Source organism: Chamaea fasciata, unplaced genomic scaffold, assembly GCF_029207755.1.
Source record: "Chamaea fasciata isolate MVZ Bird 193981 ecotype frontalis unplaced genomic scaffold, bChaFas1.0.hap1 SCAF_14, whole genome shotgun sequence".
Taxonomy (NCBI): Eukaryota; Metazoa; Chordata; class Aves; order Passeriformes; family Sylviidae; genus Chamaea; species Chamaea fasciata.
In genome coordinates, this window is record NW_027094099.1 from 12468681 (window position 1) to 12607640 (window position 138960).

Genomic DNA, 138960 nt, shown 5'->3' on the forward strand with positions numbered 1-138960 from the left:
GAGTGTTACCAGCCCCTTATGCACAGTCAGTGTTTTATATTTCATGGTTGACCTGCCACCAGGTTTTCAGCAGCCCAAAGGAACCAATCCCCTGGACCTGATGAACCAGCTCTAGACCTAAACCATGTGAGAAGGTGATCCAGATGCCTGGGAGCAGGCAGGAAAACATGAGTGAGGGGAGCTGGTGTGGGGCTGCAAAAGGCAGCCTTGGGTGTGGGAGAGCTTAAAAAACGTGCTGGGTACACATTGTCCATGGGGAGGGTTAATCACACAACAGCTCCCATGAGAGTCTGTCTCACAAAAGCTGTCTTTCACAGCCAGAAAAAAGGAGAAAACAGCTGCTAAAGAGAGAGAAGAGATGCTGCAATGTTAACGAACTCCTCTGGGCTTGCAATACGTCACTGGAGCAAGTTTGTTCTTGAATGTGTCTGAAATGCCTCCAAAACAAACATGTTCTTTTGAAGAAGGATGTTTTTATATGTAGCCTAAAAGAGATTAGTTGCCAATAGAAGAGCAGAGCAGGAGAAAATATTGAAAAACAACTGGAGTTTGTACTAGTGGTTATCACACTGGTCAGCAATCAATATTAGAGTTAACGATGTCACACATTAATTTAAATATTAGAAGCCCAAATGAACTAAGGAAACCCACATAAGCATAATGAAATCATTCACCTGCATCCAATCAACACAGAGGAGTTTTCTCCTGTCCTGCATCTGCAGCCTCTTGTACAAGTGACATGTGAGTTTGCATCAGGATTTCAGATGGAAAACCCAGAAAATTGTTCAGATCAAGTTGGATTTGGCTCCATGACTACAAACAGCAAATGGAAATCCTGTTACATGGTGCACACTCACAGCAGGATAAAGATAAAGCAGGGGAGATGCTGGGACATTCAGTAAAGAAACCACCACAAAATTTGGCCTGCCTTTCATCAAATGCCCAGAAAGAGAGAGGCTGAAAGGCTGTGCTTACCTATTACTGCTCCCCATGTTTATTTTCTCCCCAGAAGATGCCAAAATATTTATCCAGCTGCACTGGAAAGGGACTGGAAATACTTTGCAGGTCTTTTGCAAGTTTGGTTTTTTATGAGAGAAAAAAAAAGCAAAAAAAAAGGAAAACTGAGGATCTGTGTAGCTGGGTAAACTTCCACTTGAAGCTCTCAAGTGCTGTTAGGCAAAACAGCAGGATTTCATTAAAGCAGAGATGTGCCTGTTGCCGTACATTACTGCGTGCCTTTCTGGATGCTCACAGATGCAGATACTAAGGCTACAGGAGGTTTATCCGGCCTGATCCATGTTGCTGGGCACTGGGCTCAACAGCCCTTGAAAGCAAACAAACCAACCAACAAAAAAACCCCAAACACCCCACCTGTGTTTTCACAGGCAAACCAGGTTCATCCAGCTCCCCTTCACCTAATTAATCCAAACCCTTTAAATCTTACCGAAAGCCCACAGGCCTAAAATCACAGACTTTGAGAGACAAAGTGAAGTGGCTTTTAAAGGTTAATTTCTAGGCACACTGGAAGATGCTTTATGTGTAGAGCTCTGTTGGCTCCATTATTAAATTAGCAGGTTACAAAGCTGGTACACCATGCTCTGCACTGGGACATTAAGCTGCAGGAATTTTCCTCTCAACACTGGCATCTCATTATTTGCTTCTGTTGATTGCATTAGATGTCAAGGCTTGCTAGATTCAAAGACCTCACTGAGACGACGGCAGTTCTATCCATCACAGACAACACCGAGGAAATGAGCACAAAAGCTACACCATCCCTCAGCATAACAAGTGATGCAAAATACACCAGACCATGCCTTATTTAAAAGCCTTTTGAAATGTCATACCAGCTTAGATTTAATAGGGGGAGGTGCAGAGGAGGGGGAACTCCATCCAGTTTCAAGAGGGTCTACAGCCAGAGCTCAGTGAATTGCACTGTGTTTTGGTCCTCAGTCCTCACATGTACAGTTCACACCTAGCTCAGCTCTGCGGTACAGATTCCAGCCCTGAAAAGTGGGAGGCGTCTCTAAAACAGAGGAACAAACTAATTAAGAGATCACACTTCCATCTCCTCCTCTAAACAGAGTAGGAACAGGTCCAGTCCCCCCTGCCCCAGCAGCTTGAAATGTCCTCTGTGAACAAGTAACATCTGCACCTAAAGATAAAACACCCCGTGGTCTGCAGCTCCAAGGCAGCCTCGTCCTTCCTGCCTGAGGTTCCCCACCAGGGCACCTCAGTGCCCCATCCCCTTCTGCTGCTCCCTCCTGCCTGCCCTGGCACAGGGAGACTCTCCAAATCAGAGACATTTGATCCCACACCCTCACTCAGGCACAAACAATGGAAAAGAACCTGCACAGCCAGAGAGTTGAATTTGCTTTGGTGTGATAAAAAAAAAAAAAAAAAAAAAAAAAAAAAAAGTGGAGATTTTCTAATTGTTCTGTCAGCTAACCATTTTGACCCTCTTTCCTCCTACTAAGTGAATATCTTATGAGATTTCTGTGCTAAAAGCAGCTGAATGTCAGACACATTCATCTTGGCTCCAGCCTTTTTTTTTTTTTTTTTTTTTTTTAACAGGATTTGGATCTACTCTGATTTGGCACCATGTTATTGGTTTCTATCAAAGTGCCTCTTTCTGTTTTGCTTCTGCTTGCTCACACACCTCAGCCCTTTGGAGGGCGTCGTGTCCTCAGAGCATCCTCTTGGTGCTTCCAAGGGACATGAATGTACCAGTGGGATGGGAAAATTATTCCCAGAGTAATTCACTGCCTCCCTTCTGTACCAAAATTACTACAAGCATCACTGCCGTCACATACCAGCACAGTGGGTCCAAGCAATGCTGGTGGTGCAGGAGCAGGACTTCCCAACTTGAAATCACAACTTCAGTTTGGAAGATGGCAGCTCTGTCAAATGAGAGAGGGAAAACCCCCCTGCCCTGCACAAGACCTGGGCTCATTGAATGATTTTTCTATTTTAATAACCACCTTCTGCATTCAGAGCATCCTCATTCTTTTGTTTCTGTTGCCTTCACCCTAAATACTGGATGCTGTCTCAGGCTCCCTGCACACTCACTAGAAAACAAGTACAAAGCACTTTTCCCCTTCTAGGATGATATGCTATATAAAACTACATAAAGGCACATTAATCACAGAGCTCGCATTCATTTATTCATGCCATTATAGATGAAAAATACTCTTTGGTTTTAAAAGTTTCTTTAACAAACAAAGGTTGAAAAGCCAAAAGAGAAAAAGAAAGAAGAAAATGGAAATAAAAAAACTACATCAAAATATTAAACGTGGGAGAATATCGAGCCAATGCTCTCATGGATTTCTTGCCAAAATCACTTGAAAGACTTTCACAGCTGAAATCAGGACAGAATAAAAGGACTGAAAATACTAAAAGAACATGATGAACAATTAAAAAAAAAAAAGTCAACAGAAGGTCTGGATGAAGAAATTTAACTGTGATCCCAAGGCATTTCCATTACCCATGAGAACCCAAGCTCTTCTCAGGAGCAGGAGTTACCCTTCCTTCCCTGCCAGCACCAGGACAAGGGTCCTGTTTGGGACATTGCTCTCAGCATTTACCACCCCAAATCATAACCCTAGGCTCTAGAGGAACAGCACATTCTGCAGAGGTCTAGGAGCAGGAAAAGGGACAAGTGTGGTGACAGCTGGGAATTAAAACAAGCAAATGTAGATCAGTTCAGATTTGGGCTCAGGAGATCATCAGCAACCCATTCCTGAGGAGCGAGTGGGGATTAGAAGTGCCCAGGCAGAGAGGTGTGGACAGGACCACCACTGAATCAGGACCATCTGTTGGAGAATGTTCCTCATTTCCAGCTCAGCCTGCTTTGAAGGCAGCTCAACACCAAGTTTTGGCTCAAGGCGTCAAAGAGAAGAAACAGATGTGAGTTTTGGGGCAAACAGCAGGACCAGCCAAGAAGGTGCAGTGAAACACAAGAGATTCTTGTTGTCCACACTAAGAGCAAAATGAGCCAAAGGGCTCTGAACATCTCTTGTGGGAAGATATTATCCACAGGAACAATGATAGCTCTAGAAATCCAATTAGGCCTTGCCTACATCCAAATGTCAAAGCGAAATAAAGGTGTCTAATCCAAATTTGTCAAGTGCCTCCCAGCATTTTCATAACAGATGGTGTGGTTTTTGACAGAACTATGATGCCTGAAGTCAAGATTGATCTGCAAACTGCAGATGATGAAGATGTGATTAAGGAAATAAAATCACTCTTGGAGACAGTGGTCTTAATCAATTAGTTTCTATTCCTTGAATGCTTGCCTGTGTAGAGTCTGTTCTGCAGGCTGTTTGCAAGTGACCAAGGACACCTATGTTATCAGTAGCTTGGTGTAACAGCTAGAAAACACAGTAACTGATAAAGCAAAAGGTGAATGCAAGTTTCCAAAACCCCTGTTGAAATTTGAAGTTGGCTATTATTTTATAGTTAATCTCCTGTCTGTTTGTGGTGATGAGGGAGCCAGATGTTTAATTAGCTTTAACAAAAAATTCCATTAAAATTTGTCTTGCTTCTACTGAACTAGATTTATAACCTGTGTAGACAGAGACAATTGAAAATACCAAGAAAAATATTCTCTGGGGAATCCAAGAAAACCTGTATCTCAGAACATTTTCTCCAGTACTTGGGGACCTTCAAGGTCTGTAGACTCGGGTAGAAAGACCACACACATTTTTCAGCTGTCACCATCACTTACTCACTTAACAAAGGAAAAAGAAAAGCCTAATTACTCATGGGTCCATTTTTAATTTGCAGGGTTAGCCATGTTTAAGGAGAAAAAAAAAAAAAAAAAAAGGAAGAAAACACAAAGATGAATTATCCCTTCACATAGAGCAGTGAGAAGAGTGGTGTTTCCAGGCAGGCAGGTCCAGGGGGGAGTGCTCAGGAAGCTTTACAACCCAGAGCACTGTACCAGCCAGCTACTAACATCACACAGTATCTGCCAGTTTGCAACCCTCTGCAGTTTTTGTTTGCATGCTTTTAAGTAATATTTTGCTCAGGGACTTGTTTGTGTGTTATTCTACCCACTCTCATCAAGGCAATTTGTATCCCCACCCTCCTCAGGCACAACTTCTCCAGAATCCTCATTTCAGCAGGTCCAGCAAGCAGAAATATTTTTCTGTACAAAAATATTCCAAGCTAGACTAAAGCCACTATTTTTTATTTAAAATAAGAAGTGTCCTTTCATCACAGCCTCCCCAGCTGTTATAGGAAAACCCTCCACAGGCAGACAAAATGTTGTGCACAAATAACTACAAGCTGGTGTTTTGCAATCCTATGTTCTACTGTTATTCTCTTAAGCACAGAAAGATCTACAGTCATGGTTATTTTGGCTCTTCAACCCTCTTAGTGCCCCTCAGGTATTGCTGTGACTGAGAACAGACCCATCCCCTGGAGGCTGCTAACATGATTTTCTACTTGTTGCAAATTTCTTTCCTCTTCTCCTAATTAACACCATTGTGATACCGGTTGCTCTCCCTTAACCTAACTGATTTTAACATATGCAAAAGCATCTACAAACGCCTCAATTAATTATTTTAAAATACCAATACAAACATGTTTTGGGGCATTGTACAACCACCTCACTGTAAGTTGGACTTAGATATAAAGCAGATCTCTGTCTGAGCTGAAAGGACTTAGTTTGGATCACAGAAAAAGCCTGTAAGCACAATAAGACTTGGGTCTTTTTCAGGCTGCATTCTCATGTTTTCCTGGATGAAAGGAAAAAATAAAATCGCAAGCATGTTTCTTTCAGGGCAGATTTCAGCCTTATACAAAATTGAAGTTTTTGTCTTAAATAACACTACCCTCTTTGACATTGTGAGGGGCAAACTGCATTAGAGAAGAACAGTTTTTAAACTGCTGTTAAGAAAAATAGTTTTTCTAGTAAACACAATCCCATGTCTAGATGGAGCCTGAAAGGAATCTACTAAAACCATCCAAAGAGAAAAATGCAGAAACAGCATATTTTCTCCTTCATGCAAGGAAAGGTTTTCCTGGAGTTAAATATCTCTACAAGCTCAGCCCCAGTCCTTTCTCAGGGGATTCAGATGCATCTATAATGGGAGATTTTGGCCTCTCTCAGTGAGGTCAGGAGGTTGTTCCAACATCTGACACCTTGGTCAATACTTGGGTCTATAGAGGCTGCATCCCTGCCCTTCAGCAGCAAATTCCCTCCCTGGCACCAGGGAGAGCCTTCGGAGCATCACAACACATGAGGAGCAAGATATGTGAGTCAAATACACACAGGAGCAAACCCCAGCAGAAAGGGGACTTCATGAAGGTCTTTACATTTCCCTCAGGACCACATTGCCCTGGTCCTCAGAACAGGGAGAATATGGGAGGGGGGCTACAATCCCAGGGCACAGCTCCTGCCTCTGGATCCATCCCACTCCAGTGGCTGGCCTGACCCAGCAAAACTCCACTGTCATCTCAAGGCCATTCCCTGCTCAGGAAAAGCTCAGACGGTTCCGATTATCCTCCTCCCTTCCTAAAATGTGTCTTGTATTTGTGCCCAGGGCGGGAGCAGTTTAGATAGCATAAATAGAAATAAATGATAACTATAAAGCAAATAACAGCAGCATGGAGGGAATGGCATCTTCCTGAGTGTGTTAAGGCAGTGTTAAGAAACACGGGACAAACTGCACTGAATACCAAATTAGGAAGAATGGCTTTTTTCTTCCTCCTCTTCTCCCTGGTGAAACCCCAAGGCGTTTCTCATTCTGGTCTGAGGCACAGTGCCAGCACCTCTTTTAACAAAAACTTGTTTTCTGGCCAAGCATGGAGACTGGGAGATTTTGGTTTAGCTGAAAGTGTTTTGGTCTCAGTATTCCAGTGGGTGCCAGGCTTTTCTAAACTTCTTCTTTACATCCCAAGACAGCAGCCTACACAAAGTCCTGGCAGGAGGACTCTCTTTTCCCCTCATTTTCCCCAGTTACAGTCATTCCTCCCTGTGCCCCATCTCAGACACATGTCCCCTTCCCTGAGCACATCTCATTTACCAGCCTTCTTTGGGGACACTTCCATCCTCTTACTCCTCTGAGCTTTTCACTCCCATTGGGCATCTCCACAGTTCACCATTCAAGCCATGGCTTGTAGGAAGGAGTATGAAGGCACACTGTGCATGGAGAACTGTTCATCATAAGAATGCATTTTACTATGCTGTGTCCCTTATCCATCTGGTCCAGTCAGTGGAAATGGGTGGAGAGCACTTCTTGCAAAGGTTCAAACTGCCCTGCATTGTTAATAAGTCCAGACATCAAAATGCAAGCCAAAAAACAAATGCAAAATGTAAGGTGACACAAATGTTACAGCAGACCTGGGAATTTCTTGCCTTTCAAACAAGGTGAACCCTGAGAGGATTCCCAGAGTGCTGCTTTTCCTCAAATTCAGAGCTAAGATCCCTGAGCACAGGGAAGGGAAGTGAAGAAACACCCCAGGGACAATGCAAGCAGCACGTCCAAGCTGGTGGTGGAGTTAACAAAATTTCATCTCACTGAGGGAACTGTATGTGGAATTGAATATGGCAGGTGAGAAAGCAGCAAGGCACGTGTGTGACAACACCACAACCCTGAGCAAGAGCCTTCAGCCTCCAGATGACTTTGGCAGGACCCAGAGCCAGCCACAGGGTGTTGGAGGCACTGCTGCCCAAACAAACCAGAGATGCTGCTCAGCATGTAAAACAGAGGGCAAAAAGGCACAGCAAATCACTGAGGACTGGGGGATATACCCGGAAAGGGTCACTACATCCTGCCCTGCTTCTCCTGTAGGGCCACCATCACAGAACAAGCTTCTGTGCAGCTTTTATCACAGAGGGGGCTCTTGCATGATAGGAATGGAGTAGAAAATAAATATACCTTGGTACCATCCCAAACCTAAATGAAAATTTAACTTCAATTTGCACTCAAAAAAAGTGGATTTTGGGTGCTGGGACACAAATAGGATGACTAATATGAATGAGTTAATAGAAATGGAAATCACTCCCATCTGAAGTGAAAGTAAGAGCCAGAGCTCAGTGCACTTAAGTTCTGGGGGCTGGATAATTCCTGAGGATAATGATAATTTAAAAAAAAAAAAGAAAAATCTATCAAGGCATAAATGGCAGTGTGTGCTAGGAAACAGCAAATATAAAACTATGTTTAAGAGAAGCTCATTAATCCAACTGCACTAGTGTGCAAGATTTCCTGAACAAGTTATGAAGGGAACAGTAATTAAAAGATATAGTGGTTAATGGAAAGCAGTAAAAATGCAGCATGGGTGTACAAAGGGAAGCTCATGCCAGACTGAATCCAATATCTTTCTTTAAAAAGATAGCTAGTTTTCCACGGGAAAAATGTGGCAAGTCTAATCTATTTGGATATCTGTGAGGAACTTGGAAATAAAACTGCATGGAAAAGTGCTGGTTGGAGCTAGAAAAAATAAGGGGTGCTACAAAAATTATTAGCAGTGAGAAACTCTCCAAGGAGCTGACCAGAATACACACATGCTATGTTCTTGTCCTCCCATCTTTTATCTTAGCAGGGGCTTAATTTTTTAAGGTTAGTCTGAGTTTCTATGGTTGATGAAATTCAATTCTCACATCTTAGGTACTTAATAAGTCTACACATGAAATAAGCTCTTTTTTCTTTTTCTTTTTTTTTTTTTTTATTTTTTTATTTTAGGGAATATAACAATTTATTGTCTTTTGAAGCAGACAAGGACAGTGGTGTGTATGTCCTTAGCTTCAGGAAAGTTCTGTAGAAGTTTTATTTCCTAAACCATCCAGTTTCTAATGTTCCCCAAGCCTGTATTCCTCTCCACAGCTGCAGCACATGCAGCACAGCTTTGTTTCTTCACATAGTTTCAGTCCATCCTCTCTCCTCTGCAAGCTCAGTCACATCATTGCCAATGATCTGGTGTGAAGTTTGCTTTATGCAGGCAGAGAAGAGGCTCAGGTCCTTCACCTCCAGCTTTACACTGTGGATACTCCTGAGGCACCAGAGATGGACATCAGGCATGTGCCAAATCCCCTGCCCCACAAGGACCAGCAGCACTGAGGTGTGGTTTAGAAAAATACAACCATTGGCAAAGGAAAGGACTAGGGCCATTCTTCTAACACCTGACAGGGAAACACAGTGTTTATGGCTGATAATCAGCACAGCCCCAGCACCAGGCAAACCCAACCTACTGTGGAAAAGCCCAAAGAACTGGACAGGAAAGTCCAGTACCAAACAGGAATGACATTGGTCTGGACTTCAGCTGGCTGTGTTGCCCTTTGGATGACTTCCTACAGAGGCACCTTGCAGGAGCACATTCCCAACCTGAGTTCTCCCCAGGCACAGTGACACTCTTCAGCTCCAAGACTGCGAGCACACACTTCCCTATATGGGCAAAGCGGCAGATACATCGTCAGCCGGAAAATGTCTGTATGGCCATTAGAGAAATAAAACCCAGAAAGGCTGCACACACCAAGTGGTACTAAAATGCTATAAAATTCAAATTAAGCTGCATTGCATTGCACAAACTTCCCCCCAAACCCACCCCATGTAAAGTTATTAAATGAGACTCAAGTGCTACAGAGGAAAAAAAAAAAAAAGAAAATTCCTGAGAAGCCGGTGCATAATTTTCCCATTTCCAAGCCATAATGTGGCAGTGCTGGAAGGTTTCCTGTTTTGGAAACATCAGGCAGGCACATTCTGTCTCCATCCCAGCATGTCTTAATCAAAAGCATTCTGATCTCAGGTTCAGCTGCTATTTGCAGGAAAAACCAGCTGGACAAAAATGATCAGAGATTACAGAAGAGACAAGTCCAGTACCAAGAAACCTTGGCAGGGTCTCCTACCCTCTCCAAACACATGTCCTTGTGCTTTAGTATCTCCATCTACTGCTGCAGGAACCAGAAAGGAACAACACAGTCAAGATGTGAGCAGTATGGCCAAACCAGACTGTCCAGGGCATCACTCATTCAAGGATGCTGAATTTGGGTTAATTGCACTGTGGCTGGTCTTTCAGCCTTTGGGTACAATGAAGAAAGTGGGAGAGACTGGGAACAGGGTGGGGAGGTGTTGAACCAGCCCGGAAAGCAGCAACAGCAGCTCCTGTAAAGAGCAACAGCGTGTAAAATCAAAAGTTGGCTTTCTATAGGGAGACTGAAGAAAGCCCAGTCCTGATGTAATTTAAGGTTTAACTGTTTTAAAGAGATTTAGTCATGCAACAACTCACAGCTCTGCCCTCCCTGAAACCAGAGGTTCAGACATTGTGAAATGGAAATCAGTGTTGATGAGCCAGAGCTCCCTTTTCATTACAGAAATAATGAATAAACAGCTACTCCTCACAAAGGGCAATAGAAAACTTTACAAGACCATCCACAATTTGAATCTTAACAAGCTTAGAATATATTAATACCATAAGTATTTGATCTTTTATGAGCAGGAAAAGAATATTAATTTACTGCTGAAGAATATTTTGGGTTTTCACCTCCTGTGATGAATCTCTCAGACAAAATCAAATCAATTCACATTACTTCTTGTCTATCATCAGATCATACTGAGGTACCATTCAGAAGGTAATTGAATAAAGTTTTTAATCTTAGATGACATTCAAATACAAGTAAACATATTTCTCACTATTAAAAGAAGAAATCGCTCTTACTTACAGGTGGCAGATGTAATGATGGCTTTTAAGGAGATTGCAGTATTCAGCTGAACAAGAATGACAGTGCTGACAGTGTCTCTCCAGTGGTCTTTAGAAAACAAAGTTTGCCTGCAAACTTTAGAATCACTGTCTCAGAAGCTCTCTGGGAAAGGTTGACTCTCCATGGAAATGGTCAGACACACACCTTTAGTTGATCTCCCTCACAGCTCACTCTCAGTTCTCCAGAGCCTCCCTCAGTTCTCCAGAGCCTGTCCTCCAGCGCTGGGGAGGCCACTGCAGCTCAGGTGCTGGTGTTCAACCCTGCCCCCACTCATCCCCTTTTTGGGCAATCTTCCCTCTGGAATAGATTTAAGGAAATCAATATCCTGTGGTCTATGAGTGTAAGAGAGTGACAGTGCTTCTTCCTGGAAGCTTTATATTTTATTAGAACAGTGATGTAGTTTTTTTAAAAAAAAAACAAAGAACAAAAGCTAAATAGTACATAAAGCTAAGAAACAAAAGCTAAATAGGAACATACTTGCCTGGAAGCCTTCCTCACTGCCTTCTTTACATTTAATACAGATATTGCAAACCTCCTTCTCTAGACATATGATCACTTAAAGATTTTGCTGACCTGGCTCCACCTTGACACAACAGTTCCCACAGCACCTGCAATAACATCCACCTGAAAGAGACATTGCCATCAAAACCCAGCGTGCCTGCTAAAATGAACAGTCCTGCAGAGACTGCAAAATTCCCCCGAGATGAAGATAAAACAGTTCACAGGAAGCCAGTGTATAACCCTCTGGGTTAGCAGTGAGTTCACCCAAGCCAAAATCACCCAGGGGTTTTTTCAGACATCTCAACTCCTGGTTTTGGAGAACCAGCCTGCCTCTCACTGCCTGACCTATCCACCAAAATATTCCCTGCCCTGATGCCCTGCACCAGCCTCAGTCCTGCTAGACCTGCATGGTCCCCACCATGTCCCCGTATATTTGGGGAACCCCTGCAGTCAGAATTGCACTCTGTTGAGAATGGTTAACAATCCAATTTAAAATTAGCTGGTTTTAAGGTGCAGGAAAATATTTAAGTCAGGAGGAATCCTCCTCTTTAATTAACTTTGGTAGAAAACAAGTTTGTCAGACAGCACAGATATGTTTGTTTTGCTTCACTAGATTTCTTAATAAACACATTAGGTGTAACATACTACAGTGAGCTTAATTGAACAGCTATAACAAAATTCAATGAAGAACATAGTTAACAATTGCTAAACTGCAGCAGCTCCTGTTATTGCTCACAGAGTTATTACAGCTGGCAGTGGTCATCTGGCTCCTCTGGGTCCTAACAGAGCAGGGACTGCACCAACCCTTAAAAGAGGCAGGGGAGGGGAGAGACCAATATACTCTTAAATAATTGTGCAGCAAGGCCTTGTAAATTCCAATTTCTGCTGGCACTGCTTCCCATGGAGAGCAAACATCTTTGGCTGGCATGGTCCATGCCTCTCCCACCCAGGAGCTGTTCTGTTCCCTTGACGAGAGCTGAGCTCACTGTGAGCTGAGCTGCAGAGATGCCCCAAGCAGGGGCCAGTCCTGCCAAGCCCTCCATCAACACCCCAGGGTGGAGGCTCATGGCACCAGACACTCCTGGAGCACTCATTCATAGCCCAGGGAGGAGCAATGAGTCGTTCTTCTCTGCAGGTCAGCTTGTGGCTTTAAGCGTTTCTGTCCACAAGCTGGGAATTCTTGGAGGGAAGAGCAGAAGGAAGAGATACCACCAGCACCTCCCTGCTGCCAGGGCCATCCCAACTGTAAGAGCTGTAAGGATTATAAGAGTTTGCCCAGTGTCCCTGTCTGAAGGTCACAGCCAAGCAAAATGCACACACTTGTTCACTATCAGCATCACTGCAGCCTCAGTTTGGGTGTTATTTGTCCACGTGCTGCAGACTTCACTGGTGGGAGCTCTCATTCTGCAGCAACAGGAATCAATGCTTCTCCACACATGATCTTCCTCTGGCAGAAGGGAAGCCAGACTGGGGTGTCAGAGAGTGATCCCTGCATGCTGCTAATGCAGAGGCTGATGGTGCAAGAGCATGGCAAGGGCAGGTCAGGTGAATCCCTGCACCATGAGCAGCACAGAGCAGCTCTGCACACACTGGATGAGACATGTCCTACCCAGGGAACCCTCCAGGAAAACCCCTCCACATGCCAACGCATGCAAGTCTCAAACTCCATACAGGCTGATCCAGCCAAGTCAAGGAGCAGCAGTGACAGAGACACAAATAATTTTAGTTTTGTTTGACATAGCTTCAATTTTCTATTCCTCCTGAGAAGCTGAGCAGCAGCAGCTGATCCTGATACACACACACACATATATATATAGAACAGATTCCTGTGATGGATGTCTCCCTTCCCTACCACATCTCTCAGTCAGCACACAAATTAACTTCAGTCAATCAATCATTCTGCTACCTGCACCTATCACCATATATTAATTCCAGTGATAAGATAGTGATAAGATGAAGTTTAGATATAGGCCTCTAACCTCTGGCTGGTGCAAATGAGTTTACACAGCCCACACCTTCACAATCCCATGAGAAGAAGTAAGACTTACTACCTCTGGTTTAATGATGAGGACAGACTGCATTTGTGTACTTTTATAGACACCCTGGAGAAAGGTGAGGGAAGGTGCACCCCATAAGCATATTGATGAGTTATGTAGAAGTGCTCCCAGTACCCATTAGACACTCTAATATGAGGTAGTCTATTTAGAGGAACACAGGCTGGACAAATCACTGTACTCTGTTACTTTACAAGTGATAGGCAGAGAGGCCATGGACAGAACAAAGTCCTCTGACTAAAATTTAATCAGACAGGAGACAGTGCACAGCAGGGGTTTTGCTGCTGTTCTACCCATCATCCTTCAAGAGGAGAAAAACAATCCTTGATTAGCTTTGGTGGCAGAGAAAAATGAATGCCACACTGGGGGCGAGGGTTGAAGGCCTTTTCTCCACAAAGCTATCCCCAAGAACTGTTCATTCTTTTTTGCCTCTTCCCAAAACCAATCGTGTCCCAAGCCATCCATTGCACACAGCTTCAAAATGGTGTCTTTTGTTCCACTCCTTGGTAAAGTTCATTTTTTGGCCTAAAACAGCAACAATTTAAGAAAGCGAAATGAATCCAACTTCTTTTGGTAGATGAAGTGTATCAGTCACAGAAAAGACCTGCAATTTTCCTCCCTCTGCCTGCAATTGCAAACTGTACATGGCCTCAGGTGGTTTGAAGCACTCATGTTTAGAAATCCTGGTTGTCTGCAATTAAAATTGTGCATTGGCATTCAAGGGAAAGTGCAAACATTCTCCCCAAAGGTTTTGCAGGTGCCTGGCTGACCATACACCCCTCCATCTCAGGAGGCAGCGCCAGTGACTCAGCTGTCATTCCCCCTCAGTTTGGTGAATATTCTCTATTCCAAGGTGGTAACAACCAGAAGGAAGAAATAACCCATTTCAGTTGTGTCACAGGAGAAAGCCTGGAGAGCATCAATTAAGGTCAAGGGAAAGAGCTGGGAGGGTTAAGAGCACAGGAGCAGTCAGCAGCAAAATATTGCCAATTAACATAAAAAGCGCACAAGTTGTTCATTCTGTTTAAGCTTGTTAAACATTGAAATGAAGTGTTATGAACTACTAAATAAAATTAAAGTCAAAATTAACTGCCATGCACGCCATGCCTCACCTTATAATGGCTCATTAGTGATGCTCACCAAGGAGCATCACCCCGCACACAGCACCAACGCTGCTCCCTCTGGGATCTGCCTGCAGAGAGTTCCCGTGCACCAGGCTCCCAGAGAAGTTGGTGGGCACGAGTTTGACACTTCTGGATCAGGAGCCAGCCTTGTCCATCTGTGCCAGACACAGCTGGAGAGGCAGAATAACCAGCAGTAACCTCCTGAACGTTTCAAGTGACAGCTCTTCTCAGAGCAGCTTTAAAATCCCCCCCCTCTACGTTTGCTAATTAATCACACCTAAAAATACATCACTTGCCCCAGAGACCAAGCGGATTAAGTCACTTTTTTTTTTTTCACTAAAGACATGATATTTTTATAGGAAGAAATTTTGGTAAATATATGGAAATGAACCAACTCTCCTAAAAGGTTCCCTGATTTTAAGTGAAGACTGTTCTGCATCACCAGCTGTTTATATGCACTGATTGAAGGCATAATTGACAAGGGATAATTGCTTATTCTTCCTAATACGTGGTGAATTGCATTTTTCTGACTCAGCACACCATGCTGATGAGAAGCTTCGCAAAACACTTGCAACAGAATCAGTTTGGAGGGCAGGAGCCAGACACACTTTCCAACAGGAGGGGCCACTTGGGCCTCATCTTGAGCACTGGAGAGCCATGATGTGTCCTCAAGAAAGCTGTGACACCACTCAGGAGGGCTGGGTCTCCTTGGCACTACAAAATAGCTCAGCTAAAAGTGCTACAGAGCTACCAGCACATCATGCCTAGTACAAATCTGCCATCAAACACAGATGTAATAAAAGTACAACAGGATCAGAGTTCAAAACTGTGAGAGGGTTTAAATATTGAGTATTCACTAATCAGGTGAATGTAAGATCTACTTAAGACCATAAGCATTTAATAATGCTGATAAAAATTAGCGAAGGCTGATAATTGCTTTGCAGAAAATACAGCCCAAGGAATGAGTGGGAGGAGGATTTAAACCCCTGTAGTATTTGAAAGGAAAATATTTTTGTCCTTAAAATGCTTCACAGCAGTTTAAAGGGGGCAGAGAGTTTTCAGAATGGGTTTTAGGGATTTGAGAAGTACATTTAGAAGTCTTTCCAAAAGTCTTTGCAATTAAGTTGGAAGAAGGTATTATTGGATGTCCTGGAGTCCACCAATTCCCCAGGCTCTGCCCAAGAGCAGAAAATGACTCCTTGTTTTAGTACTGCTGGCAGGCTGGTACAAGGTCTGGTCACTGTTGACACAGGGGTTCTGTACGGACAGGATAACAAAACTCTCCCCGAATCAAATATTAATTGCAGTGCTCAGGCAAATGTTACACACAAGTGAGGCCAGGATAGTATTTTATGGATGTTCTCACAACCCACCCCAGCCCTCCTGACTTCAGAGACTTTGGATGAGTATCTCCAGCTTTATCAGATAAGAAGCTTATTTGAAATTCAAGGCAAGGATGTTCCAAGGCTCTTACTTTTCCCCATGTTCATTCTGTTTTAATGGAAAGATATTTTATCTAGTGCTTTTTAATTCTGGCTACAGAGTATAATTGGCCAAGACTGGAAGATAAGCAGTTAAAAATCTCCATTTCTTTTTTAAATTAAGGATTTCTTGAAAACTACCTAAATCACATTTAATGAACTCAAAATATTTCATGCTTATTCAGTAACTTTCATGGGAATTAATTTTTGGTTTATAACCAAACAACACTTCTGATTGTTGAAATACAGTGTGCCTTCAAATTAAAATCTGCTGGTGGGAGATTTCATCTAACATTTCCTTCAGATTATTGCCAACACTAGAGAGGATATTTCTTGAACAACCTTGCTGCTCCAAGAGCTAATAAAGGATGTAAAAGAAGTTACATATGCAGAGGTGCAGAGTTCATCCTCCCAAAGTGTTCTGCTTGCTGGCTCTCCCATCCCTGCACATCAGGGATTGCTGCTGAGCACAGAAAGGTCCAGTTTCACCTCTCATCACCACAGCAGGACAGGGGTCACTGAATGGTCAAAAACTGATCAAATCAGGGTCTTTTTTCTAAATCTGCCTCAGGTGAGCAGTACCTAAAGCATCAAGTGAGCTATTAGCTGATAGAAAGGGTTAAAAGATGACTCCAAGGCAGGCAGATTCGGCATTTCAATAAGGTACCTCTAATTAGGGCCACAGGCTGGGGACAAGAGAGGAACAGCCAGCCTAAGACCTGGCACAGCAAACAGCTCACATCAAACTTGTGTTTTACAGGGACCACTGCTCCTATCCAGGATCATGGGAACCTGAGCAGAAGCCTCAAAACAGGCTGAGAAAATCAGCAAGTAAAGTGAGTGTGTCAGAGATGCAGACCATGTAATTACAGGCAGAGACCCCTGGATGGCTTAACAGAGGCAAATGAATTTAATTTCATTACGGGTCTGACATAAGATAGCCGATGATCTCAAGTGTCAGTACTAAATAGGATCGAGGAATTCAGCTCTTCAGGTCCATCACCAGTTTGCTTTTCCTATCAGGATCCCAGCAGGGCTGCTGGGGCACAGCTGGGACTGGGAAGCAAGCAAGAACCTTTTCCTGCAAGCTCGTATAGAAAGGACAATACAGGGAGACCAGGAAAAACCAGGAGATCAGCCAAAGCATGCACAGCAGGGACTTTGCAGTCACAAACCTCTGTCTCAGCTTTGCAGCTGCTGGGAGATGCCTCTCTTCATGCAGCAGCTCTGCCTTATTGTGGCAGCCTTGAGCCACCAGCCCCACATTCAGACAGAAAATGGCTTTTTCAGCCCTAAACTCACAACACTCAAGAGGCCACTGATTTTGTGCTGGCCAACCTTTACCTGATGTGTTAAGGGGACTATGCAAGGAGCTCAGAGGGGCAGCAAGAAAACCTTCAGAGAGGCTCTGGGCTCCAAAGACACACTGGGCTTTTACTACTTTCTTCACACTAGACAGCTGTGAAAAAATTTTAAACCAAAAGCTGGGCCAGCAGGATTGCAACAGCACACTTTGCAGCAGCATGTGTCCAGTTCGTGCTGCCTTCCTGCTCTGTTCTCACAGACACACTTTTCAGTGCCAACCAACCACCTAAAGAGAACAAACATTGCAAGAAGGCAGAGAAAAATCCACTTTCCTAGACTTTGTCAGAGCTGTTGGCAAAGAAAAGGAGAACCTGAGCATTCTTCTTGCAGGAATTGCTGAATGAACAGCAAGCTGCACCCAGCAGCCCCACCACTGAGGGCCCTGGCTGCTTTGCAGAGCTGGACCCTGAGCCATGTGCTGCCACCCCACCCCTGGTGGCACCTGGTGTCCCAGAGCCCAGTGGGAACCTCCCTCGGTGGCACAGGTGCTGCCTCACAGTGCTCCAGAGGAGAACAAGCTGTCTCATTCAAACAAGAGAACTTGAATTCCTGCCCAGCAAACCATCCTCTTGAAAGGGAACTTTCAGATCAGCGTTTATTAATTCTGGAGTGTGATTTTGTTTCCAAGAAACTTTCTGGGCTGAAACAATGAAAAAATTGCTGGTTTGGCAAAGTTTCTGATTGAGAATTCAAGTGACAGAGCAAGTGTTTTGCTGATAACGAAATCATATACATTTTTGTTTTATAGCCACTGCTATTTGCTGCAGAATATTTATGGGATGTGATTAAAAAATCTACATGCTCAGCACAGCTCAAACTTCTTTCCACAGACAGGACTTTACCCCATCAGAAGTTCTGTCAGGACTGAGAAGTTACCTCTCAGAGGTGCAAACACACAGATCTGCTGCACTAGTGGGATAACTCTCCCTTCTGCGTGGGACCAGGCCTGCCAAGAGCAGCTAGAAACTGCACAAGACTCATCTATGCTCTTGAGTTCCTGTTAACCAAACAAATTTCCCCTGGGAAAGCAATCTGAAATTCAGTTTAGCCAGAGGAACACACAGTTGGCCTGCTCCTGTGCACAAAATGCATAAAAGCCCATTCAAGAGCTCTGTTTCCCTCCTACATTTTAATTTATATCAAATCAACATTAGGCCAAATAGATGCTCTCGTATAAACTGTTTATAGGCAGCCTGGATTATGAGTGTGGTTTTATAAGACTTAAAAGTCTTTTTTTTTTTTTTTTTTTTTTTTTTTCTCCTCCTTGTTTTTTAAACTTCTTGCTGTTAAGACCAGAAGCATAAGGAAATTTCCAGCTCTGGCTCTTGCCTCACTCAGTTTGCCCAACAGATCTTCAGGCAACGGTGCAGATACTTGATTGTGGCTTGATCTCACACTGCCACCTCTGAAAAACTGTGTGTTGACAGACACCACTGACTGGAGGTCAGAGCAAGCAGCTGGCAAATGGCTACCAGCACTGCTGTGGGGGGAGCAAGACTATCAAGCCTGGAGTATTTTTCAGACTGTAGGAGAGCTGACTTGCCTGCTAAACAGAGTGGGTTGGGGTTTTTTCCTCCATTCAGATGAGGAGGGAGTCACAATCTCATACAGCTATTTGCTGGAAAGGAACAGCTTTCCACTCTAGTAGCAGCCCTGCCCAAACTACTGCCCTGACAGCCAGGATATATTGCCTTACCACTTTTGTTAGGAACAAAATCCAGGGATTTGCAGCTACAACCCCCACCATTAATCATCTAGGTTCAAAGATTTTACTTTGGTGCACCTCCAGCAGAGCCCTTTGATATGCAGAAGCTGTCTTAACCTCCGGGTGATGGCTCTGATGTGGGGAGGTTCAAGGGCACAACCCAAGACCATGAGTTTCCATTCAGACAAATGGCCAGGATGGGAGTGGGGGGCACTGTGAAGAGCCAGGAAATCCCTGAGGCCTGCTTTCCTTAAGAATATGCACATGCTGGAGATGAAGTCTGACTCAAATGAGCATTGAAGACCATCTTCATCAGGTCAGGACCCCCAGCTGATCTACTCAATTCTGTGTTTCCCAGGTAAAATCGTCCCAGGCATGTGCAAAGAGAAGTTGTGATGTATCTGCCACCATTACTGAATACAGCTGGCTCCCTTCATTGCTCAGCTCATCAATCCATGGAGAGGCTATTACTGTTATTGATGTGCCTCAGACCTCAGGAGTCCTCAGACTTCCAACCCCAAGAGCTTTGAAGTCATGAATTAAGCCCTAAGAGTCATTATTAAAAAAGCTGCAACCATTGCATTATTTTCATCTGCCGTCTGTTTAAATGCTTTAGGCTATACTTAGCTCAAGGTTTCTCTCCACAAGAGCTAGAAATTTACTTGCTCTAAATGAAAAAAAAAAAAAAAACCAACAAAACAAAACAAAACAAAACAAAAAAAGCGCCTCCAATTGTCCTGGAGTTATGCAGTGATTTGAACTGAAGTTTTCATTACTGTGATACTTGCAGTATAGCCAAAATGCTCCAGTGCTTCCAACTTGTCCTTGAGAATGTATTGCTCAAGGTGGGGAAGGATAAAAATCCAGGGTCTGGCCAGAGCTCATCTCACATCATTTTTTTGTCATATGCCTTTGGAAGACAGAAGTGCCACAGTCCACATCAAGGCAGTGATTTGCTTAAGTGTTTCCCTGCCCTTCCCATCATTGATTTTATACTACTAGATCAAGAGGAGCTTAGTTTACCTTTAAGTTTTCCATTTGGATTCATTTTCAGGCCATCACAAGTGGATTGAAAAGTAAACCACAGGTTCAGTTTCTTAATCCATCTGGTGGATCCTCCCCATTCCTCACAAACAGCCTTCATTCACCTGCTTTCACCCAGAGCAACACTGAGAGGAAAAACAAAAAAAAAAAAAAAAAACCACAAAAAAAAAAAAAAAAAAAAGGAAAAAGGGGGAAAGAAATAATATCCACCCTCAAAAATAAGGCTTTTCTTTCTTTTCTTTTTTTTTTTTTTTAAATTCTTCTTTACTGAATTCCCATTTCCCCACATCCTAAAGAGGAGCAAAGATCAATTTCAGTTGATTAAAAGACATTCTGTTCTGCAGCCACAGTATTTGAAGTCCTTAGACCTCAGACAAATACAGTCCATTTAGATTTTAATTGCTTCTAACTCACATAGTAGAAAGTTTGTGGTTACAAATTAGGTATGGTTACAAACTCAGTGCTCCTTCAAATCAGTGAAAAAATGGCACCAAGATCAGACTTGGCCTTGCAAGAGAAAAACAAAAACCTTCTTTTTCTTTAAGAATAACTTTAATTTCTACATTCAGTAAGAATTCAAGAAAAAAGCCCAGTTTGCTTCTCAAGCCAGAGAGTGCTCTGTTTTATTTTCTGCTTTATAAAATAATCCTACTGGAAACATCTCTCTGCATACATTCAGTAACTCTATTCCAAGGAAAAAGGAAGCCCTGCCCAATACTGTAGACAGCTTTAACAAATATTGAAAGGATTGGCTCTACAAACACCAGAGCCCTGCACAGAGCTGGAATCCAGAGCAGCAAGGGATGGTGGATGCATCATGCCCAGACAGGAGGCACTCTCCTTCCACAATACCCTTGCCATGCAATAGTCCCCTCTATGGGTATCAGCTCAGCCAATAGCAATATAAAGAAGATTTATTGCAAAACATCCGCAGAAGAAACTTAGGAGGAACACACACATTCCCACTGCTGGTAAGGTAATTGCTCCATTAGGGAATGAGACCTTTCAGTGAAGTCAGCCCAAAGGGTCTCATTTGTAAATGAGCACCCACAACAGCGGCTATGCCTCATCCATCTCACAGGGACTGACTCCTTGGGAATTGTGAGCTGACATCTGTGGGTCCTCATGCCCTTGAGGAGCACCATGCCCTTTGCACTGCCCTCATTGCATTTTTGGGTGGCTAGATTCCAAGGGGAGAAACAAGAAGACTAAGTTGACCCGGGTTAAAGTAATTTGCAGATTCAAAAATCACCAGTCCTGGCTGAATCAATATGTATTTCCTCCTCCTGATGCCAAGGTCTCCTTTCTTAGATCACCAAAAGCTCTAAAAGCTGTACCACTCAGAAGGGCAATAACAATTCCTTTAATATGTAATTTTAAACCACCCACCACACTCAGTCATTCAAGTCTTTGATACTCATCTGCTGCTTTACTGAGGCCCTTTGTTAAGGCACGGTGTGACAGACCTGAAGCTCTCTAGGGTGAGCCAATTTTCACAGAATGTGGCTTTAACAAATTCTATGTAGCCAACTGGAAAATTAAGAACTGTCTTTTTTTCTCTGGAATTTATTAAGGTTGAAGTAGTCTTTATAAGTGTCTTCTCAACATGTCAGTACTGTCTAATCAACTGAAGATAAATTAAGGGTTTGATGAGATTTTCTTTCACAGGAATTGACCTGATGATTAGAGACAATACTTTGTGCGTTACTTCATCCAGCCCAAGAAGAAAAATCAACTGTACCTTGCTACAAGTGGCCAGTTTTGGGTACTTGAGGCCACCTGACCTTAAGGATACTCAGCACACACTGTTGTCTAAGAGTGATTGTACAACATACTTGCTTTGCATTTGGCTCTGAGGGAGAATTGCCGTTGTTGTTGTTTAAATAGCTTAAAACTGGGACATCTTGAAGTGCAGCAGGGCAGACTGGACCATGAAAACCCAAGCAGTGCCACAGAGCCCCCTGAGGTCACAACAATGCCTCCTCTAAAGCCTTCTTGAGACAGAGACTGGATTTCTTTACTCAAAAAGACAATACCCCAGTCTCTGGGTAGTCAAGAGAGACCAGAGGTAAAACCAGTTTAAAATCACAGAATCCACTAAGGTTGGAAAAAACCTCAAAGGTCTTTGACTCCAGTTGTTGACACAGCACCACCGTGGTCACCACTAAACCCCATGCCTCAAGGGTCACATTCACTTGACTTTTGAACTCTTCCAGGAATGGTGGTTGCACCACTTCCCTGGGCAGCCTGTTCCACTGCCTGACCACCTTTCCAGTGAGAAATTTTTCCTGTCATCTATTCTGTAAACTTCCCCAGCACAGCCCAAGGCCATTTCCACTCATCCTGTCACCTTCACACCATCCAAATTCCCACTTCCACCATTTCCTAAACCAGGTAGAGAAAAGGTTAGAAAGCCCACACCAGTCTTCCCTCCAGCCACATGCAGGGTCAGCAGAAATACCCCTAACAGGGAGGGAAAAAGCTTCTCCACAGAGGCATCTTTCCAGCATCCTACTGCAGTGCTTCCATCCCTTACCAGGCAGAGACACTGCCCTTAACACAGCTGCTCTGATTTGCTGTCCAGGAGCCAGGATTGCTGAGCAATACTGACAAATCTGGCCTGAAATCCTTCACCCTGAGATGCTTCTCAGACACGCAATCCTGATGACTGTCAATCTTCCACATACCCAAAGAGATCCTGAAACAACCGGGTATTCATTTCAGGGAAAGCATTGAAACAAGAATAGGAAAAAAAAACAACTCACAGGACAAAATAGTTTCTTATTTGAGTGTAATTGATGCCCTGGGAAGATGACAACCTTTGTGTATTTGTTGATAGAACAAGGTGATGATGTGACTGGGCCATAAGAGAGGCTAATGAGTTTCTGCAATTATTACAGAGGGTCTGCTCAGAAGAAGTTGAAGATCAGTGTTATTGCTCAGGCCCAGGAATCCTAGTTTAGGAAAGATCACATTCAGACTGTAACAGGTACAAAAACCCATACATGTTTAGCTAATCTCACAAAAGAAGATTAAAAATAACTCATTTCAGTTTGCAAATGAAAGTCTAGTGGTACAATTGCAGTCTTTGAATAGATCAGAGAGATTACCAGCATCAGACTCTGCCTATTTTTGCACTGAGAGCTGGAGTGACCCTTGACTGCACCAATAATGTACAAGATAAAAAGCAGTACGGGCACAAGAAGAATTTTTACATTTAATTTCCAGCACAAATACATAGGCTAGTTAAATGTCCAAGCGTTAGATGAGGGCATAGGTGGAAAAGCTTTCCCATAGGAGAGGAAGAAATAAGCATCCCTTACAGAAAGGATCCCACCGCTTTGCAAGTTCTCTGAACAGGACCGGGATCCTTCCTTGAGCTGAGACACCGAGTTAAACTTTCAGTCACTTCCCTTCTTCCCTGATTCCACAAAGCAATTTCTGTGGATACCAATAGCCCCAATAGCATCTCCAATGCTGTTCATGGTTTTCAGTCTCCTCATCACTGAATATTTCCATGAAGCATTTGCAAGTTTCTCAGAAGAGGGATGGGGAAAAGCAAGTTTAATATACTGAAAAATTAAAAATTTAGGGGCAGGATAGAACTAATTGAATCTTGTGTTAAATTATACCACTGCAGGGATGCCAGTGCAATTTTATCATTCATATTTAGTCTAATAAAACTCTCAGACCTTTCATTTATCTCTACTCCAGTACCATCCTGCATCATGAAAGGGTTTTGCCACAGAGCAGAGGTCAGGCTGAGGAGCACCACAAGCTGTAAATACTGCAACTGGCTTCAGCTTCTTCCCCTGTGGGAATGACATCAGGATGCTCTTTTCTAAGGATAAATCAAGGATAAGCATAGCACCTGAGAGTTCACTTGCTTTTGTGTTCTGTACAACTGCTTTGCTCTCAAAAATGAGAACAAACCTATGCAAAGCAAGGATGGGGAAGTCTCAGCTGGCCTCCAGCACAGTGTCCCCCACAAGGATAATTCAGACCTTCTGTAGCTGTTGCTCATCAAGAGGACAGGAGAACAGCTTTCCTTTCTCCAAAGCCATGGTCCATCCCCATCCTCTCACTCTGAAAGGTGTTTAAGGCATCCTCAGGATTTAGGCAGCTTCCTCAGGCCAGTCCCAAATTATGTGTAAAAAGGCAGGGCTGTCTACCAAGCAGTTGCCGCATCTGACCCTAGGAGACAGAGCAGATAGTGCTGGAGCTTGCATAGCCTGCCAAGCATGCTGTACTTTAGTCCTCAGGTCTACAGGGATCTGTGACAGATATTTTGTGCATCTTGCGGGCTAGAGATTCATTGCACAGTTGCCTGAGCTCAGTGAGCCAGCTGTTCCCCATTAGCCCCTTGCCCTTGTACTCATTTGAAGCCCTGTTTTGAGTTGATTGTCCCAAGACAAGAACTCAGTAAGTTCTGGAAGGTCTATGTGGCTCCACCTGCCTGAGATCTGGGTGGATTCTGATTTCACACGAACTGCTCAGTGAAAACATCCTGTTCCATATCTATTTCCCAGCAGGTTTCACGGGACCTTGCACTTGAAGGAGCAGTGATCCCTGCCAACCACCCACCCCACTCAACACAAGCTCAGTCTGTGCACTAGTCCCCATAAAACAGGCAGGGCAAAATTTCCACAGTGCCTTTTAAGACAGTTGCAACTTTAAAAAGCCAACAAGAAAATGAACAGCTGACTAAACTGTTGCATGGTTTTGAGGAATTATTAATTTCCCTTATTGGTACAAGCTATGCATTCATAAGCAGCTCAGAGCCTCACCAGACTCCTGCCAGACTGAATCATTTTAGCTGGAAGATGAGAAACTGCAAAAGTTCAAGGTTGCCACAACAGCAATCAGGCTTTAGTTCAGGAAATGCTATAAACAAATATGCAAAAAACCTCCCAGCCTCAAGACACTGGAGATTCAATTCCATCTTACAGAGCCAGGTACATGAGATGCAGTGGAGGTATGGATGGGATCTGTGGGACCTCTGCAGTGGCCCCATTCCAAAATGACACAGGAACACAGGGATTTAGTGCCCATGGGGTGGAAGGACCCACCAGGCACCAAAGGGTACCCTGGAGACATCAGTAATTTCTTTGCCCCAAAGATGCCCTTCAGGTAGTTCTTACCACTTTTAACCTGTCCCAGGATGAAAAAAGACCATTGGAGCATCTTCCCCAGGCTGAGAAAAACAACACAGCCACTCTGTCCTGCTGCCTCTGCAGGGATATCTCAGACAGCAACCTGTAGAGCTGCACTGAGTAGGTACATATGGTCAGGGACCACCTTCAAAACACGGCAGCTTTAATTATTCTTGCTCCTGTGCCAGACATATGGCATTTCACCTTCAGTTTAAATGCCATCAGCTTCTATTCCCATATTGTTTCTTTCCAAAACTTGTCCTTTCTCCCCACTTTAATATTTTAAGCTGCAATGGAACTAGATTTTTCCAAAGGAAAAGTTTGTAGCCAAGCAAATATGCCCATGTCATAAGATGAATGACTATGCAGCTAAAGCAGTGATGTTTTCAGGATTAATCTTGCCTAAATATTTCATTTCTTCACTTTGAGTTATGAACATCTTTTTACATAAGTACTGATAGAGTTTATAGATCATTCCCAAAAGGAACGTTTGATTAAAAAACTAGAAAACCACTTGAGGAAGAGGACTTCAGTCTTATCTGAAGGACAGTTTTTGCCACCTACTGAAGGGCCTATGATGAGATGATAAGCCATTTTTTTGATTGTGTTTTTATTTTGGAAGAAAAGGACCATCGTAAGTCTTGTGCTACTTTGCCATTGTTGGATTGATATAATGAAACATTTGCTTGAGTCTCAAACCATTAGGCATTGTTGGAGAGTATCTGGGACTCAGCATTCTGCCAGGATTTGGCACCACACGCACCTCCTTGTACTGTGGGATTCATTGAGAGCTGTCAACACAATTTCCTTCAGGAAACCAGAAAGCATAAGAAACCCCGTGGCAGATAAGATGCAAGACTGATGAGCTGCAATCAGTATAAATTAGCACCTGCAAAGGATAAATCCAATGCACAAGGAAAGAAAATATCTATTATGACTATCAGAAAAATTCCAGGTGCAACATGAACTTGAGGAAGTCACAAGGTTGTTATTTACAGCTAGACCTCTTCAGCAGCTGGAGTTTTGCAAAGAAAAAGAAACAAACCCAAAACAAAACAAAACCAGAGCTGCTAAGATCTTACACACCCTGAAGATGGATGGACACCCATCAGGGCACCATCCTTCCCAGCTTATGTTAGTTAATGTACCTGGAAATGCTCAGCCCCCAGCTGGGAAGTGGTGGAGGGTTGGTTGGATGGGGAGAAATGTTGGATCTGCCAAAGGAACAGTTCTGCAGGAGGTTTTTTTCATGTTCTGTAGGAACAGGAGTCCATTTTCCCCCATGCATTGCTGTGTAGCCAGGACAGAGACCTAGAGTGGGCAGGAAAAGTTTTAATAGACCAGGCAGATGAGAAAAGGAAATTGGTGTCAAGGACAAGCACAGCCCGGTGTCACCTGGCATCCCAGCAGGTCACATAAACCATCTAAGTTACGAATTTCATTTAGAGCTCTTTGTTCTTCCTACACCTGCAAAATCCAGATACTGATCTCGTCCAAGAGCTCCTCTTAACTAGGAGATATGTACCATTAATTACCTGCAGCCCCGAGGATATCTCCTTTCACTGCTAACCCATTCTCAAGTGCTCTGATAAATACTGAGTTTCCTCTTGCAGGGGGAGGGATCCTATCTGCAAAGTGTTAATAGTCTAAAGCCACTTTCAAAATAGCGTCTACCAGCTGATAAGTTCATCCTATATCTCAGCACTTCGCAAACAGCAGTTCCAAACATTTTTCCCTGGCCAATTTATCAAGATTTATATCAGATTTGGGTTCTCTGCTCCAGCTTGACTTTCCCAATATTTCAGCATTCTGTAATCAAACCCCGAGAGGCCCATGACTCGTGAGTATGACATCTTCTGCTTTTCAAGACGCTCCCGTGCTATGAAATAAAGAGGTAACTGTGCCAGGCAATAAGCAGGAAGAGAATACTTCAAGAACACAAGTGAAATAATTAAAACTCAGCAATTTATTTGGGAACATATATGTGCTTTTGTTAGTAGGAGAATGTCCTCCATGGCTTTTTTAATCTCGGGATGCACTGATGTATTGTGACACTTTGTGCTTTTCGGTGCCCCGCATTTCCATCCATTTCCTTCCTTCAAGTGGAGCAGGCTTTCCAGTGGATTGTCACCATTTAGTAATTACAAATATAAATGTCACTGCTGTCAAATAATATAACACACCTCACGCATCAGGACACAAGCTGTTTAAAATCGAGCTATTATAGCAAAGCCACCACTGTGTGAACATGCCTTGATTAAATTCACAGACATTAATCATTTTAAATAAAAACTGAATTTTGTCAAGGCAGCAATGAACTTTCCAGAAGATATAGGAGTGAAGTGATGTTTCCAGAAGGCACTGTTCCTCCAGGCATTGCTTTAATGCTGGAGCACAGTTGGAGTACATAATGTATAGCTGCAAAAAGCAGTTTTTCAGCGCGAGTTCCACGGAGGAGTTCAGGACCACAAAACCCCTGAAAGCTGCAGCCCTCAGCATATGGCAACTGCTCACCTGAGCACAAGCAGAGCCATCACAATCAGGAGTGTTGTCTACACAGGCAGAGCCCCAGCGAGCCGAGACCAGGGTCCAGGGTAATTGGTTTGGCCACGCTGTCAATCCCACCCCCAGGAAGAGGTTTCCCTGCCAACCTGCTCAGTGCCAAGGCAGTTTCTATTTTCCAGACTGTCAGTCTCAAATCCTATCAGATTTCAAGCTGCAGAAAACAGATTATCTGGGCAGCATTCTGACAGATGCACTGCTGAAGATGTCCACTTACCCGGAGAGAAAAGGGAAGATTTCTCCCCCTGCTCCTTTTCTGTCCATGTCAGACCCATCTGCCATCCACTGCTGGGTTCATCTTTGTCTCACCTGGGAACAACAACTCCACCAAAGGGTCTGCACATGCATTAATTAGGTGGGAACCTAGTTTGATGGAAAGATTTCGCTTCTTTATCTTCCCAGAGAAGGGATATCCTGGGAAAACAATCTATGATTATTCCCCTATATATTAAAGAAGTTACTCTGCATAAGGATCAAACTGCTGTTGCAGAGTGGAACAGCCACTTGGCACAATGACTGATTGCTGTATCAGTCATACCTGTGAACCTTATTTACAGAAGCACCACAAAAATATTTGAGCTGGCAGCTGTTCCACTGTGAGAGCAAATATAGCCAAAAAGGTTTTCTATTTTGCAGAATTTTCAACTCTTTAAAAAAATAACGCATGTGCAGAACACATCTCTCCTCACTGTCATCCAGCTCCTGCCCACCCCTTTTGATGAAGGGTTTCCTAAGTATGAAGCATTTGCTAAAATGCAGACAATGATGCTGCTGTCACTGTTCAGTCTACTTACGAGAGTCCAGCTCAGACCAAGAGCAGACTTCTCATTTGAAGTCAGATGATGCTCAGCCCCAGCTTGCTGCAAGTCCAGCCAAGTTTTTTACTTCATCACTGAGTCCCTTTGCACTTTCTGATTTCCCAGGTGGGACTGAGCCTTGCCCAGTTTGGGGTGAGCAGACACTGGTGCCAGCTACAGGGACAGCAGAAGACCCCCAGGGCCATGTCAACAGTAGCAGCCAACCAGCATGACAGACCCAATTTCTTACCCTTCCATTTTAAATGCAAGGAGACCTCAGTGCCCACACAGAAATTGTGCACAGCCAATACACAGCCCTGCTGATCCCTCCCCTGCCCTCACCCCTGTGCTGTTCCCTCCATCACCCAACTACAGCTGCACATGCAGCTGCACAGCAAAAGCAGACTGAGTAACTTATCTGGGCTAAAAAAAGAGGCAACTCCTTTAAAATGAACTCTTAAATTTAGCTTCAGAATTTGCAGCAAAACTCTTCTTGATTGAGGCTGGTGTGCTGAGACTGAGATGCCTCCTGGCATGGATCACCCAGCCTAGCAGGCTCAGCTCTTTCCTGAAGATTTGGGATTTCTCTGTGCTGCCCTGAGACACACCAGGATCATGCACCACACAGCCTGTGGTGCCCAGCAATACCGAAGTCCTCCCTGGGCTGTCCCCACCAGGCACAGCCTCACCAGACAGACAAGAGGCATTGCAAGGCCACTCATCTGACTTGAGGTACCAGGCAGCATTATCACAAATCCTTAGGCAACAGTAAAGCCCCTAGATTTTGGGGCTTGCTATTTTTTATAAGGTGAAGTAGGCATGCATATGTTGTATCTCTCTGTTGTCAAAAAGAACCAGTGGATAAATACCCCTGGACTCTTCTTTGCCTCGTAAATCACTGGCACAATTGTCCTGTGCAAAATGCTCTCACTGCAGCCAGGCTTGGGGTGGCAAGAAGGGCAGGGCTTGGTGTTGTCACCCAGTGCAGTGGCCAGCAGGCCAGGTTTGCAGCCACAGCCTGTGAGAATGAGGCCTCAGACTATGGTGTGCTGTCTTGCCCTTCACTTTTCAGGCCCTGTTTTTAGTAGGCAGGATTAAATTCTTTGCATTAGCTTCAGAAGCAAGAACAGGTCCCCAGCACTACCTGAGAGCACTTGCTGCTGGGAGCAATGTGACATCCCCTACTCTTATCCACACATCATGAATGAAATTCAGAGTAACAGCTGTGCTGTACAATCAAAGGGAACCTTCTTGTGAACCATTGCAGAGACAATTCTCTGCAAAAACGTGTTTTTTCCTTGTACATGCAGAAGATGAGCTCACCCAGACCACACAGGCACTGGAGCCTCGAAGCCCCAGTGTGCGGCCAGCTCAGGGCAGAGGGGTGGGGTGTGTGCTCAGTGTGAATGTGCACCTGGATTCTCCCTCCCATGGCAATCCAGGGAGCACAGCTCCGACTCAACTCCACGACCCCTGGAGCAAGAGCAGGAGGAGGGAGCAGTGTGGGGCTGGGAGGGCTCCAGGAGGTACCAAAGCAGTTTTGCTGAAGTCACAGCCACACACAGCACGTCAGCGATGGCACAGCCACAGACCTGAGCTCCGACCTCCACAAACACCAGCCTTCTGATGGGAATCTGAAACCCTTTAAAAACCCCTTTCATACACCTCAATTATTTTAACCACTTAACCATCACGTTCCAGTATTGATTTGAACGCATACAAATTATTTAAGTCAATTGCCTATTAAAATTCATTTTCGGTGAAAGGTCAAGCCTGCAAATTGAAACCAGATGCAGTACATTATGCCTATCAGTACCGTGATCTGCACACAAGTTCATTATAATGCTTCTGCAGATGTAATTTCTCTTGTCAAATTTTGCTCTGTATGCCACTGTGGCTATTACAAGCTCCATTAATTAAGAGGCCTCTTTACTCTTATTAACAGAAAGTTTTAAATACTGCAGTCTCAAATAAAGATACGTAAAAAAGCATTAGGGCTTACCCACCTTATAGCATGCTGCTCCTGGAATTCAGAGAGAAAGGAAAATGAATTAATTTTGTAGCTGGAAGTGCATTTTATTCAGTTACAGAAGATCTGAGGAGCTTTCAGTCTCCCTGCAGTGAGTAACAGTGACAAGTAGCACCCTCCCCTGAAGCCACCAGCAACATCCCCACATCCAGGACTGTGTTGCTTGTAAAGTGCAGTGACTTCTGGGCAGCTCTTAATCCACTTGAAGTCCATCAAGAGAAAAAGGCCACAGGAATGCCCTCTCAGTGTCACCTTGAAGCCTCCACTGACGGCTGATGAAAGGCAGCAGAAGTACAGCAAACCACAAAGCAGCCCCTAAGTGTTTACACTGCTCTCTTCCTCAGCAGCCAGAGCTGGGAAATACCACCCTGACTTGATCTGGGTTGCATCTGGCTTTAAGTTCCTTGAAAAATAAAGGCCAGTTATTCGTGGCTTGCTCTGCCACTGCTTGCATGAGTCTTGCCCCAACATATGCACTGCCCTTTGTGTCTTTCTTTATGTCTTTCTTTGCTGCTTATGCAGCAAAGGGGGCAATGGAACACAGAGGGGAACATGGCATTTTCTCCCAGAGTCTCAGAAGTGTTTTGTTTGCTTTGAGACTGACCCTGTAAACTACCGTCCCAAGAGAAAAATTAGTTTTCTTCCAAAGTAAAAACCGTTTGAAAGTAAGGCTGCTGTTCCTGTGGGAAAATGATGAGGTTCCTCTTGGGAAAACTGAAAACAAACCAAAATGGAAATTTTCATTTCATTTTAAAATGTCAGCTTGAAATAGGACATTTGTATTTCTGCCCTCCAATAGCAGGCATGTTTTCCATATTAAGATGTTTATAAAAACATTGTGTTTTGGTAGAAGGAGGGGGTGTTTGATATTTCTGATAGGGAAAGCTGATCTCTGACCATCTCTGAACATCTGAAAGTGTTTTGAGCTCTTTGCAGCCTACACTGACATTTCAGAGTGTTGAAAGATGCACAGATCAAGTCAACAAATTTCAAGCATCTTATGAGTAATTCAGTTCATAGAATCTTTCCCAGCCCAGGAAATCACTGCACATTACACTAACACAGACCAAAGCTGTACTTTAATTACAGCATCTTCCACAGTTCTTCCAAGAGTTCCTAACAGCTCTTTAAGACAATTGCCAGGGAAAAGTGGAAAAGAAGAGCCAAGACAAGAGGAACTGCTCTCAGTGCCAAGTATATTCGGCAATTCAGCAGACACACACAGGCACATCTTTTCTTTGCCAAAAGTTAAACCTTTTCTTCTTAAAGTTCTCATTATTTTCTTGTAGAAGTATTTCTTTTCAGTGGAGCTCTGTAAAATCTGTCCAATTTCCTTATACTGTATTTGCTGGAACCTGCGAGCCCCCAGCAGGTCACCCCAGAAGCTGATGCCTTAGGATTTTAGCTTTTATATTTTTGAAATCCTATACTGCTTTCAGGTATAACTCTAAACGCCATGCAGAGTGTTAGTTAACTGTCTTCACATTTTGATCAGACGAAACAATCCCTCTAGGCCTGATCCTGATCAGGGAGAGGGCATGGGTGGGTGCAGGGGCTGCACCCAGAGCAGATGTCTCTCTGCAACACAGCTCACGGGAAATGAGAAGGTGTCTCCTCCCCTGAAACTGGGATCATTGTGTGAGCAACCACAGAAAAGGGACTGAGGATGGGGAAAGGCAGCAAAAGCAAGAGTCCTGTTTGAAGAGATGCAGTGGTGGTCCTGCTTCTGGTTGGGTTGGGCTTAATTCGCCTCTCTCTAAAGTTATTTGAAAGTGATTCTGCGGACACAGCCTCTGGGAAGAGCCAGTGGAAGGGATCAAGCTGCTGTCTCAGAACCCGTCACGTTCCCAGCTCAGCTGCAGGCAGGGCAGGGCCTCTCTTGCAGCGCGCGATTTGTGACACAGGCACCATCCTGCTGGGATGAGAGTGGCGTGGCCAGGCCAGCAGCACTGGCAGATGGTGAGGATCTTCCACCTCAGCAGAAGCTGCAGGGCTCTCTCTGCAGGAGGAGGGGAGGCTTGACACCTGCTCTTCCAGTCACACAGGGCTCTGTGTAAGCAAAGGGATGATCCACGAGTGGGACATGCACGCCCAGGGTGCCACCTCCCCAGCTGTGGCTGCTGAGGCCATGGCAGGAGTTCTGCAGGGCCATGGCTTTTGGAGGTCCCCACTGGGATTTAAAACTGCTCCATTTTGTCAGAAGAAATCATAACAAGGGCTAGTGCTGTGGGGCCATGTAATCCCATGGGGTTAAAGAACAAATTCCAGTATCATCTCTCCACCTCTCTTCCTCACTTTCTTGGAAAAAGGATGAGATAAGTAAGAACCCAGTCCTGGGCAGGACTTCACAGTCCGTGGCTGGCAGGTATGGGCTCTCTGGATGCAATTCACAGAGGGGAGGCATCTCAGAGCAGCTTCCAAATGACCAACATCAAGGAGTTCTCAAAATTTGGCTGAGCTCATCCCAGTACCAGTGTGAGCCAGCCCCGGGGTAGGGTGCACAGCTGATGCAGAACTGATGCTACACTTGATCTCAGCTGAAAGGCCATTACAGAGAAATCAGAAGAGACTGGCTAAAAGCAATTTATGGGGTTACAAAATGATGTATTACATGCACCATGGCTCCAGGTTTGCAGTAATTTAGGCTGGTATTGATTGAGGAGAGACTGGGGCATATTCCACCACCTTTTTAATTTCAGTCTGATTTGGCCACTACTTGCAGGTCAGCAGGCAATTTGATGAGACAAAAACAAACGAAGCATTAGAGAAGCCTAAATCACAGGCTTTTAGAAGTACCTTGTAAATAACTTTTAAGGCTGAACAAGGAGAACAAAATGAAAGAATTGGCTATTAAGGAAATCGAGACTGAAGTTTCAGGCTCAGAAAAAATGGTTTCATGGCACAGCTAAGAAAGAATATCACTCACACCTACCATCACTGCCTGCCTGCATTTTCCCAAACAAATATGCTGCCTTTTTCCTCATATTACAGTGCTAATTCTGTCTTAATATGTACAGATTAAATTTTACCAAAATAAAGCCAAAGTTCATACAGTTTCTTACAAAGGCCTCTAATGATATTATTTCAACAATGGGATGGATGAATTGGTAGGATTCCAGATTATTCAAACCATGTAATGGTGGAGTGTTGTCTCTGCACTCCAAGGAAAGGGACAGGCTGTAAATCTGAGTGTACAACTCCTGTAAGGGTAAACCTGAGATGATTTTTTTTTTCCTGGAGGTAGTGATTACAGTATTAGTACATGGAAGAACACCCATCAGTACTTGAGGTGGGGAAATTGCCCAGTGATTTCCATCAGGGAGGAAAACTTGTCGTATACCATGTGATACAGGTAGAGGAAGTGGGAGGAAAAGGTTATTTAATTCTTCATTATTTCTTTTTGATTCTAGGGTTGAAGGGGTCCCCTCCTCACAAAATTACCTTAAAGTGCATGAAATCCCAGATCCTCTTCCTTTCCCTTCTAGGAATGTGCCCTGTAACTCATCAGGCACACACCCACAGTCTCACAGGGTGAGACGGTGGTGGAGGCACATGGTAAAGGGGGAATTGTTCCAAGCTGTAGAATGTATCCAACTACAAGCTGCCTGAATTCAGCCCCGAGCTCACCTCTGCTGTTTGCATATTGATGTCGTGTAGGACATGGGCAAAGGTCTGAGCAAAGCAGATCGATTATGTCACTTACACCAGCCATCAGGTGTGGATATAAATGGATTTTCTGAGTTTGCTGTGACTATCAAAATCTTGAACTCTGATGTGCACAGGTAAAGAGAGACAGAGGAATCTCTGATTGGAGTAATTAGCACTTTCCTGCAGAAGGCTTCTCTGATCTCTAATTGCATGTTCATTTCAGTCTTTTAATAGCACACTTGTGAGGTGCTTTGCTACTTGCTGCAGGTAAAGGGAGACATGACCTTGTATTCCAACACATGAGCTGATGGAGCAGATGTGTTGTCCAGGCTTGCTGAAACTTGGGAGGGAGCTGGAAAAATCTCTGAATTTACTTCAAACCAAGCAACTTCTGAGGAGCCAGTTCTTTATTTCTGGCTAGCAGGGAGTTTGTTCAAATGGCATCCCAGGCAACATGAAGTCCCACTTCACGGTTTGTCTCATAATATAATCAAGTTGAGTGATGTAAGGGAGGATAACCTCTCCTTCCATGGGCCTGTGGGAAATGATAACCTGCTCCCAACTATATACACGTTGGGATGGCCAGTCAGGCTCTATGGACTGTCACAGACAACACAGAAAGTGCAGGGCTCAGCTACCAGTGAATCTGATTCCAACTTTCTAATAATTCATTCACTGAATGAAACCACCTGAGCATCTTATTCCTTTGTCTCAACTCCAGAAGTCAAACCCCTCAAAAATTATTGGCAGTTTTAATTAAAACTAGCTTTGAGACACAGAGCAACCTATAATGGTTATGGCTCATTCTAGATAATACTGTAATAACCCTCTCTCATATTAAATATAGCAGCAATATTGTTCACCAGAGATGAGGACATTAGCACAAATAATCAGCCTCACTGTTGTGGGGAGGGGACTGAAGCCAAGAGGAGGTCTAAAATGATTGCATAAAACGCATTTGCTCCTGAGAAAGAGACACCCTGCAGCTCCCTGCCCTCATCAGCATCCTTCCCAGAAGGCCCCTGAATTTCCAGTAGATTTAGTTCAAACTCCCCATACTATCTCAGCAATGTGCTGCCAGTGGGAGGTCATTTCCAGGTTCCTGCCCCTGCCTGGGCTCTGGCTGCATTGTCTCTGTCTCATTCACAGGAGCCACTTTGTCACCAGCACAGAGCTGTAGCAGGGAGAGCTGTGGGCTCAGAGACTGCAGATGTGTTCACAGTTTCAGCCCCATTCAGATTTTCTGATCCCACACCCTGAGCTCTGCCCAAGGGGTTGCAGCAAACACAGGGCTCAGCTCAGAGAACTCTGACAAACAGAATCATTGCTTTGCTGCATTTCAGAGCTGGGTTGGCCATGACACTCCAGCTAAGGGGCCCTGGGGGGAAGCCCATGAGCTCTGCCTTGGGCTGGAGGTGCAGAGAGCCATGGCAGATTATCACACCTTTGTTCTGCAGCAGTGAAGCCCAATGGCTCTGCAAATGCACCCCTGATGCAATGCCTGAGGGACCTGCCTTCTGCTCACCTACAAATCCTCAGCATGGCTGCAATTAACTGAAGTTCCCTCCTGTTGATTTAAATAGAAAATAATTTTTTTCCATGGTGTAAATCCACTGAAGTCAACACACTCGAGGAAGCCACAGAAGGAGTGAGCTTGACCTGGGGCAGTTCATGTCACAGAAGACTCAGGTGTACATTGAAACTGCCCAATGGCCCCTTCAGCTTCAGCCCAGTGCAATTTTAAGGGGCAGTGGAAAACTTAGTTGTTTCTTCACATGCATGGCAGCCAAGTCTTCAGTGCATTTTCTAGAGAGATATCTAAGGTACATCTGAAGTCTCAAGACATTCTGATTTGATTTGAAGGAGGCCTTTGGGGGACAGTAAAAACAGTCCATTTGAGGAAACTCTAGTTGAGTATGTGAAGTAAAGGCATCCAAAATCATTATTTTCTTTTGCAAACCATGTCTCTTCTTTTCTACAGTACTAAGGATGTGCCTGAAAACACTGAAACAAGTTTTGCTCCAAAGATCTTTTCCGTGAAAAGGATGGTCATTTTTTAAACTAGTGAAACAAAATGCAGCAGTATTTCTCCTTTGAGAAAAATAAAAAAAAATAAACCTTCTTCCTTAGAGTTCTTATTTCTTTTTCACCCTGTGTCCATAAACAGATAATAAAGACAAGTGAAAAAACACTGGGGTTGTATTCAAAATTTGAAAACCACAAGATTTTTTACAAACTTTTTGGGGAAATGTTTAGCTTTCTGACAGATTATACAAACTTTACTTATAGAACCATAAGGTCCTGCTAACTTGAAAGCCCTTACACATGAAATGCCCTTCAGTGGCCATTCTGCTCAGGAACAGTTCATCCTTGGGAAAATATTATCGCTGGAATGCTACAGGAGTCCACAGCTTAGAGCTGGAGGATGCATTTAAATTCTCTAAAGAGGCTTTAGGAATTCATAACAGCACTTGATCTACCTTTGGGGAAGGGAATAGCAGGGTTTTTGTGCTGCAACAGCTGAAAGCATTAATTGGCTGATCTTTTCACCAACAATTCATTGTATTTCATTACGTGCCTTTTATATGTCTGTTGTGTGGCCCCAGTGCCTTGCTAAATATTTCCTAACTGCAGCATGGCATCTTTGAAAGAGGAAGAAGGGCTTCAGCCATTGCTCTGTTCCCAGAGAATGAAAGCAAAGTCAAAATTAAATGGGAAAACAACCGTCACCACAATGATAATCAAACTGCAGGCTGCATTAGCATTTTTCTCCAGAAGCTCTGGTATGAGGCAACAAGATGCATGTCTTTCCACAAAATAATTATGCTGTAATGAGACTGTCTTAATGCATTCAGAAAGAAAAACTGCTGTTAAGACTGACTAAATGGAAGTACAAAAGCAGAACAGGTAGCCTAAATGGCAGCTAGGCTTTATAGTTTCTTCCCCAGTCTGAAAGATTAGGATTAGTGTGATCATAGCGAGATGCAAGTGTAAAATCCAGATCTGGATTTCAGGCTTTCCCTCAAGAGGTGGAGAATATACAGAGGAAGGCTTCTGATTCAGATTCATTTTGTAGAGGAAATGTGTAAGTCTCTATCTGTTCACTCTGGTTCCAACAAGTAAATAACTTCGGCCCCTCTGATCCCCGTGGAATGATGATTTACAACACTGGTAATGTGCACTGTAGAAAAATACAACTTGTTCCTGAAAACCACTGATTAAAGTGATCATAGCAAAGCCAAATAACTCATGGCTTCCTCCTTTTATCACTCATAGCTGCCTTACCCCTTGTTACTCCACTCAGCAGCACTGACTCTGATTTAATCTGCTGGAAGGGGGCTTGTCTGCAATGCTGATCAACACAATTCAGTCTTTGCAAACATTTGCCAGTGCCAAGGGACCTTCTGGTAATGCTTTTAGCAGAAATAATTTTAGAAAATGAATTGCTAAAATATGAACTTCCACAGAGACAAGACCAGAAGAAAAAAAATGACAAAACCATAATAGGCACTGCCTCCTCACTGGGAAGCATGAAGGATACAAGTTATTGAACCAGGAAGGAAGTACAGCCTGGCAGATCTGTTTAGTCCTGTCTCATCCACCATCGCTGCTGCCTCAGTCTCTGCCAGGACTCTGTCACAGGGGAGATCCATAAAGGGCAAAAGCTACTAGTGATGGAACTGAACACTCCATTCCCATTTGGAAAATTGCAAATATTTTTTGTTGTTTGTATCCCTGCTCCTGGTGTCTCTCTGCACTGTCCCAGGAATTGTGTGAAATGTTTTTCTCCTTCCTTCCTTCCTTCCTTCCTTCCTTCCTTCCTTCCTTCCTTCCTTCCTTCCTTCCTTCCTTCCTTGAGAGAAAGGATCCAAATACAGAATGTGGGGGAAACACTTCAGGAACCCTGTCCATTTCATTTCTAGAAACTGACAATCACAGGGAATCTGGGTGAGATGGAATTCAGGCGTGCCCCCTGTCCTAGTGAATCTCCCTGGCCCGGAGAGATCCCTCCACTGATGGATGCTGCATGACTCACTAGAAATCTACACCAGCGCTGCCTCCACAGCCAGTGTGAATTTCCCCTCACCTCTAACCTGAACCCACTACTAAGGTCCTCCATGGACACTGCAGCCTGTTTCATGTCCCTACATCTGTTTTACACATATACATGGCTTCTGAGACCCTCCACGAACCCCACACCTTTCCCTGGTGGGCTCTTCCATCTCCCAGTGCCTGGAAAGCTGTAGGCTGGAACGTGACTTATTCAGATCAGAAACAGAATGCAAATTCAAACAGCAAAGGTAGTTTAACAACTGTGACGATTGACCACAGGCTGTGCTGGCGTCAGTGATGGGCAGTTTAGAATTAGCATGCCAGATGTTTTTAAATGATTGCTGTGCTTCAAAAAGGAATTAATTCAGAAACATCCTCCACTTAGTGTTTACCCTATATTACTGTGCTATATTATCCTGTAATTGCTTGTTAGGTCAAGATTGCAACCTAGCAGGCTCCTCTTCCTTGCCTAATTAGCGTATCTTCCTCATTGCTCAGTGCAGGACTTGTTGTTTTCCCCCTACAGATCTCCTTTTCCTGTGAACACCCTCTCAACAACACAAATTTATTCCCTCTCCCTCCAACAATCCAGCCCTTCACATGCAGAAGAGCTGCTGTTTGCCCGAGCGGGCTGACCTGAAGCTTCTAACCAAACAAGCTGTTCAGTCTGATGAGCTTGAGGCAGTGGAAGTGTTTCAAACTTGGCAGCACAGCCAATTCACTACTCAGACACTGTACATTTCCCTCCTGTCTGATCCGCAGCCCCGCAGTGACATGAGTCATCCTCCTTCCCCTTCTCTTAAACCATGGACTTTCCTGGGGCCGAGCCAGCACATGGCCCTGCACAGAGGTGTGCCACGTGAAGACCTGGCTCCTGTGAGGACAAATCCTCCCCTCTGGCACAACAGGTCTGCTCCTCTACACCCCAGGCCCAGCACTTGGCTTGTGTAGGGTGTGAGCTCCTCAGAGCACAAGCACTGTCTCTCTTCAGCTGCATGGAGTGCCTGTAAATCCATGGGGCAAGAGCCAAAACACAGCATCACCCTCGTCATTGTGCAAATCTCTTATCTCTTGAGCAAGCATCCTCAGCTGAGCTCAGCCAGCCTCATCCTGTATCTTGGCCTAGAAAATGTGGCTCATTTTTCATCCCAGCCAACTGTCCTGCTCTTGCAAAATCTGGTATCAAAGCCAGCAGAACCTGGCTCCCCATGTGAGACCACAATGAATGTTATACCAGGTCCTAGACAGAGCAGTACAACAAACACTGGACACCATCAAGCTGGAATAGAAACAGGGACAAAGTGGAAGGGTTTGCAGAAGCCCGAGATTAAACCAGACTGAGATGCCTGGCACAGTGCATTATGAAAGATTAAAAGAGTTGATCTGCAAGGCTTGGCTGAACAATCCAACAGCAATAGCCTGGGCTCAGAGGATGATGAGAAACTGCACCCTGGTACAGGGAACTGGCATTAGGGATAATGAGGCAACACTAGTTTGGACAATGAGAGCTATTTCAGAAATTAGGAATGGGATGCAATACATGGTCTATCTATATCTAGACACAAATTAGTAGAGCAGGGGAGTCAGCCTGACCTTCCCTTGCTACTTCCAGAGCAAATTGAGCAAGCACTTGCTGGGACTGTCCTGCCCCAGGCACCACTGCACATCCCACAATGTTTTGCAGGGACTTTATTTCCCACAGGTAGGACACAGAGGTCTTTGCAGCTTCCTCCTCAGGATGGCTTCAGGTTTACATGGTGAGACACTACAGGATATGTGGATTGTTGCATTAAAATTGGCAACACAGGCAACAAGGAGTGCAAATCCCAGAGCACGCAGCACTTTCCAAGGACCACACTCCTCCAACAGACATAGACGGGGCTTATCCAAACAGCTCAAACTTTTGCTGCCCCAGGAGCAGGGGAATCAGATCAGATCAGCCTCTGATTTCCTCTGCCTTCAAGCACAAGCAAGTATGCAAAGAAGTAAGATGACATTTGGCTTCTTGCAGAGAACAGCAGATAATTCAGCGAGATGAAAGGACAGCCTCGTCTCCCTTCTCGCGCAGAAAACCATCTCCGCCCGGCTGGGCAGGGACCGATCTCTGCTGAAATGATGCTGCTCGAGCGCCTCTCTGTGGATCTGAGCTCCTCTCCCTCCCTCACAGCCTTCTCTATGCATCAACTGATCTTTAAATTTTATTTTCTATTTTTAAAATACAGAGACAAATTGCTTCTATTATACCCTGAGCACCTCTGAGTTCACTGCACTTGGCACTGAGCTAGGAGTTGGCCCAGCCAGAATTCACAGTTTCATCTTTTGATGGTGAGATACATACATACATATATATATATGATACTACTCAAGGCCTTTCTACAGTTTCCAGCAGCAGAACAGCTGAAATTGGAGCAAACCTACAGCTGCCTAGGGCTCACATAGTGACCAGGAATGAAAGCACAGCTGCCAAGGGCATTGTCTTTGAGCAAGCAATCAGGTGCCTGTGTTTGTCAGAACATGCTGTAGAGCTCAGCACAGAGCTGAGTTCCATCACCAACACACATGTCAACACACTGATCATGCCAATTTTTCTGTATCTCTCGAAGAAGCAAGAAACAAATGGTCCCCTGCTGAAATCATGAGTTAAAACAAAGGCTCTTCATCAGCCTCCTGCAGCTGTGTGTTGTTTTCCCTTTCTCTGTGGAGCCTGCCAGCTCTTGGTTATCTTGGCCAAGGACATGATTAGAATCTTAGAGCAAATTCTAACTGCAAACAAACGAGTGCATCTTGAGAGGAATACACACAAACTGGTGGATGCACAGTACATCTAACTGTTCAGCAGATCCTGTCCTGCCTACGATGCCAGGCAAGCCCTGCTCCTCTTCTGGATGGAAAGCAGATGGGGTAGGAATAATGGCACAGATCCCCAGACCCTTTATATTTGCAAATAGCAAGAACTAGACCCAGTGCTGTTCAAGGGGCCACATATTAGTTGTGCTGGCTTTCTGCAGCACGGGAAGAAATGCAGGAATAGGAATTTCTGCCCTGAGTAATCCCCTATGCCTGGCTATGGCAGAAGGTCTATTGTTTCTGAAAGTAGCATAGAAACAAAATAATTAAGCTCTATGGCCAGCTCAGCAAGAACAGAAGGAAGGATCAAGGATTGCTCCTTGTTCACTTCAGTGCTGACCCAGGTGGCTCAGTTTAAACAGGCATTGAGGGTGGTTTGGGCTCACCCTCCTGACTTCGCACTGAGGCAGATGGCAAGAGCTCACACAGCCCAGTCCCAATATCCGTAACAATCAGATGAGCTGTGAAGCTGTAATCTGTGGCAGATGGAAAATGACAGCACAAAAGCTTTTACTACAGCCCTCAGAGCCTTCACAAAGGTAGCAAATAGGAAGGTTCAGTTCAAATAGCTTGTCCTTCTCCGGAGCAAAGCCAGGCATCTGAGACTGTGAAACAAATGGAATGCTTCTCCATTTTCCTACCTCCCCAACAGAATGGCTGACTTTATTTCCACAGGATGAGCTGAAACCCCTCATCAAAACTCATTCCAAAACAAGACAAGTTGCTATGAAATAATGAAATGGGACTTTGGCACGGGAAAATCTACACAGCACAGTCTGTGCTGAATCCCTGGCACCCTGCATTGGTGCTCTCCTGAGCCTTTGTGGGAGGCACTAGAGTGAGACCTGGGGGGGAAAAAAATGTCCCCCGTGGACACAGATTGGAGTAGTTCCTGGGAGATTTGTCAGATTCTTTGTGGGTTAGGCAGTCATCCTGGAAGCATGATCAGTTGTAGAAAGACTGAAGCTTTCTCATGGGCCTTCCAGGCTGCAATTCCTAAGCAGTCTTATTCCAAAACTGCCTGCTTTGAAGTCAAGAGAAACAACTGCAGAACATCCTATGTCAGGCCTGTCACACTCTGCAGTGTCACTGCTGCTTAGCACTGCTGTGCTTTGAGGGAAGACACCTCCACAGCCAGTTTGCTGCCTCCTTTGAAAGGACCAGGTTTCTGGTTAAGCACCAGGATGTTGATGGCTGCCCATGTGGGTAGGAGCAGAAAATGAGACCCACTGGCGAGCTCCAGCAACACAAGGACAGAAAATCAGAATCTGACAAAATGCCAATCCTATGAAGAGCAAGAGACTGTTAATGGAGGAAAGGCTTTATTAAGGTTCATTCTATTATGGTAACATACCAGATTGCTCTGATGCTCCAGGTCCCTGGGAGAGAGAGGTGATTGCAATAGAGTGTCTATTAAAATGTCAGTGCTGGATCATGAGCCTCTCAGGATGCAAGGCTGGCTACTGCTTCTTCTCTCTCTACATTTTCTCTCTCTCATTGTCCATGGCAGCTGCTTGTGCCTGCAGATAATCCCAGTATTCCTGCTCCTCTATTTCCAGAAGTACCTGCTGCCTAAAAAGGAATGTGGGAGAAAGGGTGGTTAAAACAAAAACAGTCCCTGACATTCCCCCAGTGCTCAGACAGTACCCCCAAGGGCCCCTGGGGCTCACTACCAATTAAGCAGTTATACTTCCTGTGTCCAAAAACCCTCAGCAATTCCCTCACGCCAATCAATACTCAAGTTCACTGTTCCTGACAGGAAGGACCTCGGAATTTCGCTTGTCTCTACATCTCTGTAGACACAGGTCTCACTGCAGTTGTATTTACACTACTCTGGCTTCAGCTCTCAGTTCTCAGGGAGCAAGATATCCCTAAAGGGGATGACTCCCCAGTTTTCTGGCATCAGGCAGACAAGGGTCTCCTCTCCAGCTTTTTGAGAAGGAGGGACTGAACTGCTGGCTGGTAGCATAGGATGGAACTTTTCTGTACTTAACTAGCCAGACAACTCCACAGGACTCCCCCTGGAGACAAGGAATTAGAGAAGGCTACTAGGTAATATGTACTATAAGGTCACACCTGCACCCACCTGTTTCGTTTCAAGCTGGAGAATTAAAGCATAGTGAAAAGATACAAAATACTGACACCTATCTAGCTGCAGGTTTCCAAAAGAATTCAAGGCAAAGGACCCCAAAAAGAGATGCCACAGTGCCATCTAATGACGGCATCCACCCAATGCACCGTCCTCGAGGCTGCCCGGGGACCTTCTCAAAACAAGAATCCTCCAACACAAACCTACTTAGACATCACATGAACCCGGCAATGCACGGGTCGAGAGGGGTACAAAGAGATCCCAGCTCTGCCTGGCTGTGGGGTCTAAAGGAAGATGCAAACACGCGAGGATCAGCGCGCACAAACTGTGTTGCACAAAACTGCATTAGCACTTGCATCCTGGCTTACAGCTGAAGCTGTTCTAGGAAGGACAGAAGGGAGAGGAGGAAGGATTCTGGGTGGCTGTCAGGAATCCAGCTGCCTGAACACCAACCTTAGTCAGACAGAGACCTCTCACAGCACCACAGAACAACACAGAAGCTCCAGGGCCAGACCTTGCACGAACTCAGCAACACCACAACTTACAATAATGCAGATATGCTTACCTTTCAGGTAGAAAACGAAACCTATCACGTAAGAAAATGTTACATCTCTCAATCCACTGCAGTTCCTGCAAGGGTTTGAGAGGCAAATCTGGTTTCTTAGGGAAAGTGTCCTTCAGTGAGTAGGAGTTGAAGTCAAAAAGGAAGATGGTGCTGTGAGTGGCTTTGTCCTGGACCAAATCATCTTCCTGCTGGTGCTCATCTCCTAGACGGAGACAAGAACAGTGAGCTACTGCATCAGGAATCATCTAACAAGAACTACCAAGGATCAGTGCACAGCTGAATGCATCCAGTGATGGTGTATTTATGACCACTCCAAGGTGTCACCCACCTCGGAGCAGCAAGCAGCAGTTCACACTATCCACAGTGAACACTGGCTGCCAGCAGGGTTCTACAGCATGAGAAGGTGGAGTGCAGAAGCAGTAAACAGCCTGTGATGTGTCAGTGTTCATCAGGGACACTGTGCCATCCCAGGAGAAGATCAGGACCTGAAGCAGCAAAATAGACATGTAGATGTAAAAGAAGTAAAAAACATTTTGTGTAAAGGACATGAGATGACGTCCAGGACTTCACATCCCCAACTATGATGCTGCTTTCTTTGCCTGCCCCATAGTCACAAAGATGAAGGGGAGTGGGGGTATTCTGTGGACAGGGACTGTCATTCTGCAAGGTCTTCATGATTCAGGGAAATGAGGAACTGGAAGGACAGCTGACTCATATCTTGTAGGTTGAAGATGAAGAACAGCCCTTGCGGGGAACTTGGATTGAAAATGCTGAATGTTGGGATTGGAAAAGGGCAACAAGGCACATTTGAAATGAGCTAGATCCAGCCTACTGCATGGCAGCTATGGTGAATGGCTTTTTGTCCTTTCCTCTCCATGCCTGCAAAGTTTCTGAGGCCACTTGTAAGGTCTGGCTGGACTTGTGTTTGTAACTTCCTTCCCAGGATGCCCTCTCATATTTCACCCTGAGGCTTCATGGCTGAACCCTCCCACCTTCCAGATGGACCTGTCCATGTGCACCTCAGTGCCCAGATAGAGGGCACAAGTGCAAAGGGATGCTGAGTAAGACTGTGGAAGAGAAATCTTTTTGAGCATTACCAGCTACACACAGACCTGTAACTGGTGCAGGAAGTCTTCATGTCAAAAATATCTGGAGGCTGTGAAAGGGTGTGAGGCAAGAACGGTATCTGATTGCCCTCCCTGCTCGTTATCTTCTAGGCACCCAGTTACTGTCCTTGCTGGAGACCAGATCCCAGCACAGATGAACATGTGTTCCTACCCAGCTGTTAAGAGAACTGGCAGTAATACTCACTGCACTGGGGAAGGCCAGGACAGGCATCACTGCACTGACAGTAAGATTTGGATTTTCAGGCCTGTAAAAGACACACAGGTTTGCGCTGCTGTTGCACGTACCTGAGAGGCTGTGATAATGACAGTGGCAATTTGTGGCACACTGGCTGGCAAAAAGTCCCAGCCAGCTTCCTTCCTTAGAGAGACAAAACCTGTATCCTCCTGGGCAGGAACCCCCAAGGTCCATCCCTGTGTAAACCTGCCTGGGAACTACACTGGAGATATAAATCCCTTCCTGCTATGGAGGCATGAACCCAGAGACTTCAGAGCAACAGCTTCCCTCCTCCTCAAACCAAGGGGATAAGTGAACACAAATATGATAAAAAGATAGCAAGAAATGTTTATTCTGACTTCTAGGGGCATGGTATTCTGTTAAGGGCAGAAAAGGGAAGAAAAAATTCCCCTGAGTACCCAGCAGAGACACAAAGAGTTTAACATCAGCCCTGGAGCTGTGCTAGAAGTATTTGTGTTCTGGTGCACAGAAGAACCCAGGAACACCCCTAATTCTGGCAAACCACTGAATTTTAGCACTAGCAAAACCACACTTGCTGCTGACAGCAGCATGGCAGAGCCATCTGGGTAAAAACAGTAGGAAGTTCTCTACTACACAGAAATCTGGGGCTCCCTGTTAGACTGGACCACTATAACCATGGCTTCTTTGGCTGGGATCTACCTCACCTGTCTGCCAGGAGTGTGATGCTGGACTTTCCAGCCCTGGGTGCTTTCACCAAATAGAAAGAGCTGTCTGTACACAGCACTAGAAGCTGTATGACGGGACAGACAGAATCTGCACCGCATGTCTCATCACGGGCAGCTGCAGAATCACATAGAAAGTGGATACTACGGATGAAACGTTCCTCTAGAATGGCAGCCACAGACAGTGGGTATCCTGAGGAAGGAAGAAAAAAGGAACTGGTAATTTATCCAAGCAAAGCTTAGTTTGGAGTGTGGTCTGCTCACAGGGAGAACAAGCAGATGGCAGAGGAAGATTCTTCTGCCAGGAGAGTCCCTGCATCATGGCAGGATGACACTAGCATGGATTGCAGCCTGAACTGTGATGCCACAACAGTCCCAAAAATGACCTTAGAATGCTGTGACAAAGAAGTGACTGTCATTGTCTCATGGCCTCAGGGCAAGGCTGATCAGACCTTGCTGCAGCAGTTCCAGCCCCTGCATTGTCCTGGATGGGGATGGCTCTGCAAGGGCCAGGGCAGTCATGCTGTGCTGGCAGCTTCTGGCCAAGCATCCAATAGACGGTTGAATCCAAAACATTTTCAGGTTTCCTTGTAAACTCATCACCAGCCCTTTATTCACACTAAGTGTAAGCCTCAAACTCATTGGCCAAGGTGCAATTTATCCACAGTGATCCCAATACACAGTCCCAGATGGCAAGCTCACCTAGGTGTTTATCCCAAATAGTTATTGTTGCATCTTCACCTGCCAGTGCCAGATACCTGGAGCAGGAACTGACAGCCGAGCATGCAATTGGAGCTGCACATGGCCACACAACATCAGGTTTCAGATCAGAATCTAAACAGAATGGCATGAAGAGAGACAACTGTAAGAAGGTGCAGAACATTCTCTCACATAGTAATAGCATCCATTTTTCCCATTAAACATGCACCATTCTGCAGCCTCCTGCCAGAATGGTTTCACTAAAAACACTGCCAGACTGTGGAACACAGAGCCCCACAATCCAAATGCCAGCCTAATCCACAAGATATGAGTCAGCTTTCCTCCCAATTCCTCATTTTCCTGAATCATGAAGACCTGGCAGAATGACAGCCCCTGGCCACAGAACACTCCCACTCCCCACAGAGTGCTCTGCTAGAAAAAGCAAAACTTTCTTACCTGCTTTCTCCTGAAGTGAAGGGTTAAGTAAGTACAAGCAGAAATTGTGGTTTCCATCCCAATGTACACCGATGCCAACTGGAATATCTGGTAGAGAGAAGGGGATGACAAAAAGAGAAGACTGGGAACAAATAGAGGAACAATCCAGGACATTAGAAAACACCATTAGAAAGCTCTCATTAGAGCTTTCGTGGTACTCCTGATAGAAATTCTGCTCACACAGAAAGTAAACCAGAACAACCTCTCCCTTTGTTTGTTTGTTTGTTTTTTTTAATCTTGACTATATGCCTCCTTTTTTGTTTTTTGGGTAGTTGTTTTGATCTGGGTTTTTTTTCAGGAGAGAGTTTGTGGCGTTTTTTTTTTAAATATGAAGGTAAGGGGTTTTTTATTCCATGCCAGTAACTGACTTTGAAGTCAGGACTGACAGTTTTGCCCAGGTTTATGTCCTTGGAAAAGGAACTTACACAGTGGATGTAAGCCAGACCCACTGAGTTCTCACTGGAGCTCAGTGTCATGCAATGACTGTGTTTCACAGATTAACAGCTTTTTGTCCATTTGGATTACCTGGCTGCACCTTCATTTCTGGTCCCTCCAGGATCTGGCTAGGAAGGAGGAAGTGAAAGACAGCATATCTGAAAAAGGAAGAAATATATGTAAAAGAAAGGCTTTGATAAGTAGGCAGCACTATGACAAGACCTGGAATGGCTCCAGCCCCCTGCCCTGAAGCCTTGGGATGAAAGAAGCAAAGCAAAGACATCTACACAGCTCAGTGCCCTGTGTGGATGACTCATGGGTTGAATCCTGGTTGGTGCTCCCACTCACCTGGGGATCTCCTCCTTGATCACACCCTCAGCCTCCAGATTCTCCTGGTAAGTGCTCCGGAAGATTGCTTCCTGCAGCTCCCACTGGGAATCCTTGATTAGGTGGTTGTAGCCCAAGCCAAGCATGCTGCCATCATCCACTTCCTTCAAGGCATCCAAAGGGCCTTTAAAACTAGTGCCTGAATTGGAACACAAAGGGAAAAGGCACAGCCCTAGAGAAGGACCAACCATGAAGCAAACATCATGGAGGCATTTGGGAGTGGCATGGTCTTGAAGCAGAAAACACTTTATCTTGCTTGGGAGTTTCCACATCGCTAGTCCATCTTCCAGTATTTGAATGCAGGGATTAGGGCAAGACTTCTGAGGATCCCACTCACCTTGCCTTTCTGTGGCATTTTTCCAGCAGAAAGTCTGCCCCCTCCTCATCCTTGGTGTTTCTCTATAAATCCAAGACTCAGAGTGATGAACTAGAGGTGCTGCTAGATCTAGGAAGCAGCCTCCTCCCTCTCCAAAGACATTGAAACCAAGGGTGTATGACACCCAGTCTGAGACACTCTAAAGCATTTTGTGCTGGCAAAGGTGACATGTGAGATGGTCTGGGAGGAAGCAACTCCCACTACAGGATTACATGTAACTAGAAAGACAGGTCAGGAAAGGACCAGGGATCATGTTACTGAAACTTTCAGACCTGTTCTGTATTTGTAGGAGCCACGATTCCTTTCTGACCAGAAACAGGCTGCACACACAGTCCTGACCTGTAATGGGTTTGGGTGGTCTCACTGTCAGCAGCAGCACTGGGGGATCCAGCTTTACATCAGCTTGGATTGCAGACACAGGAAGCCCCTGCAACAGAAAAGTGCCCATCTGAGAACTGTGTTGAGTGCTACACTGATGAGTTTTCACCTGTTCATGGGAATCAAATGCTTCCTAAAGAATTTAGGAAAACTCATTTGTGTATGCAAAGGTTGGCTGGCACTATCTGAGAGATACTGAGTTTGGGCTCATTCTTCAGGCCAAAACACAGAAGCTTGAGAGTGTCACTACTTTCTCAACTACATTACAAGGATGTCTTGCCCAGACTGCTGTCTTTGTGCCATCTCTCAATTATTCCTGTTGCAGCAGAGGCCTGTGTGAGTCACAGCAATGCTCAGAAAATAAAGGGGGGGGGGGGGGAGGGGAGGGAAAGGAAAGAAAGAAAAAAGAAAAAAAAAAAAAAAAAAAAGAAAAAAAAAAAAAAAAAGGCAGGGCTAAAGGTTGAAGGGTGTCTCCTGAAAGCAAGAAAGCAAGAATCAGATTTTACTTCTCAGGAGCCCAGGACTGGAGAGTATATGCTTGTCTCGGAACAGAAAATTGTAACAGGGGGCCAACACCAGTGCGTGCCCATCACCACCACCCCACACACATAGAAATTGGGTTAACAGAAAAGGTCTGGCTTCATAGTTTTTGGCTTTGCTAAGTTAATCAGGGTGTTTGCCCTGAGGACAAGGCTGAGAAGCAGTTCCCTCTTAAGTGTCCAGGAAAGTCTTTGCTGAAGGAAGAGGAAAGTGTTAGGAGGGTGCTATTACAGAGGGTTAGTTCAAGGTGTTGGGCAGGAGGTGTCTGTGGCTGAGAGGTGAAATCCAGCAGGGTGAAAGTGATAAAGGGGAGGGTTAAGCACTGACTTAGCCTTTAAAATTCCCCATGACAGCTCAGGGTAGTCACTGAGGCCAGTGACCGTCTCTGCAGAATGGTGTCCATGCAGCTCCTCTGTTTTCTGCCAAAACTGAGCTGACAGTGGTTAGTGCACACAGGCAGAGACTCTGCCCTGCTCAGGTGGGTGGGGCTGTGACCCCACCAGGCTCCTTTTGTATGGCATCTAAAGCACAAACCCTGCTTCAGGGCCAGACTCCCAATCAGAGGTATCCTGCCTGATTCCCACTCCTCTTCACCTTCCCCCAATAACATAAGGGAGTAGACCTGTGGGAATACCCTTACACAGGGCTCCTTCAGATGGAGCAATACTGCTGAGAAATGAGCTGCAAGTTTCAGGGAGGGGCAGCAGGAACATTAACCCTGGGACCAGGGGAATCTCTTTGGAAAGCCTGTCTTGGGAGAGTAAACATATCCCAGTAGCACAAAGGCCTTATGAAATGTGGGATGGGCAGCTGCAGCAGATGTAGAGACACACACAAACCATCCCCTAGGGCCAACAGGAGTGCTCAGGCTGTGTTTTGCTGTCACTGTCTGCAGCAGCGAGGCTTGGGGGAAGACCTGTGGGCAAAAAAGTGTAAGAAAAAATAGCACAGAGGGAGATGGAACTGTTTTGTACCTCAGATGAGCTGTTTGACCTCCTCTCACTGCAAGCCAGCTCTTCTGCAGCTCCCACATTCTTTTCCATCTCCGTCAGCCAGGAATCCTTAGGCAATTGGTAGATCTCCAGCCAAGCTTTTGTGCTGTCTGCATTGGGAAACCATGTTAAGCAATTGGTAATGAGGAGGAAAGGTCTGTCAGGCAAGCAGTCTCTGTTATCTTTTATCCTTATAAAAAGATTTGTCTATTTTTTGAAATACAAAATCTCTGTGAACTCCATGCAGCCCACCTCTCCTCCCACTTAAGGCTTGACATGCTTGATTGAGACTGACCTCTCAGCCTCCAGCTCAACTCCACAAGGTCTCACATCTACCAAAGAAATTCCATGAAGCTACTCGGTCAAAACCCTGAGTAGGTGAGTAGAAAGTTAGATATGGTCTCACATTAGTTCTCTGCTACGTCTCATTCTCAGCATGTGTCCAGGCAGATTCCACCAAACACAGATCCAGAAAACCTGCCTGTCATGAATTCAGCAGCCATGAAACAGAAGAATGTTGTAACAAGGAGTTTCTTGAAGTGGTTTTAGAGATTCTCTATGCTCGCTGGCCTACGTCTGCAGAGAAAACTCCTCAGGTCTACATCTTTCCAGCATAAAAGTGAAGCATAGCAAACCAGAGGAAGAACTGAGTTTGGTACTTCTGGAGAGAGGGAAAGCTGCTTTCACCAAGCTTCCTGGGAGCTGGGGACTGCACTGACCAGTTCCAGGCAGCTCACTTTGAGATCAGTCCTGATCCACACCAAGTGTTTTGAAAAGGAGAGGGAGTGGCAGGAGCCGCTATTTAAGCCGGGGGAGGAACTGGAAGGGTTAAAACAGGATCCTTGGGTACCCAGACCACTTGCAGCATACTAAAAACATTGCCACTGCCCCTCTGTTAGAACACAAGAGTGTCCAAACACAGCATGTTCCTGCACTTGCCTTGCAGCAGGATTCCTGCATAATCACCACCTCGGGACAGCACCACCTCCACACAAGTGCTTCGCTGGCTGATGTCCTTCTGCCAAGGAAAATACAGGCTGGCCTCAAAGCAAGATCACTGATTCAGAGAGCTCCATGGGCTTACACAGTTCTCAACAGGATGAAGGCCAGGCAGATTGTTGGAAGAACAGAAATAAATATTGGGCAGCAGTCTTGGAGCTCTGCTGCCTATGAATAAATTCCTGAGGGCAACTGATAGTCCTCATGATTGATTAGTTCCCAGCCTGTGCCCAGTGTCCATGGAATTAGCTCAGTACTTACCACTTCATTCAGGATTTTAATGAGCAAGAAGCTTTCCTTGTGAAAGCAGAAGAGCCAGGCAAGCCCTGAAATAGAAATACAGAAGTAGCTGAAGGAGAGAGAGAAAAGTGAATTAATGTTATAGACAGGCTCTTGGGAGACAACTGTTACAACATGTGAAGGAGAGTGAACAGGATTACATTAATTTCTGGGCCCAAGGAATAATATCCCACTGTTTCCAGCACTAAACTTTTGCTGGCTTCCTTATGCCAGCATCAGTGAACATTTGATTGTGCAGAGAGATGGGTAAGTCAGTCAGAAAATTATCTCCACCAGAACTGATAACTTTCAGATGAACCAACAAATTGTTACAGGTGCAGGAACAGGTCACAGGCAGGAGGTCATATCGAGCAATAGCTCTTTCTGCCCAGCCCAAGATGTTCCTAAACTTTGCTGTGCTTCACCCTCAGCTCTGCACTTGCCTCTGCTGTGCCAGAAAGGCCACCAAACCCACACCCTCTGCTAATCACAAGGCCCTAATTGTTAGCAGTCCAACAATCCATCTGTTAGCTGTCCAACGCCCTCTCTGCAGGGCTTTCTAGGAAACTTCTCAGCCACCCTAATTCTTCTTCTGATCTAGCAGTGTTCCTGCTGATCTAGCAGTGTTCTGTAGGAGTTCAGCTCCAGAGCACAGGAGCAGGAATCCCCAGCTAGGGCAAGGAAATTCACATCACACTAACCCATTTCATCCACAGCAAGCAGGACATGGCACTCATTTCCCAAATCTGAGGCATGGATGGCACAGATCTCTGTGTTGGCTGCATCCCTAGCACAGACATCCTTGAAGTCACACGTGTTGAAGGCAGCCAGACCCACAGACAGACCAACAAAGATGTATTTTCCAGACACTGCAAGGCAATTGGCTCTTTCAGTTACCTACCAAAAAAAGAGAAGAGATGAGTGCACCCAACTGGCTTCTCACAGCAGGGTACATCAGCCATACTAATGATTTATTACAGGCCTTTTCACCAGAAAATGCTGAGTTCTTCTGCAAGGGAAACGTTTTGACACATTCTTTCCCCACAAGAGCAGGGAAGGGTCTTCCATCTCTGTCACAGGGATTGGTCTGTGTTAGCACTGAGTAAGCTTTCTCCCACCTTTCCCCTTCCCACAAACAAAAGTGATTTAAAGGCCAAGAAATCAGGAGCATTCAGCCTTCCCATTCCAGTACAAAGCTGTGATGGGATGTGGAACTCCTCCAGGCAACCACAGAACACCATCAGACAGCAGAGCATCCTCCTGGACACCTCCACATAATAATGGGGAAGGCAGCACTGTCATTCTGCTCACGGTGCTCCCATTGGAGTATTCACCATAACACAGAACTGAGCTTGCCCACTTGTGTGCTACTGACTAATTACCTTCTCCCCAGCAAACAAGGGTGGAGCCAGCCTGGGAAGCAGAAGGTGAATTTAGTGTTTAATACCTGCTTCTCTCTTTTCAGAGAGGTGTGATAGTTGAGTGGGAAGCAGAACCTGTCAGACAAGCTTAGAAACTGCAGGCTTTTAAACTGAACCAGTGAGATGGTGGTGCATTCTGAGGAAGGTCATGAACAGAAGAATGACAAAATCTGCTATGGTGGTTAATGCTCTATCTGCTGGCAGAGGCTCTGTACCTGGAATTCAGCTGTAGGAAAGCATTTTTTGGGCTGGACCTTCAGTTTTTGTGCTTCTTGGAGCATCTCCCTTCTTTCAATGATTTCCATAGCACTCTCAAAAACCTGCATCACCAGTTTGTTGATCATCCTGAAGGGCTTCGGCAGCACATCACGCTTTCGATCAGGATCCAGCAGGAAGAAATCTTCCTCGTCTTCCTTGGGCCAGTCCTTATCAGATGGTGGGGGAATCCCCAGGGGATCCGTCCGGGTATTCAGTGCCATGGTTCTCCCCTTCCAGATGCAAAACGCACTACGATGCAAGGAATCACCCTGGATGCAGAGGAACGAAGAGTGCTTCAATACTTTCTTTCATGAGGTAATGGGGAAAAAGATGATTAATGATGTCTAAGGGGGGGTTCCTTTCAGTGCTGATAGCCAGAGGAACCCTGTTCTATACAGCTCATTTCTCCTTGTATCACCTCTATTTCCCGGGGGTTTTGTCCTGCTCTGGGGATCTCAGCCGCACAGGGATCTGCAGGCTGCCCACAGGTAAAGAGAACCCAAAACCTTTGTCACGAGCTTGTGTAAGAATTATGACAAAGCATTCAAAAATATTAGCTTATTTGTTAATGGACTTATTCGGCCTGGGTAAAATCCCAGTGATTAACTTTGAGAGCAGGTGTTCCCACTGGAAGTTTTCTACTTCATTTCCAAGAAACCGGGTGGTTTCCAGCTTCACTTTAAGAGTGATTAAATACTGGAATAGTCTGCCCGGGGAGGTGGTGGAGTCACCATCCCTGGACGTGTTTAAAAAAAGACTGGATGTGGCACTTGATGCCCTGATCTAGTTGAGGTGTTAGGGTTGGGTTGGACTCGATGATCTTGAAGGTCTTTTCTAATCTACACGTTCTGTGATTCTATGATTCACCTCTGCGGCGGGGCCGTGCTGCCGCGGGCACACCCCACCGCCGCCACCCCTCACAGCGGCCTGACCTCGGAGTGGGGCCGGGGACCGAGGGGCCGGGCCGGGGTCCAGGGGCCGGGCCGGGCCGAGCCGGGTTCCTCCGGCTCTCCCGGGAGGATCCGCCGCAGGTCAGCCGGTGGCTCACGGGCGGGGGAAGCCTTTAGGGGTGACACCGCCGCTGCTCCGTTGTTGACGGTTGCCGTGGTAACGGCACCTTGGTGCCGCGGCCCGGCCGGGAACGCGGAGCGCCTCGCAGCGTTCCGCGGCGGGGCGGGGCCCGAGCGCAGCGGGGCGGAGCGGCCGCGTCCCTAGCGCTGTTCCCGCCGTACTGCCGAGCCATGGAGGGCTTCGTGGACTTCACCAACCGCTCCCAGGGCCGCGACCAGCTTTTCCGGTGAGTGTGGGGGCAGGTGTTCTCCCCGGGAGCTCCCAGCACTGGCCCCGGGTCCGTCAGCGGCCCCGCGCCCATCCCCGTCCCGCCGGGCCGCGGCCCCGGCCCCGCTCCCAGCCCGGCCCTGCCGCGGGCCAGCGGCACCTTCCGCTCCCAAGGCGGTGTCAGAGGATGGTGCCGGACTCTCTTCCGTGGTGCCCAGCAACAGGACGAGGAGCAATCGCCGTAAACTAAAACACAAGAACTTTCACCTCAGCATGAGGAAGAACTTACTTACATTGAAGGTGGCAGAGCGCTGGGAGAGCTGCCCAGGGAGGTCCTGGAGTCTCCCTCTCTGGAGACATTCCAAACCCACCTGGACACGTCCCTGTGTCACCCGCTCCAGGTGATCCTGCCTTGACAGTGGGGTTGTACTGCATGGTCTCCTGCCAACCCTGACAATTCTGATTCTGTGAAATAAACCTGTCCTGCTGCTGCCATCCTGTGATTGTCTGTCTCACCTGTGTCCCTCTCTCCTCGTTTTTTCCCTTCCAGAGCCACTCAGTATACATGCATGTTGCTTAGCTATTTAATAGAGAATAAAGCCGATAAAAAGAAGCTGGTAATGAAACTCAAGCAGTTGGAATCTAGCATGAGCTCTGGCCGGAAAAGTAAGTACCCAGTGTCGAGAGGGATAAGACCTTCACTTGCTCCTTCCAGTAAAACAGATCCTGGCCTTGTGTTTCCTATAGTTAACCTACCTTGACCCACAAAACCTCTTTCTGCATATTTACAAAACTGTCAATAGACCTTTTCCCTGCCATGGCTTGCCAGGACAGGCAGGGCCAAATAGACTTTTTTTACTTCCTCAGCCTCCTCTCCTTTAGACAATTGGAATTACCGCTGGAAGGATGAGAGGAATAAGTTCACAGTCAGCTGTTCCTGTAGAGGCCAAACTGTCACCTCTGTTCAAGGACAGACCAGGGTTATGAGGCAAGGCTGGCTCACTGTGTGCTCATTAGTCCTTCCAGCTGATGGGTTGAGACAGCCCAGTGTTAAAAGATTATCGTCCCACAAAATCACTTCTGAAGGATCATCCTTCAATATAGCTTTTATATCCTACTTAACATGTTAATTTTCTTTAGCATTTATGCCCTACTAAATCACATACCCTTCCATGCTTCTCACACAGCCTGACCGTTTGCATCACTCCATTCTGTGTCACGGTTGCATCCATGATGGTTACGCTGTTACTATGTCTGTATCACTTGTTTTCAGCTTGGTGTTCCACCCACTTGTCAATTGCTCAATCCTAGGACAACTGCAACATACTAGACAAATATCCTAGTTTATCCTATTGCCATGGATTTGTTTATTATTCCATTAGCTTCAGAGTATGTAATTTCGAGTGGGGAAGCCAATTGGTTTATCAGCATAGCCATAATTCGTGCTTCTGCTAAATAAATCACTAATAGACACCAGGCCTAAGTTCAGGGCTGTTGTAGTTCCACCAGGCTTGTGTGCTGTCAACATCTGTCACTGTGACTAGGTGTCAGGTTGTAAAAAGGGTTTTGAATAATATTGTATTAACATGCAGGGGCCAAAACTCAAACAGTGCAGTGGGTGAAATTAGGTTTGCCATATGGTTTGAAATGGAATACACTGTTCCATACAGTTTGCAGGGAGCTAATGTCCCTCTGACAGATTCATGGCTGAGGATGGGCTTTGGTCCCTGTGCTCAGCAGGTGACTCACTGGCTTTCACAGGGACATAGGAAACTTGTATCTCATGGTTGCAATAGGATTAATGCAGTAACATCTTCTGTCCACACAGTGAGGTAATGTCCAGTGAAACGTACAGCTGAAATCAGAGGCTCTGTTTGTGTTCTTTATTTGGTGGCACTGACTCCTGCAGAGTGAGGGTGGTACAGAGGGCCCCCAGGTCCAAGAACAGAGTGGCAAGAGAGGTGCAAGTCCTGGCTATTGACAAAACATGTGTGTAGGTCCTGGGCTGGTGATGTTTACACAGAACTGAGATGTTTACACCCCTTTCCTCACCAATTCTAGGAAATGCTTAAGCACACAAATGCCCAAAGCCCTCCAAGTTTTGTAAAAGTTCATGCAGACAGTGGCAGGCCGAGTTCTGTGTGAGGCTGGGCCCTGCTAACCTGTGTGGGGTTTCTTGCAGTGTTCAGACTGGGCAACATGGTGCATGCCTTGGTGGCAGCCAGGAGAACTGCAGAGCTGCCGGAGGTGGTTCCCCGCCTGTGCCTCACGGGCTCCCACCTGAGCCGGGCCCTGTACTTCGTGTGTGATGCCGTGCTGTGGCTGAGGAGCGTCGGGCTGCAGCCGCACATCGACAGGCCCAAGTGGCACAGCTGGGCCACCAAGTGCTACTACTGCTCACTGCTGATGAACCTGGCCAGGGACTGGTATGAGATCTCCTGGAGGCTGGAACAAGCTGCGGTGGAGGAAAAGACAAAGGAGAAATTCTTCTCGCAGAAGCACGGTGAGGAGCTAAACGGTGTGAGAAGTGATGGTTTGCACAGTTTTTTCTGCCAGCTCTTTCAGATATTGAAAAGGAATCCTCCTTTGCTGCTGGACTTGGTGAAGAACCTCTGTGATCTCCCAGGCCCTTTGGATACACTGGGAATCTACAAGACCAGCCCAGGAGTGATTGGTTTCTGCGGCCTCCTCTCCTCCCTGGTGGGGATCCTCACATTAGCAAGCCCACATCTGAAGCTGAAACAGTGACATAAAAGGAGCTGCATAGTTTTAGGCTGCAGCTTTGATCCTCTGATAGATTTTTATCTTCATATGGCACTTTTGAATGAACGTATCTTATAATTACCTCAAGATTAATTTTGTCCTCTGAATAAGTATATTTTGCCCTTTTTCCTTCCCTGTGCCTTTGCAGATGAGTTTGGTACCGCGACACACTCCCTGATGGAGTGGAGAGAGGAAAAGGCTGAGTAATATTTCACAAACAGAAAGAGGACTTGGAACTTGGCTGCTAGATAAGAAAATATTCCTTTATTTTAATGCAGGGTTGTGAAATAGCTGCCTAAGTAACTGTAATAGGTATATGACTCACGACTACACTAATCATGTTTACACTGGAAAGTTTCAATTCACTAATCCAAGGTCCCTACAGTCAGATTGTCTAGAGTGGGCTTAATTAGATTAGGAGCTGAAGTCAGGGATGAGTGTTCTGATGGGTTTGGGTTGATGGATCCTGTGTCCTGAAGGCACTGAGTGCACTGTGATGGTACTTGGAAGTGGTCTCTGTGGTGTGTGCACTGGTGATGCTGGAGCTGCAGTCTCGTGAGTGCCAACTCCTGTCCCAAGAAATCTGCACTTTCTTTGTTTCCTTTGATACTGTGAGCCAAGGACTGTTGGCCAGTGACTCTGACTGCACCAGCAGGCCACAGCTGAGGGCTTTGGTGCAGGACAGCACATTAACTCCCAAACCCCTGTAATTGCAAGCACAACTATTTTCCATTAATGATATTGTGATAAGGAGCTTCTTTTTGTCTTTTAATTTTACATGAAAAATTCCAGTATAATGAGTTTGGAACGTGCAGTAAAGGAGAGAAGCCTGGCTCAAAGCTCGTTGAGTCAGAAAAACTGCAAGGACGTGTTTCTAGTTGTGTAAGCTCCAGGAGGGAAGAGAATGGAGTTGGTCATGATAACATCAGAATCCCGTGTGAGAAGAAAGCTTTTTACTGGATTTGGGCATTCATGGTTTAGACTTTCCTGTTTGGTGCTCCCTATCCTCCCTGGTCGTGACCACGTGGTTGCTTGTGTGTTCCCTCGCTGGCTGAATGGGTTCAACCATTTGAAAATGCCTCATGTTTGCCCTGCAAATGTGTTATTGTTAATCACTGACCTCACTGGCAGTGATGGCTGGCAGTGTAACTGGGCTAAAAGAGAAATGCTGTGTCCAGCTGTCTAGCATGGCCTGCGGTTTTTGCTGCTCCTGAATTTGCAGTTTGACACCATCTGAGACAAAATTGCACATTATATAGGAGATAAATTTAACTTTTTTGTTCGTCAGAGTTAGGCCTGTGTGTTCTGCTGCTTCCTGGTGTAAGAAGTCCTTGTTTAATCTGCCAAGGAGATGTGAACAGGCTACTCTAACCTGGGCCAAGGTGCTCTCTTATTATGTCTGATGCTATCTAAAACCAGAAAATTAAAAGGTGTGGGTCTCCTTTATTAAAAGGCAAAGGATGTGGAATTAAGTAGGCAGGTGAGGCAGTGCTCCAGTTTACCTGAAGTTGTGGTTGGGCTTGGAATCACTTCCAGTTTGAATATGAAGTGATAGCATGCCAATGAAGTGTTTGAAAAGAAAGAGGTTGCTGGGCAGGATAATTAAGTGTGTTTGAAGACCAGATATGGCCTTCAGCAGATCTTCTTTTTAATATGGAAATGATTAGCACTAAAAGTAGAGCATACTGGCAGTTCAGGCCTAAATTGAGCATTGTGTGTGGGATATGTATTATAGGCTGTATTCTAGGCTTCCTCTCCTTCATGACAATGGATTTTTTTTTGTTTCTTTCTCCATTTGTCTTTCATCTCCTGGCAATGTGGAATCCATCCCTATCTTAGTCAGAGCTGATCATTATCCCAGTGTATAGCAACCCCTGGAAGAAAGGAAGAGGAGTCTTGATTGTCTGACTGGAGGTTTGACCAGCTTTTGTCTATAGAATTCCATCTGATTGCTAAAATTGTGTTTTCAATCCCACTTAGGGGAGCTCTCAGATGCAAAATACTTCACCATATATTTTCACTGGTTTGCCAACTGCTTTCTCTTTCTCTCTTACACTTTTCAGGGAAAGCCATTGATACAGTGGTGCAGCCCAATCTCCACCTCCCTTTGCCCTGCAGGCAAACACTGCAAAGCCCTCAGCCAGGCTTTGATGTTTCTCCTGTAGGGCCTCGTGTGGATTAGCATGTACAGCCTTACTGAGGGAAATGGGGGGTGAGTTTTCAGCCTGTCTCAGCCCTACCTGTCCCATTCTCCATGATGTAGGCTGGAACACACAGGAGTACCTCTGTTTACTGGATGTTAAGCACTAATATTTGCCTTCTGCTCCCCAGCTGGAGGCTGGTGATTTATGATACCTTAACATAATGAAGCCATAGGATTGTGATCCTTTTAGTGCCTTTTTTTGGTATCTGTTTCTAATACATCAATTGGAGTGAGAACAAGATGTTTGAACACAAGCAATAAACTGTGATGAGTGTGACACTGTGTATTATTTGGAAGGTGGTGTAAAGAGATGCTGAAGGAGGGAGAATTCCTCCCGTCTCTGAATTTTATGACGGGTGACATTCCTATTTAAGAGACATTGCCTGTGGTTGGGTTCTAGAGCTTTCCTTTTGCAGTAGCCAACTGGCAGCTAGACTCATCCAGCTAATTTAGAATCACAATTTCAGCTGCAAAAACATTTAGAAATACATGAGCATTAGGTGAAACTGTATCCTTAGAATGCCCTGAAACAAGATGGTGTTTTGGGAATCGCCATCAGCTGCCTTTGGGTACCAGCAGTGAGGGCTGGAGCGTTATGGCCAGTGTAGGTGGGTGAAAGGGACGGGGGCACCTGCATTTCAGTATCTTATAAAAAACTTTTCATTTGGATGGTCAAAGTTTAATGACAAATGCCACCTCAGGGAGGGAACAAAGGGTAACATCTGGGGCAGAGGTGGCAAGGGATGGAGCCAGGATAACCATTAAACTGAGCTCACTGTTAGCTCCTACCCCCTGCAGTGAGAGTCTTGCAAGCTTGGAAGCTCCAAAATGTCAGCTCCTGAACAATGTATAAAGCATGGCATTCAGGATTGCTTTAGCAAGAGTTTCCTTCTGGATTAGTGGCCTCATACACATTCTGTAATGGAAACAGTAGGAGAGTGGTCATCTTCTCTTCTGCTTACAGACAAGGCCTTCCTGACATTAACACTGTGCTTGGCATGAAATTTCAAAGAATACGTGAGCCATTGGGGATTCCCAGGTGAATGTCAAGAGCAGTCAAAGGTTAAAAACCAACATCTCCAGGGAGATACCAAATAAGCTGGTTCTGTTGAGGAAGTGTGATTGGGGGAGGGTGTGAGTAGTCTTCCAAGTGTCTAAAAGCTTTTCTGCCAAGAGCAAGGCAATAAATCAGTCTCTAAATCCAGGAGTCACTACTTTTATATTGCCACAAAGAATTAAATCATACCTTCTTTTGAACTGAAAGTAAAATAAAAATCTAAATAGATTGCACAGGAGGGTAGTCCTTAAAAAGAAACTGGGCAGACAACAGTGGTTATAGGGTTGCTCATCCTGCACAGAAATGAATCAGATGCCTCTCCCGTCCCTTCCCAGACCAAAGTGTAAAGGTGCCTTGCGGGGCTTTGGGGATCTGGCTCACCCCCTCCCCGTGGTGGGAGGAGAGTGCAGAGCAGACTGCAGAGGCAGGGGTGTGAAACTGCCTCCCTGCACCCTGTGGATCTGGTGAGCTGTAAACATTGCCTGCAGGAGCACAGGAAGTGTTTCTGGTGCCAGCTGGAGTGGTGGGGCAGGGAGGCCATGGTACCTCTGTCCTGCAGAGCTGGGGCTGGCACAGCCTTTGCCCCAGAGGAAGGGGAGGGGATGAGCACTGGCATTAGTAGGGCAAAGGCTGTGTTGGCTCCTGACTCCAGCCAAGGCAGAGAGGAGGTTGCTGTGCCCTCTGCACTTTTAGCCAAGCCAGCAGGGCTGGAAAAAGTCTCAGTGCCAAGAGAGCAAAGTTTCAAGCAGGCTGGTGCCCTTTGTCCATCTCTGTCTCAAGGGCAGTGACTGACCCCAGCACCAGCTGGAGGCAGCCCAGCACATTCATGTGCCTCTGTACCCAGCAAGGCAGGCACAGCCCTGGGCTGGGAGCGAACTCTGGGCTCTTTGGGAAGGGAAGGAGGTATTTTCTTTCCATTTTGTTGCTTTCCCATGCCCCAGGGAAGCCTCCCACCCCCATGTAGGAGCAGTGCAGCCACAAGCAGGGAGCTGTGGAGCCGTGTTGGGTGCTCAACTCCATGTCCTGAATGGGAGTCCTGGCAGCTGTTTGTTTGTGAGGCTCCCTGCCTCGCCAGCTGACCCAGGACACACAGCAGCCCTGGACCATTCATCTGCACTGATCTCCCTGATTATTGCTTTGTCCTCTGGCATTTGTCCTCTTTCCACCACATTGTCCTCATCTCATCAGTGTGGCTCATCTGTCGTCGATAACCAAGACTTGGCATAGCCCCATACAAGTGGTGTGTTCTTTTCAGTCAGTACCACAAATGGATTTGTTAATGATGGTGTGAGTCCTCAGTGTGCCTCCTGTGCATCAAGGCCAGGGAAGAGCAGCATTTTCGTGAGAGCATTGCTGGCTGGGCTATTGTTCTTCTGCAAAGCATTTGTGAGTCCAAATTTTGGGCACCATGTCTTGTTTTGGTCCCACCATCACAGGACACATCTTGAATAGTCTGTCAGAAGATCTTACTGAGAGGGCAAGGCATTCAGGGCCATGGAACACAGGCTGCACCAGCACCAACTGGGGCACAAACTCTTCTCAGAGGTGCACAAAACAAGGATAGGAGAAGTTAGGTACAACAAAGAAAATTCCAGCTGGACCTTAGGGAAAAAATAGTTTAACCATTAGTATGGTTAGCACAGGAACTGGGCCCCAGAGAGAGGGGAATCTTCTCCCTGGAAGGGTTTTTTTGCTTCTCCCTAGAGCAACCTGATCTGGCTTTGAGGGTAGCCCTGCTTTGAGCAAGAGCTGAATGAGGTGATCTTCAGAGATCACTTCCAAACTGATCTTTTTCTCCATTACCCCAATGCCTAAAGTTTTCCTAATGTAGTGTCTGCCCTGACCCTTAGCTAAAGCCTCCTCAAGAAAAACCTCATGAATCATCTTAGAAATTGCAGACCAGGCCTAGATCTTGAAACTAGATTGTTTCAAGAAGAATATGTCTCCCCGCATCTGCCTTCTGCTCCTTGTGCTTAGTAAACTCTCCTGGGGAGAAACCATGTTCTTGGTCTATGTTTGGTTTCCCAGCAGGATCATACCCTGGTCCATCATGAGGCATGACAGGGCTTGCAGAAATACAGGAAGGTTTTAATTTCTTAGGAAACCCTGCCTGACTCTTCACCTTCTCCCTGTCTGCTCATGATCTGTGGCTTTCGAGGTGGCAAGGTCCCAGGCCAGCTTCTTCTCATCTTCTGTGGAAGGAGCGGTGCTAAACCCTGGAACATTTCAGCCGTGCTGCAGCTTCTGGACTCCGCGGGGAAGGCGACAAAGGGGATTTTCTGCCGTCATCTGTTCCCAATTACGGTGGTTTCAGGGAGATCCTTGGCCCATTTCCACCGCAATCCGTCAGCTCCCGAGCCCACGCAACAGGGAGGTGGGGCCTTGTGGTGGTAGTGGCCAGAGCACAGTGCATCACCCTCACAGGACCAGGGTGAAGGGACAGTGCAGACACCACTCTCTGCTCCTGCTCTGTTGGGGACAGGCTGGCCCTGGGTGAGTAGCCTGTACCCACTGGGTGCTCCGGGACGGCTTTAGTGGGACCAGGGACTGAGAGCCGGGATCACCCCACCTCTCTAGATTTCCAAAATTTCATCTGCTGCTAAGAAAAAGGGGTCTGTGCTGGGGCTGGAGCTGTGTTTTCACAAAGATGAGTGTTGGCATTACGTGAAGCAGACATGTGAGAGGGAGATGCTGACCTCGCCTGGACATCTCACCATATCTCTACCCACCGCTCTTCTATCTGCTTCTGTCCTACCTTCTTACCCCTTCTCACCTCTTCTCAGCCAGTCTATTCTCATGCACATCTGTTAGCATCCTGGTCACTCTGAATTTGCTTTGCCAGCATACTTTATCCTGCCCTTACCATAATTTCTCTAAACTAGATGCCTCTCAACTAATTTTTTTGTATCTTTGGGTGTTAAGGCACATGAGCAGGGCAGGGCTGCACGGAGGCTTTGGTTTTACAGTTTAACTGGTAAAAAGTCAAGCGTTGGGCAATGCCGCGTCCATTGCACCCATGGGAGGTGTGTGTCAGCCCAGCTGCTGTGCTTGGGGGGTGCAGGAGTGAGGGGGGAGCCCAAGCCCAGCCCTGCTTTCAGGCAGAGTCTGCGGTTCCCAACTTTGCTTTGCAGGTGGAGGCGCCGAAATGACGGTGAAGAAGACTCAGGCTCTGCAGGATGGAAGTGCCAAGGTGGGTCAGGGAAAGGGAGAGAGAAAAGGGCAGAGATGTGACAAGGGGAGCCAGGTAGTGTGTATTGACTGTGCTGGATGAATACCAGCCACACCTCACACTGTGCCGCATGTTCCCATGTTCTCTTTATATGGATCTTTACCTGCAGTAGTATGGAGCATCATCAAAGGGAAAGGATAAACCTTTTTGCTTGCTTGAAATTAAATAGTTCAGATTCAAAAATGTTAAGCTTGAGCTGATGCAAGCAGTAAATGATAGCTGCCACCTATACCTGTCCTTCATATGTGCCCCATTTGGTCCCCAGACCTCCAGCAGTCATGGAGGCTTCCACAGGGTGGAAAGCCAGAGGGAGCACCTAAACAGTCAGGCTTGGGACATTGGAGGAGTGGGGACTGTTCCCATGGGACACTGCCTGCTGTGTCCCTGCTCCCTCAGTGGCAGCAGCCAGCCTGCTTGTCCTTACTCGACGTACCTGGGAGACCCTCAGTGGGGCTTGAGAAATGTCCTCTTTCTCTTCCCATGCAAGCCGAGATCCTTTAGTCCCTGCAACCCACCAAGAGCCCCTGGTGTGTGGGCAGTGGGGCAGAGCTGTTGGCTCACCTGTGTCCATCTGCCACGTGCAGGAGAACGTGCTGCAGAGGGTGCTGCAGCTGCCTGTGGTGAGCTCGACCTGCGAGACCCTGCAGAGGAAGTACAGCAGCACCAAGGAGTCGCACCCGCTGATGGCCTCGGTGTGCGAGGTGTACGAGCGGGGCGTGCAGGGCGCCGGTGCCCTGGCCATGTGGGGCATGGAGCCCGTGGTGCGCCGCCTGGAGCCGCAGTGTGAGTCCCTGTGCCAGGGGGACATGGCAGGGGCGGCCACCAGAGTCTCCCCTGGTGGGACAGCGCGGGCACAGCCCAGGTGCTTTTCTTACCGTGCTTTTGCCCAAGGCAGTTGCTGTGGCCAACAACCTGGCTTGCCGGGGCTTGGATCACCTAGAGGAGAAGATCCCTGCTCTCCAGTACCCTGTCGACAAGGTAAGTCATAGGCAGGACAATCTGGGACCCCCCAGCCCCTCTGAAGAGCCCACAGTACATCTCCTCTAGAGGTGTTGTTTCTGGATGATGAGAGGCTGCTGGCTGGGAAACAAGGCAGCATCTCCAAGTGAGGGCTCCTCCAAGGGCTTCTGCAGCCTAAACGATGGTTGGGGCTCCCAAATATAAGTCAGCAATGTCCTGTGTCCCATCCCTGGCAGCTACCTCCAGCCCAGGTTGGAGAGAGCTGTTATGCCCCTCTTGGAGCTGTTGACTGGCATGGACATGGCTGGAGTCCCTGTAGTCCCTCTGGCTGTCCCATGCCACTGGGGCTGTTCTCCATCTCTCTGCCCACAGCTTGCATCTGAACTGAAGGACACCATCTCCTGCCCACTCCAAAGTGCTAAAAGCACCATTGGCAGCTCCATGGATAAGATCATAGAGCTGGCAGCGGAGGGCTATGAGGCCACCAAGAGCACAGTGGAAACAACAGCCAAGTACACAAGGAAGAACTCGGTGACCCAGATGGCAGCTGCGGGGGTCGACACAGCCCTGGGAGGGCTGGAGAAGCTGATGGAATACTTGCTGCCAGAGGAGGATGAAGAAGCAGGTAGTCTTGATGCCCAAATCCCCTCTGATGGAATATGGTGACAACTGGCTGGGTGGCTCCTCAGTTGTGGGATGCATGGGGCAGGAGGCAGCCACTGGATTTTGGCATAAGGCTGCCTAGGAGGGTTGTCCCACCAGAATATAACCCTCCCACCATTCTTCTGCTTGTACTCTTCTACCTTTAGATAAGAAGCCCAAAAAGAAACATCTGTCAACACCAAAGGTCTCCCAGCGGCAGCCCAGCACTACCACCACTCCCAGCACTACCACCACTCCCAGTGCTCCCAGGGTTGCCAGTGCTCCCAGTGCTCTGAGGGCTCCCAGCACTCCCAGGGCACCCAGCACTCCCAGCACTCCCAGCACTCCCAGTGCTCCCAGTGCTCCCAGCATCCTGGGCCGGATTGGTGCTTTGGTCAGCACCGTGTCCCACCGTGCTTACCAGCAAACCACCCAAAGCCTCCAGCGTGCCAAAACAAAAGGGCAGGAGCTGGTGTCCTGGGTCCCCATCCTGGTGAGTGCCAGAACCCGCCTGCTGGGTTCCTGCTCCCCTATATCCTCTTTTGAGCTGATTTTGCTTTTAGATGAAATATTTCAGGCTCGTTGGAGCAAATCTGAGCAGAGTACATTTCCCCTGCTCAGCAGGACAAGCTGGGGCTGGCAGTTCCTGAGTGATATTCACACATAACCATGTACCACATTAGTGGGACAAGTTATTTTTAGCAGGCTCCCAGTGTGTAATTGTTGATTTATGGCCTTGCTATAACATCCTTCCTAAAGTAAAAAGCCCCTGCAGAGACCCAGAGGGGATTGGGAGAAGGAGGTGCTTCTCCTACTCCGTGCTGCAGTGGGAACATCTTCCCTGGCCAAAATCCCAGAGCTCCCATCTGCCCTCAGGATTTCTCCCCAGATGCACAAATGAACTCCCTGCTCCCTGTGCACCCCTGTGAAATCCTCAGACTAAACAGGATGGAGTGGATGGGACCAGCCAGCTCCCTCTGAGTGATGGCTTTTTGCTCCCCTTCCAGGGAAGCCTGGCCAAGCCGAGTGCCCCCGTGGCCTCTCAGGCCCGCAGTGACAGGCAGGGCAGCGTGGGTTGGCTGACCCGGCGCCCGAGCAAGGCACCGGAGCAGAAGCAGGAGAAGGCAGGGAAGAAAGACACCAACCACACCAAGGTATGGACAAAAGCAGAGCCGTGAGCTAGGAATGCTCCAAAGCAACCTCCTACTCATGGACCATGGAAGCATGAAGCTGTTCCCCCACACCTTTGGGGACCAGGCCCCTACCCCTGCTCAACCCCGAACTGCAGCTTGAAGGATGTAAGAAGGGATTGACAGTGGGGCAGCTCCTTTTCAATTCCCCAAAGCTGGGGGCTGTGGGCAGCCTCTGTGCCAGGCACAGTCACTCTGGTTTGTATGTTCAAAACTCCTTTGGAGCTGTGAGATGTCAGCACTGAACTCCCTACTGAGCTTCTGAACGCCCCCGAAAAGTTCCCTGCCGTGGTGCCAGCAGCGAGGGCTGGTGTGAGCCGGTGGAGCTGGGAACAGTCTCCAGCATTGGCTCCGCTGGGACCTGGGGACGGGAAGCAACAGGTTGAGGTCAGTGCCCTTTGCCTCTGCCTACAGCGGAAGCAAAGCCTCAAGCAGAGGGTCCCCTGGGGCCTGGAGTGGGGGGAGATGGCAGGGACAGAGAGAGACCCTGCTGCAAAGAGCTGTGGTGGCTTTTGCAGAGCAGCAAGCTGAAATCTCTCAGGCTTCAAGCTGCAAAGGGGATGGGGAAACCAGGGCCACCCCTGTCCTGCCTGGAGGGGCCGGTGGGGCAGAGGCCCTGGCCAGGAGCTGAGCTGGTTTCTCTGGGCAGGCGAGTCAGGACCCCGGGCTCGTGGGCAGCGTGGCTCACAACCTGCAAACCGCCTGCGCCTCCGGCATCTCCAGCATGAAGAAGGTCCCGGCCGTGGCCTGGGATGCTGCAGAGGGCTTGATCCTCTTCACCCCACGCAGGCTGTCCAGGGCCATGGAGACAGTGGATGCTCTCGGTGGGACCCTGGTCAGTGCCCCTAAGCATCTGCTGGGCACCCTGTACAGCTATGTGCCGGTGAGTTCTTCCCCAGCCAGGCCTGTCCGTCTCCAGCAAACCCCATTTTGTTCAGTCCCCTCCCATGAGCACCCCAGAGCTGCAGGCAATGTCAGGGGGTACCAGACTGGGGAGATGGAGTGCCATGAAGACACCTCAGTCCCACCCTCCTCTTGAGCACCCCCAAAGCCATGAGAGCAAGTCTCCCAATAGAACAAATGGATCAGACAGTGGTGACACCTTCACACAGTTCATGCCCAAGCCAAAGTGTGACCACATTCCTGGGAAGGTGAAAGTGCAGGCTCAGACCCTGTTCTCTCTCGTTTACCTCAACCTGTTGTTCCCCTGGGAGCATTTCTCCATACAGCTGCTCAAGGACTGCAAGCCACCCACTCCCCTCCACTCTGGGGGCCAACCAGCTTCTCCTGAGGTTCTCCCAAGTTAAGGGGGGGGCTGTGTAGCACAGGTGGAGCAGGGCTGGCAGGTGGGTACAACCTGGCTGGGTGTTCACCCCATCTCTCAGCTCCGCAGGCAGTCGGTGAAGGAAGAAGAAGCATCCAGGGCCAGCAAGACCAACACGGAGAAGAAAGAAAAGAAGGAGGAGGAGGAGGAGACCAAGCCTGCTGCCCCCCGCAATGAGGAGAAATCCCAGCTGAGGAGTGACTGGCGGGTGTACCGTGGCCATCACCCTCTCTCCTTCCTGGGGCTGGAGGACCCCCTCTTCCTGCGGCACAACTACTACCGCAGCCCTGCCTTCGACCCTGACTACCCATTCCCACGGAAATCCGCCTTCTCCCCCTACAACAGGCGGGTGAGTGAGGGCTCCTACCGCTTCAGCCCCGAGTCCATGTACAGCCGGGCCTACTACGGCAACTTCTACAGCCCTGTCTTCAAGAAGGACTGAGCCAGAGGGAGGGACAAGCACATCCCAGCCCCTCTCCAACCCCCTCAGCATGCTTTGCCTGGGCCCCTGCCAGCTGCCCACACACACACCCCTGTTCCAGGACAGGAGCTTAAAGTGGTAGACAGGCCATGGGATAGCTTATTCTGGAGTGCATCAATGCCAGGATAGGGGAATAAAGGCAACCAAAAGCCCTGCTGCTGGAAGTAGAAGGTAGGGGAAGGTGGGACTAGGAGGGTGACGGAGATGGGGAAAGAATGGTGAGACCAGAAGAAGGGACCACCCAGGACTGCTACCTTGAACCCTGCTCAGCAGACAGAGTGAATTTAGATGGGCTACACATTGAGAACAGCAGGGGAGAGAGAGCAGGGAGGATGGCAAAGCTGTCAAACATCACAATAGCAAGCCTGTTTCCCCATCCTTCCTCCCTCCACTCCCCCTTGCAGGGCTTCCCCCTAGGCACAGATTGCTTCTCCATGGAGGAGCAAAGAATCCCCACCAACCAGCAGGACTCATGAGAGGGAAAGCCCTGGGCACTTCCCTCCCAGCTGGTAGTGGGATGGATGATGCGGTCAGGAAAAAGGCTGGTGAGAACAGGTGGAGCTCCTGGAGCCCCTCTCCCACAAGATCACCTGGCTTCCTACAACACCTTGTTGTATCTGCTGCAATAATAAACCTGCAACAATAAACCACCTGCCGCTCACCCCATCTGCTTGGCATCTTTGTGGGAGTGAGACACCAAACCAAGGGAACAGAGTGGGGTGAGACCCCCAACTCAGGGTCAAGGGAGTGGGTGTGAGAAACATCCTGTTACATTCCCTGTGGGTAGCTGCCACTACAGGGACAGTGGGTGCTCATGCCCAGCACAGTACGTGTCTCTTCCCATGCCCCAAGTACAAATTCACAGCTCCAAGGAGCCGGGGCTTCCTGCCAAAGACAATTTATTGCATTTCCAGAAGAACACAGCAGAGAAATCAGTGTCCCTACAGCACGCACAAACCCTCTTCCAATACACTGCTTTCCCAGGGCACAAAGAGAAGGGTTTGGGAGAGGCAGGGAAAAGTCTCCCAGAAGCAGAAGGGTTCAGCGGAGAGCCCAGCGACCCCCTTCCCCACCTCCTTTCCTCCCCGGGGACAGGCAGCCTTACAGAAGGAGTGGCTTGGGAAGGCGCGTGGTGCAATTCCCATGCTGGGAACGAGCCCCGCGCCTGGCTTTTCCCAGGCACAGCCTGTACAGCGCTCGCCCGCACGAGGGAAACGGCTGTGATCGCTGAAAGACTGTGGGGGAGAGGGCTGCGAGCAGCGCTGTTCAAAAGCATGGCGGGGGGGATGGGAGGCACCAGCCCTCACCAAAGTCCTCGAGCATCGCCGTGCCCTGGGCTCTGGGACGCTCTCACACGGTGACACACACGTGGGAACTACCAGTGCCTCCCCAGTGGAGAAAGCCCCACCTTTCCAGCTCATGGGTGCTCCAGAGGAGGAGGATCCTGATGAGGGTTAAACAAGTATAAGGTTCCCAAAGTAGGAATGCAGAGACAGGGAGTCGTGTGCTGTACAAGAGCAGGATATCCTCCCTAATCGCTGACATCCTGGGCAGCTTCTGCTGCAGGAGCTAGGGATGCTACTGCTTGGAGCTTTGGCAAAATTCCCCCGTGGTTTCCAGTGTTGGAGGATAGAAGGAGAAAGCAGGAAGCACCTCAAGAGCTGGTACAGCAAAGAGATGAGACTGTCCCACGGCAGAGCCAAGAGTAACACACTACAGTCCTCGGCTGCACTGGCTGTGCATGGCAGGATACCCAGACCCTGACACTAGGAGGACAGCAAGGAACCTGTCACACTTATGGGAAGACACACACCATCTCCATGGGCACCCAGCAAGGAGGCTTGGCCCAGCTGGGCAGCACAGAGAGCAGCAACATCCGTGCAGCAGCTCAGAGGGAGTCTGTTCGCTTACGGGCAAACACAGCCGACATGGTCTTGACGATGCCACGGATCCCTGTACCCTTCTTCAGGGCCAGTTTGGTGTCTGGGATGAGCTTGGCCAGTCCATGGAAGACCATGAGGGCCCCGTGATAAGCCTCAGCTGCAGAGACCTCATAGAAACCACAGTCCAAAGAGAGGGCCAGGAGCCGCCCCTCCTCGCTGGACACCACCCGTTGGTGGTGCAGGTCCCGTTTGTTGCCCACAATGACAATGGGCACCTTCTCCTGGCTCTGCCCCTCCTTGGCTGCCTTGATGAACTGGATTTTGAGGGGCAGGATGTTGAAGCTGGCACGGTCACAGATACTGTAGACCAGGACAAAGCTGTCTGCCCACTGGATTCGCTTCTCCTCTGAGGAGCCATCCTCTGCTTGCTCCTGAGGAAAGAGAAAAGGAAGGACTGTTTTATTGGGCTCCTTCCCTCCACACCTGCCTGCTAGAAGAGGGCAATCCTGAGCCTGTCAGGACAGGGACAGCTAGAGAACAGGAAAAGGGTGGAGAGAAAGAGGAGTACCAAGGAGGGCAGAGCAGCATCTGGCAGAACTAACCAAGGGGAGGGGATGATTTAGTTTTCAGCATCACACCCGAATCCTAACCCTCACCCAGCTGCCAAGCACAGCAGGCTGTAGGTGATAACAGTGTGGGGACCTCAGAGCAGCACTTCTATTTCTTTAGCACAGTCCTGTATTAGCATCAGTGCTTCAGCTCCAGTGTTCTCAGCCAGAGGGCCATGGGCTATGGTAACTATTGCTACCCTGTCAGCAGCATTGCTGTCCCGTGCTTGGCAGGTGAGAAGAGTTCAGTCACTTATGAACCCTCTGATCTGAGAGCCTTGCTTAACTAGACCTCCCAGCCTGTGGTTCCCCATAGGTAACTTCCAGTAAAGAGGGGTTTTTTTTTGTCCCTGGGGTAGAAATGGGGGATAGGAGTGGAGCCCTCTCACCTGGGAACTGGGGACGTCCCAGATGTGTAAGAGAATCTCTCGGCCATCCACAGTCAGGTTGTGGCTGTAGATGAATTCTGCCCCCCCAAAAAGAAAAAAAAAATAGTCATCTTCATGGTATCACCAGCTGCCACCCTGGACCTTCTGCACCCTAGAGAAGCAGTTCTGGAGCAAAGAGATGGGTCACTGAACAAATACAACATCGAGCCCCTGGAAACAGGCAAAGGCTCTGAAGAAAGGCAGGAGAGGATGGGCTGCAATGAAATCCCACAGGCAGAAGAAGGGTTGTCTCTCAACCCCAGTCCCTGTTGGGAACTGGCCTGGCCCTGGCCTGGCACTCACCCATGTCTCCGTACTCTCCAATGAAGCGCCGAGTCAGGAAACGCACGGTCAGAGCTGCAGAGGGAAGGACAGGAATCATCAGAATAACCCAAAACCTGGAGGATTCTCCTTTCTAAATCCAGAGCAGAGTCAGGCACCATCCCCTTGTAAACTCCTACAAGCACGAATGACCTCTGAGTTTCCCCAGCCACCAGCAGGTCTGTGAGTGCAGCAGAGGCACAGCACGAACCAAAGCATCTGCACGATCCCAAGCATCAGCAAACTGCAGCTCAGTGGAAAATACCTTCCCCTGTAACTCCCCGGCTGGCTACAAGGTTGTGCTCACCTTCCCCACCTTGAATCACAGCTGCACCCCGGGGCTCAACCCCATCTCACCAATTTGCTCCATTGGGCTGTGCTCCCTGCCACTGGCCCTCCAAATACTGCTGCAGTTTTCAGCCTGGGAACCCCCTGTTCCAGTTCTCACCTGATTTCCCTACGTTGTCTGCTCCCATGACAAGGACGTTTGCTTCCATCTTCAGGGCAGTGGGGCCGGGCACCTCCATGAGGGCAGGGTGATCGGGGGTGAAGCTGGTGCTCCGGCGCAGCGGGAGCCGGAGCCCCATGCCGAGCGTGGCCGAGCCCCTCCGGCAGTCCCAGCCGTGTGTACAACTCCGCTCGGCACGGCCGACAGCCCAGCGCTTCCCACGGCACCCAGGGGACCCACGAGGCCCATACCCCTCCCCGCAGCCGCAGGGGCGGTGCAGAGGGAACTGCAGGCAGCCGGATGAAAAACTTTGTCATCGCTCAGATTGTCCTGAACATACGTCAGCGGCTGAGCCGGCCCTGCCAGCCCCCAGCACGGCGGGCGGGCGGCCGGGAAGCACCAGCTGTCGGCACCAGCTGCTCCGCAAACTGCATCTCAGGAGGTGCCCAGGCCAACACCTCAAGCACTTTGTGCCTCCAAGGGGCCACGCATCCCCTTGTCCCTTCGCCACGGTGATCGTGGGAATGTCTGCCAGGAGTGGAGGAGTGTCACAGGTGCTGGGGTGTCTCGCCAGTGATGAAGCAGCTGATGAGAGATGTGAGTCCCTTGTGACTGACGGAGCATCTCATGGGTGGTGGAAATTTGTTTCACCACAGACGGAACACCCCACGATTAACGGAGCGCCGCCTCGCACGTGACGAAGCATCTCACAAGTGACCCTTGTGAGTGATGAAGCACCCCACGAGTGATGGAGCATCTCCCGAGTGATGGAGCTTCTCTGGAGCACCGGGAAGCCGCCGCGCAACTCCCGCAGCCACGGGCGTCCCCCGCTCCCGGCGGCCGCTCTCCCCGGGGCGCAGCGAGGACCGGCCGCATCCTCCCTCCCACCCCGGCCCGCCGCATCCTCCCGGCCCGCCGCATCCTCCCGGCCCATCGCATCCTCCCGGCCCATCGCATCCTCCCTCTTCGGCCCGCCGGGAGGAGCCGCTGACGCCATCGCGGCGCGCCCGGCGCGGCCATGGCGGCGGAGGCGGCGGCGGTGCGAGTGGCGGTGCGGGTGCGGCCGCTGCTGCCCCGGGAGGCGCTGCGGGGACACCGGCCCTGCCTGCGGAGCGATGCCGCCACCGGCGAGGTGGCGCTGGGCCGCCGCCGGTTCCGCTTCGCCGCCGTGCTGCCCGAGGCGGCGGGGCAGGCGGCCGTGTACCGGGCCTGCGTCCAGCCGCTGCTGCGCGCCTTCTTCCGCGGCTTCAACGCCACCGTCTTCGCCTACGGACAGACCGGCTCCGGCAAGACTTACACCATCGGGGAGGCCAGCGTCGGTGAGTCTCCCCGGGACCGGCGGCTCCGTGCCCGCCAGCATCCCTGCTCTGCCAGCATTCCTGTCCCACCAGCATCCCTCTATCACCAGCATCCCTGCTCCTCCAGCATCCCTGCTCTACCGGCATCCCTGTATCACCAGCATCCCTGCCCTGCCAGCATCCCTGCTCCTCCAGCATCCCTGCCCTGCCAGCATCCCCACCACCTCCCTGCTCTTCCCACCAGCCCCACATCACCTCCTTCTTCCATCTCCATCTCCTTCCATCTCCAGCCAAGCCACCCACCCCACCATTATCCCAGCCATCTCTCCCAGCTCACCAGCCTCACCGGTGCTGTTGTCCACACCCATTTCAGCACCTTTGCTCTCTCTACCCAAACCCTTCTGTATCATCATCTCCATCACTTCCAGCTTCACTCGCAAATAACGCTTCCACCCTGCCAGCTCCTCCAGCTCAAGCCAACCTCCCCCTGCCATCCTAGCCCCCAGCAGCCTTTCCTTTCCCCCCTGCCTATGTTGCTGTAGCCACCTCCCATGGACACCTTTGAGATCACAGAGTCTAGGTTTCTCCTCTTTCACTGCCTGACAGGTGACAGGACCTGGTCCTCCACCAGTTCTGGAGGTGGTGGTGATAGTCCCAGGCCCTGAAATAAATCTGAAGGAGAGGGAGGTTTGCAAGTGTTAATCCTGTTATTTTTTTTGTATGAAGGAAATGAAGAAAGAGACAAGTTTTTTATTCTGGTTTAATGGAATTGTGATTTCTTACAGAGGATGTACTGTAAACATTTCAGTCATCTTAGGTTAATTGTATCACTTGTAAACACTAAATTGTTTCATACTTTTAATCTACGTCTGCTTTCAGTCTCCCAGTTCAGGCTGTCATTGCACCAAATCTGGGGATTGCCATTTTACATAGCTGTTGGAGACAAGGAAAAATATTTGAAATTGAGACAGTAGAGTGCTGTGGCCAGATATGAGCAAGCTGCAAGCACCAAAAAAAAAAAAAAAAAAAAAAAAAAAAAAAAAAAAAAAAAAAGCTTCTCAGAGCTGGGAAAAGTTGTAGAGTCATGCTGGCTTCAAAGAACAGCACACTCTGACTGCAGGCATGGTGTTTGATTCTCACTGAAATGCTGAGGTGCTTTTTTCTCCTTGGGGAAGCACTGGAAACAAGCAGCTTTGCTGGAATCCAGCACAGCACTGGGATAGGATTTGCCCAGAGGTCTTGTGGGATGTTTAACCCAGGCTGTGAGGGCTGAGCTGTGGGAGAGTTGTGAGGCTGCTCCTTTCCAGCTGACGTGTGTTGCAGGCAGTCCCCTGACCTCAGCTCTGTCCCCAGCCAGCGTTGGCTCCCTGGACATTCCCTCCTCTCCATGACCATGTGCCTCTCTTTGCCAGCATCCATCAATGAAGATGAGCAGGGCATCATCCCACGAGCCATGGCTGAGACCTTCAGGCTCATCGATGAGAATGACCTGATCGACTACACGGTCCGAGTGTCCTACCTGGAAGTGTACAAGGAGGAGTTTCGGGACTTGCTGCAGGTGGATACAGCCAGCAAAGACATCCAGATCCGGGAGGATGACAAGGGGAACATTGGTATGTGTGGCTGTGCACAGGCTCTTTTTCTCCCCATGTTGTAGGCCAGAGCTGGGTTATCTATCCAGGAAGGCAGAGCCAGCTGTTCTCCTTCCATCCCTTTGTCTCTTGCAGCAGTTTTCTGTGCTTAATCTTGAAAGCTGCTCTGGGCAAGGCCCAGTAGGGGCAGGGTGACAGCAGCAGGCTGTGCAGAGGAGCTGCATCCTCGGGCAGCCCATCCCTCCCAGCCACAGCTGCCTTTGCTTTGCAGTGCTGTGTGGTGTGAAGGAGTCAGAAGTGGAAGGGCTGGATGAGGTGCTGAGCCTGCTGGAGATGGGGAATACAGCCAAGCACACGGGAGCCACCCACATCAACAGGCAGTCGAGCCGCTCGCACACCATCTTCACGGTGACCATGGAGCAGCGGCGGGGGGCTGGCCGGCTGCCCCTGCACCACCGCGCCCCGGCTCTGCCCGCCGCCGGACAGGTCCTGGTGTCCAAGTTTCATTTCGTGGACCTGGCAGGCTCAGAGAGAATTGTGAAGACGGGAAACACAGGAGAGAGGCTGAAGGAGAGTATCCAGATCAACTGTGGCCTCCTGGCCTTGGGCAATGTCATCAGTGCCTTGGGAGATCCTCGGAGAAAGACCACCCACATCCCATACAGGGACTCCAAAATCACCAGGTACCACTGGGACCAGGTCCCCCTACATCTCACAGGCTCAATTTACAGGTCTGCCCTCTCTGCAGGTTTTCATGTAGGGAATCTCGAGGAGCAATGAGGCCAGGATAGAAATGCAGGCCTAGCTTGTTGCAGTGCTGGAGACAATGAGGCTTGCACGAGTAATGCTGCTGAGATTCATACTTCATGCTGAGTAATGAAGCTGAGATGGGGTGTTGCTGTGGGTTATCCTGCCCTTCCTGCCTGGCAGGGAATAAAAAATACTCCCAGTAGACTTGTTTAATGGTCCACAGTTAGTTCTTAGCTTGAGCAGGTGGCCTTTGCTGTCTCTGGCAGGATCTCTGGCAGCACATACCTAGCAGTGATCACAGAGTCAGGGAGCTCCCAACCTCAGGAGTTATTTGGATGGAGATTTGCCATAGTGCAAACTGTTAATCCTCTGTTTAATGATCCCATCCATTCACCTCACTAGTGCCAAACCAACTACAGAGCCAGGACATCATTTTCCTTGGGCTTAACCTCTGAAAAAGGTTGAAAACGTTCTGTTTCCTGTGTTATTTTGTATTTCTGCTATTTGAATCCCTATGCTCTTCCTTAGGATCCTGAAGGACTCTCTGGGGGGGAATGCCCAGACCGTGATGATAGCCTGTGTCAGCCCCTCGTCCTCTGACTTCGACGAGAGCCTCAACACGCTGAACTACGCCAACCGGGCTCAGAACATCCAGAACAAGGCGGTGGTGAACTGCCGCAAGGAGACGGAGCACATCGAGGAGCTCCACCTGCAGATCAAGAACCTGCAGAAGGCGCTGGAGCAGCGGCAGCGCTCCGAGACCCGCATCATCCACCGCTCGGCCAGCGCCAAGCACCGTGCGCCCGACGCCACGGCCCGGCTGCTGGCTGAGTGCGCCCATTACCGCACCTGCACCGACGCTGCCTACCGCCTGCTCACCGAGCTCCAGGAGGACGGCAACCTCACCGTGGAGCAGATCCTGCGCCTCAAGGAGTGGCTGTGTGCCGTGGAGAGCGAGAGGAGCGAGCTGACCTCAGCCGGGCTGGATAGCGGCATCGAGAGCACCTCCATGGAAGACCAGGGGCTGGAGGCACAAGGTTCAAAGGTGGTGAAAGCCCAGGTAATAGTGGGGTGTTACAGATCTGAGGGTGGGTTCATCTCATGGCCTCAGCAGCCCCAGCACAGCATGAAAAAGTCCAGGTAGTAATGGGGTGTTACAGCTCTGAGGCTGGGTTCATCTCATGAAGCAGCCCTAGCACAGCATGATGGAAGGGTCAGGAGAGGGAGGGGAGGAGAAGTAACCTGTCCAGGAGGCCCTAGGGAGGCAGAAGGACATGGTCCTTGCAGCAGGCAGAGAGAAATTAGATTCAGTTGCAGCTGAGAGATTTGTTGCACAGGAAGAATCTCGGTCTGCAGAGCTGTTGTGTCCTTGCAGAGTGCAGCATGGGAAGGGTAGGGCAAAGGTGGATGCTGATGCTGCCTCTCTTTTATTTTGGGGAGCAGATGAGCACTGAGAAGAAGTGTGAGTCCATCAAAGATGAGCAGGTGGCCAAGCTGCAGAGGCAAGTGGAACGCCTGGAGGAGGAGAACCGTGATTTCCTGGCTGCCCTGGAGGATGCTATGGAACAGTATAAGCTGCAGGTATTTCTGGGCTCTGCTCTCTTTGTAGGGACCTGCCCCACTCTTTTCCTTCCTGCCCAGGGATTCTTGGCCCAGCTTTCAGATTCTTCTGCAGTGGGTCTCAGATCAACCACATTTAACCACATTTTTCTCATTGTATCCTAGAGTGACAAACTGCAGGAGCAGCAGGATAAGATCTCAGAGCTGCACGTGCGCTTGGAGATGGCAATGCCAAACCTGTGTGTGCCAGGCCTGCTGGAAAATCTTCACCTGGTGACTGCCAGCCAGAGACCTCACACAGCCCCACTGGATGCTGCCCTATCCCATGGCCTTGGTGGGGTTCCCTCGGGGCTGCTTCCTGAGCAGAGTGGTAGAGCTCTTTGCAAAAAGGTGAGGGCATAAGGCTGTGCCATTGAAGAGCTGCTGCCTCTTCACTTGGCTGCTCTCCGCTGTAAGGGAGCTTTTGCCCTGCATTTCAATGTGATCTTTGTCAGAAGTGTAGTCCAGAGGCCTGTGTTCAGTGTTCAAATCCAGAGTTTTACAACTCTGGCAAAAACAGTCCAGCTTCAAAACTGAGGGTTTTGCTTTCATGTTGTGGGTGAGTGCCAGATTTGTTCAGTGTTTGAGCAGCAGAAGCACAGGCAGCTGGGTCTGGCAACACATCGGTTCTCCGGAAAATACATTCAATCCATTTTGTTGTTTTCTTTATGTCTAGCAGTGATGCTCAGCTGGGAGCCGCTTTTTCTTAAGCTGGCTCTCACACAGCTTGTTTCCTCTCTTCCCAATTCTGTGCCCCAGAAGCTCAGCAGCAACTGCTCCTTGCAGAAGGAGGAGCTGGCAGGCTGGCACCCGCACCATGCACAGTGTCCAACGGGCGATCCTGAGGTCAGAGATGTGGTGCTGAGGAGGGAGCTCAGCCAGGACTCAGAGAAGCCATCAGAACTGTCCTCGGGAGAGGAGATGGAGGAATGGGAGCAGAAACGGTCCCTGTCCCAGCGCCGGTGAGTTGGGGCTCTCCCAGCCAGCTGTCCCTGTGTGGTGCCCTGTCTGTGACCTGGCTGTCCCACTGCTGCAGCTCAGCACTCATGTCTAATGTAGGGGCAAATGCTGCCTGTGGGGTCAGTGATGCTGCTGAGGCACCTTACTGCTCCCTGGAGAGCTCATTACCCTCATTCCTGACCACAGCTGTTGTTTCCATCTCCTTCTGAAGCCTGTGGATCATGAGGGTCCTTACTGAGAACAGCTTTAGCATTGCCCAGACCAAACTGATTAATTTGCTTCTTCTAGAAATGGGATCCAAAATTTGAGCAAGAAAGAGATTTTCAAGTTGAGCGAGGAGCCAAGTGGAGGCGATGCCCACTCAGTTCAGGCAGAGCAGCTGGAGCTGTCAAAAGGCAAGTAGCACCCATAGATTGTTGGACAATCTTTCATAGGCTGGTGGTGCTTCACTGGGTGATCTTGATGTCCCACCTGGATGGCATCCAGAGGACAAAACTGGACCAAAAATGGAGCCCAGCTGTGTCTATTAGGGAGAAACTTGAACTCATAGGGTCTGGCAAGGGTGTGTTTGGTGGAAGCTTCAGGTGACTCTGGGCAATGCTGTGCCAGACTCCGGCTACAGATCCAAGATCAGACTGTCCTTCTGTCACCTGTCTGCTAAGACAGGACTTTCCTGACCTGGGAATCTGTGTTCCAGAGGTCTGTGGGAAGCGGGAGTCCTTACTTGGTTCCTGGGAGTGCCTGTCAGGGAAGGACTCTGAGTGGAGGCTGGTGCAAGCACAGCAGAAGATTCGAGAGCTGGCGATCAACATCCGCATGAAGGAGGAGCTGATCACAGAGCTCATTAAGACAGGTGCAGTGCTACTGGCAGGAATGTGCACCCATTTCCCATGAAACCTCCTCCTAGTCCTGGTGCTTAGTCTCTTCTTCCATCCTCATCTCTCCCTGTGTTGCTTGTGCTGTCTCTTCCCCTATAAGCGGCAGGGCCTTGTTTCTCCATCCCTCCAGCTGATAGAAACTCTTCCCACTGGTTTGTCCCTTCCCTGGAGTGGCTGAGGGAAAGGGAACATTCAGTCCCTGTAGCCAAAAATACTTGGGGAGAGGGAGGAAGGGTCAGGATCCTGGCTGTGAGAGAGGGGGCTGTGTTGCAGGCAAGGACGCCCAGGCTCTGAACAGGCAGTACAGCCAGAAGATCAGTGAGCTGGAGCAGGAAGCAGAGCAGGTGCGGGCAGAGCTGAGCGACAGCCAGAAGCAGCTCCAGGAGCTGGAGGGCAAAGAGCCATGGGACGCTGGGGAGAGGCGCAAGCTGCAGGAGTACCGCACACGTGTGGCAGCTGCGCAGAGCAAGGCACAGGTGAGGGGAAGGGCTCTGCCCACCCCGGCGCTGAGCAGGGGCAGAGTTGGGGGCGTCTCTGCAAAGGGAAGCTGAGGCCAAGGGTGGTTTTCACCCTATGGCAGGTGCTGTGCAGGAAGAAGCAGGCGACAGAGAGGCTGGTGTCACTGTCGGCGCAGAGCGAGAAGCGCGTGCAGGAGCTGGAGAGGAACATTCAGCTGATGCGGCGGCAGCAGGGGCAGCTGCAGCGGCGGCTGCGTGAGGAGAGCGAGCAGAAACGGCGGCTGGAGACAGAGGTCAACAAGGGACAGCACCGAGTTAAGGTAGGAGAGGGCAGGAGCAGCTGTGGTGTTTGTGAGGATGGGTAGGCTCTGATGTGGTCTGTGATTGTCTTGGAGAGCATGGAGATGGAGAGTATCCTAAGAACTTGAGGAGAACATAACCTGTCCCTCAGCCCCTGGCCGTAAGGGAAAACATCTCCCACTCCCTCCAGCTCATGGCTGCTCTTTCACACGCAGGAACTGGAACTGAAGCACGAGCAGCACCAGAAAATCCTGCGCATCAAAACAGAGGAAATTGCAGCTTTCCAGAGGAAGCGGCGGAGTGGCAGCAATGGTTCTGTGATCAGCCTGGAGCAGCAGCAGGTACAGACAGGAACCTGCCTTCGCTTTCCTGTTCAGAGGGGATGCTTGGCAGATTGTAGGCTGATGGGAGAGATCTGAAAACAGGGACCTGAGCCCATCCTGTCCTTGAGAAGGACAGTCCATAATCTGCACCTAGTAGCAGAGGACTAAAGATCTTGTCTTACCCCCAGAAACAGGATCTCATCTAAATCCTAGCATTGGTATTGAAATTTTGTCTGTTAGCCGAAGGGAGGTGAGAGATGTGCCCACCAAGAACTCCTTGACAGCTGGGAATTTAGTTTAGCTCTGCCCCTTGGAGGAGCTGGAAGGATAAAATCAGTGAAGTCTCGGCTGTGGGGGTTAGCAGAGATGGAATAGGGACTCTTGTTCGGATCTCAACTCCACTGCTCTTTAGTCCAGCAGTCCTGGGCATTGCTGCTGCTATCTGCACACACACACGCCTTTTGCTTCTCCCTCCATCAGAAAATTGAGGAACAGAAGAAGTGGCTGGACATGGAGATGGATAAAGTTCTTGAGCAGCGGCGAGCCCTGGATGAGCTGGAAGATGAGCTGAGGAAGCGGGAAGCTATTGTGGCCAAAAAGGAAGCTCTGCTGCAGGAGAAGAATGGCCTGGAGAGCAAACGGCTGCGCTCCAGCCAGGTAGGACAAGAATGTGACACCTCAACCCTTTGCTTGATTTCCAGCAGAGGTGGAGGCTGGAATACCTGGGTACCATCCTGTGTCTGGCAGGGGAATGCAGGCCAACATGAGGTGGTGCTGGGAAGTGGGTAGGAAATCTCGTCTCTATGAAAGAGTCTGGGTGTGTTGTGCCTCTGAACTTGTTGGTTTGATGGCCCTTGGCTTATGTCTGCCTGGGGGGGTCACTTGACCTAGAGATGGAGTAGAATGGGGCTGAGGGCCTGCCTTCAGAGCAGATCCCCTTGAGCACCCTCTGCTGCAGGTCCTGACAGATGACATAGTGCGCGTGTCCAGCCGCCTGGAGCACCTGGAGAAGGAGCTGAGTGAGAAGAATGGGCAGCTGCGTCACGGCAGTGCCCACGACCAGCAGCAGATCCGCCAGGAGATCAACAGCCTGCGCCAGGAGAAGGACCAGCTGCTCAAACAGAGGCTGGAGCTCGACAACAAGCTGCGTCAGGGCACGCTGCTGTCCCCAGAGGTACCTCTGCTGGGGCTGGGGAGCAGGAGGTTGTAGGAGAGAAGTGAAGGCTGAGCATAGGTTGTTGGCAGATGCTCCCCCGCATCTCAAACTGTGCATGTCCCAGCTTCTCACCAGCACTGTTGACATGACAAGGAAGGTTAGGGCAGGGTAAGACAAAGCAAACCCTTTGCTAACTACAGCTCTGCCCTGGCAGGAAGAACGGATCTTGTTCCAGCTGGATGAGGCAATCGAGGCTCTGGATGCAGCCATTGAGTATAAGAATGAGTCCATCACGTGCAGGCAGCGAGTCCTGCGGGCCTCGGCCAGCCTGCTGTCCCAGTGTGAGATGAACCTCATGGCCAAGCTCAGCTACCTCTCCTCCTCCGAGACACGAGCTCTGCTCTGCAAGTACTTTGACAAGGTGGGAGACAACTGCCCTCTGTGCTGGTGGGAGCTGTATTTCATTTACTGCCTGGTAGTGATTGCATTATTAGCCAGCCAGAATACATAATAAACGTAACACAGCTTGAATGCACTTGTTCACAGAAATGATGGTCTGACCAAACTCTTGTTTTCCTCAGTTTCCAGCTTTATCCATGCATCATCCTGTAGCTTTGCCCTGTAAAGTCAGGCCACAAAACCACAGCACCACGACCCCCAGCTGGGAGAGGGGCTTTTCTAGTCATGGGATTCATGGATCCCTGCAGTGGCTCTGCCACATCAGTCCAGCCACACCTTCCTCTTCCCTCCACAAGGCAGCTCTGACATCCCAGCACTACTAACCTTTGTAAGATGTACCAAAAAACTAACATGACTGGGGCTCGGTGGGGCAGGAAATCTTCCCAGGCATGAAGCAGCTGAAGTGTTCCTTGCTCTTGGGCCCTGGCCAGGTGGTGACACTGCGAGAGGATCAGCACAGGCAGCACATTGCCTTCTCAGAGCTGGAGATGCAGCTGGAGGAGCAGCAGCAGCTGGTGTACTGGCTGGAGGCGGCCGTGGAGCGCCAGCGCCTGGAGATGGACCGCCAGCTCACCCTGCAGCAGAAGGAGCACGAGCAGAACATGCAGTTACTGCTGCAGCAGAGCCGTGGTAACCCCCAGCTCTCCAAATGGGCAGCAGTGCTACTGCTTTTGTCTTTCACAGGGCTCCCAGGCTGAAATAGCCTTGGTTTTTTCTTGTAGAGCACATGGACGAGGGGCTGGCCAGCAGCAAGCTGCAGTATGAGGCGAGGATTCAAGTGCTGGAAAAGGAGCTGAGTCGCTACATGTGGGCAAACCAGGAGCTGAACCAGAGACTGAATAACATGAACCTCCACCCTGGACAAACCAAAGGTGAGAGGAAACACAGGCTAGGGCTTTGCTGTTCCTGCATGTTAAAAAGTAGATTCTGTTCCCGTGCCTGGCAGTGAGAGCTTGGAGCAGTCCAGAGCAGTGCACGTATAGGTCCTTCAACAACTGCTACACAGGCACCAGTATTGATGAGGAAAGTAGAGATCCTGATACTCACCTCTCTACCCTCAATTTTTCCCAGCAGGGATGGAGAGAAGCATTAATGGGGCTGCAGACAGAGCTGCCCCTGAGCTTGGCACCTGTGAGGAATTCAGCCTCAGGGAACAGCCCGTGCCTGCCGCTGAAGAAAGCCCTCGGGCCAGGGAGGAGAGCAGGGACCTGGTGCACGCCCCTTTGCCTTCGACATGGAGGCGTTCCTCCCTGCCCAGCGACAGCCCCGGCGACCCTCGGCAGAGGGACACAGAGCACCCGCTGAGAGCGGGGCAGCCCCACGAGCTGCTCCCAGCACGGGGCCTGGCTGCTGCTGCTGCTCCCAAACCCCGCCGGGAGCTGCGCAGGGCCAGCCTCAACATGAGCCCGGTGCCTTATCACCCAGCCATGATAGATGTGAGGAAAAACCCGCTCTAGAGCCGGGCTTAACACTCACCTGGCGCAGGGCAGGGAGCAGCAGGTATTGCTGACCTGCGTTTGAGAGCCCTCCTCCTGCCCCACAAGCCAGCCTGGCTACAACCCTGGTACATTTCAGAGGCCTGAGGAAGAGAAATGTGACTTGTTAGGAGGGAGTGGGGTGTGTAAGGTGTGAGAGCACCAGCCTACATTCTCCGTGTTGGTGCCAGTCCAGGCAGCCCTGACAGGATGCTTCTCCTCTGCTCCCTCAGCAGCTTAAGCACTGTGAATGAAGCAGGAGACACTTTCCTTCCAGGCCTCTTAACACTAAAAACTTGTTTACAGTGTGGAATTCTCAGCTGAAGGGCTCGCTCAGCCCTCCCAGCCTCAGAGAGAGATGCTGTGCAGTCCTGCAGAATTTGTACATAGATTTTTGTAGTAACTTCGGGTTTTTTACATTTCTACTATAACATTTCTAATAAAGCAGAGTGAGTTCTATGAAATGGTTACTTGTCAGAAGGGCCACTTACTCCGGGTACGTAGGAAAGGAATTGTATTTAAATCTCACTGCATGGGGAGTCGGCTGCTGTCACACTGTTGGCCTAATTTTGAAATATCTGCTTTAAGTAGCCCCAGCCACATCTAGTAGGCCTCCTACATCAAATTGCCACAGGAAGAGCATCTCCAGCCAGCAGCAGAATTGTCTGAAACATCCATGATAAAATTAACTCTGGTTCTGTTCTCCTGCAGCCTCTAAGCTCTTAAAGCAGTTTTCATATTCTTGAGAGAACTTCCAGTCTGGATTTAAGAGAGCCTAAATACAATCCTGCAGCTTAACACTGACAGCTCAGGAAGGGAGACTAAGTTCAATTCTGGCAGAGCAAGAAATGATATCTGCTTTAAGAAGGGCAAGGGGCTGCTTGACCACTTGACCCTAAAAAACAAGCCACTGCTTCAGCCTGAAATGAGAACAGCCACCACAACCACTACTAAAGGAGTAGCACACCAAGTTAAAAGCCAGCATCTGATATAAGAACCACCTTCTGATCTACATCCTTGACCTTGCCTGGTGTGACAATGAGGGGGGATATTATTGAGGGCTCTGTATGTGGTTGAGCTATGCAAGATTAAGTTTAGACACTTTATTTCCTGCTGTTAATGACCTTCAATAGGGAAAATAACAATCCACCCTACTGGAAGTAAGTAGTAGATTTGAAACTACACGCTTGTGTCACTCCACATCCTTGAAGCAGATACAGCTCACCCAGAAGCAAAACAATCACTGTTAAGCACAGGATTCCCCACCCCTTTTCCCACTGGGAAATTAAGAGCTTTCCTGCAACAAACTGTGTATCCAGAAAACAAGCTCCACTCCATCCCATATAGTCCCTTAAAGCCACCTAACAAACCTCTGGTTTCCCATGCTTTGTTTAAGGATGACCTCACACCATTTTCATAGCTCTCCATCTCCCTTGCAGTCAGTAGACACAGTGGGGCGAGTTCCCTGAGATCCTGCTATGCATAAACAGATCACTATCCCAAGGGAAAAAATTCAGCCCTTCCAATATTATGCACAGTTTTAGCCCCTTGTAGGCTACATCTCAGGCACTGAACAACAGCTCTTGCTCTCATCATGGGGTTAGAACACAAATGTGTCACAGGCAACTAAATCACTATTTAATCCATGACTCAGTTTGATAAAGAGTAGTCTTGAAACTGTCATTTCCAGTTATTCCATCCAAGTTTTACTTCTCAAGGACACTTCCCCAGCCAATTCTCTCTGGCTTACTGCAAGTTTGCAGAAAAGGACAATGAAGTCATTCCATCAGCATCTGCTTATTGAGCAGTAGCCAGGAGCAGATACACCAAACCATTCATGATCTACAAAGATGTTCCCAGTTAAATTATCTTCCCCCTTTTCTGTACTCTTGGCACTTGACTAATTAATTAATCCACTTGTTATTTTCCCACTAAGCTGTGGCAAACTGGATGCAATTAACAGAGGGATCCATTTAGTATCAGGACAAGACACAGCAGGAGCACGCAGATTGTTCTGTACCCATTAGCCTCCAAGCATCCTCCTTCCTGCAGCCCACATCCCTCAAGCCAAAGACAGATTTTGGATTAAAGGACACAATGAAAATTCATATCAGTTTATTTTACAAGAAAGCTGTAGAAAACTGACAATTCTCCCTCTTGGCCTGGGAGAACTGGATCTTCACTGCAGAACTCCCAGCTTCCTCTAGCAGAAAGACGAAGCAAGGCTTTGAATGGATGGAAGAAACCTTTAGAGTGGTCCTTATTTCTACTGCCATCACCTTGCACCCAGCCTCCTACCAACACACAGCAGTTCCAGTCCAGCACCAAATCCCAGTCTTCGTTAAAAGGTGTGTTGTACAGCTGGGATAATACAAAGTTTCCCATGCTGGCCTGGCTCCAAACTTCAGCTGAGCAGCTTTTTCCGTGAGTAAGTCCTGCTAAAGCGATGCCTCTTGGAAGCCATGACGTGGAATGGAGACAGCTCCTGGTTGGCAGTAATTTGGACAGCATCAGATTCCTCTTCTACAAAAACAGGAAGAATACATGAAAGCCACAGTTTACCAGAATTCACTGGTGAATCCAAGAAGCCAAATACCAAGTGGAGACAACAAGAAGTGAAAGTTGCACTTCCCATGTAGCTACTCTCTCTTCATTGTTACCTCTCCTTCCAAACTTCCCAGTTCATACCAAGCTTCTTGTAAGCATGTGAGATTGAGGCACTGAACACAGCAGTGGCAGATACAGTCACAGGTTTTCTGCCCAAAGCCCAACCCCCAGCACAGCATGATACTGTTCTTATTAGCTGGAGGCAAGTAGAGAGCACAGCCAATCTACCTGAGCCCAGCCTTTCCTCACTTGTGCTTACCTTGAACACGCTTTCTCTGACCTGGTGGTGGGGACAGCAGTGGAGACTGGGTCAGGGCTAGAAGGCTGCTGGCAGAAAGTCCACTCTTCAAGGGTGGAGTGGAGCCTGGAGAAGCACAGTGAGACGCTGAAGCAAAACCACTCAACAACTCAAATATTAAGTCTAACACACACCCTTTATGCTACCTCAAAACTGACGTGATACTCCAATACCACTTATCAAAGTGATACAAACTCTAGGCTGTCACAGCAGTGTTTTAGCATTTGAGAAAGGTAAATGGCAGTCTAGAATCAGTTCTTAGCACATTTAATTTTCTTAGCTGGTTTAGCAGAAAATCCTTCATTGTATTAAACACGGGTAATTCACATTTCCTGGAAGAAAACTGTTACAACCACAATGATCTAGAAATACAAACACAATGTCTGCAGGTACAGAAAGTCTCTTACAGGACCATCTTAAGGCTAAGCACCACTATTATTTCATATCCTGAATATGGATTAATGTTGCTTCAAGGTTTTGCCTTTTTTCTGTGATAATGTTGAGTAAGACACTGCCTGTGTACAAATCTTTCCTTGCAAAAGAAAACAGACACCAAAGCTTAGTGCAATGACTATAGAACAACACCGGCCACAGCCCCCAGTAATTTCTACAACAACACTGGATTGAGTATTTGAAATTCACAAGGCCTTGTTTACAGAGCTGAACAGCTTGTTTCTCCAAAGTTAGCTAAATCCTCTGTACCCACAGCAAAAGCAAAGAGGCAGTTTAAATCTATACACCTACTGATCATTATTGCTAGCAAGGGAATCATTTCTGGTAGCACTTTTAACCAGCCCACCACCACGGGCAGACAACTGGAGGACTAATAAACACCAACATCCACAGGACTAACCCCACCACGACTCCCGTCTGAAGCACTGAAGCAGACAAGCTTTACACTTAAGATTTCTGGCTTCAGAGCTGGATGCTGGGCAGAAGCCAGTGGCATCAACACAAACCTGAACAAATCACTGGCTGAATGCAACTGGGATCCTCTCTCCACAAGTTCTCAGACTTTCCTTTTAGTTCCTCCAGCCTCCTGCTCTTTCATATTTCTCTGATCTCTCTTCCATCATTAATACTCCTCATATCCAGTCTGCCTATCCACATAATTATCTTCCATGTCATCTACAAGCCACTCCCCTTTCACCTCACTCTCCTTCAGGTAATTACACAGAAAACAATTGTGTTCTTGTTTTAGTCTAAGCCTCATTTTTAACCACATCTGAATTTCAGTGGAGTGTCTTTCATGCCATTTAATTACCTGACAAAAGGAAGACATCATCATCCCCAAGACTACTGTGCTGCTCCAGTGTTTTGAGAGCACATGCTCCTGGTTTCTCAGGAAGTAGAGAGTCTGTCCTTGATTTACTTCTGCCGCCCTCATCTGTGGAAAAGCCAGTGAGATCCAAGCTGCTCCTATCAGCACGTGATCTCTTGGCACTGTGATTCTCCTCCTTTTCTGGTGATAGGTGAGTGAAGACCCGCTTCCGAGATTTCAAGCCAAAAGGTCCCATGGCAGAGTCCTCATCAGCCCTGGGTTCAGAGTCACTAGGAAATGCCTGATCCTGGAGCCTGCAAATCCCTTCCAGTTCAAATTCCCCAAGAGTATTTGTTACTTTGCTGCTGCAGTGTTCTGAGATCCTCATCGTTCTCTCTCTGCCTGCTGACACCCGTGACCTGTCGTCAGCATTCCTCTCACTCTGACCACAGCCCATATTAGCAGTGCTGCCTGCTGCTCTCTTCCTCCGAGGCCAGTCATTGATGGCATCAGGAGTGGTCTTCCCCTTCTGCTTTGGAGAAGGTGTCCGGAGAACTCCTGCATCCAAGGGGAACGGGGAGGTGACAGTAGAGGCACATCTTGTTGGGGTATATGACTGGCATATGTAGGTCTGTCCCGCACCTTTCCCAGGTGTACTATGGAAAGAACGGCAGCAGGATGGAGAAACACAGGTAGCTGCTAGTTTCCCTGGGTGCTTGCTGCACCAGGTCATAGCAAAATCACTGAAGGGGCTTTCTCCTCCCCTGGGTTTGCTGGCACTTGTTTCAGGTTGAACTTCCAACGACGAGCAAGAGCCAATTTTCTTAATGCGAAGCTTGGGCAGGCCTGAGGCTTGCATTTCAATTTCCACTTCGTATGTCGGTGGGCTGGCAGAGGGAAGTTTGCAACGACTTTTAGGAGTGGAGAACTTGCCAACAAAGGGAGGCTCCGCCATGCGTGCTGCAGCCTCCCGCTGCCGCCTGTCTGCAGTGCAGCGCAGGGAATAAGCAGGAGGAGACTTCTGCATAGGAGAAGGATTCAGGGCAAACCTGGAGCGTCTCTTGAGACTTGGAGCCTTCAGTCCCATACATTCTTCCCTTAGCAGGGTTCTTGCTTCCAAGTCATTGCTGACTGTTTGCAAATCACTTAGGAAGGGCTCACAGGTGTTTGCACTGCAGTTCTCCCCCTTAACTGACAGCTCACAGTCTCTCTCAGCACTCCGCGCATGTTCCTGCCCTCCAGCAAAAGGCTTTGGAGACAAATGGTTTTCCAAGTTTTCCAAGTCCTCCCTTGAAGGAGACTTTTGAAACACTCTATCCATCTGTTTATTTTTCTCCAATACAGAAGTATTTTCAGTAACTTGGGACTGATGAAGCGGAAGGCTTTCTACAGAACAGTTACCACCACCATCATGACTGTCCTCATATTCTGTAAGTATGGCACATGTGAGGCTCTCTGCTCCAGAACTTGGCTCACATTTGGCTTGCTTGGATGTGTGAAGCAGGGACCTCAGCGAAGTGCCAGTAATACCTGGAGTCTTTTGAGAAGATGGTTTAGATGCACCAGGTTCCCAGTCAGACTCCCCAGCCTGCATGTGGGAAGCAGAGCAGCTTGTCACAGTGTTTGTGGAACTTTCACGGAGTGGAGAACTGCAGAGAGGCTCTGGCCTCATAGCAAGCTGAGGTATTTCTGTACTCAGTGGGCTGGTACATAACTTCGAACCTGGATCTTCAAGTTTCCTGGGTGTCCTTTTAGGTGCTTGAGATAACTGATCTGACTGCACCTGAATTTCATTTGTGAGGATTTGCCTCCGAGCACTAACTGGAGATGCTGATTTTGAGAGGTATCTCAAGGAACGTCTTGGAGTCTGAATTTCTGTAAAACACCTTTCTTGAGTGGCAGAGGGGGAAGAAGAAGCAGTTAGATTTGAATCTGTTGGAGGTAATACAGAGGCATTAAGCCCTGTGAACCCTTCACGTTTTGGTGTTTGCAAGCCAGGCTCTTTGCAAGAAGGGGAAAGTGTTAGTGCTGCACAACAGTCCTCAGCAGCAACTTGCAGTAAGTGAACCCTCTTGCTGTCAGTTAGAGCAGATGGAGACTTGACCCTTTGTGCAGGATGAGAAAAGTACTTTCCCAAACATTTAGCTACAGGCTGCTTAGCTGCTGGACTTTTGCCAGGTGTCTTCTCCAGCTTCTGTGGCATCCTGTGGGCAATGCGAGGCGATCTCCTTGGGAGCTTACTGGCAGAATTTAGTGCCTTCTGGGCAAATTTATGAGGTGTTTTTCTAGGAGTCTGCAGGAGAAAAATAATAAATTAAATAATCATGCTTGTTCTACTCCAGGAGTATTATCTATCCATCTTCATATTTACTTCCCACGATTTGAAACATAAAAAACCCATTGGATGAGACTTAACGAATGCTAAATTCAAGATGCTGATGAATGGAGGAGAAAATGAGGATGGGAAGAAAGAGAAAGGGAGGTAACTGTTTCTACCTGACATGAGGTAAGCTCCTCTAAGTGTAAGGAATCTTTTCTTGTTCTCCTCCTTCCAGGTGAATGCTTCACTGCAGGACTACACATGTCAATGACTGCACCAAAGAAAAACCTCTTGGGAGTCTGGACAGGGGGGCTCTCTGAATGCTGGTTAAGGCCTATAACATGGAACAGCACAATTTAACTACTACAAAGTAACGTGCCACAATTGTCTGAATCACGTCAGATGTGTGGCAAAGTAGTGTAAAAAGCTCATATCCCTGGCATGTTCTTTTCTAGCCAAGTGTTAAAGCTTCACCAGAATTATTTCCCATTATGAAATTAACATCCCTCTCCAGAAAGAGTGCCCCAATGGTAAAAAAAAAAAAATACAAAATACCTCGGCCTCTTATTCTATTTATAGCTTGTAGCTTTAGATAGTTCTGGTTCATGACTAAGGATTCTAATAAGTAGAATATAAAGAACTAAGTGTCACCATTTTTAGCTGATAATCCTACTGAGAAAGCCTGCAAAGAAGATCCCATCAGTCATTGCTTTATGCTGCCACAGAGTAGACTGAGTAAGCTATAGGATTTCAGTCCCATATTTTACATGGATTTCACTGCATTTAAGGAATGCAGACTGACAATCAGTGGTATTCTGTTAGATAGGCCTGACTGGTTTGTTAAGTTGGCAGTGAATTCATCATAGAAATAGCTGCCTTACCACCCTCAAAATTCAGATCATCAATTAAAAAATAATTACTGAGGATGAATTTCTGTCTACAGAAGGTATTACATGACAGCTCTTAGCTTCTTACAGTCTCTTGTAGAGCCAAATCAAATCAAACTCAGAGCTATCCATGCCAGCTTTTTAGATCAGCAGTATCAGTCTGCTCAAATCCCACTCAGTACCTTCTACATCCTGCAGTTTACAGCTCTCCTTTTCTTGTCCCTGGTGGAGGTACTGTGAATTTTTTGAGGTAGGCTGTGTAGTGGAATAGAAAGCACCAGAGCAGGTCCTATTCAAAGACATCTGTTTGATGCGTGGGCTTCTTCTCAAACCTGCTTCTGGAAAGGTAAGGACATTGGAGATTGAGCCTTCTTTCCCCCTCTGCAATGGGCACATCATCAGGAATAGTCCACAACTGCAAGGAACATACTCTCAAAAGAAACTTCTCTACAGATACCTATCCCACCCAGAAAGGCAAGCAGGTGAAGAAAAGGTTCAGTTTTCTTGAGGATTTGGAATATTTATGCATACAAATCTCCTTCTAAAGTATGACGCCCCTCTTCTAACTCATGATTACTGTCATTCCTCTTCAGCAATTATATGGAAAGGAATGCTAGAAAAGCCGTGTTCAATGCAGGCTACATCCAAGCTAAAAGATGGGTTAATGCTCTTGTCTGTTTTCATCAGCAATTTCATTTTCCCACTTGCCCAGACTTGCTGGTTTTTTCTTCCCTTCTGGGGAAAAGGAACAGCAGTAGCCAATATAAGAGACACTCCCCAGAGCCAGGTGGCTGTCTATTACAGCAGAAATCAGAGCAGGGTCACAGCACAACATGGTGAAGTTACATTAAAAATAAGCATATGCTGGTTTGACAGTAATTACAGCAGCTCAGAATCTAGTTCACCCTTCAAGTCCTTCACGTTTTTTCATTTGAAAGACTTAATACCTACCTCTCTTTCTTAACTTCTATTGTCCAGAGCTGTTAAAGCAGTGAGCAGCAAGTGGTTCTAGCAGAACAGAACAGTACAACACTTTTGGACTGACTTCTCATTAATTAGCCAAATGAAAGCACACTCATCTTAGAAGCTACGACATGGCCAAACCACCTTTAATGAAAAATCAGTGCTTACCGTATATGGCCTTCTCTGGAGATTCTTCTACAACACCAGTGTCACAACCTGGATCAGAAGACCTTAAGAAACAACAGACATTTTGGGCTTAGCATACTGAGCACATTTACAAGAACAGAACTTGCCAGAAACTGAAAAGCAGTGCTCTTTTCTACACCAATGTATTGCTTTGAGGGCTACTCTAAGCGAGCAATTAGAGAGCACTTTGCCTCTTATTGACATGTAATTAAGTATGGGTAGCTCCCTAGATGTACAGGTAACAGTTCTACATGAAAGAAAATGCCACAATTCAGCCTGGACTCCACAAAATACAGCAGGAGCCTTTTCTTCAGAAGCCCTTGAATCAGCAACTGAACCTAAACAGATATTAGCTGAAGGAATTAAAGCAGCCTGACTTACATGATGAAGCAAGCAGTATCTCCCCCCCACATAAGCAATGGCATTTAGCCTCCACTGGGTCTCTTACTGCCTGAAGTGAAGATCATCTTTGACCACAATGATACCTGGTAATTCTGCTCATAACCGTTAATTAGGCATCCATTAATTAGACAGGCAATACTTACTGAAGAAATTCAGAAAGAACTCACCGGCCTTTGATCTGCTTGTGTAGGAGTCTCCTGGACACCTGCTTATGTAGTGGTGTTTCTGCAACTCTCTTGGTCAATAACTTGTGATGATCTAAAAAACACATAAGAGCTATGACATCACACAATTATAAAGCACTTGGAAGAAATAAATAAATACAGTTTTGTACAGGCTTAAGCTTAAGAATGACAGCCAATATTAAATCTCTGTGCTGTCTCTCAGCACTCACAAGCTATCATTATTTCAGTCCAGTGTCTACACCTCCCTCCCACTCCCTCAATATTATTAATAGTACCATGTCAGACATAGTTAACCTACTGAGATAATTTAATTCTTTATCTTTATTTCACAGATTCTTTTTTAACCAAGCATTTTTAACTTTAATCTTCTTTATGAGAAGTAAAGAGTTCAGTAAAAATAGGTTTCAGTTTCAATGCCATCATTATTCACCCTCCAAACGTCACTGCAATGACCTCCTATTATGCTTTATTAAAAACAGATCATAATTGTTTCATAGAACTGAGAACACAAAAATAGGAATTTTAGCAAAAGCTCTTCCACAACAGTCCTACATGTGCAGGTCATATCCTACCTTTGTTGCCCTCACTGGTGCATTTGTATTTTAGGCCTTCCACAGCAGATACTGACTGGCTTCTAAGCATCTTTTTCAGTGACCTTTTTGATGGTGAAAGTATCTCTTTATTGAAGAGATTCCTCCTCACCTTTGTAACCTCTGTGAGGCAAGAAAAGCAAGAAATGATCAAATTACAAGGAAAAGCAGAAGAAAAAAAAAAGAAAGAAAAAAAATTACAAAGGTAATTTTGTCAGGCCACTAGGGATAGAACAATATACCAGCATGGAAGGACAACTTTTTAGAGGCTCAAACACTTTGAAAAGGTTTTTTTTTTCAGCTACTGGAACAGGTTCTCCTCTAAATTCATTCCAGCCTTCTCATCTGAATTTGCATTATTTGCATTATTCCAGCAATAAGCTACAAGCAGATGCCATAGCAGCAAAAGCAGACAGTCAGTGTCCCATGTGGAACATTAGGTGCACTACAAAATCTCAACCAAAGCACATCTTGCTTCAGAGAACACACGTGAGATTTATTTTTATGAAGTATTTGTGGGGATATATCCTATTTTCAGATATAGTTCGTTCTTGTGCCCATTTTCTTTTCAGGACAGAGAAGATGGAAATAATTTCAAGAGTCAAGGTTTTCTTTTGAGGACACAAAATTTAAGTTTTCTGCATATGAGTACTAGGAATACCGCATATTTTTTTTCCCCCTCAAAGTTTTTGCACAACTCAGCAAAACTTCCTTCAGATTTCCAGCATGCCTCAGCATAATTTCATCATGGCTCAGTAAAATGTACAGGGACAACATGCGCTGAAGATGCACCTTTCCATGATCAAGCCAGAAGTCAATGTACCTTGCACTGCCTCTTTCTGCAACAAAGGCATCTGCTGGGACTTCTCAGTGGCAAGGTAAGAACGCAAGTTCTCCTGAAACAAACAAGAAATCAGCCTCGGCAGCAGTGCAATGTTATGTTTAAGTATGAGTATTAACTATAAGCTCTGAACCACACATTATTTCAACTTCTCCTTCGAAACAATTTCATCTTTGTACAGCTGATACAGGGCACACTTACTAAGGGAATACAGAGCAAGAGTTTTTGCAGCCAAGCATCACAACTCACACACAATCCTTCTGGAAGAGTTTTACCTTTCTGATGGGGTTCTTGGCTACTTTGGGAATCTCAATTTGACGCAAGTTCTGTGGCGCTTCTGTCATGCTCCTGTGTCTGGTTAACACATTATTCCTTTAGAAAATACACAAAAATTAAGTTAAAATAAGACCAAGAGCACAGTTATCAACCTACTGACAATTAAACTTAGGTGTGACTCAAGAGACAGGAAGTGTTTACCTAAATTTAAATTGCAAACTGCGTTGATACCTCACTTACTACAACACTGGGATATGATTTGCAATATAAAAAGCTATTCCTAAGGCTGGTATTGGAATTCATTCACAATTTGCTACTATGAACACAGAATCCCCACCACAGATCTCCAGTAAATCACTTTTAACTTTAACTATATAGATCAGCTATTGCACACATAACATGCTTTTCCTCTCATGGAAGATGCTTCTGAAATCTACTTTTGCGTAAGATACAAATACAGAATCAAGACTGTAATTTTTACAGTCAACAAAAAGCTGCCTGCCGTTTGGAATTATTACCTTCTCTTTTTGGCAGATCTGGTGCGCAGCTCCTCCAGCTGATCACTTTCAGTGCAAACAGCGCTGGGAGTTAAAACAGATGACAAGGAGGGAGGAAGGCCTGGAGATTTGCTATCCAGAGTCATAGAGTCATCACTGAAGAAGTCTGAAGGCAGAACGGATGCAAGCTTCGGGGGTATTTGTGTACCCAGACCATAATAAATGTCTCCAAGGGTCTTTGGTATAGAATTCATATACCTGGAGCACCAGAGAGAACCCACATGAAATACACCCCTCCTCAAAACTGTTGGTATTTCAAACCCAAGGTGTGAACTAAATCCTTGTTTTTACATGTCAATTTAAAAACAACAAACTGAATATCAACCGGGTTTTAATTAGCTTACTTGCTTATCAGCTATTTTTTCTTTAATCAAAACATCACTGTAATAAAGAGAACACGTCTAAATTTCTGAGAATTATGAAGATGCAGTAAATCAAAGCTGTTGACTGCTCTCTACTCACAGACATCTGACCCAAACCACAGGCCCCAGCAACACAAGTCATGCTAAAGAACTTACAATTCTAATATTTCCTCTAGAAACTTTGTAAGATAGGCTGGGTCTTCAGTCAGACACAAAATACGCAGCATATCTGTCACCTGGAAGAAAAAGTCAGGTGGCAAAAGGCATTAAGGTTTGACAGCTGCAGCACCAGATATTTTAGTAAGGAATATAAAGTGTTAGTGTAAAATCAAAGGAAAAGCAGGTTCCAGGTCTGCATTTCTAGTGCCATGCAGAAACACAGCCTGGTTTATACTTTACTTGCCTCCTCTAGCAGCTGCTCCATTTCCTCAGCGTTGCTTTGCAGGGAAGGGCACTGAAGGCACAACTCAAGGCGCAAAAATACCTGAAGTCGGCACCTGAGGAAATAAGTAATTATCCACCACCTCTTCTTCTAATGGAAACAGCAGATTTACTGCAAAAGGTGTGCTCAAAAAAGCAATGGGAAGGGAAGTGGTTCCTTTTGACGGCAAAATTTAGTTAGCATTTCTTTTTGGTGGCAAGGGAGATGCCTCATTCCAGATATAGGCTGCAGTGCTTATCACACAGCATGGGTATATCTGCATTTAATGAAATGGTTTTACTGCAACCAGAGATTTCCCTTGAAATATTTGCCCCATGTAAATACTTTTCCAGCTGTACAAAAAAGCCACCATTAAAATCTGCTAATCAACTCCATAGTATCTCAGAGGCTGAAGTAAATACAGTGTCTCATACTCTCTGACTTTGGTCTCCTTCTGTGAGCCATGCTGTTGTCTGAGCATTTTGCTGGTCTTCAGGAGAATGTTTCTCACTTTTCCCACACAGGCCACCTGCAAACACAATGACAGCAAAAACCTCAAAACTGTTTCCTATCCCCCAGTTAGCCCCCCACCTATTCTTTTGGAAGTACAGGGTTTTTTTCCTTTTCTTTCAAGGAAAGAAATTACTTTTCCTTTTAGTAGCAAAGTTATGTCATAGAACAACTTAGAGCTTGAAATCAGAGGTCTCTTGCTCGCAGCTTCAGGCCTTCTTCACTCTGGATCCACTTTGGATTTGTCTCTCAGTGTCTTTGTTAAATTAATCACAGGTTTACCAGTTTTGGTTTCAGACTATTGTAAGCCTATGAACAGTGCTAAAGAAATACCTTGAACAATTTCTCTTTCCTGGCAAAGCCAGGCCTAGATTTGCCATGTAAGGCAAAAAACAAAACATGCACCTTCTTTAATATACGGTTTGCAAGAAGGTACTTTTTAAAATACTGTCTTTGAAATTAGAATTTGTAAGGAGGTCAATGTTAAGAAAAGACATCTTGCAACATTTAGCAAAGTTGTAAACTGGTAACTGAACTGGATTTTTCCTACATTTTTTTACAAGCATCCAGTTTCTCACTGTTGAGTCCTCACAGATAGAAGCAGTCAGTGACCATGGTGCAACTCCACATAAAACTTCAGGGAACATGAAGGAAAGGTAGCCCAAAATAGTAAAAATTCTTCCAGATCAGTAACAACTCTGCCCACATGCTCTTACCTACCTGTTTCTCTTTGGCATCTTGTATTTTCAAGAACCTTTTAATGGCCATGATCATATTCTGGGCACACACAGATGAGGGAATTCCCTCAGCAACAGCCTTTTGGTAGCTTGCAGTCAAGTGGGACTGCAGCTCCTCCTCTGTTTGGAAGTCTGCAAGGAAATGGTCTCTGTTAACCAAATACATGTTCACCACACCTCACTGATAAAATGCCCACACCAGCTGAAGCAGAGAACAGAGCACAGAGAACAGCACCTAACAGAGGCAGTCCCAGGTCCAGGCCCATGACATATTATAAGCTAAATCAATCCTCTAATCAACGAAGTTTGCTTAAGGCCAGCAAACTTTCAGGCTACTGTAGCAGTCAAGAAATGCCCTTTATTTCTGCCTAATTAGTAAATAGGACTACATTTCCAGTTATACCTTGATGAGTGCTTCCTTCTATTTCTCTCAGTCAAAAAAAATTTAAAAGTAAATCCTTATTGCTTTTTTCAGATGGATACAAGACAAGAAACTAACCCCAGAAGCAGCTGTAATGCAAGTTTGTAAAGAATCAGAAACTAAAACACTGATGTGCTCCTTGGTACTGAATACTCCATTATTATCTTTGCTCTCCCCTCCATAAAAATACTCTATGACTCCTATATCAGGATATCAAGAGTTCATATGGGATGTATCAGGACAGAAAGGTAACACGACTTAGCACACACCAATTGATATTTTAAGTGCTTTTGCCTTTCCTTCCACCTTTTCATCCAATCTTTTTGCTGAAAGCTTCTGTGGAACCTTCTCATTCACTGCTGGTGGCACAGCATCAGGTTGAAACTTCTGAGCTTTTACATTCAGTCTTGCTGCATTGAGCATCTGCAGGGATCTGGGCATGGTCTTCATCTTCTGCCTAACTGGAGTTCGGGGAACCCCACCTGCAATGCCACAAGAGAGAGTTCTACAATCAGGCACACTGGGGTAGGAACTCCATCCAAGGCAGAGAATAACACTAAATTTTCTATTACTGTGAACTTAGTAAACTCCCAGAGGAAAACATGGCCCGAAAGGTTGGTATTTCTTTATGAAATCAATATACAGGCAGTGTAGTAGGCAGCTACTTCTCCAAATAAAAAGCCAGGCGCATACTGCTCTGCATAAGAAGTTACATAGGTTTAATCAGAAGTTATATATATAGGCAGCAATCTTATGTCACAGAAATAGAAAGAGCTGACAGAGCAGGACTTGCAGACACATGAGGCTAGGGTAAAGTCAACTGTGGTTAGTGTACAGAAATGCAACAATCAAAATCTTCTAGAAGAAAGAGTTTTATTTCTCTAATCAGAACAAAATTGAGAGGTTGCAATATTTACTAGTAGTTGGAGCAGTCCCTGTTTCAACAGCTAATTAAACTGCAGAGCTCTGCATGCTGCTTTTAACAGCTCTGTCAGTCCCTGCACAGCCTTGAATTACAATAATTGGGGTTCTACTACAAGACAAACCTAATAGTAATAAGTAAATGAGATTGTCCCTAAATAAAAAAAAAAATCTAAAGCATGCTATTACTTAGAATACAGATCTCTGGGCTTCATGCATCATCTTTTACTGGCAACATGCACACATAATCCCTAAGTATACGTACGTCTCTTTTTGTTATTTCCTGGTCCAGCTGCAGCAGAGGTTTCACTGAATTTTCTCTGGTACAGCTCAGATAGACTTTCTGAGAGCTCCACATCAGATCGGTGTGCATCATCCTTCCTGTTAGCACAAGGAACCTGCAGGAGCCTATATGAAAGAACAATACTGTTACCAAAAATAAAGTAGGAGTAGGAGGCATATCCTTTCTTCCCTGTGGACAGAAACAAGGTTTTTGTAGATTCCAGTCTGCAGAAACATGGTGCAAGTAGCACACACTAGTAACTCTTCCATCACCTGCTCCCCAACACACTTAGGAGATGCAGAAAACCCACACCCTCTTAAAATTCTGGAAACAAGCACTACATTAATGTGCAATGGGTATGGCACTGATCTGTACCACAAACCTAAATGAGCAGCTTTGTGCTTTCTAAACTATCTTGCTTTTTTATTAGGCTCTTTTGTTTCACTCAGCAAGCTCTTTGAAGAAAGCGAGCTTATTCATTCCAAATGAACACCAACTGTGAGAACACAACCACATCTTCAGTATCTTGCACTGGATCTCACCATCCCATAAAAGCTGAACTCTTGTTATTTCACAAGAAGCTCAAGGTCATTTTAAGTGACCTTTATAACTCTTGAAACTGGCAAGATTTTGATTCATGCAAACTGATACCCAAACATCCTGCTCCCAGTTTGTCTATATACCCCACCAAGAGATAAGCCACCAGTAAACTGAATACAGAAATAAAAGCAGTAGAGAGGCACTCAATTCTAGAACTCTAAGCCATGTTACAGCCATACTCCCTTAACAGGAAGCAGAAATCCTTGATATTGCTCAGAGACATTCAGAAAAATACCTGAATGACTCCATCAGATCTGAGCTTGCTCCACAAGCATTGGATGCAGGATACCAGGCTTCCAGCACTGAAGGATGCCAGGCCCCTGTATGGGACAGCTCCCGCTGGACCCACTCTGGCACTGGAGTTTCTTCTCCTGTAAGCAGGCAGACACACACACACAAATTAGAAAAGCTGAACTAAGTGGCAGAAGGTCCCAACCTTCACAGAAGCTCTAAAACAGAGGTTCCCAAACCTTTGATCCTGGAGAGACAATTTCATAGCCAATACATCAGAAAACGAGGTGAGTCACTCTAACACAAAGACACATGTAAAAGCAGCCTCCTCACTGCAGTCCCACCCAAAGGCTTTACTGGCCAGGGATGGCCCATGTGACACATTTTAGGAAGCCTTCTTCTAAAAGCATGCCCACAGGCACATGTAACTGTGCTTTATCTGCAAGCTAATGGAAACTAACACTTTGTCAATAAAACAGAAAGCTACACCCAGATACATTTCATTCTGCATCACATCACATTGTGTGGCCATAGCTAGCTACACAATGAACAAGTCCCAAAAATTAGACTCCTCAAGGACAAAATCATTAACTTTAGATTTTTTTTTTCACCACAGATCTGGAGATGATCAAAACATGTCAAGTTTTGTATTTCTTGACACCTACCCAGACTGACCAGAGAATCTTCCACTGACATGTCAATTTTACTCAACACACTATTCACAATCTCTGGCAGGTGAGTAGCACAGTTTTGGGAAGAGTCTTCCACTACAGCTCCTTCAAGGCTGCATCCCTGAATTTCAGCAGTCTTCTCAGGACCAAGCACAGTCAGAACTGCAGTATCCTCAGAAAGTGGTGACAGAACAGCAGTGCGGGGGCACCAAGTTTTAGACAGAGATACTTCAGCAATCTGCATTTAAAAGAAAAAAAAAAGGAAAGAGTTTACATTATCTAGAAATACAGAGACCTAAGGAGCACAGATACTTTAAAGCAGCTTATAGTTACATGATCTTAAAAAAAAAAAAAAAAAAAAAGTTCTGAATTTAGCTTCAAATGGGCAATTTGCAGTGCAGTGTCAATTACTGTCTTCACAACATGACATTGCCACCCCTTTTGTCACAGCTCATTTCAGAGTATGTATTAGTTTAAGGCAAAGAGGAAGATTTACCATGTGCAGTCCTTCAGCCACCAGACTCCTCAACAGCTGATGAAACAGACACCTGTAACATTCTCCCTGCTCAGCCTGGGATCTCTGCAGTATCCAGCTCTCTGTGAGGAAGTGGCCAGCCTGTGCCAAGCTCCAACCTGTCAAGCTTCCTTTCAGGACAATGCTGACTGGACACTGCAGCTGTCTTTGGCTCATGGCAAGAGGTTCCAGGATCACAGCACAGCTTTCCTGCTTCTTCTCACCTGTGCGAGGATAGGATAAAGAAAAAGTCTGAAAGCAAGTAAAAAAAAAAGTTTTTTCCATCAATGTCAAATTCTGACATTCAATGTCAAAAAAGTGAGTTCTAAGATTAAACAGGGATTAAAAAGTAGATATACTCTACAGTGTGCTGTAGAACTGACTTCCTTCCCATGCCCTCAAAGAGCTGAGTGCATGGAAAGCCAGCTAAAGAAAGACCACCTGCATACTGCTTTACAGCTAATCTGTTACCTTGGGAAGGGTTTTTAATATGTGTTCTTATTTTAAATAAATTAAATAATTGTATGAGAAAAGGGAGTACACCTCTATAAGGTGGGACCAGCAAAGAGCACTTCATCCAATGTTCTAGGAGCATGGAAGACTGAAAAGGCTAAATCAGAAATGTGGGCTAACAGTTTTCATATCAGAAGAAGTAGAGCACAAGCTGAACTCTAAAAAAAACCAAAACACCTAGGCTTTTAAATATTTCAAGTTACTTCTACACACAGTATTCACAAAGGAAGCTCATCAAGGACCCTGCACGAGAGAACAATTACTAGCATGCACATCTATATTTTTCTTTTTTTTTTATTACCAGGCATGCTGAGAAACAACATTCCTTCCTGCTGGGGAAACACTGATCGATACACGGATGGCCTGGAGAACAAACAGTTCAGAGTTGCATCCAGGGGCAGGAGCGTGGCCCAAGGCACAGCCGGTGGCACCGGGAACAACCCGGAGTCCCCAAGGAAGGCAGGAGCAGCATCTGCCCTGGGGTGACTCAGACAGTGCACCAAGGTTTCTGCCGGCAAAATGGTGCCTCCCATCTGGCAAATCACTTCAAACATTGTCCAGTAGCCACCATGATCCGGGCATTCGATCAGCTGAAACGAAAGTAACAGAGAAGTCTCAAGGTTGGCAGTGAGAGAGCTTTCATGCAAACAAATAAAGATTGCCCTTTTTCAGAAAAGCTGGCATATAAACATATCTATAGCATCTAAACAGGGTGCTTTCGGAGTGTCTTTATGGACTTTATCAGCCTTCATAGGAGCCTAACAAAGTAAATACTATTCCCAGTGAATTAAAAGCAAGCAGTATTTTCAAGCTACTTTTTTTTAATCTGGTATCTACACACCTGAACTATCAGGCTGCTTATCTGCAATTCTGAACAGCTGTAATACGCCTCTAAGTCAAAGCACAAGACACCCCATCAATAAACACTGTACAGCCACTCCGCTGCAAATATATCTCAGTCTCCACGTGGATAATTCCATTCCAGATTTCAGTCCCTTGCTGAAGATTATGTGGCAGTAAGTGAACCTTGGCGTGGTTCCCTACCTAATCCAAAGATTACTTATGCCAGAGACCCGCGTGGCAGATGTCCCGCCAGTGCTCACAGCGGAAAGCTGCGCGGTGTAACCTCGTTACCTGAGCCCTGTCGGCAGTGTCCACCCAGAACAGGGTGATTTTCTGCTCCACAAGCAACTCCTGGACACTCTTGGGCAGGAGTTTCTCCGCCAGCTCCTGCGCCGTGGGCGGCTCTACAGGGGAGGAGAGGGCGTCGTTCCCCGACACGAACTGCCGGAGCTCCCTCCGCGAGTGCGGGCAGGGGGAGAACAGGAACACGGCGTTCACGAAGCCCTCGGGTGGCGCCTCCGGGGGCTCTCCGGCGGCCAGCCCCGTCCTGCGGCCCCTGCGGGGCGGCTTGGCGGGGGACGCGATCTCCGGGCGGTCCCACTGGAAGTCGAGCAGCGTCTCCTTAAGCCCGCTGTGCGTGAGGGCGGCGCGCGGCGCGGGCCCGGGCAGGGCGGCGGGGGCCCGCGCCCCGAGCCGCTCCGCCAGCTCCTCCTCGAACCGCTCCCAGGCGCGGGGGCCCGGCGGGCGGAACCCGCCGCCCCGCGAGGCACCGCCGCGGCCGCCGAGCGAGTCGAAGAAGCGGAAGGCCCAGCGCAGGCGGGAGAGGCCGAAGCGGCAGCCCAGGAGGGTGAGGAGGCGGAGGGCGCCGTGCTGGAGGCGCTGGCGACGCGCTGGACCCGCGGTGTCCAGCAGGAACACGGCGCTGTGCGAGCACGACATGGCGCGGACACCTCACGCCGCTGCCACCATCGCCCGCCCGGTCCGGCCGCTCGCGCCTTCGCCGAGCGCGGGCCCCCATTGGCTGCCGCGAAGCGCCCGCCACGCCCACTCCCCGCACCTCCCTCTCCCATTGGCCTAGAACGGGAAGCGGGAGGGCGGAGCGACGCGGGGGCGAATGGGGTGCTCGCTGCTGATTGGCCGGCCGTGCGGAGAGTGCTGCCATCCCATTGGCGGGAGGCAGAGGCGGAGTGATGGGCGGGGCCTGCGCGCCGACCGAGCCGATTGGGCGCCGCCACTGGTTTAAAATTTAAAGCCGACAGGGCGCGCCTGGTGGTGACGTCATTGGATTTGTCGTATGACGTCACTGGGGCGGCGGTCGCCGGGTCCCGGGGCTGGGCCGTGACACCGGCCCGGTCCTGCCCGCCGTGCACCCGGGCAGGCTCCGCTAGTGCCGCTAGAGGTCCACGCCTGCCCGCTCACCGGCACCTCCCCATCACCACTACCGCCCGCGGGCAGGAGGAACAGGGACAGCGGCAGTCACAGCCTGCCTGGAGGGTCCCGCCGACACGGCATCCTCCTCCCCGAGCCTCCCTGGAGGACAGCAGGGACAGCCCAGGGCCTGTATGGATAAAATTCAGATTTAAATTCAGATCACATATTACAAAAAAAAAAAAAAAATTACTGTTCGGATAGTAAGGCGTTGAAATAGGTTGGGCAGGGCAGTGGTGGAGTCACCATCCCTGGAGGTACCCAAGAGGCATCTGGATCTGGCGCTGGGTGATGTGGTTTAGGGGTTGCAGTAACGTTCTCTTTTGATGGTTAGACTTGATTGTAAAGGTCTCTTCCAATATTGACTATTCTATGCAAAGGTGTGAAGTCAGTGCACCCAGAAAGGGGCTGATTCTTGTGGAGGCCAAAAACCCCAGCTTGTCATCAGCTGCCTTGCCCAGGAGCATCTCCTCCCTGCAGGGCTCCCTCTTGCCCCATTGTGTCAGTGGTGAAGGTGGGATCACACTGGGTAACGGCAGAGGAATCCCCACAGAGCAGAGCCACCCAGGTGTCCGCTCCACCCTGGACTACAGAGCTTGAATGCCCCAGCCCAAACCAGTGTCACCAGCAGCCAGTCATATTTATAGAGCAACAAAGACAAGCGGGCACTAAACCGCCCATTCAGCTCCACCCTGTGAACACAAGTGGATTTAATGAGCTGGAACCAGGAGCTGATCCACTCAGGTGGGCAGGAGTAACCTGCCACCAAGAGCAAGAGAAGGACGGCAGGTCTCCCTGGAAAAGTGCAGAGGGCAGCCTGCAGCCCTGGGGGTGTGGGCTCCCTTCTCCTGGCCAGGGGCTGACATCTCTTGCTGCTTGACGTCACTCTGCTGTTTGAGCCCTGAAGAAGAGCCAACCACACCGTGTCACTGCCATTGTCCAGCCACTGGCATCTGTCCCAGCAGCCTGCTGAGGACACTTAGCAGAGTGTGACCAAAGCCTGCCTTATCACAGTCCACCTGGGACCCGAAACAAACCCAGGGCAAAGGGGAGTTTCCCAGCAAAATCTGACAGTTTCCAACACAGGAACTGCTGCTAGCTACCCAAACTCCTTCTCCTTTCCTGCCCACTACAGTGTATTTGCTCTGGAAGCCTATCCAGCTCTTGGGAAAGCCAGCAGAGGTGTTGACTGAGCCCAGGTGATGGTGTTTCCCTGTGTGACAGCCAGAGTTGCTCACATCTCTGCTTCTTTTGCTGTCCCGTGTGTGTGCTGCTTTCACAGGCATTTACCCTCTCTGCCTGCTCCACAAGGACACCAACTTCCCTCTCCAACAGTCCTTGGGTTCTTTCTGGACAATCATTTACTTGCTGATAAATGCTGTTTCTTGGGAGGAAGGAGAGGGTGCAAGAAAAATCATTTGTGAATTTGTATCACGTGTGGTTGTCACTTTGATCCAGATAAGATTTTTTTTTAACCTAAAAATCTCACTTTATTTTGTCCTGTTTCCAATATTTATCTCCAAGGGATACTTAATGGTGGGGGCTGAATAAAAGGATGAGAAAGCCCAGACCTAAGTGAACTGTTTGATCTACCCTCATACCACCACTCTGTCCTGCCCCAGTGGAAAGTTTGTTTCCCTTTCTGCTGAGCCGGCCGGAACAAAAGTTTTGTTTTGTATTGACTCAGATGCTTTGCTTTCAGGTCACTCCTCAAGGACCTGCACAAGCAACAAGGCACCTTTGATACTGGGCAATGCCCAGAGTCTGAAGGCTTCCAGGACTCCCCAAAGCCCCATTCTCCAGTGCCTTCTACACCCCATGTGCCCAAAGGCTACTGACACTGGCTGCTTTGACCACTGATTCTGGGGAGCACCCATTCCCTCTTATCCAGGGTGAAGCTGCCCCAAGGCCTCCAGGCAAGAGGGAAGGCTTTCTGTGTGCTTTAGATTTTATCTATGTATTTTCAAATATTTTTAGTGCTCATAAAAGTGAGAAATTTGTTGAGACCCAGCTGGGGCCAGTACTGTACAACCCTCACTCAAGGTAACTAAGATCTGGACACTGCTAGACCTGGTCCCACATCTCTTAAGCAGCAAGGCAAATGTTCCTTCTCCCTCAGCATCATCCCAGTGATTTTTTGGGGAAACTTTGCGGCTCTTATGGATGCTGGACATGATGGGCGAAATTCTGTGGTGGAGCAAGTTCACACCAGTCTGAAGTTTCCAATAGGACATTTAATCACATTGATATTTGTGACTGTATGGTGAAGGCTGCCCTGTGTGTCCTACCACACAGCTGGGTACCTTGTAGGGTGGATGCAATGGTGGCCTACCCATCATAGGAAGTGCTCTGCCAGCACTGCTGCAGACACTTGTGCTGGCACAGCCCCATCAGCCTTCCCACTATTAGCCTGGCCCTGAAAAGGAGCCTGGAGAGAAGCTGGTCTTTTAATGGGTTCTCACAGCACGGACAGCCAGTGGAGCATGCCAGCCCTGATGCGACTGCAGTGACAAAGTGCTGATCTGCAGGTTGATAAGGAGGGGCAGTGCCAGGTAGTGCAGCAAGGTGAGACTATCAGGCCAGCAGAAAAGCCATTAGCCTTTGTTCCTGGCCTCCACACATGAGGAGAGGGGCTGGGGACAGCAGGTGGGGCAGAACTGCTTCCTCTGGGGTCTGCACAAGGGCTTTGCAAGCTGCTTTTCTGGAGACCCTGCCATTTCAATTGATGTCATAGATTAGAAAAGCTCTGCAGTTACTCTTTTGCTAGAGTAATCACAGAGTGTAACTGCTGGTGGCTACAGTACCTAAGCAAGTTCCCTTTTGTTTTAAAATGTTCCCCTGTGCTGCCTTTTCCAAGGCGTCTAAGGGCTGCTGCAGGGCAGGGCAGAATACTGGTCTTACCACGTAGTTGGCACAAGAACATGCAACTGTCAACAGTGTTCCAGCAATTAGAGATCAAGTATTGTTTGGGGATTTCAGCTTCTTTCTAGCTAGAGATCTTTTGTATCCTGGTGTGTACAGCTGAGACAGCCCTGAAGAAACCCTGTGTAATGGGAGACCCAAAAACACACCCTGAGCAGCATTGCTCGAGGGGGAGCTCGTCCTTCAGACAACAGCAACATCCACTTGCTTTAGGTGTCCCCAAAAAGTGACCCCAGTCACATGGAGCTCTGCTCATGCAGGGTAAGGGCTAAGGCAGATGGGCTTCTCTCTTATTCCCAATTCTGTCTCTACCCTGCTGCCTGCACAGGGTTCAAATGAGGTTGAAGAGTGATTTTGTGTGGCCGTCAGTCTCTTCAAGACCATCCACAGCATTTTTCTGCCATCTGTCATTTTTGAGAAGAAAGCACACAAGGAAAAATAATAAACTCAAATTATTGCCTAATCAACACCAAAATCAGTGCTGCTTGCTCAGCCTGCAGGCCACAATTAGATGCCATCAGCAGATTTGGGCAGCTTGCCTGGGCTGCAGTCTTTCATCTCTTGAAGACTGACAGGCAACCCAGGGATCTGCAGGCAGAGGAAGGAGCTGGGATCCATTTGAAGGACTTGCCCGGCTCTTTGGGGAAAGAGCACCTAATTCAAAACAGGAGGAAAAGTGGAGTTTTGTGCTTATGTTTGTTAATTAAAAGAAAAACATACCAGAGGAGGGGGTGTTTAGGCCTCCAGCACCGTCTCACAGTATTGCCCTGGTTATGCAGCCCCAGCTCAGTTTGCCTTGCCAGGAGGATGCTCTGGGTAAATCACTTTGGGAAATTATGGAACATGTGTCACTTGAACATCCTTACAGCCTTGGCGAGGCCATCACGTGTCTTTGCACTCATGCAGGATCTTGGTACCTGGTTTGAAGTGCACACCTTCCTCCTGTTCTGCACTTCAGCGGCTTTTCCAAAAGCCAAGAGCTGGAGCAAAGGGCACCCTGCCTTCACCCACAGTGCCAGCTGGGGAAGGGCAATCTCAGAGATGGGGAGGGAGTAAGGGGAACACCGAGAGCCAGAAGGGAGGGGACAGCAGGGCACAGGGTGCTCCTGCCAGGGGCAGGGAAGGGGTGTGGGACCGGCCAGAGCAGGGGGCTGGACACTCTGGCTCCACTCCCCAGTCACACTGGCCTCCACATCTGCTCGTCCCCGTGGAGGCAGGGCTCAAAGGTGCTCGGAGCAGCTCTGAGGAAAGGTGCTGAAGCCTGTCCCTCCTCCCAGGGAGGAAGGTGGGTTACAGGAACAACCCTGCTGAAGCTCCAGCGCTCTGAAATGTGATCCTGCCGGAGGCACCTCCCTGGGCCCCACCTCGCCCTCTCCGACCTATATATGTGACGGGCCCCGGGCGGGTGCGGGGGACGCGGGGCATTCCTGCGGGCGGAGAGGCCGAGGCACCAAGGCATGGCCAAGAACACGTACATGCGCTGGCGGCTCCCGCTCGTGTGCCTCATCTGGGAGGTGGCCATGATCGTCCTCTTTGGAGTCTTCGTGCGTTTCGGCACCGAGGCTGACGCACACTGGGAGGAGGAGAAACGAGAGATGAACATGACCAGTGACATAGAGAACGATTTCTACTTCCGATACCCCTGTGAGTATTCCAGAAGCCTAATCCTTGTGCTGGCTGGTCCCAATCCCATCCATCCCATCCTGACCCATTCCATCCCATCCGTCCTATCCTGTGCTATGGCAAAGCCTGTCAGAAGCGCCGTCTCCAGCCATTGCTAGAAAGTCATGTGCTTGCCTTGAGGCTGCCTTGGGGTTCACCAAAGAGCAGGAGAAAAGCCTCCTGGCCCTCTGGTGCCTTGGGGCTCTGTCAGCAGGGTACCGTGACGTCTTTTTTTCCAGGAATAGGGCTGACGTATTCCAAACACTCTGCAAGTTTCAGCTTGCTGCCCCCTCCCTCAGCTCTGGTGGATCAGAGCAAGCCTTTCTGTGCACAGAGAGGAGCGGCTGTCGAGATCCTGTGACATCTTCCTCCTCTTCCTCCGTCTACCCCCTCACTTGTGAATTGCCCTTTAGCTACTGGCATTTCAGTGCCAGAGTCCTCCTAAGCTACCGGGTTCCCAGGGTCCTTGGGTCTCTGCATCGTAGTGACACAGAAATTATTCAGAAGGTTAAAGATCTTCTGGCCAGGCAGTGCCTTTGGGTGGCTTTGATCTCCAGGGCTGGTCATCTTTGTGAGCCTTTCAGAACAGGCTGCGTCTGTAGGCAATTGTTTCCAAGGAAGCAACAGGCCTGAGTCATGCATCTATTTAGAACATTTCCATTAAAAACACCTGCTAAATCAAAGGAGCTATAGCAACCTGTGGCTGCTGAGGATTAGCTAGTTCAGAAAAGGATTTGCTTACAGAAACCCACTGCTCAGTCAGCCTCCAGGTTCACGTACGGTCGTGGTTCCCCTGGGCTCTCCCTGGGCATCTGCTCTTGGGACCAGCTCCACACAGGTTGGTGTGAAGCAGCAGCAGTGCCTGAGGGCTGCTCTTGTCACTGGTGCACTGGGAGGACATCAGGAGTCCAAGAAAGTGTGTGGGAGCTAAGGAAGTGACATCTCTTCTGTCCTTATATCCCACTCCTGCTCTGCAGTGCCAAGTATTCCCCCTCAAATGGCAGGATGGATTCAATACAACTAAATCAATCTAAGGGCAACTGCTCAGTTTAGCTTTGAGTTACGTTTCTGTTTCAGACCTGAGGAAGAGCTCACATGCCCAAAAGCACAGCTGTTCTTTTCCCCCTCATCTAATCAGAAATATTCTCTCTCTGCAAAGATGGACAAATATGACAAGGTGGCCAAGCCCTGGAATTTAAATCCTTGTGTCCGTCCAGTGCTACTCAGAAGAATGCGGTGGTTGAACACACAAAGACCATTTGTACCAGCATATCTGTGACCACTGCTGTCCACAGCACCAGTCTGCAATGGCAGAGGGGTAGAAGTGACAAACAGGTCCTTCAAACCAGAGAAGATTGGGAAGGCAGGCAGAGGGAAGTTGTCCTGCTCTCAGGAAGCCAATATGTGGTTGTGTCAGTGGTGCCCATTGCCAGGTCCAGTCAGTGTGACAATTCTGTCTCATTTTGGATTGCACATGGATATTCCATAATCAGTGACTCATCTGCTCTCTGTCCCAAGAGCATTCCCAAAGCCCAAACACTTATTCTTGATAGTTATGGCAATTGTCCTGCCACAAAAGCAGGCTTACAAAACCTTTAGGGCATGGCAATGCCTGTGCTGCCTCTCAGTGATAACGATGTTATTCTTACTACGGGAAAACAAAGGCAAGGGTTAGAAAAAGGTTTTAAGACTGGGTGTGGTTTAAAGAAAGATCTGCTCTTCCTCCTGAGTTCGTACAGAGTCTAACACACAGTGGGATCCTTTTTGGAAGGCACACAGTCCACAGCTTTAACTCTGACCTGTGTATTTCTGCTTTTAGGATGAAAGGATGAATATATAATGCAAATAGCAGCAGATAAATCTAGCTGTATATCGTGCTGCTTACACTGGAGAAGAGAGAGGGGAAATAAATACAGCTGCAGAGGGAAAGTCTATGGGATTGTGTGGTAAAAGCACAGTAAGGCTGGTTCTTAGGATATGTGGAGAAGTGCTTTTGAAGTGACCTCTGCTGAACAGTGCCAGCTGCAGATCTCTTCTACTTCCTTTTTAAAGAGTGATTTCATAGGCATGGGGGGCATTTTTTAAAAGCAATCAGATTAGCATGGCACTACATGGCTCAAGCCTGTCCAAATGCTCATCCTTAAACAAGTTGCAAGGTCTTCTAAAGCACAAAAGGACAAAACTCTCAGCTTCTGCAGAACTACACTTCGCACAAGTCTTCACCAGCCCTCAGTGGAAGTAGCAGACACAAGCCCTGTGGAAATGGACCATAAGCTGATGGATTTCAGCACAGATTTGGGGTAGAGGAGACTTGCAGTCACAGAATTTCCTCTACCCTGAGCTTACACCCTCTCTGAGTGCACAGACTTTGCTGGATATAGTGGCTATAATGATTTGTGGACTGCAAAATGCAGAACGTTCTGGTTTGGCTCCATCACTGCTGAATTTATGTGCTCTGCAGCATGGGTTTGCTGGTGGGAGCCTCCCAGGGGGCATCCCAGCCTTGGGTCTCCTGTTTTTTCTATTGGCTGAGTGGCCTGCAGTGTGAGGGTTTGCATGGTTCAATTTGTAAGTATGCAAGCGTTTCAGCTCACTTAATTGCAAAGCAATGCTTATCTGATAGAAACGTGCGGCATTAAAAAGTACAGCAGGTTTACTGCACCAAGAAGGTCTTTCAAGAGGCTCTCACAGATCTGGTTTCCCCCGGGGAAGGGCATCTGAGGGGCTTGGGTGAGCAGGTCTGACCATTAGTGGGAAGAACTGGGTCTCTCTGGTTTAAGCACTAAAAATCTCACGAGGTGGGTTTCTGGTCTCAAGGGTGTTTTGCCACTGATTTTCGAAGCATTTAAAAATGTATTTGTAAACTTTCCTTGTTCTTGTGCTCTCCTTGCTCTGAGCCATCACCGGGACCCTGCACTGAATGGACCTACCCAAAATGAACATTTATGTGTTTTAACAAAGCTTTGCTGTTCATTTCACATGATGTTTTTTGAGTTTTTTACAAAAGGGGAAAAAACAATCTGAATAGAAAAATGTTTTCCTCTGTACACTCCATTACTCTCAGGTCTTCTTTTGCACACAGCTTTTAGTAAACATTTACTTTAAAGGCTGAGCCTTTTAACAAAAAGCCAGTTTCTAAAAGCTGAGCCATTTTCAGACTTAAAAACATGGGGACATGAGGCAAACACACATTTTCTCTTGAATTTCCCCCCTACTGCTACTGATGTAATTAGTTTCTTTTCAACACCAAATGCACGTGGCACTTGCAGCTCTGCTGTTCCCACAGAGCTGACAGTCCCTTCCCTCTGCACAGCTTTCCAGGATGTCCATGTGATGATCTTTGTGGGCTTTGGCTTCCTCATGACCTTCCTCAAGCGCTATGGATTCGGAGCTGTGGGTTTCAATTTCCTCCTTGCTGCCTTTGGGATCCAGTGGGCTCTCCTGATGCAAGGCTGGTTCCACTCTTTCAAGGATGGGAAGATCCTCATTGGAGTGGAGAAGTAAGGAAGAGCTGGGGTCTAGGATGGCGCCTCTGGCCTGGCCAGTGGAAGAGCTGGAATGAGGGCCAAGCAGTTGGCAACACCTGTCCCTCAGTTATGTCAAATACAAATCAGTCCCTAAAATGTTGTTTTCCTTCCACATACTTCCACTTGCTTTCTACCTTTCAGTCCAAAGGTACCTGCCATTGTGGTGGTACTGCTCAAAGGGAATCTTGAGATGAGTGGCACCCCTTAGTGCTGAGCCAGGCACCAAGGATGTTAGTGCTGAGAGCACGTATCATCCACATTACCTGAAAAATCTGGGAGTGTAAGGATGGGAGGAAGGCCAGTGGGAAATCCAGGGATGTCTCCTAATCACTTCTTTGTCTTCAGGTGGGGTCTCTAGAGCTGGGGGTGTATAAGAGTGATTTACAGAGAAGTATTTCCTTATTAAACCACAATTTTCCTTCTCCTTTTCCAGCCTGATCAATGCTGATTTCTGCGTGGGCTCTGTGTGCATCGCCTTTGGGGCCATCCTGGGCAAAACCAGCCCCATACAGCTCCTTGTCATGACTTTGTTTCAAGTCACACTCTTTTCAGTGAACGAGTACATCCTCCTCAACCTTCTTCATGTAAGGCTTTAGGTAGTACCTGCTTTGTTCTGCCCCTTCCTCTCTGCGCTTGTCCAAACTGTCTCCCTTTGCTATGGCTCCACCGAGCCACTGCTTTCATAAGCATTTAAAATGCAAGAATTCAGGCACCAAAAGTAGGCAGATTGTGAAGGAGAGGGGCAGTGGGTCATACTTCCCTGAGAAGGGAGATCTTCTGGTGTTTATAAGTCTGGCAAGTCAGGAGCACTGGGTCCCTCTGTCAAGTGCGCAGACAAGCTGGGCACGATGCAAATCAGGCCTGAGCTCCAGAATGAGTGGCAATTGCAGAAGAAAAACTTCTGTTTTCCCATGGCTGCAGGTAAAGGATGCAGGTGGCTCCATGACCATTCACACCTTCGGAGCCTACTTTGGCCTTACGGTGACACGGGTGCTGTACAGACCCAACCTGGAGCAGAGTAAGGACAAGCAGGGCTCCGTGTACCACTCTGACCTCTTTGCCATGATCGGTGAGTCAGCCCTCATCTCGGGGTGCTGCTACCTGGGGACCACTCGGGTGCACAGGGCTGGTTCCTCCTGTGTCTCTGGGAAGAAGTGAAACCAGGATATGGAGTTGAGGAGCTCTGTATCCCAGAGGTCTTTCACCTTTCAGAGTTACACAGCTCCCTTCATCAGTGGCTGAGCTGAGGTGGTGCCTGGGAACACAAGGACGCATTTTGGTTCCCTTTCTCTGATGTTGGTCTCATCATGCGGGGTGTGAATCTGGGGAAGCACAACTATGGGATGTAATTTCCCTCTATGCAGAAATATCTTCCTAAAGAAGTACGGTATTTTTTCAATCCCTGTATTCTCTCTTTTCCCTTTCTCTTCCTCATCCCATCTGCCCCATCCCACCAGGCACGCTGTACCTGTGGATGTACTGGCCCAGTTTTAACTCAGCCATTTCTGATCACGGGGATGCCCAGCACAGGTCTGCCATTAACACGTACTGCTCGCTGGCCGCCTGTGTCCTCACCACCATGGCCTTCTCCAGCATGCTGCAAAAGAAGGGCAAGCTTGACATGGTAAGATGGGAGCAAAGAGCCCTGCACTGCCCAGGGGACATATAATGAGGTTGATCAAAGGTCCAGGAAACAACTGGTACTTGTACTTTTCTGAACAGACACAGGGTTTCGGGGCATGATGGTGAAACCAGCATCCAGGCAGAAACTCTAAGGCTATACTGAATAAGAAAGTGGGAATGGCACCTGCAGGGCTTGAGGTGCGGGGTGATGCCCTACCTGTGGCGGACCCAAGTCACAGCAGGAACTGGACTTGCTCTGCTGGGCGTGTTGTAGAGCCCTTTTTGGCAACGCTCTCTATCAAACAAGGCCTGCGCAGCAGCTCATGAGCAATCGGGGGGCTGACTTGTTAGATGTGTGGGTGACATGCCTCTGTGACAGCAGAGCTTGCATGACACACGGGTGAGACAATTTCCATCTCATCACAACTCCCCACCCTTATCTGTGGATGCAAAGAACGTGTGTGGTACAGGGAGTGGGAGTCTATGTGCACCTGTGCTGCAGACAGAAGCTGCCTGTTCTTTTCTTGTTTTTCACCACCAAGTACGAAAATGGGCCCTGATATTTCCTCTGGAAACATTTTCAGAGCTGATTGTCCCACTTTGCCATTTGCACCATCCCTGGGCAATTGCCATCTCCCTGAGATGCCAAGGCAGGGCGGTTGGTTCTGCAGGTCCACATCCAGAACGCCACGCTGGCCGGCGGTGTGGCTGTGGGCACCAGTGCCGAGATGATGCTGACCCCATACGGCTCCCTCATCGTCGGCTCCATCTCTGGCATCGTGTCCACCGTGGGCTATGTCTACTTCACGGTGAGTGCTGCTCCAGGGGTCTGCAGCCCTGCTCCTGCTGAGGAGACCAGAGATGGATTGACTCCTTTGACAGTTCCTGTTTTCCAGAATCCCTTCTGTCTCCTTTCACTGCCCCAAAATGCTCAGGAAGTTTCAGACTCGCAACAGGAGCGTATTTGGAGGATATTTTGTTAGATTATCCTGAGCTTGGCTCACTTCTTTGTCTACAAGCCCTTAGCTCTTTAATGGGACACATTATCACTCCTCTGCTTATCTCAGTCCCCCATGGAAGGAACTAATGCTTTCCAGGGCCACACTCAACTCCCTGATCTCTCTCTACTTCCATTCCCCTCAGCCTTTTTTGGAGTCTAGGTTGCACATTCAGGACACATGTGGCATCCACAACCTCCATGCCATGCCAGGCCTTATTGGGGGCATTGTGGGGGCCATCACAGCAGCTGCAGCCACAGAGGATGTGTATGGAAAGGAAGGGTAAGATGGCTTGAAAATCTTCCCTGAGAACAGATCTTACCTGAAGCTCTGTGGGCTGGGAGCAGGAAGCAATTAACAGCTTTTGTTAATAGTTCAGAGTTGCGGAGAGATGTCCCTCAAAAACATGGGGTGCACTGACTGTGTTGGGCCTACTGAATTGTAGCCTTATCTTACGCAGCTGACTCTTGGTGGCCTCATAAAGTGAGCCACAATCCTGCTGTTTGGCATTATTCTGGGCCACAGTGGGGAGGGAAGTGTTTCTCCCTCTCCTCTGCATTGTTTTGTGGGGTTGGGTAAGGCTAAAAATGTGAATTACAAAGTGAATGTTAATATTTTGGGCTCCTCCTTGGTAAAGCTTTGCCAGGGGTCAGAGAAGGAAGTGAGCAGGGTTTTGGTCATTGCAGAAGAAGGATGGGCCTAGGGAAGAGTTCCCAAGAGGGCAGGGCAACATGGTTCGTCTGGAGCCAGGGAAAGTCCCCAGCCAGGGACAATCATCACCGTTTCTGCCCTCGGCAGGTTCATCAAGGCGTTTGACTTCACGGGCATGTACCAGGCGCGGACACCCAGTATCCAGGGAGGGTTCCAGGCGGCCGGCATTGTGGTGTCTCTGCTGATGGCATTTGTTGGGGGGGCCATTGTGGGTAAGCCGGAGGGGAGCACGGAGAGGGGAGGGCTGACCCAGCCTGCAGCTGAAACAGAGGCATCCATGTGCTGCTGGCCACGGCCGGATGCATCCTGGGGGGGACGGCACCGACCGCCGTGCCAGGGCTGGGATTTCCCCCTTGACTGGACCAGCCTCATCCCTCCCGCCTCCCCCACGGGCCCCTGCCCACCGCCCTGCCCGCCTCCTTGCAGGGGGCATCCTGAAGCTGCCCATCTGGGGGGACGCGGCGGCCGAGAACTGCTTCGAGGACGGCGTTTACTGGGAGGTGAGGGGGCGCGGGGCGGGAGCGGGGCGGGGGGCACGAGATGGCGCTGTCGGCCCGCGGCCCGGCCCGGGGGGCTCAGGGGGCTCTGCCGCAGGTGCCGGAGGACGAGGAGAGCGACGTGTACCACATGCACAACCCCGACAAGCCCGCCTCGCCCTGAGCCGCGCCCCGCCGCCGCCGGCCCGCCTTCCCCGCCGCAGGACCTCGGCCCGCTGCCGGGGTCGAAGGATCGTCTTCTCCCCGTGACGAGGAGGGCTCTGCCCTACTCTGCCGCTTTTGTAACGAGCTGCTGCGGATATAATAAAGTCGTGTTCCTCTTTCCAGGCCTGTGCTGCCCTGTGTCAGCAGCCGAGCGGGGTGGGATGTCGCCCAGATTCCTCTCTGCCGCCAGCGGCACAGCAGCTGCCAGGAGAGCTCTTGGCTGCCCGGGGCAAAGCGGAGGCGCTGGGACATTCCTGGTGCCTTGGGGACAAAGTGGAGGCATGAACGGTGGCAATACAGGCTGGGTGTATTAGACAATATATTAGATAATGCAGTCTGGGAGATGTTTGGTTTGGGAGCTGGCACCTTGAGATGACAATGGAGAAGGTGATGAACCCCCACGGTGGAGGCTGAGCCCCTGTGGGAAGCACGGGCCAGGCTGGTTCTTTTTGAGGAAGGGATGCTGGGGTGCAGCAGCTGACCCTCTACTCATCCTGCCATCCACGGCAGGGGTGAGGGCCACCTGTGAGTCCAGCTACACTTCTACATGATGGCCTCTGCCATCACCTCCCCTTGAACTGCCCTGCTGAGGCCTTTATCAGCTCCTTGGGAACCTTGTTTGCATGTGCAGCACAGGCTTGCAGGACCCTTTCCTCTTTTTTGGTTTCAGCCATTTCTTCCAGTGTCATGAGATGGCTCCTTCCACTGTCTGGTGCTATTCTGATGGGAAGAGGACAGCCCCTGTCTCTTAGCTGGACCATCAGACTTCAGCCAGAGTTGGAGGAAACAGGGATGAAAACCAGGCCTAAATTTCCAGGGTGATATAATGTGAGGAGCAGGAAAGAAAAGGGGGGGGGGGGGAGGAGAAGGAGGTAGGATGGCTGGTGGGTCTCTTCACTGCGTCTAACTGTAATTCTTACACCTGAGGGGGGGAGTCAAAAGTAGCTATTCACATCCCCTTGGGATATGACACCCTCATTTTCCATGCTGGGTAAAGACAAAAACCCTTTACAACATGTTTCTGGAATTTGTCAGCGGCTGCCAGCAGCAGCATGTTAATTAAATGTCGGCAAAGATGGAAGCAAGAGGCTCTGCTCTAATTGGACACTTTGCTTGGTGGAGCTGAAAAACATTGTGACAGAGGAGGAGGTGCCGAAACACTGTGTTCTTCTGCCATGGCAGGGACGGGGACAGCCAGGCACGGGAGACGCTCTCTCCTGTACACACCTTGCCTCCATTTGGCCTGAAACAACCTCACCGTTGAAGAAAAGAAGAGTAATAAAAGGCCTAAAATCCTTCATAAGATTTGTCTCAAGCACTGCAGCAGTGTGGGATGCAGGGAAAGGGCTGGTTGGCTAGGGAGAAATTCAGAAATATTGTAGCTGGGCCATCAGGAGCTCCAGCCCACTTGCCAGAAAGTGGTGCATTGTGTGTTTATTTTATGATGGCAAAGGCAGGTCTGACAGGGGTTAGAAATGGTCTCTGGAGAATGATCCCTGCAGAGGCTGAAACATATGTTAAGTTGCATCCTTCCTCCAGGACAGGGATGGGAAAATATAGGGTATTTGTGTTCCCTGTGCTGGGATCTGCAGAAGGAGGGAGATCTCCTCCCAGCTTCTCTGCACTGGAAAAGGGTTGTAACAGCCATTTTCTGCTCACAGCTTCATCCAGAGAATGCATCAGAAACCACCACAGAGATGTTTACTGACAGGCACCATAGACAATGTAATTTCAAAAAGGGAGTCCTAAACTTTTCCCCACACATCTGCAAAATCTGAAAGCAGAAGCAGACCTTTTGGGCGCTGCATTTCCTACTGTGTGACTGGACTGGTGTCCCTTCATCCCACACCATTTGAGTTCTGTCTCTGTTCCAGATAATCTGTGTGTCCAACTTTCATGGCCTCTGGTCTTTCCTCCCAGCAAATGACAAGGGTCCATGGGGGCAAAGTAAGGGCAAAGACTGGGTGACCCTCATTGATTCAGCAAGGTGGCCAACCCACACCTCTGGTGGGACAGGTCTGTGAGCCCTGGGAGAGCGTCCTGTCCCATGTGCACATGCTGGAAGAAGAAGCCCTGACCCAGTTCCCTGGCCCTCTGGGCTGTGCCTCCTCCTCGTGGGAAGACACCTAAATTGCCCAGGCTGCTGGGCAGTGAAGCGTTTTATTGCCCATGCTCTTGCGGTGCTCAGTCTGGTCTCAGTACCTAAATCACTCTCTGGGGCTGGCCGTGCAGTTTTAATTCCCTGGCAAACAATGCCGGGATCGGGCTGGCGCGTTTGAAGTGCAGTCGCGGCCCCAGCAGTGGACGGAGGGTTTCTCAACGGGGGAGCATGGAGAGCAGAGGATTGGGCTGCTCCGGCGGGGCAGGCGGGAGAACGTGTGAGAAAGGGGTCGTAGATAGTCGCGGGGATTAGGTGGTACAAATTGGCTGGGAAGCACCGGAGGCATTGACCAAAGTTGTCCTGGGGCAGGTTCCCATGGGGGGGGGTGGCTGGAACAACCTGCCTTCAAGGAGGCTGGAAGGCCCAGCCTGGCTGCTAATCCCCTGGGATCTCTGTGGCAGAGAGCAGAAAAGAGGTTAAAAAAAGAGAGAAAATCTCATGTAAAGGTAGTGGTTTCCCCAAGGGGATGATGTTAGAGAGAGAAGGGAGGAGGTGGGGGGGGAACAGCATAGTTTAATCCCTCTTTTAATAGGCAGGTGGTGGGCTTTGCTCGCACTCCTGCTCCTGCAAGCTGCTGCAGAGATTTTGGCAGAAGGCCTTTGCTCACCTCTGCAGTCCCTCACTCTTGGTGGAGAGGGGCCCCATCTGTGGATCTGCCCGGGACAAGGGGGATTGCTTGCTTACTACATCTGTGCCCACGTGTGTTGGTGTGCACAGGTGCACTTACACAGTGCCAACCCCAGATTTGGGCTGAAATGGGCTCATTGCACACCCCAACCACTGGCCCCTGTGTATCTGCTGCTGGCAGTGTGCCCAAGAGCACGGGCAAAGCCGCATGTCCCCACAGCCGTGCCCTCAGCCCTCTTGACCTTGCACGACTGGCACACTGGAAACTATGCTGCAGGTGCTGCTGGTGATGCTCACACACTGTTGGCCGTGGTGCCACTGTGCACGTCCTCCCACCTTTGCCACGCACATCCACCTACCTTTGGGCTGGAGCCAGCGCCTGCGTGTCCGGCCCGGCGTGTCCACGCCTGCGTGAGCACCGCTCCAGCCCCTTCTGAAGGAGCGCTGTAAATTGTAATCAGATTAGGGCAGCCGGTCGCTTAGGGCCCTTGAAAAGGGCATACGTCCCCTCATCAGTACCTAGCATTGAGTCGCACAAAGGGTCTAAGTAACTCGGCAGGGGTCGGGCCCTCTGGAGCGCAGGGGAGGGGGCTCGCCTTTCTTTTCTCTCTGTCCCTTGTAATTATGTCAATTTGCTAGCCAAATTGTTTGCTTGAGTGGACAGTGGGGGCTTGCCCCCCTTCACACCTCCCCCCCCACCCCTAACCCCATTCATGTGCTAATGTGGGAAGGAGCATGGCCTCCTGACTTCGGGAGGTGGCCGTCAGGGAGCAAAGCACAGGGGGGCATGGGCCAGGAGCCCCCCATTTTTGTGCCCATGGATGGCTTGGCCTTGCAGCCCTGATGAGCAGGGCTCTCCTGTTTACTTTACCCCATGGCAGGGTGTGCAGTGGTTAACCAGCCCCGGCCAGCCCTGGTTTTCTCTGGCCACCCCTCACCTGTACCACATGCCTGCTCGGGCCATCCCCAGGGCCAGGAGCCATGCCCTCTGCGCAGTGGTTTTCCCGGCACACCTCCCCATCCGCGCACCTCCCAACATTTGCATATATTCTGCCCGCAAATCCTTGTCAAGGGGACCCTCTTTATTGCCTGTATAGATCACAGGGTGTTAGTTAAGGGGCTTCTTTGTATTGCCTCAGACAGCTGGGGTCATCAAAAGTCCTGTGGTGGGAAGGAGAGACAGGAGGAGGGGGGAAGCTCTGACAATACAGACTGAAGGATTAAAGGAGCATATAAAGTTCCTATTGAGTTAGACAAGAGGCTGTTCACTCCCAAGATTGACAGCAACCAGGAGGCGATTCCCAACACAATGTCCAATTAATTCTCTACCCTCTTCGCTGCCGTCTCCTCCTCCCTCCTCTCCTGGACTGGGGCATGAGCAGGGAAGGGCTCAAGCTAAGATCCTTGAGAAGGTAATTAATTATTCCTGACTAAGAGGAGCTTGCTGAGGTGCAGGCCAGTCCCCAGGCTCGCTGGGCATCCATCCCCCTCCCACAGGCTACCATCAGTTTGGGCCACTTCACAGTAGTTTTCCTCGTTATCACAGAGCTGTCCCACCAAAGGTCCATCTTCATGGCATGGGCTGGACAACAGCCTGGGTGACTGCTGAGCCTGGAAGAGGCAGATTTAGGGCTAAAGCTGAGCTGACAGTGGAATGCAGCAGGACAAGGCAGCAGCAGGAAAGCCAGGGAGCAGGGCAGGATGCCTGACCAAGATATATGGGCATGCAGAGCATGTGGGGAGAGGCAGAGGAGCGTGTGCTGGGCCTGGGGATCAGATTTTACCTGTGGCAGTGGTTAAAGCAACTCCATCTACCCTGGTTTTGTAGGGAGAAGTGGGTTTCTGGCAGTGAGGGTGCATTGCCACTGTTCCCTGGGCTGGCCACCCACACCACCCCACACCCACATCCCCAGTGCTGGGCATAGCAGGATGTGTAGGAGATATTGTAGGATACTGCATCTCTTCGATGTACCCCCATGTACAGGAGCAGAAATCTGGGCCACCATGTGAAATTTTTGCAAGCTACTGAGTACACAAACTGTCTGACTTGTCTGGTGTGGTTTTTCCCTTACAAATATCTGAGCCCAGAGGGAGGAAAGCACCTTTCTCCGCGCTGGCCCTCTTTTTTTTTTTCTTCATTCTGTGTGGCAATGAGGCTACCAGACATGAGTGGCCAAAGTCCTTCAACAGTGACAAACATCTTCAAACCACCTCATTCGTGAGAAAAAGTCATGCAGCCAGGGCAGCCTGTTCTCACCACAGGGACATTTTGGCCAGCCCATCTTCTGCTGCTCTGCACTGACCCCTTCCCCTCCACCACCCCTGCCCATGGCCCCGAGGATGCCCCGGTCAGCACGGGGTGGGGGGCAAGTGCTGCCCTCCCTGCACACCTCACGAGCAGGGGATGCCCTCAGGATGAAGGCATGGGGCTGCCAGTGGCTCGGCATCTCCTGCCTGCTCCCTCCCGCCGCACACGCTCCCAGTGAAGTTGTTTGAAAGTCTTCCGGCAGTTTTCACGGCCAGGAATAACAGATTAGCCATGATCTGATCAGCCCAGTATCTAAGCTGTATTCTCCCTGCTGACAAGTATTTGAAAGAGGGGAGGGGCCACTTTCAGCCCAACGATGAATCTTTCACCGACAAGAAAAGACCCTTTTTTCTCCCTGCCAGCCGCGGGCTGCTCCGTGCCCTGTTGCTAAGCGAGACCCGGGGCTGCCGCTTGCACGCGGCCGGCTCCAGCCGCGCCCTCGGGTTAGCAGGATCAGGATATTCACACCAGACATCTTGTTTTTTAGGGAGGGTGTTTCTTTTCCCACCCACCTCTGGCTGGCAAATAACAGCTCGCCAGCGAGGCCCGGGGATGCTCCTGCTGAGGCAGCTCGCCTTGGGAGGAAAGGGAAAATGCAGAAGCTGTTGGAGGGCAGATTGGGGCGTTGGGGTCGGGCAGGCAGTCCTAAATGTCTAGGGTTTGCTACCACACATGGGGCTGTCCCTATCTGGGCTGTGGAATGGCAGCCACCCCACAGCCCCCATGTCTTGGTGGTTTTGGGCACGGTGGGACCTTGGGGACAGGGATTTAGAGGATGCTTGGTGCTGGTGTCCGAAAAAAACCTGGCTTGGCCTCATGCAGGGGTGGCTCTGGGCATGGTATTGCAGGGGAACATGTGGCAGAGGAAATAGAAGGATAACCTCCAGTGTGGGGAGGCTTTTCTTTAGTCCCCTCAGCTTCATTCTGCTCCAGAGCACCGTCTTACCCTGTCAGCACCAGCCGTGTGACCCTGAGAGAAAGAAGGGAAAGCACTAAAACAAAGGCTTCCCGGCTATTTCTGGAGCTGCCAGCATGAGGTGCCCTCGCCTAAGACATGGTGCTCGCATCTCCCTCCTCTCCTGCAAGGCAGCGGTACAGGCAGGACTGCAGGCTGCCAGGGCCTGGGCTGGCACCTCCTCAGAGCCCTGCCTGCCCTGCCTGCCCTCGCTGGCAGGCTGAGTGCTGGGGGGAGGAAGGAGGCTCTCCTTCGTTCGTGTACCCCTCCAGGGGCTCTCCAGTGCTGCTGCCGAGCCTCCCTCACCAGCCCTGAGCAGAGGCATCCCAGCGTTAGTGATGCACGGCAGCTCAGGCTCTTTGTGAGCAGCCCTGTGCAGGAAATCTCCCTCTCCACCGCTGTAGGAAGCCTGGAGAAACCCACTCATTCCTACCTCAGCCTGGGAAATCTTGCTTGACCTCAGACTCCTGCAAGCCCTTGATCTCCTGATAGAGGTGACCAGGGTTCCATTGCATTGACAGGCAGGACTGTGGAAGAGACATGCAGAGAGGCTGTTTCCTTTTCCATGGGAAAGATAAACTGCTCTGGCACAGCATCACAAGCTGCTCCCTCTCCTCAGGCCATACCTTGTGCCCAGCTGGTGCAAAAAAACCCCAGGGAAAGATGCCAGAGGGGATATAAAAGTTACTGCCGCTTTGAGCAGCACAAAAAGGAAAGAAACCCTGAGCCTCCTGGTTTGAGACACAAAATGCTGAATCCGTGGCTGTGATACAGCCCCTTTCTGGATCTTTAGCAGCACGAAGCAGCTGACAAACTGGCCTCTCTGGCCCTGTGAGCTCTTGTCCAGTTTGTGAAGGGTCCCTCAGTGACTGAAGGGGCAGCACCAGAGCTGATGTCACAGCCACCTCCAGTGCCATGGGCAATGGGATGGCTTTCCCAGTATCTAGAGGTTGTCCTAAGTCACATCAGAGGCATGATCACTTTCTTCTGTCTTCCTAGGAACAGAAATACCTACGTTTGTCATTCTGGAGGAAGGTGGAGTTATGGGTGCAGGTGCTCTATCAGCTTGTGCTCGCCATGGGCAGCAATGGCTGCATGGGCTGTTTTCCATTCTTGGCAGAGGGCACCCACCCCAAATAAATGCCTCCTAGCCAGCAGCTTCTGAAGTACATGCTCAAATCTCTCTAGGCTTGAGCCAGCAAAGCACAGGCAAGATCTGTTTACTTTGAGGCTCTCACACAGTCCTACCTAATTCTATTACCCTTTTTTCCTGGCTGTTGGCCATTCTGGCATGGGTGAGCTCTCAGCTTTGGGACCTTAGCAGTCCCCTGGTACTCCTGGCCAGATTTCTCACTCCTTTTGTGTGTGTCTGCCAGCCATGAGTAATGTTCTCCACTTCACAGACAGGTCTCCTGCCTTCGTGTGCAGCCAAGAATCACCTGTGTGAATGAGCAGCAAGAGAGTTGGGGGGTGGGATGCTGGAGCCCAACTCCCTTCATCCTCTCCTGGGGAGGCTGAATGACTTTTGACATACATCTTAAAGCTTCTTGGCCCATTGCTTGGTTAAATCTGGAAGCGGCCTCTGTTTTTCTTGGATAAACTCTCTGACTCATTGACTTCATCCTCTGCAATACAATGACCCAATGCTCACACCATGGACATGAAGACCCATTTTTGACTGCCCCCGACTTTCACAGTCATGGCACTGAGCAGGTTTTTAGGAGCTCCGTGTGCTGTGTACAGGAAATCGACAGCATCAGAATTATTTGCTCCTGACTTTATGCCTTTTGTTTCAGTTGTGTCTGCTGGCTTTGCTTCCAAGCCTTGTCTTTGCCTCCAAGCCTTGTCTTTGCCTTGGATTGTGCTTGGCAGGTGCTGGGAGGTGCCTTTATGGAGGAGAGCAGGAGCATCCCGTATGGTTTCACTTTTCTTTGGGGAATCCTGAACCACTAAAACCAATTTACTCTGTAACTCTGGGCAGTCTTTACACTGGAAATACTCTATAAAACCCGTGTTTGGGAAGGATGTGGTCTGCAGAGAGGTTTGACTGTCCTCCTGATGGTCTGATCATCTGCAGGAGTGCACAAGGGCTTTTCCACAGTCAGGGCTGAGCAGCACCATGTCTTCCTGAGGAAGAAAGGAAAATTTGCCTTCAAGAACTAGCGGGTAAAACCTGATCTGAGAATTCATGTCCCAGTGATGAAATAAACCATTGTGCGGCAAAGAATAGTACACAATGTAAGCACTCAGGAAAGAAGAAAATAATTTTATCCTGATTTCTAGTGTCTTCCTGACTTGTGAGCACCCTTCCGTACTCACACATGTCAGCAGAACACCATGGAGATTTATTTATATGAAAATCCGTTTGTCTCCACAGCTATCTATAGCATTTCTTTCCATGCCCTTAGCTCCTGTGGCCGTGGCTTCAGTTTGCCTGTCTGGTTCCAGCACCTGGAGCATCCCTGTGCAAAGCATCAGCACCCCGTGTGCAAAGGAAACCAAAACAAAGAGCCATCATGGGATCAGAATGAGTGGGAGCCTGGATGGTTTGGGAGCACATGAGGAGCCTTGAGCACTGCAGCATCCTTTTCTGGGGCGCTGCTGGCAGGGAAGGGGGTCCCCCCACGGGCCTCCCTGCAGACGAGGGCCCCGCTCAGAAAGAAGTGGCGGCACATCAGTATGCAGGAGTGGTCGCTGCTCGCCAATAAATTAGCATAAACCACTCTAGGAGGTAAATAGACATACAAGGCGCCAGTGTGTGCAGCGTGGGCTGTGGCTTTGTCTCAGCCCCACTATTGTCACGGCCCCTGCTGCACACTGACCGAGTGGGGCCGGTGTGGTGGGCTCTTACACTTTTGACTGCTGGATAAAAGGGGGGAACATAAAGAGAGGGGAGAACTTTTTTTCGGGGTTTTTTATAAGTCCAGACGAAGTTACAGACGTCTGTTAAACGTCAATTACAGCTGAATAAAGACGTCTGCTTGAGGCTTAGTTATGGCTCCTTTCAGCCACCAAGATTTTTCCAGGGCTGGACCGGGATGCCTTCGGCAACCTAATTTGGAGATTGTAACTCTATAAACAGGCTCTGGCATTAATCAAGGCTGGTGAAAATGCAAATGATAGCATGGAGGGGGCTTGGGGATGGGATGGGGTCCTGTGCCTTGCAACTCAGGGCAGGGAGTAAAAAGAGGGAAGCAAAGAGGAAGAAGAAAGGGGCCACGCAGAGGAGTAGGGATCCATAAGCAGCGAGCTTGGTGGGGTTTGCTGACTTTCCTCTTGGTGCCCTGGGAATCTGGTCCCATCAAGACTCATCTGTATCCAACTCTGCTTCCCACTGATTAACCCTTGTGGTGCTCCTGCCTGTACAAGGCAGGTTGCCTATGTTTTTCCCAGACCAAAGCCAAAACAGCAAAAAAACAGGCATTTAATGCTTTAAAATCCTGGAGGATCACTAGCTGTTTTGGAGCATCCAGACAGTATGAGATAGGGTGCCAGGACAGTTCAGAGGCAGCGAGGAATGATTCCTTTTGGAAGGGTGGCTTGTGCTCTGCATGCCTCCCTGTTGCTTACTATGTGGCCTGTTGATGTTGTTTCCATTTTGTCATGGGACAAAGGCCTCTGAACTCTAGCTGGGTGAGGGGGGAATCAAGCCCCTGGTCAGTGTTGTCCATGGCATTAAAAGACATTCTCACAGAGACCAAAACACACTTCAGACAGGGACAAGATACATAAGGACCTTCTTTCCTCTAGGATACATCTGTGTCAAGAGGTTGAGGGTAGAGGGATGGAACTCACCTTGGCCTCATTGGCAATATTATCTTCTGCCCTGGGATGGGTCAGTACCTGGCGGGGAGAACCATGTCCTATTATAGCCATGTCCTAGCCAGAATATGAGGAATAAGCCTGAAAATCGGAGTGGCACCAGTGCAGATGCTGAGGACTTGCTGTCTAATGTGTGCTGTGGAGGAGACTCGCTCCTCCCTCTCCCAGACTATGGAGCATCCTTCCCATGCTCTGCCCTGGGGCTCAGCACTGTGCTGGCCCAATGTGCCATGCAGTGAGTGTGGGATGGATGGTCCAGGGGAGCTCCAATCTTCATCCTTCCCCCAGATCTTCTGGGAATCTTCTATTTTGAAAACATTTGAGAGGAGAAGTGAGTATTTTAGAGGTGACAGTAGCATGGGAACCCCCTTTCCATTCCACTTCCTTGGGAAAACATATTCTCCTCTCGTTTCCATTTTTTGGGGAGCATTCTCTCCCCATCTTAACCCACTTCTTTTATTCTCTGTCACTCCCTCTCCTCCATCTCATATGAGCACACACTTTCCTGTCTCCTTTCTGTCTCTATATCAGAAAAATCCAACAGACAGAGAGGCACAGAAACTCCCAAGAATCCCTTCTCTGATTCCTTGGAGAAACTCTTGTCCATTTTCAATAGACCCAGGTTCTTCCTTGCCCCATGGGAATGGAGGTTGCAGTCCCATTTATCTCACAGACCTGCCATGGGACTGGCTTGAGGGGTTGACAGAAAGAGGGATTTATTGCAGAGCACTGAAACAGAAATACACATCCCAGGTCCTTCCCCTTGGGGTGATGATTAGGAAGGAGCCTGCCCCTCCCAAACCATTATCCTGACACTGCTGGGGACTCAAATAATGCATTTTCCCCATTTTTTTTTACATCCACCCATGGCTTCAGAGAAATGGGCTGAAAAACCACCAGCATGCTTCTGGAAAACATCTGAAGGATACCCTCCAACCCAAAGGGAGTCTATAGGATGGATTTAGGCCAGAAGACGTGCTGTTGAGTTTGGTTTATACACAGCTGAGCAGTTTTCCTGATGAAGCATCCTGAGAAATCTGTAGTTGGTCCTGGGGAAGTGTGAATGAGGTGCTATGCCAAGGCTGTGGAAACCCCTTGCAGGAAAGCAGCACATGTTCATGGGTGTCTTTTGCAGGATTTTTTTTTTTTTTTTTTTTTTTTTTAGCAGAGTTCAGAGGAAAGCCAAGGGAAAGACAGGTGGGTACAGCCTCGTAGGGCTGCAAAGGCTGGTTTAGGGAGAGATGCAGAGCAGTGGGACCTGAACAGGCATCTGGTTGTTATGGGCTGAACTGGGATTGCTGGTTCTCCAAGGCTGATGTTACCATGCAGTCATATCCTTTCCCCTTTCACCTGGGAAGAGGGGTACAGGCAGATTTTTGGGGAGCTTACAGCACTTCCAAGGAAAGGAAGGCCAGACCTTGCAGTGAAAAAGTGCCACTGAGCCCAGAACCCAAGAGACAACAGGAAAAGAAGGGGTGGAGGTGGGAAGGAGGATGAAGATGAGAGGATGATAAAGGGGGATGTGAATCAGGGCACAGAGCCAGCCCGGTGGACAACGCCCAGGGCTTCCCGAAAAAAATGGAGGATGGGGTGGACCAGCGACAGCTGGAAGATTTAATTGCTCCTCTCCACAGACCTGTTCGGCTCCCTCCCTCTCAGATCTGCATTTCAATATGAGAGCAGCAGTAAGTGGGATGCCGCTGGAAGGGGTTAGAATGATTAATCATTTAAAAAGCAAGATCTTAATTACAGGGTGCAATTTTTGCTATTTAAGGAGTCCATTAGTTTCCAGAAAGGAAAATATATATATATACTGCAGGTTATTCTCCTTTTGAAGAAAATGGGAGGTGGGGGGGAAACCGGGGGGCCGCAGCGCCCAGGCTGGCGTGGCCGCCCCTGCCTGGGCGAGGGCGTTGGTGTGCGAGGATGGCGAGGGGGAGGTGGTGTCATTTGTTCCCCGAGTGATATTTTTGAAGGGTGCTGGCTGCGAGCGTTCGCCGCGCTCTACCACGCGTTGGCACAATCTGTGCCGGAGCAGGCAGACGGCTTGTGTTCAGCCTCCCCCGGCACGGCTCCTCCTCCGCCGGGAGCAAGGGGAGCATTCGGCCGCTGTCAGCGCCGCTGACCCCTCGGCCAGAATAGCTCCCAAAGGATGTTTTTGGGGGGTAATTGCCGCGATAACATCTTGTCTGCTGGGAGCCGGGTTGAGACCTCGAAAGACTCATCCTTGCCCGCGGCTGGGGCAGCTCCGATCGTGCTGGGGGGGGCTACAGAGCGCCGCGGGCCGCGGTGCTACCCGCGATGGGTGACACGGGGCATCGCGGCACGAGGGGACACCAGCTCAACTGGTGCCGGGACCGGCGGCTGCGGGCTCGGCCCCGTCTCACCCCGCGCCGCAGCCTGGAGGGAGGTGACGGGGGTTAATCGCCCACCGCCTCCCCTCTGACCCCTCTGTGGGTTTTTCTCTTGTATGGTCATTTAGCCGTCCCCTGACACAAAAGGGAGCGATTAAACACAGCTCAGGCCCTTCATGCTTTAGTGGATTAATTTGCTGATCCCCCACGGATTAAAGGTCTCGACAGGATCAGCGGGAGCAGCGGGGCAGACCCCGGCGGGAGGAGGCCAGTGATAGTCCCGGGCAAGCTCCAGCCCGCAGCAATCCCCCTCTCCGGGGACCTTGCGGTGTCACCGAGCCATGTCAGGGTTCAAGGCATCGGAAACTCGCCTAAATAGCGCATCCCCAGCCCTCCTGCTCGCTTTGCCGACAGCCGAGCGGCGCAGAGTCGCTGCGGGTCCGTTGGCTCCAGGGAGCAGAGCCGGTTCCCGAGCACCCAGCAAAGGTGAACGGGGCAAGTGGGAACGGCTGTTCCAAGGGAAAGGGGGAGCACTGGTGTTTTTGGGGGAGCTGAACCCCAGTGAGGGGGGAGCGTGGTTACCCTCCCCAGGCCTGCGGGAAGCAGAGATTGCATCTGCCTTTAATTACTCCCTCTCTACATATCAGATGCTCATGCACCTTCTGCACATGAATGCTGATTAATTGCAGGGTTAGGCTCCGAGGCAGGCCGGACCACATTATTTCTGATGTTTGCTCTTTTCACGAGGAGAATAAATGCCATGAATCCACAGTAATCAGTGGCTTTTAGCTTGTCACTCTTATGACACTCTTTACTTAGACCAGGAAATGGCAAATGTGGTGGAAATAAGAACTTTATTATCTTTTTTTTTTTTCTTTTCTCCCAAAAGGGAGGTGTGTAGTGAGGAGGGGGAAGAAAGTGGTAGGGGCATCTCGCGGGAGAGGGAGAAAGCGGCTCCATTTTCCCTGTGCCTGAGGAGCTGAGCTTCACCCTGTTCAGTGAGGGAGAGAGAAAAAGCAGCAGCATCTTCTTTGTGAAGGGAGGCTCGGGTGGCACATTAGACTCGGGCTGTCCTGGAGCAGTGGTGGCATCCTGAGGACAGCAGAGCTGGAGGGCAGTGGGATCTCTGCTACCCTCCGTAGCATCTGTGGCCTTGTCTGAAACGCTGATCTTGGGCGTGCACCGTACAGCCGCATCCGGGCACTGATACCCACGTGTGCTGCATCCAGCCCCGGAGACATCCCATAGCTTAACCGGAAAAAAACAAGGCTGGGGAGAAACCCAGAAGGATCATCATAGAAAGGTTTGGGTTGGAAGAGACCTTAAAGATCATCTCGTTCCAACCACCTGGTTCCAAGGATGCTTAGTCTCCTGGCAGGGATGAGCTCAGGGGGCCAAGCAGCAGCACCCACAGCATCTCCCAACCCTCACCCTTCGCCTTCCCTCGCCGGCAAGCCCCGTTCTCCTCCCAGCAGAGCCCCATCGGCTCAGGTGGGAAACCCTTTCACCGCCTCCCTCAATGCCCTGCTAGCGATCTCATTGCCACCGCTTAGCTCAGTGCGAGGGCAGCCCTCGCCTTTTCAGCAGCGAACATCTGGCGTGCGGCGGGCGCCTGGCCACGGCCGCCCCGGCCCCCTCCCCGCGCCGCCCCGCCGGGGTTGCCCGCAATTAGGCAGCCCCGAGCCCCTGGCCGCGGCCCCGCTCAGGTGAGCACCCGGTTCCGAGGATGGAGGTGTAATTAAGGTTAATCAGGGGGCCGGGGATCAGGGCGGTGGTGGGGAGACCCAGTGAGCCTAATGGCGGCCGTAATTAGGCAGCTGTGGAGAAGCGGTTAATGAAGACGGCAACCGTTAATAAAGCTCTTCCTGAGCAGCCTTCTGGCCCGGGTAATTGAGGGATTTGCAAGTGCCATCTCCCCCTTAACCCTGTAATGAGCAGACCCGTGGCAGCCCGCGTTAACCCTTCCGGGGACGGAGGCGTTGGCAGCGGGGCCGGTCGCCGCTCTGCGGGGACGTGCCAGTACGGCTGCGGTCGGGAGATGTGGGTTTGAGCATCTCCCCTCGCCACCGGGTCCCCAGGGCTCCCTCTGCCCCGTGGCTTCCCCGGGAGCCCTTTGAGCCATGCTCAAAGCGGCTGGCAGAGACTTTTCTCGCAGATGCTGTGGTTTCCCACGCCTGCCTCGGCATTATGCAATCCCCCCCAGCCCTCACCGCCCCCCCGGCCCCACCACCCACCAGCGCCGGGATGTCATCATCAGCCCAGGCCCTGGGAACCCACATTGTTAGCTTAGTAAATAGAGAAATCCCCACTCAAGCATTGCAAATGAGGGCAGAGGGGGAGCCGGGGAACCGCGCCGGCGGGCCGCAGGGTCTCTCCCCTCTCTCTCTCTCTCTTTGAGTTGTCAGATGAATTCAGTGGTTAACAAAGAGCAAGGGAGGGAGCTGAGCTGCTGTCGCAGCTGGGCAGGGCGGTAAGAGGAGGCAGGACTGCAATGCCACCACTCCAGCAAGCAGCCTCGGCCCTGCAATACCTGCTGCAGGTGGGCAGGAGCCCGGCGTACCCCCAGAGCTATCTGAGCATCAGTAACTCTGCACCCCGAGGCTTGTACTGCAACAGGGGTGACAGCCAGGGAAAAGCAGGGGGGCTGGGGACACATCCCATCCTTCCTTTGCTTCTCTGCTGCTGGTTGTACTTGCATGGATGCAATTCCCCAGGGAATCTTGGGACCTTGCTGAGGTGTGGTGACCTACCATACCAAAATGCTTGTGAGCATCCTGAATGTGTCAGTAAGGAAGTGAGGCAGATCAAAAGACACTGAAATGCTTTTATTTTCGTCTGAAATAAAAAGGAAGCACAACAGAGCTGCTTTTACGGAGCGATGGTTCTGCTTTTCCGAGTGGGGCATGAAAATCACCTGGTGGCTGGAGCTCCCAGTGATAGCTCTGACAGCAGTGATGCTACTTAGTCTGTAGCAAAGCCTCTCTTGGCTCTGCCAGGAGTTTTCCTTCACCTCTCACCAGGGATCCTCCTGTTTCCCTCTAGCTCTGTTTTTCTGTATGTGCAAGGAGATGTTGAGAAGGGTACATGGCTCCCTTTGCAAGGTGCACAAGGGCTGAGAGCTGCCGAGTGAGTACATCCCACTGGGCACAGGTGTCTGGAGCCAGACCCCATGCTGAAACTGCTGCCTCTTGACTCTGCCCCGCAGCAGACAGGGCAACTGGGAGTCTTCAAAATCTTTAATAGGATGTGGAGATGTGGGTGCCCCACTCTGCCAGTTGCCTTAGTCTAGAGCCAGAAAACATCGTGGACTTTCTGGCACTGTGACCAGCGATGCTGTTCCTGCTGCAAACCGTGCTTGAGGTCTCACTTCCTTCCAGAGTGCCCACAGAGCTGCTGTCCACAGGAATCCCAAGGGCTGGCACAGCCTGAGGGTCAGGAAGAGCCACGAGCCCCCAGCTGGGAGTGGGCACTCAGAGGTGAGCAGGTGAGAAAGGAGCACAGATTCAGGGCTGTTCTCTCTCTTAATAAAACGCTTTTGCTTTTTTTTGCATCCACCACTGGATGGTCATAGAAATCTGCCTGGAGGGCACGTTTTCTCAGGCTATGGTGATTTGCAAGGGGTTGAAAGATCTCAGTCTTTGATTCCTAATGCTAACCTGGCTTCATTGAACTGTTTTGTTAAACTCTTCGAATTGTGTGTTTCCATTATAATAACATATTTGGTTTAAAATAAATAAAAGACCTTTATAAGATGATAGCAAAAATGTTTCACTCTGTGTCTTTCCCCTGGTTTCAGCTGCTGGAGCTGGATTAGCAGTGGATGCAGGAGGCTTGGGGAGCCCCTGAATCCCTGCCAGGATGTTCATCAGAGCACTGGCAGCTCAGTCACCCTGGTAACTTGTGCCATCAGGTGCTTCCAGTATGGGAGTCCCTCTGTGGGGAGTGAACCTCAAATTCTACCCCGCTTTGAGGGTACAACTGGCATCTGGCACCTCCATGCCATGGGTGCCAACCCTGTGCCTGTCCCCAGGTAGGGTCAGTCTAGTGTGGAACACCAGCCCTTATCTCCAGGCTTTCCAGTGTGTCACATGGTGCTGCAGCCTGAGACTTGGTCACATTCTGACCTCTCCCCAGTTCTCTTGGACTCTTCTCAGGTTATTTTCGTAACCAGATTTATTGCTGGTTATACTGGGGGGATTGGAAGGAGCCAAAACCCAGCCCCAGGAGACAAACCCAAAACGTGGACAGATGTTTGTCCTGCCCTGTAAGACAGTGTGTGTGGAGGGGTGGGGAAGAAGGTGCTGTGATGAGAGAGCAGCTTGGAGCTGTCCTTGTACTCAGGAAGAATGATGAAGAAACCTCTCCTTGCAGCCCTGCAGTTTCTGGGCCCAGATGTTCCAGATGCTTCCTACTCATGCCAGCAAGCAACTGTGCTGCAGGGTCAGGAGAGTTCCCAGGATTTTCCAGGAACACACTCGCGTACCTTGGGAAATCAGTGGTGGCTCAACCTGCATCCTTCCATCCCTCCATCCCTCCCTGTCCCATGGGCTGACCCTGCAGGGACACTCCCAGCCAAGCACTGCCATTCATCAGCTCCTACAGTGCAGGGTCACCAAAGCTGGGAGTCACAGGTGAAAAGTCACTTCCAGGTATTTAGGGTGGCTTTCTCTTTTTTCTTTCTTTTTTTGTTTTTTTTTTTTTTTTTTTTTTTTTTTTTCAGAAGAGCAAATTCCTATTAAAACATAAATAAAGGGAAGAAAATTACCCAGTAGAGACCAAGTGCTCTCCAGTAGCTGGTGGCTGCTGGTGTTGAGCATCTCCAAAACAACCTGATAACAAATATATTCTCTCAGCAGCAAACCTGCTTTGGCAGATCCCACATCAAATAAAATATGTAGATTTTTCATGAGAAGGCTTTTTTTTTTTTTTTTTGGCTCGTTGCTCTATAAAACACATTTACTCAGTCACATACGAAATACATTTATCCAGTTTCTTTAAAACAAACAAAATAACCTGTCCTCTCCATCTGGCCCCTTTCTCTGCTCCTTTCTAGCCTGGTCTGCTTCCCTATTCCTCGCAATATGGAACATGACAGGGTATTTTCAATGCTATTTTTGTCCGTTGTGTCATAGCTTATATTTAAAATAGCATTTAAATCTGCCAAGTAGTGCGGTGTTTTAAACTGCTGTCAGACTGAATTTCTCCTCCTACATACCACAGATTTCAGCTACGACTTAAAGACAGCTGAGGGAAGCTTTTGAGGAAGGGGGGAGGTGGAGGTGGTTGGGGACCAGATTGTCTGCAGGTGTGAGGACAGTCAAGGGATATTAATAGGGCAAAGGGATGCTGGAGGGGGGACACAGACCCAAAGAAAACCGGGGAAGGTGCATGGGAATGAAATTGCCTTCCCAAAGGAATCTCTTGCTTGGGACAAAAGGCTGTGATAGTGGGACCAGGAGGCTGCACCCAGCAGCTGCGGAAATGGGGGGAGTCTCTGGTCTAAGGGTGAAATGAGAGACCCTCACAAAAGAATATTTGCTCTGCATTTGGCGTTCACCTTTCAGGTCCCAAAAATAGGGTCAATTGAGCCTTTAGTAAGGGCAGCCCTAAGGCAGGGGAGGAGTTGTGCTGCCTTACTTACATTGGGGTTTATTCTCCCTTTCTTTATCATTGAATTTTTGGGACATGGCTGACATCTGAAAAGCCCTGAGGTAAAGTAGTATGATCACTGTCCATGGCCATGGGAAAGGGCACATTCCCCCTCTTTATGCTCTTGGGGATCTAAAAGTCAGCTGGTCCCTTCCTTCCCCACCATGAATAAACATTGGAGCCATCCCCAGCAGAGCTGGCTTGGTTGCAATCACACTAGAAACACCAGCCTAACATTTCCCAGGCAAATCCTGAGCCAGTTCAAACACTCACAACCCCTCTGAAATCATCTCCCACTGAAGGAGATGCTCCAGATATGGATCTTCTCTCCCATCTGAGTCCAAACCACCTTTGTTTCATATGTTCTGTCTTCAGCCCTTTCCTTTAGGCTCTGTTGTGTTCCTTTGATTCCCTGCTGTCCCTTTCACATTTCCCCTTCTATCCGTGGGCACACCCCAGCAGTGTGATGGGTCCTGAGTGGCACCTTCCACCCTCACGGCTCTGCTCTGCTCCAGGATCATCCTGCCTTGCCTGTCCGTGTCATGAGAAGATGCAGCACGTCCCTGCTGGCAGTCACTGGCACATGAACAGCACAGGGATGCCCAGGCTGTGGTCCCTGTCACTCCTGCTGCCCCCGCTTTCCTTCCTTCCCTTTCTGGCTGCTCATGTCTCTGCTGGGCTCAGCTTGACAGCCAGCATGGGGATTGTGGGTTCCACAGGGTGGGCCAAAGGAGTTGAGAGCATCCCCACACCACGCCAGGCAGGTACCTGCAGCCCCACCCCGCTGCAGAGGGGTTCAGTGTCTCTTCTTCCCCATATCATTTCTGGCTGCACTGGAGGTCTGGAGCAGCCCACCAAAGCAGCTGATGTTCAGGAGGGGTCTCCTTCTGCACCTCTCTCTGCTCTAAGAGCTCCACAGTCAAGGGGTGCAGAGACTCTTGCAGCCGCTCGCTCAGCCCTGCACCTTCCACAATGCTGAAGGGACCCATGGCAGATCTTGATGGCTGCTTGATGCTCCTGGATGTCTGGAGGGATGGGTATTTCATAAGGTGTCCCCAGTCTGCAGATGACCCTACTTTCCAAAGAAGGTTTGGGTTTCTCTCCTGCAGCTGTCCAAGGCTCATTTCTTGCTCCATCTCTGTTGGTGTCTCACCCTCTCCTGGGACACGTGTGCCTGCCATTGAAATCTCCTACCCATCTTCTTCTGTCAACACCACCTAAGAAAGGGACAGATTGAAAATTTAGCAATGTGTCCTCTGTGTCAATAACTCCCCCACGTCATCTCCTGGGTGGCACAGAGATCTGCTCACCCATCTTCTCCCAGCTCCGCACACAGACTTGCTCTCCACCTTCTCCCCTTTCACCATTTCTCTTTCTGCCTGGAGTTTTCCACGGCTCACCCTTGTTCCCAGAGGGAGAGGTGACCCTTCCCAAAACTCCTTGTCATGTCATGCAGTGCCACAACCCCTGACACGTCACACATTGGTGCTGGCCCCAAAACCACCTCTGTCACCCGTGTGCCAGGATGACAAAGGCATCTCTGTTACACCGCTCAGCTTTCTGGGCTGGCACAGCTCAGGCATCGGGATCTCTTCTTTTGGGATCACCTCCTGCCTCCAGTTAGGTCCCATTCTTTAGCTCAGTTCAGAAATGGATGAGGCACCGTGAGTGGGGGTGCCTTGTTGTGTTTGGTTATTTATTCCCCCAAAAGGCAAGGCTAGGGAAGGGGTACGCCTGGCTCCACGATTACATCGTGCCGCGTTAATCAGCCGCATTAAAATTCCGAGACAGCTCCTGCCAAAGTGGCTGCGCGCCGTGCAAGGTGGCTGGGAAACGCCGGGAGCCGTGACAGGCAGGCGAAGGCAGACAAAGAGCTCGCTCCGTCACTCCGGGTCTGCTCCGGGAGGAGAAAACCGACACACACACCCACACCCCGCTCCACATCACCACACAGCCCACGCCGCCCGGACACACGGACGCTACCAGAAAGCCCGAAGCGAGCAAGCGTGCAGTGGCCAGCGAGCCTGCCAGTATTGCAGCCCCATCCCAGCGGATGTCTAGTCTGGATGAGCATCCTGGCTGACCCCATGGGGATGGGTGGTACCCGCCACGGGGCACTAGGATGTCGCGGTGGAGGGGACCACCGGCTGTTCAGCCCCCACTATCCCATCCCTGCGTGCGTGGGGAGCGAGTGTCCCCGCGCGGTGTGAGCCCCCAGGGCGATGTCCCCCAGGCCGTGTCCCCCTCCGGAGCCCCTGCCAGCTGTAGTAATGCGTTTTGCCACAGGGTGCCACTATGGCAAAGCTGTAAGGCCGCCGAGCCCTCAGCCCCGTTGTGTAAGGATGCCTGGCGTTTACTCAACGTTACTCGTGGTTTCCTTCTTCCCCTCCGTTCCCTTCTCCCCTCATCCACCCAGCAAGGAAACTGCGGCAAGAGCCCCCCAAATATTCACGCGAAGGGGCAGTGCTGTCGGGTGACCCTTGCACTGCAGGGCGGAGGAGGGGATGCTGCGACCTGCTCTGAGGTGTCCTGAGAGTGACACAGTGGTGACTGACATGTCATGATGGCATTGCTCTGTCTCCATCAGACCTGGCAGGGAGGAGAGATTTTGGAGGCTTTGTGGGACCTTGTGCCGTGACAGTGAGTGAGGGGGATGCTGTGTAACACAGATGTCCAGGAACAATACTCCAACCATGCTCCTCTCCTGCATTTGGGGTGTTGGGCTCTGGGGATTCAGCTCCTCAACAAAGGGGGTCTGGGTCCATTGCTAGGGAGCAAGAAAAGGGCCTGGCAAGCCTACAGCCACTCATCTCCTCCAGCTTTTTTCCGAGGATGGATCTGGCCAGCCCTGTCCTCATGCAGCTGGGTCTGTGAACTGCCTGAGAGAAGGGGGATGCTGCAGCTGGGGCATCCCATTCCATCCCATCCCATTCCATCCCATCCCAACACGTTGTAGGGTTGAGCAGGCTGGGTCCCATGCCCTGAGTTTCTCTTCCCCTGGCACACTCCTGTCCCTTCCCTGCCTCCCCGCAAAGAAGAGGATATGCCGGGGGCAGCTCAGATATGCACCCACAGCAGCACCCTGAGACACCCACTCTGCAGCCACGTGAGGGGAATGGCACAGCTCACCTAGGAAACAGAGCTGATGAGAGCTGTGCAGGATCAGGCCACGAACCTGAGATTTTTTAGGGTGAAAAGTGCTCTGCAAATGGCAGGCAGTGGGATCCTGCGTGCTGCATCCGCCGCGGGCGGAGAGAGAAAGAAGATTCTCTTCTTCCCTCGCTAATAAAGTCTGGCTGAAATGACACAGTATAATCAGTGTTTACCTGGGAGTTTACATATGGTTTGTTGTAATTATAGTTTCAATTCCTGCTTTTGCTTTTTTTTTTATTTTTTTTTTCCTAACATCTATTTTTCAATCAGTAAAAGTAAATACTATTTTCAGCCCAATGTAATTCTTCCACTCCCGTGGCCACAAACACAGCGAGGAGAGCGATTCCATTTGCGCGCTGTGCAATTGAGCAGAGAGAGGAGCCCGGCGGCTGCGGAGCATCAGTGAAGCCACGGCCGAGCAGGGACCTGGGGACATGGGGATGAGCCTCCCCTCCCCACCACGAGTCCCCCAGGGCCTCCACCCCACCTGGCAGGGCCACCTTTGCTGGTAAAAATCAGCATCAGGCCCAGACGTTGCTTCTCATCACGTCGGCATCGTTAAAACCCCAAAGCTGCCTGGTCGGAGGCAGTGGGGAAGGGATAAGAGCCATTAGCTGAAGCATCATTTATTTCAGGGCTGGCAAAGCTTTGTTCCAGCTTGGGGATTGAGTTGGCACTAAAAGCACTGCGATCCCCAAGATTTAATTTCCCCCCCCCCTCCCCATTTTTATGTGTGTGATTTATAACAAACCAAGGATGCCGGTGTCAGGTCCTCTTCTTCACCCAACTATTGTCACACACACACAGGCTGATTAAAACCACCCGGCCCCCACCGGTTCCTCCTTGTCCATCCATCAGCTGCACGGGGACAAACTTTGACATCCCACTCCTAGCCCACACCTCCATCCCTGCATGTTCTGACACCCTGGGTTTAAACCAATATTGGATATTAATTTGGCGTGCACATGCCCACCTTTAAACGTACATAAATAGATGTATTTATTTATGCCGTGCACCTAAATCCCTGTTAAAGCAATTGGGAGCTTTGTCTCAAGGCAAGATTGGGCGTTATTGGGATGCAGAACAAACACGTTGCCCTAGAGACACACGGAGTGCTTCTGCCTTGGCCACTCCAGTGGAATATTTGCCGGTTCAGGCAGGGTTTGAACAGTGCCAAGGCACGGCCGCTGCCGGGGGCCAGTGGGCAGCTGGGCAGCGCTATGAGAAGGGGATCGAGAAGGGGCCATTCTCCTGCCCAGAGGGTCTCAGCCCCTCAGGGGAATGGAAGAGGCCAGAAGCCCTGCCTGCACCCCATCCTCATCATCCTTGTTTTGGGGTTAAAAAATAGGTGATGTGAATGCTTCTCCAAGAGTTCTATCTTTGGCCTCCACTCTCCCACATGCCCTGCTCCCCATCAGGGGAATTACTGGGGTTTTTGCCACCTTGAGAAAGGGCTTTTTTCACCCTGGATGCAATGCATGTGCTACCCCTCTGAATATGCCTGGGAGCAAAGGGGAATGTTTCAGCAAGGTTTTTGGGAGGGGGCCCTTGCCCCCAAGGCACAGCAGGCAGGGAGCTGGGGCTGGGGCTGTGTGGGAGCAGAGCCACCCCACAGCAGCCGGGGCTCCCCGGGCTTTTGGAGTGCAGCTGCACCAAAAAATGCCCGTCCCAAAGCATGGGCGGCTTTGGCCGATTTTAATTCAAGGGGAGTTTGGGTTTTCCAAAATAGGAGGAACAAGGGGGAATATTTACTGGATCAAGAAAAGCATCCCTTTCCTGCCCCTGCCTGATACTGAAAAGAAAATTAAACCCCAAGCAGAGTTTTTAAAAATGCAATAAAATAAAATGGTTTTATTTCTCACAAAAAAATAAAAATTCTCCTCACCAATCCCAAACATGAATATATTTTCTTAGTTTATTTCTTAAAAGTCTACCACACTCAACCTTTTTCCCCCCAAATTAAGAATGAGCTGGTTTAAGCTCTCACCCAAAATATTTATTGCGAGGAACAAAGATATTGGAATCGTCTCCAGTGCTGGATTTCAATTCTCCCTTTCAGGCTTTTATCTTTTCAATCCAAATTTCAGTGACAATTATCTGATTTTGATTGACATTAAAATTATTTATTGTCACATTGTAGCTGTTTAATAAATTGTGCCTGCTTTATTTTTTGGCTTATAAATACCGTATCTTTACTACCTTGATACTTAATTCAAGGGAAGAAACCTCTTCTGAAAGCAGGCAGCAATAGTCTTCGCTCAGGCAAGATATAAAAATGCCTTTTTACACACACGAACCTGAGGAAAGAGCTGATTCCACCTTTTTACTAATTTATATATTTTAAGTCTGTCTGATTTATACAATTTTTGCTTTATTTTCCAATGGTAAAATATGTTTCTGTGAGCTATGTGTGAAACGAAGATTATTTTAATCTCCTTTCAGATACGGAATAATTATCTGCCAGGAACATTTAAAAATCTGGAAAACAATTCATGACACTTTCATGATCTAGATTTGAGACATTTTTCACCATTCTGGAAGTGAGTTCATAAAAAAAAAAAAGGCAAAAAAAACAAAGCCAGGCGACATTAATTTCAGAGTGCCATTTAAATCTGGGTCGCGTTGCAAATTATTTGCTTTTTTTTTTTTTAATTTCCACAAATTACTGAAAGTTAAAAGAACCATCAGCCCATTTTACTATTAAAAATAAAAAAAAGGGAGAAAGGGAGAGAGAAAATTAAAAAATAACATGGAAAAATGTAGCCCTTGTAGAATAAACCTAAAGCAGTTCCTTTGCAGAAATATTTCCTTGAGTGAAAAATGTCAAGCCTGTGTCCCACTTGTTTTTTTTTTTTTTTTATTAGCAGGGGGTCCTG

The 138960-nt window shown here is 48.7% G+C and overlaps 7 protein-coding genes across 11 annotated transcripts; 4 read left to right on the plus strand and 3 right to left on the minus strand.

Annotated features, from left to right (window-relative positions):
• Window positions 1–42382: 42382 nt before the first annotated feature.
• On the minus strand, window positions 42383–53241 carry WDR93 (WD repeat domain 93). Its single transcript, XM_066196489.1, has 15 exons — window positions 52978–53241; window positions 52043–52238; window positions 51324–51388; window positions 51003–51081; window positions 50046–50173; window positions 48493–48580; window positions 47739–47916; window positions 47481–47548; window positions 46917–47003; window positions 46464–46595; window positions 45744–45954; window positions 45028–45088; window positions 44045–44201; window positions 43717–43918; window positions 42383–42634 (listed from the first exon to the last, which is right to left on the minus strand). The coding sequence occupies exons 1-15, from the start codon at window positions 53239–53241 to the stop codon at window positions 42541–42543; spliced, it is 2010 nt and encodes a 669-aa protein (XP_066052586.1). The 3' UTR covers window positions 42383–42540.
• A 992-nt stretch (window positions 53242–54233) lies between these two features.
• PEX11A (peroxisomal biogenesis factor 11 alpha) lies at window positions 54234–59683 on the plus strand. Of its 2 annotated transcripts, none has more exons than XM_066196490.1 (3): window positions 54234–54317; window positions 54849–54964; window positions 56481–59683. In XM_066196490.1, the coding sequence occupies exons 1-3, from the start codon at window positions 54262–54264 to the stop codon at window positions 57044–57046; spliced, it is 738 nt and encodes a 245-aa protein (XP_066052587.1). In that variant the 5' UTR covers window positions 54234–54261; the 3' UTR covers window positions 57047–59683. The 2 variants fall into 2 exon arrangements, with proteins under 2 accessions (XP_066052587.1, XP_066052588.1); XM_066196491.1 differs by having other exon boundaries at window positions 54245–54317; window positions 54517–54964; window positions 56481–59681.
• Window positions 59684–62730: 3047 nt separating this feature from the next.
• PLIN1 (perilipin 1) lies at window positions 62731–68813 on the plus strand. Of its 2 annotated transcripts, XM_066196239.1 has the most exons (9): window positions 62731–62814; window positions 63453–63511; window positions 64135–64333; window positions 64446–64528; window positions 64883–65135; window positions 65320–65645; window positions 66160–66306; window positions 66992–67225; window positions 67728–68813. In XM_066196239.1, exons 2-9 carry the CDS (start codon window positions 63467–63469, stop codon window positions 68106–68108), a joined length of 1668 nt encoding a protein of 555 aa, XP_066052336.1. In that variant the 5' UTR covers window positions 62731–62814; window positions 63453–63466; the 3' UTR covers window positions 68109–68813. The 2 variants fall into 2 exon arrangements, with proteins under 2 accessions (XP_066052336.1, XP_066052335.1); XM_066196238.1 differs by lacking the exon at window positions 62731–62814 and having other exon boundaries at window positions 62837–63511.
• Window positions 68814–69029: 216 nt separating this feature from the next.
• Window positions 69030–72054, minus strand: LOC136296825 (ras-related and estrogen-regulated growth inhibitor-like protein). The gene is made up of 4 exons (XM_066196261.1): window positions 71836–72054; window positions 71370–71423; window positions 71028–71104; window positions 69030–70461 (listed from the first exon to the last, which is right to left on the minus strand). The coding sequence occupies exons 1-4, from the start codon at window positions 71972–71974 to the stop codon at window positions 70036–70038; spliced, it is 696 nt and encodes a 231-aa protein (XP_066052358.1). The 5' UTR covers window positions 71975–72054; the 3' UTR covers window positions 69030–70035.
• A 790-nt stretch (window positions 72055–72844) lies between these two features.
• Window positions 72845–83547, plus strand: KIF7 (kinesin family member 7). Of its 3 annotated transcripts, none has more exons than XM_066196406.1 (18): window positions 72845–73154; window positions 74546–74746; window positions 74997–75408; window positions 76004–76535; window positions 76919–77056; window positions 77201–77425; window positions 77834–78036; window positions 78323–78429; window positions 78732–78887; window positions 79186–79388; window positions 79493–79690; window positions 79886–80011; window positions 80474–80650; window positions 80952–81167; window positions 81364–81570; window positions 82040–82238; window positions 82331–82480; window positions 82683–83547. In XM_066196406.1, the coding sequence occupies exons 1-18, from the start codon at window positions 72854–72856 to the stop codon at window positions 83063–83065; spliced, it is 4134 nt and encodes a 1377-aa protein (XP_066052503.1). In that variant the 5' UTR covers window positions 72845–72853; the 3' UTR covers window positions 83066–83547. The 3 variants fall into 3 exon arrangements, with proteins under 3 accessions (XP_066052503.1, XP_066052504.1, XP_066052505.1); XM_066196407.1 differs by having other exon boundaries at window positions 77837–78036; XM_066196408.1 differs by lacking the exons at window positions 82331–82480; window positions 82683–83547 and adding an exon at window positions 81731–81936 and having other exon boundaries at window positions 82040–82069.
• A 479-nt stretch (window positions 83548–84026) lies between these two features.
• TICRR (TOPBP1 interacting checkpoint and replication regulator) lies at window positions 84027–102422 on the minus strand. The gene is made up of 22 exons (XM_066196365.1): window positions 101775–102422; window positions 100942–101230; window positions 100110–100351; window positions 99608–99851; window positions 98947–99082; window positions 98094–98236; window positions 97177–97389; window positions 96470–96618; window positions 95674–95768; window positions 95222–95315; window positions 94975–95054; window positions 94418–94654; window positions 93899–93995; window positions 93606–93678; window positions 92765–92905; window positions 92175–92265; window positions 91588–91649; window positions 90639–90794; window positions 89746–89903; window positions 87253–89542; window positions 85950–86054; window positions 84027–85606 (listed from the first exon to the last, which is right to left on the minus strand). The coding sequence occupies exons 1-22, from the start codon at window positions 102420–102422 to the stop codon at window positions 85488–85490; spliced, it is 5862 nt and encodes a 1953-aa protein (XP_066052462.1). The 3' UTR covers window positions 84027–85487.
• A 4716-nt stretch (window positions 102423–107138) lies between these two features.
• RHCG (Rh family C glycoprotein) lies at window positions 107139–115175 on the plus strand. Its single transcript, XM_066196366.1, has 10 exons — window positions 107139–107477; window positions 110809–110995; window positions 111456–111606; window positions 111944–112091; window positions 112480–112646; window positions 113317–113454; window positions 113789–113925; window positions 114442–114566; window positions 114781–114854; window positions 114949–115175. The coding sequence occupies exons 1-10, from the start codon at window positions 107291–107293 to the stop codon at window positions 115012–115014; spliced, it is 1380 nt and encodes a 459-aa protein (XP_066052463.1). The 5' UTR covers window positions 107139–107290; the 3' UTR covers window positions 115015–115175.
• Window positions 115176–138960: the final 23785 nt, after the last annotated feature.

Bases quoted from the DNA above. Each gene is read 5' to 3' on its own strand.
- WDR93 (XM_066196489.1), bottom strand. From the start codon at position 53,241: ATGGCACTGAATACCCGGACGGATCCCCTGGGGATTCCCCCACCATCT. The intron at 51,082-51,323 runs GTAAGTACTGAG...TTTCCTTGGCAG, and splicing joins TTAAAATCCTGAATGAAGTG to AAGGACATCAGCCAGCGAAG. The intron at 43,919-44,044 runs GTGGGTGACACC...GTCTCCGTCTAG, and splicing joins CTGCTGCTTGCTGCTCCGAG to GAGATGAGCACCAGCAGGAA.
- PLIN1 (XM_066196239.1), top strand. From the start codon at position 63,467: ATGACGGTGAAGAAGACTCAGGCTCTGCAGGATGGAAGTGCCAAG. The intron at 64,334-64,445 runs GTGAGTCCCTGT...TGCCCAAGGCAG, and splicing joins GCGCCGCCTGGAGCCGCAGT to TTGCTGTGGCCAACAACCTG. The intron at 66,307-66,991 runs GTATGGACAAAA...TTCTCTGGGCAG, and splicing joins AAGACACCAACCACACCAAG to GCGAGTCAGGACCCCGGGCT.
- KIF7 (XM_066196406.1), top strand. From the start codon at position 72,854: ATGGCGGCGGAGGCGGCGGCGGTGCGAGTGGCGGTGCGGGTGCGGCCG. The intron at 77,426-77,833 runs GTGAGGGCATAA...TCTGTGCCCCAG, and splicing joins GTAGAGCTCTTTGCAAAAAG to AAGCTCAGCAGCAACTGCTC. The intron at 78,037-78,322 runs GTGAGTTGGGGC...TGCTTCTTCTAG, and splicing joins CGGTCCCTGTCCCAGCGCCG to AAATGGGATCCAAAATTTGA.
- LOC136296825 (XM_066196261.1), bottom strand. From the start codon at position 71,974: ATGGGGCTCCGGCTCCCGCTGCGCCGGAGCACCAGCTTCACCCCCGAT. The intron at 71,105-71,369 runs GTGAGTGCCAGG...TTGGGGGGGCAG, and splicing joins TGGAGAGTACGGAGACATGG to AATTCATCTACAGCCACAAC. The intron at 70,462-71,027 runs GTGAGAGGGCTC...CTCTTTCCTCAG, and splicing joins GGGACGTCCCCAGTTCCCAG to GAGCAAGCAGAGGATGGCTC.
- TICRR (XM_066196365.1), bottom strand. From the start codon at position 102,422: ATGTCGTGCTCGCACAGCGCCGTGTTCCTGCTGGACACCGCGGGTCCA. The intron at 101,231-101,774 runs GTAACGAGGTTA...CTTTCGTTTCAG, and splicing joins ACACTGCCGACAGGGCTCAG to CTGATCGAATGCCCGGATCA. The intron at 95,316-95,673 runs GTATGAGACACT...TTATTTCCTCAG, and splicing joins AAGGAGACCAAAGTCAGAGA to GTGCCGACTTCAGGTATTTT.
- RHCG (XM_066196366.1), top strand. From the start codon at position 107,291: ATGGCCAAGAACACGTACATGCGCTGGCGGCTCCCGCTCGTGTGCCTC. The intron at 110,996-111,455 runs GTAAGGAAGAGC...CTCCTTTTCCAG, and splicing joins ATCCTCATTGGAGTGGAGAA to CCTGATCAATGCTGATTTCT. The intron at 112,092-112,479 runs GTGAGTCAGCCC...CCATCCCACCAG, and splicing joins TGACCTCTTTGCCATGATCG to GCACGCTGTACCTGTGGATG.
- PEX11A (XM_066196490.1), top strand. From the start codon at position 54,262: ATGGAGGGCTTCGTGGACTTCACCAACCGCTCCCAGGGCCGCGACCAG. The intron at 54,318-54,848 runs GTGAGTGTGGGG...TTTCCCTTCCAG, and splicing joins GGCCGCGACCAGCTTTTCCG to AGCCACTCAGTATACATGCA. The intron at 54,965-56,480 runs GTAAGTACCCAG...GGTTTCTTGCAG, and splicing joins CATGAGCTCTGGCCGGAAAA to TGTTCAGACTGGGCAACATG.